This window comes from Dendrobates tinctorius, unplaced genomic scaffold (assembly GCF_039654945.1).
Source record: "Dendrobates tinctorius isolate UK_male_01 unplaced genomic scaffold, ASM3965494v1 ptg000104l, whole genome shotgun sequence".
Lineage (NCBI taxonomy): Eukaryota > Metazoa > Chordata > Amphibia > Anura > Dendrobatidae > Dendrobates > Dendrobates tinctorius.
The window spans coordinates 20300533-20439345 of NW_027361772.1; the positions used below are offsets into that span (position 1 = coordinate 20300533).

General features: G+C 45.8%; 2 protein-coding genes across 9 annotated transcripts; both read right to left on the minus strand.

Moving 5' to 3' along the window:
• Positions 1-13960: 13960 nt before the first annotated feature.
• PDLIM2 (PDZ and LIM domain 2) lies at positions 13961-20668 on the minus strand. 3 transcript variants are annotated; one of them, XM_073588914.1, is made up of 4 exons: positions 20519-20668; positions 19831-19989; positions 17632-17761; positions 13961-15310 (listed from the first exon to the last, which is right to left on the minus strand). In XM_073588914.1, exons 2-4 carry the CDS (start codon positions 19955-19957, stop codon positions 15142-15144), a joined length of 426 nt encoding a protein of 141 aa, XP_073445015.1. In that variant the 5' UTR covers positions 19958-19989; positions 20519-20668; the 3' UTR covers positions 13961-15141. The 3 variants fall into 3 exon arrangements, with proteins under 3 accessions (XP_073445015.1, XP_073445013.1, XP_073445014.1); XM_073588912.1 differs by lacking the exon at positions 20519-20668 and adding an exon at positions 20267-20442; XM_073588913.1 differs by lacking the exon at positions 20519-20668 and having other exon boundaries at positions 19831-20139.
• Positions 20669-60504: 39836 nt separating this feature from the next.
• SORBS3 (sorbin and SH3 domain containing 3) lies at positions 60505-121447 on the minus strand. Of its 6 annotated transcripts, none has more exons than XM_073588917.1 (16): positions 120824-121444; positions 120641-120742; positions 119094-119249; positions 117590-117650; positions 115154-115238; positions 112887-113373; positions 112070-112165; positions 99570-99603; positions 97426-97487; positions 96671-96729; positions 85015-85129; positions 83494-83598; positions 72735-72908; positions 61815-61900; positions 60870-60976; positions 60505-60789 (listed from the first exon to the last, which is right to left on the minus strand). In XM_073588917.1, the coding sequence occupies exons 2-16, from the start codon at positions 120725-120727 to the stop codon at positions 60719-60721; spliced, it is 1785 nt and encodes a 594-aa protein (XP_073445018.1). In that variant the 5' UTR covers positions 120728-120742; positions 120824-121444; the 3' UTR covers positions 60505-60718. The 6 variants fall into 6 exon arrangements, with proteins under 6 accessions (XP_073445018.1, XP_073445016.1, XP_073445017.1 ...); XM_073588915.1 differs by having other exon boundaries at positions 119094-119252; positions 120824-121443; XM_073588916.1 differs by having other exon boundaries at positions 97426-97484; positions 119094-119252; positions 120824-121439.
• Positions 121448-138813: the final 17366 nt, after the last annotated feature.

The following is a 138813-nucleotide window of genomic DNA, read 5'->3' on the forward strand; positions in this document are numbered from 1 at the left end:
AACACTTCCTACCTTTATATATATTAAATATATAAAATTTAAAAGCTCTGTTCCTCTTGCACCCCAGAAGCCATATGCTACCTGTAACGGGAGCCCAATTGACCTGTATAAACGATTAGTGGTGGCAGCTATTAGTTTTTTTTGTTCTTGTGGAGTTTGTAATGGGTGTATATATATATATATATGGGGAGACGAGCAGCCCGCCCGGTCATCCTGAATCTGTTAGGCCTCTTTCACACATCAGGTTTTCGCCGTCAGGCGCGATCCGGCGCTTTTGACAAAAACCGGATCCGGCGAAATGCAATGCCGGATCCGGTTTCCCCCCCATTGACTTGCATTAGAGCCGGATCGAGCCGGATGGCCATGCGTTTCATCCGATTTTCGCCGGATCCGGCAATGTGACGCGATCCGGCGTCTGGAAAAAACGGCTACTATAACGTTTTTTGTCTCCGGCGAAAAAGCCGGACACGCCGGATCCGGCGTGTCCGGCTTTTTCATACAATGAAAGCCTATGAGCGCCGGCAATGCGCCTGATCCGGTGACAGCCGGATCCGGTGGCCGGATCCGTTTTTTTTGGTCTGAGCATGCTCAGTAGCTCTGCCCACAAGACATATATAAAAGCAAGACAGTGTGACCCTCAGCCACACCCAACATGCCACCCAAGCCAAGAACCAGGAGCAGGAGAAGGCAGCAGACATCTGCAGCAGCAGCACCATCAGCACCACCCCAAATGGAGCAGCATGCTGAACAACGGGAGGGGAGTCCAGCAGCAGATGAGAGACGGTAATTATCAAATCCCCCATTCCTCCAAACTAGGGCTATGGAATATCAAGATATTCATTGGCCCTTTGTTTCTCTTTATTCAACAGCCGCCCAAGAGATGCAGCAGCAGCAGCAGCAATGGCAGCAGCAGGAACACCACCCACAGCCATGGAGTCTGGCCATGAGGAAGACAGCACATCTTCTTCTGGGAGCCCTCCCTCGCATCGTCAGCGTTTGACGGTAAGTTTTTATTTCCAAAACCCATCATCTCTGGAATATATGTCTATGCATTGCCTTTTATTTCAAAACAGGAATCACAAGATGAAGAGGAGCTCCCAGAAGAAGAAGGAAGGGGTGGACAGACACTTGGAGTGGGCTCACAATTGGTAAGTTTTTTGCATCAAACGCAGAAACACAACATCACACTACACACAACACATAGAAAACAATGTTCTGCAGACCACACACAGCAAACAAATGCCTACATCCCAAGACATAACATTTTTTGTTTTCTTCTCTAGTCTTCCCAATCTGGTGCTCGTCCAAGAGGTCCTCGCAGTGCCTCCCAGGGTCGTCGGCGACAGCAACGCGGCGGTCACCAGCGTGTAAGTATAAATATTTTTGCTTTGTTTTTTTTGCACTTTTTATTTCATTTCTTTTGTGGAGGCTAATTATGTTATTTTTGTCTTTTTCTTTAACAGCCTTCACAGCGTGCTCCCGACTCTGACGGTGAGGATGGAGGGATTGATGTGGACAGCCTCATCGATCTCGTCAGAGAAAGGGAGCCGCTCTGGAATATGGCTGACCGCCGCCACGCTGACCTGATCGTTACCCGACGACTCTGGGAGGAAATCTATTCGTTCCTTGTGGACCGCTGGGAGGACCTCGAAGCTCGGGCCCAGATTAAAGAGCGTAAGTATATACAGTACCGGTTGCTTGATTTAAACCAGTGTTTCCCGAACTCCAGTCCTCGTGGTCCCCACGGATCATGTGTTCAGGATTTCTATTTACTTTGGAAATCCTGAAAACATGACCCCTGGGGACCATGAGGACTGGAGTTTGGGAAACACTGATGTTGTATACTAACCACTTTGTCCTTTCTCGTTTCAGGGGAGAGAATTGTGAAGCGGTGGCGGTCTGTGAGGGATCGTTTCAAGAAGGAGTTCAATAAAGAGATGCGGGCCCCGAGTGGATCTGGAGGACGCAGGAGCAAGTACAAGTACGCACGAGCCCTGTCGTTCCTCCGGGAGACAATGCTCACCAGAAGGTAAATATTACACACCACATGTGACAAAAAAATGTTTAGATGTAACTTTTTTTTTTCAGCCTGGGCCATACCATGTCACTATTTTAATTGTTTTTTTTTCTCTTTATTCCACAGCACGGTGAGCAGCACTCGGGAGCCTGCACGATTGGACCCTTCTGAGGCGATCCCTGAGGAGACCGGCAACGAGGGACACTTTGACCGCCCCGGTACATCTGCACCTTCCCAGCCTTCCCACACATTCGACCCATCTGTCCCATCCACCAGCACAGGAGCATCGTGGCCGCCTACATTACATGAAGCTGCTGGTGAGGAGATCGCTTTCCCTTTACCCCACCCTTCTGCCCCTGCCACCTCTAGTACACCTGCGGGTACTGGGCGGCAGCGGCAGAGGGGTCAGGAAAAGAGTTATGCGCCAGAGTTCTTGCATCTGAATGCATCTTTCCAGAACTGTCTAAAAGTCTTGTCAGAGCAAATCTCCGCAGGCTTTCAGCAGATCAACTCCAGCATTCTGGAGGTGAAGACACTTCTGCAAACCATGCATTCAGAAGCAAGATCTTCGCCAAACCACACCTTTTTCAGGTCTGTTGTGGAGCGCATGGCAACACTATCTCCTACCCAGCAGATGCATGTAATGCATTCGTGCCACGGTGCTCTGCAGCAGGTTACCTCCCAACCTCCACCTCCCACCACTGTAGTTCCTCCACCTGCACCCCCTCCAGCCACTTTCCATCCTCCCCCTCCTATTACATCTGCACCCCCTCCAGCCACTTTCCATCCTCCCCCTCCTATTACATCTGCACCCCCTCCAGCCACTTTCCATCCTCCCCCTCCTATTACATACCAGCAACCTCCCCAGTACCAGCAACCTCCCCAGTACCAGCAACCTCCCCAGTACCAGACATCTCCCCACTTCCAGCAACCTGCCCCGTACCAAACTCCTTCCCCGTACCAAACTCCTTCCCCGTACCAAACTCCTTCCCCATACAACTTTCCATCAACATCATCTGCTCCTACAGTCCCTGCCCAACCCTCCACTCCACCGCCCACCACCTCTTCTGCCTCCCACATGTCCACCCATTCTGTAGCTTTTTCCACACCATCACCTCTAACTGTTCCTTCCCCACCACGATCCCAGTCCTCTCTCCACACTCCCAGTGTCGAAGTGTCCCGCAGCCCCTCCAGCAGTATTTCCACCCCACACTACACAGATTTGTAATGTGTGTTTTGTAATAAAAATGCCCAGTTTTTTTTCAAACCTTTATTAAAAAAGTTTTTTTAACTTTAAAAACAGTTTACAGAAAAAAAATATTTTAAATAAAAGTTAAATTATTGTTTACACTGGTTGTCTGTCATTTCTTTCTGCGGCGAAATATGTTTAAAAAAAAGGTTAAATACAGGGTATTTAAAAGGTAAAAAGGTATTCAAAACCAGGTATATAACTGTGGGTAAATTTTAGCTTTTTGCCACAGTTGTGTTCCTGGTTGTGTTTGAAGCAAAGTATTTCACCTAAAAAGTTGTGTTTATTGTTGGTGATTTCCTAACAATGTACAAAACTTTTGTTAAAAGGTGAAATACTTTGCATAAAACACAACCAGGTACACACCTGTGGCCTAAAGCTAAAAATAGAGACCATGACAAGATAGCCAACTTTGGTTGGCAAAGGTATATACTGTTGGTACAGAAGGTACACAAGTTTGGTTGGGCACAAATCTTTCACACTCTGTCATCCTGCCAGTGTACTCTGCCTTGAGGTGACATAAAGTATAGTGCAAAATTGTCCCTCATTACTGAAACCGTCACAGAACTTCTAGTGGTAATGTCATGGTAATCTTGCAAGGTGGTTTCTTCAGAGGTGTCCTCAATGGAAATGGGTTCCTTGCAGATAACAAAATTGTGGAGTACCACGCAAGCTTTGATCACCTCGTCAACAGTTTCTGTCTTGAGGTTGATCGCAGTCAATAGGACCCGCCATTTGGCTGTCAGAATACCAAAGGTACATTCAACCATTCTTCTTGCTCTTGTGAGGCGGTAATTAAAAATGCGTTTTGTTCTTGACAATCCTCTGCTAGAGTACGGTTTCAAAAGGTGTTCTGACAGCTGGAAGGCTTCATCCCCTACACAGACAAATGGCATAGGTGGACCAGATGTTTGCGGCAGCGGTCTAGGTGGTGGGAACTGGAAGGTGTTTCCATACAGTTTACGCCCCATGGCAGACAGTTTGAAAACTTGAGAGTCATTGGAGCGGCCATAGGCCCCAATATCAACAGCAATAAATTTGTATTCCGCGTCAGCGATGGCCATGAGGACAATTGAAAAATATTTCTTGTAATTGAAATATTCCGATCCCGATCCGGCTGGCTTTACAATGCGGATATGTTTCCCGTCCACAGCGCCCAAGCAGTTGGGAAACTGACATATCTGTTGAAACTTGTCAGCAATTTCAATCCACCTCTCTGTTGTGGGCTCTGGTAAAAACTCTTCAGCTAAGGAGTCCCACAGTGCACGGCATGTGTACTTCACTATTCCAGATATGGTGGAAATCCCGAGTCTGTACTGGAAATGCAGTGACGAAAGGGATTCTCCAGTTGCAAGAAATCTGTGGGGAATTAAAAAACAATAAATTAGTTTTAAATCACAGCATTACATACCAAAACTCAGCTATAACGGAGATACAAACTACCACCAACAAGATTGCAGTGAAAGTGTGCTCTGATGCGAGCATATCCAATAAATGTGGCTTACCTTAAAGTCACCATCAGACGCTCTGCGGGTGAAACAGAGAAGCGGCAATAGGTGTCCGCTTTTCTTATGAGGTGTGCAATGCGCTCCACCAAGTAATCAAAATTCTCCATTTTCATCCGAACATATCCAAAAAATTTATCCGGGTTTCGTGGAAGGTCCATGCAGAGTGTAGAATAGACCCCAAGCGTCATTCTCTTGGCTGTGATGGGGTGGATCCACAAACGTCGTCTACGATGCCTGATGCGCTGCTGTCTCGCTCTCTCCTTCTCCAGAACAATCACCCTCAAACGATTCGCCTCCGCTATAAAATCCGCCAAATTCTTCAAAATATTTCCAATCACAACATCCATCTTCGCCAGTAACTTGCTCTTCTCTCCAACCTGCACTTTCTCCTCTACAACCTGTCAAAGAAGGGCTGTAGGAACATGCTATATATAGTTTTCCAGTAGCCAATCCCGTTCGGAAGGCCACAAGGGTCAATTTTAAAAACCGGATCCGGCGTAATCCGTCGAAAAACGGATAGAAAAACGGATGAACCGGATGAGACGGATCCGTTTTTTTCTGTCAAGAACAAGATGGATCCGGCAGAAAAACGGATCCGGCACATCAGGTTTTACAAAACATTTGCCGGATCCGGCGTTCAGGCACGACGCCGGATCGCGCCTGACGCCGAAAACCTGATGTGTGAAAGTAGCCTTAGTGAGGTAACAGCATTGCGGGGAAGTAACCCTTTCAGGGTAGGTTGGGTGCATGTTTAATAGTGCTGGGAATCTTCCCTCTGTTCCCTTAGTGTGCTCTAGCAATAAAGTTGATTCTGCCTTGTGGCAGTATGTGAATGGGTTCTGATTGTGTGACCTATAGAGCACATATGGGAAACGGATATGGGCACTATATATATTTTTTTTCTATTATAGTTATTATCAAATGTAGATTTAACATGTGTAGCCAGTCCAATATATAGGACAGTCTATCTTTCTTTTTTTCCCCCTATCATTGATAGAGTCTTTTTAGGTATGCATTTATGTAACAGGGTTTGACTGTGGCTGGACTGCTCGTTTTGCATTTTTGCACTATTTGCACTTTGGTTGCCATTTGCACATGTCCTCCAGTTGTCCTTTTCTGTCCATTATTTAATAAAGATGTTTTGTACTTTAACATTATGGATCTATGGTCACATTTTCTTCTGTGGTTTTCCACATTCCCCATATTAGTAGTGGAAGCAGCCAGAGCCTCGTCCATCACTCGTCGTTCTATTGCATCATTGTACTAATGATTGGAGGCAGCAGAGTTGCTTATCCCCGACATACTGGTGACAGAGGTGGGATCTGTGGGATCTCTCCGGTGAAATCCCTGACATATTGGTGACAGGCAGTGAGATCGCAGAGTATTAGTGACCTGGAGTGAGTAATCAATCCAGCCACTAAAAACTTCCACAGTCCCTGCAAGGATTGTGTGTAGAGTTTTGAGGATTGGACTAAGTGGTTATTTATACAGGAGACAATACTGTACATGTAGCAAATACACACCATCCCCCTCTCTTGTTTTTCTGCTCTATCTTTTATTTGGCAAGTGACTAGCTGCTTAAAAAGAAGCACAAGAAAGCTTTGCTGATCTGTTTGTGTGAGGAGCGAGGGCTTGATGGGTCAGACAAGACCAAAGAGATATTGATTTGTGCCTTGGTGGAGGATGGTGCCAGGCACCAACATGATGTGGCACCAGAGCCCGGGACTAGTAGACCACCAGGATGCCCAGTCGTAGATCCTGTTTCAGAACTGTCTGACTCAGAGAGGACCAGCAGCAACCACAGCTCCCAGGGTGGAATGGACTCTTGCTTGCCACTCGTTCTGCAGAAAATGGGAGGAAGTGACCCTCAAACGCTGATCGAATTTGTGTTACAAGAACACAAAGCATAGTGTCCGTTTGGAGAGCGTCAGGCACAAACCGAGTGAGAGGCTGAGAGAGTCGATTGACAGGACGAGCGATAAGCTGCAGAACGACAAGCTGAGAGAGAGCACCAACTGGAATTAACCTGACTCCAGAAGGAGCAACTTACTCCACAGAACAGTGAGTCCAGTAACACCTTTAAACCCCGGCCATTTTCTTGTCACGGACAATAATGCGGATCTGGATACATTTTTGAGGGGGTTTGAAAAGGCTTACAGACAACACCAGTTGCCTGATGACCAGTGGGCACAATATTTAACCCAAGGGCTACGAGGCAAAGCCCTGGAGGTGTTTACCGCTCTCCCTCAAGAACATGATGGAAACTATGCGGCCATCAAACAGGCCCTGAAAGGAAATATCAGCTGACTTCTGAGGTGTACCAAAAAAAAGTTTTGGACCCTCCAACGTGGGCCAACTTCAATCAGTGGGTCCAGGGACTATCGGTAACCAACTTTGAGGAATTGAAAGACCTGATGTGAAGGACCAATTTCTTCATCGTTACCCAGTGGAGATTCGTCAGTTTGTGATGAACCAGAAGCCAAAGGAGGCAGGCAAGGCCGTAGAGGTTGCTGATACCTATAAGTCAACCATACACCTCAGGTGTGGAAGCGAGTCGTCGCCAGCTGGAAAGGGGGTAAGCCAACACCCAAGGCCCCTGCCAGCCAGACCTCGGGGAGTCTCACTCCTTCTTCCAGCACCTGGCATGCGTCTGACTCCCGCCATTGCTATACCTGCGACCAAACTGGCCACATCAGTCTCACCTGCCCAGAAAGGCAGAAGAGTTACCCCATATCTTAGGCCCAGGGGCATAATGCAAAACCCCCAGATAATCATTATGGTGGCCTGTAAAGTTATCCAACTTGCCAGGCAAGGATCCCAAAATTGTTTAAGGAATGCAACCTCTAAAACATTACTGCTGAATTCACGCTACTTACAGTGCCTTGCGAAAGTATTCAGCCCCCTGGAACTTTTCAACCTTTTCCCATATATCATGCTTCAAACATAAAGATACCAAATGTAAATTTTTGGTGAAGAATCAACAACAAGTGGGACACAATTGTGAAGCTGAATGAAATTTATTGGTTATTTTAAATTTTTGTGGAAATTCAAAAACTGAAAAGTGGGGCGTGCAATATTATTCGGCCCCTTTAGCTTAATACTTTGTTGTGCCACCTTTTGCTGCGATTACAGATGCAAGTAGAGACATTCCCCAAGCTATCAGATTTGTACATCGAGAGACTGAAATTCTTGCCCATTTTTCCTTGGCAAACAGCTCGAGCTCAGTGAGGTTTGATGGAGATCGTTTGTGAACAGCAGTTTTCAGCTCTTTCCACAGATTCTCGATTGGATTCAGGTCTGGACTTTGACTTGGCCATTCTAACAACTGGATATGTTTGTGAACCATTCCATTGTAGATTTAGCTTTATGTTTGGCATTATTGTCTTGTAGGAAGACAAATCTCCGTCCCAGTCTCAGGTCTTTTGCAGACTCCAACCGGTTTTCTTCAACAATGGTCCTGTATTTGGCTCCATCCATCTTCCCATCAATTATAACCTTCTTCCCTGTCCCTGCTGAAGAAAAGCAGGCCCAAACCATGATGCTGCCACCACCATGTTTGACAGTGGGGATGGCGTGTTCAGGGTGATGATCTGTGTTGCCTTTACGCCAAACATGTCGTTTGGCATTGTTGCCAAAATGTTCGCTTATTGCAAACTTTAAACAACACTTTTTATTGATATCTTAGAGAAATGGCTTTCTTCTTGCCACTCTTCCATAAAGGCCAGATTTGTGCAGTGTACGACTGATTGTTGTCCTTTGGACAGACTTTCCCACCTCAGTTGTAGATCTCTGCAGTTCATCCAGAGTGATCATGGACCTCTTGGCTGCATCTCTGATCAGTCTTCTCCTTGTTTGAGATGAAAATTTAGAGGGACGGCCGGGTCTTGGTAGATTTGCAGTGGTATGATACTCCTTCCATTTCAATATGATCGCTTGCACAGTGCTCCTTGGGATGTTTAAAGTTTTGGAAATCATTTTGTATCCAAATCCTGCTTTAAACTTCTCCACAACAGTATCATGGACCTGCCTGTTGTGTTCCTTTCCTTTGTTGTCTTCATGATGCTCTGTGTGCTTCAATCAGAACCCCGAGACTATCACAGAGCAGGTGCATTTATACAGAGACTTGATTACACACAGGTGGATTATATTTATCATCATTAGTCATTTAGGACAACATTGGATCATTCAGAGATCCACAATGAACTTCTGGAGTGAGTTTGCTGCGCTGAAAGTAAAGGGGCCGAATAATATTGCACGCCCCACTTTTCAGTTTTTGAATTTCCAAAAAAATGTAAAATAACCAATAAATTTCATTCAACTTCACAATTGTGTCCCACTTGTTGTTGATTCTTCACCAAAAATGTACATTTGGTATCTTTATGTTTGAAGCATATGTGGGAAAAGGTTGAAAAGTTCCAGGGGGCCGAACACTTTCGCAAGGCACTGTATATATGGCCATAACTTTACATAGGGGAATGGTCGGCAGATGCTGGCCTCTCGGTGCCTACACATCACATTATCCTTAAATATTCATCACATAACCTGTAACTTGTTATAAGGTATGAGCGATGCCTTTCTGTCTTTGACTGAACTGTCTCCAAGTGTTCATCTCCACTGGAATTAGCTCTCAGGCTATAAATGTTCTGTGTTGAATTAGCACCTTGTTCTAAAGATGTTTGTCTGCTCTCCATAAAGCCCGTAGTGGTGTTATAGTAAAGCAGAATGTAGAATGAGTCAAGGGCATTTACACATTAAACTTATGGAATGTTCCCTGGTAATGAAGTCGCCTGAGGAGCATAACCTGTTCCAATTTTGGGGATGCCGTTCAGTGACTTAATTCTGGTACCTGGCCTGTACATACTAGGCTCTCTGTTCCTCTTTTTTTAGCATATGGTTCCATGTCCAGACCTTTACCATACAGTGTATACTGCACCAAGATATCTCCACCCAACTCAGAGATGCAGTTACATGGCTCTGGGCACAGAGAGAGCAGATACACGCAGGCACCAGTGTATAAACCTGTTATAGGCTGAATACAGAAGGCCGTTATTAAAATTGAGCAGAAGTGACTGTCTCCATATGCAGGTCCATGTGCTCGTCTAGAGTAGCTGTGTCCTATTACGTACAGTTATCTGATGTGTAAAGTGACCAGACTAGTGCATGATGTGAATTTTTCTACGTGGATCAAATGTACACAAGCACATAGGTCTCGATTCACCAAAGTCTTATGCCAAAAAACTGGAGTAGAAAGGTTTGAAAGGTCAAACGAAATTTACACAACAAATTTTGCAACTTTTGGTGTTTTCATTCAATTTTTGACCAGCTGTGAAAAAGTAGGCAGAATTGGGGTGTGATGGGATGTGGCAACCCCTGGCTCATCAAATTCATGATGAGTGGTGGCGTTTCTTATGCCACAAACCTTACTTCAGTTCTTAACTGGTATAAAATTTGTGGTAAGGCGCTTGCCACTTCGCGCCTCACCTGATTCTATAAGAGATGTGTGTCTCTTAATGAATCAGATGCCTCACACTCCATCCTGCCCCCTCATCAAGACTAGCATGAAAAACAACAGTCTTGATAAATTGAAACTATAGACTATTATTGGTCAGTGTGTTGTCCTTTGTGTTCACTGACCAAATCTTTATGGCATTTTTTCCTACTTTTGAAGACAAAAAGAAAAAAAAGTAACACCAGTCACTCCAGCTCTGCAACTACAAGGGCCTCCATTGGGAGTGGATGTGATGAAGTCCCACCCACCGGTTACCTAACCAGCCAACCAGTATGTGGCTTTAGCAGTCAGGTGACTGGTGGTCATGACTTTATTATATTACATGTGAAAAAGACTTGGGTATACTAATAGATCACAGACTGAATATGAGTCAACAGTGTGATGCAGCAGCAAAAAAGGCAAATGCAATTCTAGGATGTATTAACAGAAGCATACAGTCTAGATCACGTGAAGTCATTATTTCCCTCTACTCCTCTTTGGTCAGACCTCATCTGGAATATTGTGTCCAGTTTTGGGCACCACATTTTAAAAAAGACATCAACAAACTGGAGCAAGTTCAGAAAAGAGCGACCAGAATGGTGACCGGTCTGCAAACCCTGTCTTATGAGCAAAGGTTGCAGGATTTGGGAATGTTTAGTTTGCAAAAGAGAAGACTGAGAGGAGACTTAATAGCTGTCTACAAATATCTAAAGGGCTGTCACATTGTAGAAGGATCAACTTTATTCTCATTTGCACAAGGAAAGACTAGAAGCAATGGGATGAAACTGAATGGGAGGAGACACAGATTAGATATTAGAAAAAACTTTTTGACAGTTAGAGTGATCAATGAGTGGAACAGGCTGCCACGAGAAGTGGTGAGTTCTCCTTCAATGGAAGTCTTCAAACAGAGGCTGGACAGACATCTGACTGGGATGATTTAGCGAATCCTGCTTTGAGCAGGGGGTTGGACCAGATGGCCCAGGAGGTCCCTTCCAACTCTACGATTCAATGATTCTATGATTCTATGATATCCGGCCCCAATGTATGCCATCAAAGAGACAGAGCTGGAGTGGCGTGGGATTCTAGTAGTGAGTAGTGCATATTTTTATCTTTTGCAAGGATTTCTACTCTCATTTAGCTTTTTAACAGCAACGAACAGCTTTTAAAGTTTTTTTTTATTTTTATTTTTAACTAATTTGCAATGGCAGTGGCCATGATAAAAATAATAAAATCAGTTGGTAGTCACCCTCCCCAGGTCTAGCGCTGCATCTCTGTCAACCTAGTGATTATGTACAGGCTGTAGCGGTGACGTTTCGTCAATAGTGCAGCAGCCAATCACTGAGCTCAGCGGCACAGCAGATTTTATTATTTTAACACAGAAACTATGAATTCGTAAGACAAGCTGAAAATCTGAAAACCCCTGCCAGGCCTCAGTCAGTGTGCCGTCCATGTGTGTGATAAGAGGCGGCGGGGATTCTAGAGGTAAATTTTGCTTTGTTTCTTTCTTTCATACCAATCCCTAACCTCTATTAACCCTTCAAAAATAGCTTTCAGAAAAAGAGACATCTAGGGGCCCCGTTACAACTCTTGCATTGGAAGTTAGAAGCTTCACGATACATCTCTGACCAACGTTCCTGCTCAGATCTCAAAGTTTTTAGATATGAAAACAGAGGACCATGGTCGGGCAAATGAGTGAGCTTTGGTTATTTTGGTACATTTTTTATTACATTTTTTTTGGTTTTGGGCAGAGGTTGCTTTTTTGCTTAGGTTTCATCACTGCCAGCTTGTTGTCCCCTGCCTGACATTGAGCTTCTGAAATGCAGCTCCTTTCATATTCAGTACATTGTGCAAACATATAAAGAACATATCTTGTGAAATCACAAAAATTGTAAGACGAAGTGTGTAAATACGAGACATCTCTATTATCCCTGCAGACAAACAAGAAGTAGGAAAGTAGGAGATAAGGTCATGCAAAAAAAATGATACAGGAAACCATTTACTGCTTAGCTATTATTACTCTATGATACTCTCCATACAAAACATTCTTGCCGCAGCATTCCAGGCGTTCATGAAACTAAATACAGATGTGAGCCAGCGCTTATCAGACGCAACATCATTAAGCGCTTAAACAAACAGCTCGTTCAACTACAAGTCCCAGTGGGAAAGACTGAACAGTTCACCCTCAGCTTTCTACAAGGATTGCTGATTTTCTAGATTTCCCTTCGTATGTCCTGTTTTATCCTACTCCTATTTTCCTTATGCTCACAATTCCCTAATTCTCCAATAATTTGTGCTTGTCTTAGGTCTATGAGAAAACTATGAATTTTCCCTAAAGAATATAAATCTACACGATCCTACTGTTTTTGCCCTAAGCTAACACAATAGGATCTGTAGGAATCTATCGTCATTCCACAATGTTAATTTTTGAGTCGCTTGTAAGGTTTTTTCAATTACGTCTTCAGTCATTTTTATAAAAAGTACCTCTTATAGGTGCTTGTCTAAGGATGCAACTATGGATGAAATTGCATTACTGGAGGAAATTCTGACCTATAGAGCAGGTTGAGGGTCAAACAGTAGATGACTTTTTAAAACCAGTGATCTACTGAGACAGTGTGCAGTAATGAATTGCATGCAAAATTTATTTTTACTCTAATGAACCCTTGCTATTTTAACTATAATACAGCATCTGAACAATCTTGGGTCCTCACAGTTGTTTAATAAACATATTAAAAAGATTAATGAAATACATTAAATTTGAATATACTGAAAAAAATAAATACAGAATGTGTAGAAAATGTTTCTGAGCTGTCATTATGGCTTGTCAATATCATAAGTATAGCTCTGAGATTAAATGGAGTAGGTGTGGACCCCATTACTGTTCCAGTTTTTCACCTATAATTATTATCTAGGAGAAAGTTAATTTTATGTTTAAAATGAAACCCTGGTGTAATCTAGAAAGTTCTCAAATTACTTAGATATAATCATTTTTGAAAGTTAAAACTGATTTTTTTGAACAATGCAGAGACCGCTCCATAATCCTTGCGCGTCAATTACATGATATTGCAGTTCAGGACTTGTCAGATCTGAATAAAATGTTGACTTCTAGCAGTTAATCCATCATATTAAGAGTATTATTGTATTACTATTAATGTCTCTGGATGAAAACACCAACAATACTGTTCTTCCTTAATTACAAAGTTGTAGGTAGGCTATATTTTCCTTAAAGCAAAAAGGTGTTTTGTTTCACCTCCACCCCCCCCCCCCCAAGCCCAGCAACAGGAAAAATGCCAAGTAAACCCCCATACTCCTGCCACACCCTTGCTAGCTTTTTCAAGAGTTTACAAATTTGTGTTCTATTATCACCATCTCATGCCTCATATCAGTCAACAGGCTTTAGAGTTTTACATGACTATGGTAGTTGTTAATTTTAATTGATATTAAAGAGTTATTTCCTTCTTGGGAAAGAGGTTGCATATCACACGAGGGATGACCTCTGGGAACAAAGAGACACAGGCCTTTCAGCATCTCTCCTGCACAATGTCCGAATTTCCTTCTTCCTAAGGATCAATAGGTGCCCCAGCATTTCTAGATGCTGGTATAGCCTAATGGGAAACCCTTTATTATAATTGAAAAAATTGGAAAAAAAAATCATATTTAATAAAAAAATATATAAAATAAATGAACATGCACAGTATAAATCTTATTTAATACATTAATACTTTAATAGCATATCAAATATAAACACGAAAAGCCATTTAAGGTGAATAAAAATAAAAAAGAAGGATGCCAACAAACAGCTTACAATGCCACACATCTTAAAATAAGGAGAAGGGATCTAATACGATATCAGTATCTGTAGGATAGGTACCAGCAGTTTCTTGTATAGAACGAGTTTTCAAAATTGACATGGAAACCCGACATGTGGCACTTACATAGACAATTAATATGAGGACATTTTACTGCATATTACAGCGTTACTTCCGCACCTAATCAATCTCGGACATTCAGTTGTGACAAGCTCAGTACGCGGAGATTAGTAGATACAGATAACAAGTATCACAAGTCCCATTTCATGGATGACATTGTGCATTTTCCTTTACAAGGCTTTTAAAAATGTTTAGCATTTACACTACGAGTAAGGGTAGGAAACTAAGGGTTAAAAAGGCCTTAGGAAAAGAAGCGGACATATAGTTATTTAGAGGAGAGAGGTTGCAGCCACAACCTGGAGAATAGGGGAACTAAAAGTCCAATTAGTTAAGCCTCTGATCAGATGCACACAAGTCATATGTTAAATACAGTTGAAATAGCTTAAAACAAGTCTGTGCAGCATGGTGAGGCAGCCTATTGTATAGCAGGTAGAAGCTACTGTCATTACTTCTTTACATGTAACTATATGGTGCTCAGCAACCTATACATATTCACCCCACAGAGCTAATTATTTTGGGTGGTTGGGAGCATGAGAACCAAAATATAAAAATTCTGCATAGAAATATAATACTTATTACACCAGGGCTTTCCTTCACATGGGGCAGAGACTTAATTTATTACTCTAGCCCTGTATCTCAATACCGTGGCCAAGACACCCCAAATACAGGGTACATGTCCCTAATTACGCCTCCGAATCACACTATGTGTATATGACCACCCTACAGTGTCAGGAGCACATGGGTACGCTCATGCTGCAAGAATACCAGCTTCATTCATGTAAACTACAAAACCTATGCAGTTCTTGTATTATGGCCATGGTTTTCAGGCTTCACCATGTCTGCCATTTTGGATATTGGCAAAGTTTCAAGGCGCATATTAAAAGAGGGGAGGTCGGCAAAATGGGTCAGTAATGGGAGAAGAGGGATACACTCGTTAAAATATAATGGTCTGTTCATGTGCGAGGAGATCCGGTATTATGCCTGGCACGGGCATGTTTCTCACACACCAGCATATCCCCTGCCCAAAAGTGTCCTCTCATGCGTAGGTTGAGGCCACAGTCTGTACACACGTAGCACGCTGGATGACGGTAGTGGCCTTCTGAGATCCTCACTGCTACATCACTGGGAACAGAAATGAACAAATTATTGGCGTGAGTAAAACCTAGAAAATCTGAGTGACAAATAATACGACTTGTACAGATATTACTACCACTACCTTATGCCCTCAGGACTTGTCACCTCTACCATTCCCAAAAGTGATATAGGATGGAGGGTGTGTGGAGTTTTAAGAATTGAAGACATCAAATGGCAGGAAATATTATCATGCTGTTTTATTCAATGCGTTTCGAAGTAAAAAAAACACTTCTTCAGGAGATAACCACATCATGATGTGTTTAGATCCTGAAGAAGGAGTGTATTATACTTTGAAACACGGCAAATAAAACCACATGATAATATTTCCTGGAATACGATTTTATTTTACGCGTTTCGAAGTGTAACACACTCCTTCTTCAGATGTGATTACCTCCTGAATGAGTGTGTTATACTTCGAAACGCATCAAATAAAATCACATGCCAGGAAATACTATCAGGCGGTCATGCGGTTTTATTTGATGTGTTTCGAAGTATAACACACTCCTTCTTCAGGAGTAAAAACACATCGTGATGTCATTACCTCCTGAAGAAGTGTGTTATACTTCGAAACATGTCGAATAAAACCACTTGATAATATTTCCTGGCACCTGAGGTCTTCAATTCTCAAAAACTCCACAAACCCTCCATCCTTTATCTCTAATCGGTCCGATGACCCGTGGATCTGCAGCAGATGAATTACGTTTCTAAGCACAAACCTTAATGGATCAAGTTAGCATTATCTGTTTTTAACCTTAATTAAGTTTGTCGGATGGATGAGACCCTATTTGTGCTACTTTCTCTCCAGTGAAGCATATTTTCTTGGAACCTTATTTTGCATTGATCATTCTTTATTCCTCTTGGAAATTAAATTGCCAACTGGGCGTTACTATTCCTCCAAAAGGCAGGGCCTGATCATTGGTTGAATAGTGTAGAGACATGCCCCATTGATATAATAAAATGAGTTCTAGGAGAATTGTAATTTAAAGGGGTTTTATAGTTTTGGAAAAGCCGGTCTGCAGTTTTGTTTTGTTTTGTTTTTTTTATCAAACTGTGCTTTAGTCATCCTCCCTGGGTCCAGCGCTAAATCTCTGCCGCTGCACGACCATCCCAAAATAAGTCCTACAGACACATTACAACATGGCGACTGCTGACGCAGTGGTTGGAAAGGTTGTCACCCCATCTGTTAGCTGCAGCCATCACAGCAGTAATTTGTTGGCAGCAAGGCGCCGTGTAACACATAAGGGTCGGGTCATAGTGCAATGTCTCCAAAGTTACCAACCACCATAAAATATATATTACCTCCTGCACCCAGCATAAGAGGAACACACATCAGTCCCAGGCACGGCGTGTGGAGCGCTGTTAACTCTCAGTCCCGTCACCATGATATATCATCATATTAAACATGGGAGCGCCCAGCACGGTGACACTGTGTGACGCACGCTCACGCTATGTATACGGTATGTACTGACCGTGCACGCCCAACACAGGTCAAAGCAATTTCAGTACATGATGACTTTCACTGCAGCTATCTGATGACTGGATTATCCCTCTTCCAAACACATACTTGTAGATAATGGCCAGCTGAATGTTTGGGCCAGCAGCCCTCACCCCTAATTGCCCTCATTAGCATGCCTAAACTAATACGGTATGTCAATTTCCATGGCGGACAAGTGGCGCCGCTTATCCGAGTGGAAACCAAATGACAAAAATATCAATTTATTCATGCATTTACAGGAGGAATAACAGAGGAACTGCATAATGCAGATTTATAAGAAAAGGTGCACAAGAATCATAAATTCATGAGGACAAGTCACGGCCAGCAGTCATCACCCATGTTCTGGCCATTAGAGTGTATAAAATCATACATAAAAAGTAGTATGACTCACTTATCAAAAATATCATTGCTGCCCATAGCAACCAATCAGAGCTAAGCTTTTATTTCCTAAACTGCTTTGGTAAAATAAAAGCTACGCTGTGATTGGTTGTTATAGGCAACAAAGCCAGGACAAAAATGAATCAGCTGGCAAAGATATCAAGTATGGCCTATTCATTTCGTCCTAAAGAGACCAGAGACTGGTTTGCCCCCCCACAATCCCCCTTCCAACACATTAAATCATACATATACCGAGTAGGCCTCATTTTATCGAGGTTGACTTTGTTGCTCATAGCAACCAATCAGAGGTCACCTTTCAATTCAAAAACAGCTTTAGTGAAATGAAAGCTGCGCTGTGATTGGTTGCTCTGGGCAGTAGGCGTTTTGGAGTCTTTTTTTTTTTTAGATAGTTTTGGGGTCTGTTTTGTACACTCACTGGATACTCGTGTTGCACTTTTCACACACCCGCAGCGGAGTAGCCACAGCTTTACTGATAGGTTTCTGGATGCTGCTGACAGGTTTCTGAACATTCGGTGACAATCGACTGGGGAAAGATGTGGAAATACCTGGAACAGAAGGAATAATTCCATCAATCCAATATAAAATACACAAATTTATTCAATAGATTTAAAGAGGATAGAAAAAAATGAGAAAGAGAAAGGTAAGTTTGTTTTTTAAGAAACAGTGCCACACCTGCATATGGTCTGTGCCTGGTATTGCAGCTCTGACTCAATAAGTCTGAACTGCAATACCAATTACAGCCTGTAGACAAGAGGGGCTCTGTTTCTGGGGGGAAATAATTAGCAGTATCATTTTTTTCTTGTCCAGAGAACATGTCGCTTTATGTGTTAATAGTAGTCAATAGCAACGTGACGTAACTACACAAAAAGTAACTTATTAGAAGGCTTGTCCATCTTTGAGGACTTTTTTTTTTTTTTACTTAGAAATGTATATGGGGCTAGATATAATTTTTACACTAAAAATGTTGCACCGGTTTTCTGTAACAGCCTCTTTGTTTCCCGGCACATTCAACTTTGATTTGATCTGTGGTTATAAATCAGCTGAGAAACAGTCATATTACAAACTCCATGTCAGACCATCATAGTGAGCTCACTGGCAGATTCTCAGTTGACTCATTTTGCAGTCAACAATGCAACCCAGAGGCTATAGAAGACAAACGGTGCAAAATCTGTAATGATGCCCAAGTGCAACAATTAATTTTAGCCCCAAATACATGCATTTATGTAAGAAAAAAAGAATAGTATCTCCAAAGGCGGATATCAGGGTGGCACACACAAAAAAGGAAATGGATTAATATGGATTCCCCGCGGGGCAATTGTGGATTCACTGCCTTGTATGTCTATTTCCATTCACGCCAGATCTAGAAATATCTCAGCAATTGTTCCCTGCCCAACAGTAACATTGCCAATGCCAAGCTATGTCTCCCGTCTGACCCCCAGCTGTCAGACTCCGCAAATATGCAGCATTCCTCACGGTAGAAGACAACATGCGGTCATTTTACAAGTACGAGCATGCTGTCGGTGTCATTAACAGTATATTAACCACCGCCACTTATTATTTTTACGTCTATTCCAAAATTGGAACTGAAAGATCTCTTAACTCCGCCGGCAAAGAGGGTCATGTCTATGCCGGTGACTATTTATTCACTGTCAGTATTGGTTGGCAAATAAACAAATAATATAATTATACAGCGCACAAATAATACCGTCAAACAGTAGCTTAAATAAAACCGCCCTACCAATAAATGAGCTGTATCCAATGCCACTGCCTTTCCATGGGATCAAGGGTGCAAGACCCAGGTACCTAGACACAGGGTCGCATATATATTGGGTGCAGGGGTGGCAGTAAACACCCGGGTTCTGGCGCCTAGGGAGACCAAACATGGTGCCTTTGGCCCATATGAGAAGACCAATACTAGTCTCCTGATAGTTTGGGTCCCTGTTGGAGATTTTGCATCCACTGCCTAAGCCATCTCTTCTGTAGTTCTAGATAAGTTTACATGCCCGAAAGAAGACCCTGTGTCCATTTATCAGTCCTTAATTTGGCTATGTTAGCAAAAGGCATGGTAAGGTGATCATGGAAGTATCTACTGGGATAGGTGCCACCACCAAGTACACTACAAGTGGTAGGTCTGTCGAAATCGAGGTCAGTGCTAATTGCAAGGGTGGTAGCCATGTAGGACAGAGTGCGTACAGGTGACAGTGTCTGCTGGCGTCAATGTCAGGCTGGCTGTGTGTTAAATGGTGCACTGCCTATCGAGCCATGTCTACTGCTGTCAGTCAGTTAGGTTTCTAGCCCTGGGGTGGTAATCTAAGACAGAGCTTCAGTACTTTTTCTGATGCTTAAAATGGCTATTGCCATTACTGGGTTTGGAGGTGGTTAGCTGTGGGGGACTCTGCTGATGGCTTTGGTGTTAGCTGCTTTTATGGCTATAACTCAAGTGGTGGTTAGACCAGTTACGGGACTGGGCTGGAAGCAGTGGGTGGCATCAGTGTTAGCACCACAACCTAAGGGCCATCAGGTCAGTAATAGTCCAAGTAGTCGAAATCCCGTCCTACTAGTGTCAGCGTCCACTTCTACAGATCTACATGTCACAGTCCGGTCGGAGAGGTACCATCGGGGTTGTTCTCCAGGGCCTCCTGTAGTATCTTGAAGCTGCTGGATTGTCGTGGAGATGTCCTGGTCTCTTGGTTTCCATGCAGCATCTTGTAGACTTCGGAGTCCTCCTGCAGCCAGCTCATCTTGTACAACTTGTCGTTTTCCACTTCTTGCACTAGAACAAGAGAAGCTTTTACAACTCTGGAGACACAAGAGATAATTCTTCCCTCCTCTGTCTATTCGGTCTGTTTCGGCATGTGCTTCCTCTTAGTATAAATGAGCCCTGTGTGCATATTTCCGCCTGGCGCACTCTTCGCCTTCTTGATCTGCACTTTCTCAGTAGCCGTCTTTATATATTCGCACCCATCTCTCCACCCTCTAGACTATATTTCGGTATTCTCAGTATTTCCCCCTCCCTGCCCTTAGGCTGTCTATATCAGAGATGGACTTACATGTCAACCAGACGTCTCTTCTGCCACTGATGCCCCCTCTGTCTCTGCCAGTCCTCGTCTCTGCAGACCTCTCTCTTGGCTCTTTGCCCTGTGGTCACCGAAACGTGTCTGCACTTCACAGTTGTGGTTTCTTTGCTTTTTCTGTCACTGCCGTCTCTTCTTCCTGACTTTAGGACACACCTGTCTCACTGTCCCCGCCTGTCTCTCTCCTCCTCTTATCACAAACACACACCTCTGTCTCTTTACTCTCACCCTTCTCTTTTCTGCAGCACTCTCCTCTTCTCTTCTTTCTCACGCTTTAATCTGTTTCTTCTTGCAGACAATGAGATATTTTCAGACGGGTTACAGCTCAAACACCCACATCTCATTTTCTGGGTCCCCATGTAGGAGCCTCTCACATCTGCTTTTAGTTAAATTAGAAAGTACAGGAGTCAGACTGAGAAAGCCAGGATAGGGTCTGAGACTGCCAGGGAGGAGACATAGAGCTGCTAGAAATTAGGCAGAAAGGAAGACATTGGGGGCCATATATGACCTAAGAGTGTGGTGGAGGAGGTCCACACGTGGTCATGTCACGTCACACATGGGAAACAGCCGACGTCCTCTCTCGATGTAGGCAAAAAACGCTCCTATGTCCATTGTTTCCGGCAGACGGACAAAGAATTTCCGACGGATCTGTCGAATGACGGATGAAACATGCGGCCATCCGTCGCTAATACAAGTCTATGAGAAAAAAACGGATCCAGCAGCATCAGTCGCCGGATCCGTTTTTTCAAAAAACTACGGATTGTGACTGATGGCAAAAAATTGATATGTGAAAGGGGCCTTAGGAGATGGATCTGCTGTGTAAATGCAGACTGAGAAAAGCTGGCATAGACTTGCCCTGTGAATGCTTAACAGAAGGATGTGCTGCATAAAATGATCAGGACACTGAACATATTTAGATTTGGATTTGCTTGTGGATTGCTGCCAGATGTTATGCCAAGCAGAAGAATTTGTTTTTTAGGGGGGGAAACTTTCTTTTTCATCTTTCTGGGCTGAACCCCCTCATTAGTCTCATCCCTGATGATCATGATGTTCCTAGCGCAGCCCACCCTATAAATAATATAGTAATCATATTTACTTCTATAGCGCTAACATGTTCCGCAGCACTTTACAATTAAGCGGGGACATGTACAGACAATAAAGAAAATACACTACATTTCCATAATTACAGGAGGAGTGAGGGTCCTGCTGCTCAACAGCTCACAATCTATAAGGAAATAGGGGGGACACGATAGGTAGAAAGTGCTTGTTAGGTATGGTCCAGCCATCATTATAATAATCATCAGCCAGGATCACAGTTACCACGTGGTGTTGGGTGCATGGAGGATGTGGAGACAGATAAATAGGAAGGAGCAGGTTATGACTAATATTTAAAAAGAGGGAACAGGGAGATATAGGTTAGTGAGTTGGGGTGATAGACTTGTCTAAACAGATGTGCTTTTAAAGCACTCTTAAAAACATGGGGGCTAGGTATTAGTCGGATCGTTTGAGGTAGTGCATTCCAGAGAACTAGCGCAGCACGAGAGAAGTCTTAGAGACGGAGATGCGAGGTTCGTATTATGAATGATGTTAGTCTTAGATCAGTTGCAGAAAGGAGGGCACATGTAGGGTGATAGACAGAAATGAGGGAGGAGATAAAGAGCAATGCAGAACTGTAGAGGACTTTGTGGGTGAGAGAGATGAGTTTATATTGTTGCGGATGGGTAACCAGTGCAACAACTGGCATAGGGTTGAGGCATCGGTGAAGTGGCTGAACAAAAATATGACCCTGGCTGCTGCATTCAGGAAGGATTGGAGAGGAGAAAGTTTGGTTAAAAGGAGACCGATCAGAAGAGAGTTACAGTAGTCAGTGAATAAGAGCGACAGTAAGAGTTTTTGTAGTTTCTGGAGATCTGGATATATTGGATATGTGTGCTGGGATGTAGGACCAGTTTTGCCTTGTTGAATATTTAAGCATTTAGCAAATGACCACAGCAGGTATTACTATGCAAGATGCACAAACATCCACACTGGACAGAAAAAAAGTGTAAAACAAAGAGAAAGGTGAACATTTAGAAGCAAGCATAGGAACAAGTAGTAAATAGACAGGTCGCAATCTTGTGAAGTCAAGAGCTATGTTCACATTAGAAAGATGTAACCCAAGCTGACAACTTTATCTTCCAAAAGGTAAGGGAGAAAACAAGGGGGACTGCTACCTTGGATCTAATCCTTATAAACAGGGAGGAAATGGTTGAGGAGGTAAAAGTGGCTGGGACCCTAGGAGGTAGCGACCATGCTATTTTAGAATTTTGGATTACTAGAGGTGGAAGACCTGTGAAGACTCAGACGTCAAGGTTAGATTTCAGAAAGGCAGATTTTAAGGGATTCAGAAAGAGAATTGGAGGGATCCAATGGCTGGATATCCTTAAAGACAAAAATGTCCAGGAAGGATGGGAAATCTTGAAAAATGAAATTCTCAAAGCACAGTTGTTAACAATTCCGAAAAGAGGGAAGAATAGGAAGCATTTAAGGAAACCAGGATGGATGAACACAGAACTTAAGCACATGCTAAAAAGGAAGAAAAAAATGTTTATAAAATGGAAAGAGGGAGACATATCTAAAGAAGAATATAATGCTGTCTGCAGAACCTGCAGGGCACAAATCAGATTAGCTAAAGCTGAAAATGAACTGAGGCTTGCAAGAGATGTCAAAAGCAATAATAAAGGATTTTGGGGATATGTCAAAAGTAAAAGAAAAGTCAAAGATGCTATAGGATTTTTACAGGATGAAAATGATGAAATGGTAAGACAGGATGTTGAGAAGGCTGAACTTTTAAATTCCTATTTTGCATCTGTTTTCTCTCAGAAAGGAAATGCAACATCAACTGTTATTCACTGTCCTATTAAGGGAATAGAAGAATCCAGGATATCTATAAACAGAAAGATAGTGAGCTAACCTAAATGAATTCAAGTCTCCAGGTCCAGATGAATTACACCCCAGAGTACTGAAGGAGATAGCAGAAGAAATTTTTGAACCCCTCTCCATAATCTTTGAAAATTCTTGGAGAACAGGAGAAGTGCCAGAAGACTGGAGAAGAGCAAATGTTGTTCCTATCTTCAAAAAGGGGAAGAAGGTGGACCCAGGCAACTATAGGCCGGTGAGTCTGACTTCTATACCAGGAAAGATCTTTGAACAAATTATTAAACAACATGTATGTCAATACCTGGATAAGAATGAAGTGATTAAACAGAGTCAGCATGGGTTTCTAACTAATAAGTCATGTCAGACTAACTTAATTTCCTTCTATGACAGTATCACTGATTGGGTGGATCAAGGAAATGCTGTAGATATAGTATATCTTGACTTCAGCAAAGCATTTGACAAAGTCTCTCATACAATCCTTATTGAAAAAATGACTAAGTATGGAATGGACAAGGCAACTGTTAGGTGGATTCATAACTGGCTTAGTGATCGGACCCAAAGAGTGGTCGTAAATGGCTGCACATCCAGTTGGAAGAATGTCTCAAGTGGGGTACCACAGGGCTCTGTCCTGGGCCCTGTATTGTTCAACATCTTTATCAACGATTTAGATGAAGGAATTGAGGGTAAACTGATTAAATTTGCTGATGACACAAAGCTAGGAGGGATAGCTAATACTAGAGAAGAGAGAGAGAGGATTCAAAAAGATTTAAATAAACTGGAGAAGTGGGCAGCAACTAACAGAATGGTTTTTAACAGGGAGAAATGCAAAGTACTACATCTGGGCAATAAAAATGAAAAAAGCATATATAGAATGGGAGGAATAGGGCTAAGTGACAGCACATGTGAAAAAGACTTGGGTATACTAATAGATCACAGACTGAATATGAGTCAACAGTGTGATGCAGCAGCAAAAAAGGCAAATGCAATTCTAGGATGTATTAACAGAAGCATACAGTCTAGATCACGTGAAGTCATTATTTCCCTCTACTCCTCTTTGGTCAGACCTCATCTGGAATATTGTGTCCAGTTTTGGGCACCACATTTTAAAAAAGACATCAACAAACTGGAGCAAGTTCAGAAAAGAGCGACCAGAATGGTGACCGGTCTGCAAACCCTGTCTTATGAGGAAAGGTTGCAGGATTTGGGAATGTTTAGTTTGCAAAAGAGAAGACTGAGAGGAGACTTAATAGCTGTCTACAAATATCTAAAGGGCTGTCACATTGTAGAAGGATCAACTTTATTCTCATTTGCACAAGGAAAGACTAGAAGCAATGGGATGAAACTGAATGGGAAGAGACACAGATTAGATATTAGAAAAAACTTTTTGACAGTTAGAGTGATCAATGAGTGGAACAGGCTGCCACGAGAAGTGGTGAGTTCTCCTTCAATGGAAGTCTTCAAACAGAGGCTGGACAGACATCTGACTGGGATGATTTAGCGAATCCTGCTTTGAGCAGGGGGTTGGACCAGATGGCCCAGGAGGTCCCTTCCAACTCTACGATTCTATGATTCTAAGCACATTAGTGAATGTTACTTTTTGTTCATTTCTGGCATATTTCTGCTGTGCGCTTGAAAATCTGCTCTTTAAGATGCTGTTCAGAGAGACTGCGGTCAGATGCATCTTGCTCTATATTTATACAATTTAAATTACACCTAGAAAATATATATTTTATTAGCTGAGGACAGAAAGGAGGAGTAGCAGGGAGACAGGTAAGACAATTAGAGAAAGAGAATAAATTATCAGAGAGGCGTGAATACAAAACTATGCTAATTACACAGCAGGGGAGCAGCAGACATTGCACAAGTCCTCTGTGACCTTTCAGAAAAGGTAAAGTACAGTGGGGAAAAAAAGTATTTAGTCAGTCAGCAATAGTGCAAGTTCCACCACTTAAAAAGATGAGAGGCGTCTGTAATTTACATCATAGGTAGACCTCAACTATGGGAGACAAACTGAGAAAAAAAAATCCAGAAAATCACATTGTCTGTTTTTTTTTCATTTTATTTGCATATTATGGTAGAAAATAAGTATTTGGTCAGAAACAAGCAATCAAGATTTCTGGCTCTCACAGACCTGTAACTTCTTCTTTAAGAGTCTCCTCTTTCCTCCACTCATTACCTGTAGTAATGGCACCTGTTTAAACTTGTTATCAGTATAAAAAGACACCTGTGCACACCCTCAAACAGTCTGACTCCAAACTCCACTATGGTGAAGACCAAAGAGCTGTCAAAGGACACCAGAAACAAAATTGTAGCCCTGCACCAGGCTGGGAAGACTGAATCTGCAATAGCCAACCAGCTTGGAGTGAAGAAATCAACTGTGGGAGCAATAATTAGAAAATGGAAGACATACAAGACCACTGATAATCTCCCTCGATCTGGTGCTCCACGCAAAATCCCACCCTGTGGGGTCAGAATGATCACAAGAACGGTGAGCAAAAATCCCAGAACCACGCGGGGGGACCTAGTGAATGAACTGCAGAGAGCTGGGACCAATGTAACAAGGCCTACCATAAGTAACACACTACGCCACCATGGACTCAGATCCTGCAGTGCCAGACGTGTCCCACTGCTTAAGCCTGTACATGTCCGGGCCCGTCTGAAGTTTGCTAGAAAGCATTTGGATGATCCAGAGGAGTTTTGGGAGAATGTCCTATGGTCTGATGAAACCAAACTGGAACTGTTTGGTAGAAACACAACTTGTCGTGTTTGGAGGAAAAAGAATACTGAGTTGCATCCATCAAACACCATACCTACTGTAAAGCATGGTGGTGGAAACATCATGCTTTGGGGCTGTTTCTCTGCAAAGGGGCCATGACGACTGATCCGGGTACATGAAAGAATGAATGGGGCCATGTATCGTGAGATTTTGAGTGCAAACCTCCTTCCATCAGCAATGGCATTGAAGATGAAACGTGGCTGGGTCTTTCAACATGACAATGATCCAAAGCACACCGCCAGGGCAACTAAGGAGTGGCTTCGTAAGAAGCATTTCAAGGTCCTGGAGTGGCCTAGCCAGTCTCCAGCTCTCAACCCTATAGAAAACCTTTGGAGGGAGTTGAAAGTCTGTGTTGCCAAGCGAAAAGCCAAAAACATCACTGCTCTAGAGGAGATCTGCATGGAGGAATGGGCCAACATACCAACAACAGTGTGTGGCAACCTTGTGAAGACTTACAGAAAACGTTTGACCTCTGTCATTGCCAACAAAGGATATATCACAAAGTATTGAGATGAAATTTTGTTTCTGACCAAATACTTATTTTCCACCATAATATGCAAATAAAATGAAAAAAAACAGACAATGTGATTTTCTGGATTTTTTTTTCTCAGTTTGTCTCCCATAGTTGAGGTCTACCTATGATGTAAATTACAGACGCCTCTCATCTTTTTAAGTGGTGGAACTTGCACTATTGCTGACTGACTAAATACTTTTTTTCCCCACTGTATATGTAATGACAGACATGGGACACTTAGATTACACACAGGTTGATGTCATGTCACTAAGCATGGGACTTATGAAAAATTGCTTGCACCAGAAATTTTTAAGGGCTTCATGGCAAAAGGGGTGAATACATATGCACATGTCAATTTTTAGTCATTTGGTCCCATAAATTTAATTTATTCCTATATTTTTCTCAAGTCACTTCACCAACTTAGACTATTTACTGCTGATGCGTCACACACAAATCGGATTACAAAAATATTTATACACAGGTTGCAATGTAACAGAATAGGTAAAAAGCCAAGGGGGTGAATACTTTTGCAAGCCACTGTAGGTACATTTTCAAAAGAGGATCATGTATTATTTGCATTTAGCCGAATACTGGGCACCGAAAGTCCATATTACTGCTGGGCCCTTGGCGCCCCAATCCGACATGTACCTCAACTATGTTTTTGTCTTAGCAAAATCCTGCTGACAAGTTTGCGAAAAGTAAATTACAGACATTCAAAACCTACAAGAGACAAAATGAGCAAAAACCTTGCTGTAACTAAGTGAAAAGCAAAAGTGCAATTAAATAACACAGAGTTCTTAGTAACACTGTTTTTGATCAAAAATAGCATAAAAGCCGTCCCACCATCGACAAGGTGACTCTGATCGGGATGGTCCTACACTGTCTAATATTAAAAACCTTAGGGTCCCGTTACACTAAACGACGTACCAGCGATCCCGACAACTATTCGACCTGGTAAGGATCGCTGGTGCGTCACTGCATGATCGCTGGTGAGCTGTCAAACAGGCAGATCTCACCAGCGATCAGGACAAGCGAGGACGCTGGTATCCAAGGTAAACAGCGGGTAACTAAGTGCCCGCATGCTTAGTTACCCGCCATGCACCCTGGATAGCAGCGTGCTCGCACTGGGAGCTGGTATCCACAGTAAACAGCGGGTAACTAAGCGCGCTATGTTCAAAGGCTATGCCCGTCATGCCTTTGAACTGCCACTGCATGTAAACACGCAGTGGTAGTTCAGTGCCGACAGCTGTAATAGACAGCTGACAGCCACGGCAAGGAGTGCAGGGACGGTCCCTGCACCCAGAACGCTGCAATCGATCAGTCAATCTGACTGATCGATCACAGCGCGATCGGGCAGGAGATGCTGAAATTTCAGCATGTCCTGCCCTGTAAGTGCAGGAGCTCAGTGTCCGCACCGCCCCTGGCTGTTAACCCCCTGATTGCTGCGATCGAGCGCGATCGCAGCGTTCATGGGGGAGGCAGAGGGTCGGGGGCTCCCTCTGCCTCAGATCGGCATCCCTGTGATGTAATCACGGGGCCCGATCTCAGCCATAATGACCTGGGGTTGTCATGGCAACCCCCAGGTCATCCAGCTACGGAAAGCCTCTGAGACCAGGCTCACAGCATGGTCTCAGAAGATTTCTGCATAGATATAATACATTGCAATGCTGGAGCGTTGCAATGTATTATACCTGCAAATCAAAGTGAAAGTGAAAGTCCCATAAAGGGACAAGGTAAAAAAAAAAAAACAACATTGAAAAAAAAATGTAAAAAAAAAAAAAATAAAAACAATAAAAATCCCCTAAAAAATACACATTGTTATGTTAAAAAAAATACACGTTTGATATCGCTGGATCCCTAAAAATGCCATCTATAAAAGTGTCACCCTACTTAACCCCTTCAGTGAACACCGTAAAAAAAAACAAAAAAGTAGCAAATTATACTTTTTCCAAGCGGTATCATCATACTACTTGGAAAAAGTGTAATAAAACGTGATAAAAAAAACCGAATGGTAATAAAAATAGTATCACCGAAAGCGCCATCTTGTCCCGCAAAAAAAAAGCCGCCATACAGCTCCATCAGCGGAAAAATAAAATAGTTATAGCTCTCAGAATAAAGTGATGCAAAAATAATTATTTTTTCTATGAAATTTTTTATTGTGTAAAAAAACACCACAACGTAGAAAAAGATATAAATCAGGTATCGCTGTAATCGTAGTGACCCGAAGAATAAAGCTGCCATACTAATTTTACCTCACGCGGAATGGAGGGGAAAAAAAAACAATTCCTGAATTGTTGGTTTTTGTTAATTCTGCCTCCACAAAAATCGGAATAGAAAGCGATCAAAAATCCTTATGTGCCCGAAAATGGTATCAATAAAATCGTCAGCTCATCCCGCAAAAAACAAGCCTGCACAAGACTCTGTCGGCCGAAATATGGAAAAATTATAGCTCTCAAAAAACGTCGATGCAAAAATTTCTTACAAAAAATTCCTTTAAAAAAAGCGTCTTTTAGTGTGTGACAGAAGCTAAACATGAAAAAAGGATATAAATCTGGTATCGCTGTAATCGCACCGACCCGAGAAATAAAGTCACCTAATCACTAATACCGCACGAGGAACTTTGGATTTGTTCATTCTGCCTCCCAAAGCTCGCAGTAAGGCGATCACAGTGGTTCCACCCCACATATGGGGTAACGGCGTACTCAGGACAAATTGCACAACTTTTGGGGTCCAATTTCTCCTGTTACCTTTGTGAAAATAAAAATTTGGGGGCAAAAAGATCATTTTTATGGAAAAAAAATGTGATTTTTTTTAATTTCATGCCTCTATGTTGTAAACTTCTGTGAAGCACTTGGGGGTTCAAAGTGCTCACCACACATCTAGATAAGCTCCTTGGGGGGTCTAGTTTCCACTTGTGGGGGGTTTCTACTGTTTAGGTACATCAGGGGCCCTGCAAACGCAACATGACGCCCGCAGACCATTCCATCAAAGTCTGCATTCCAAAATGGCGTTCCTTCCCTTCCGAGCTCTGCCATGCGCCCAAATAGTCGTTTACCCCCACATATGAGGTATCAGCGTACTCAGGACAAATTGCACACTAACTTTTGGGGTCCTGTTACCCTTGGGAAAATAAAAATTGGGGGTGAAAAGATCATTTTTTTGGAAAAAATATGATTTTTTAATTGTACGGCAAAACGTTATAAACTTCTGTGAAGCCCTTGGGTTCAAAGCTCTCACCACATATCTAGACAAGTTCATTGGGGGGTCTAGTTTCCAAAATGGTGTCATTTGTGCGGGATTTCTACTGTTTAGGCACATCAGGGGCTTTCCAAACGCAACATAGCATCCAATCTCAATTCCAGCCAAAAAAGTCAAATGGCGCTGCTTCCCTTCCGAGCTCTGTCATGCACCCAAATAGTCGTTTACCCCCACATATGGGGTATCACCGTACTCAGGACAAATTGCACAATAACCTTTGGGGTCCTGTTACCCTTGGGAAAATAAAAATTGGGGGTGAAAAGATCATTTTTTTGGAAAAAATATGATTTTTGATTGTACAGCTGTACGTTATAAACTTCTGTGAAGTGCTTGGGGGTTCAAAGTTCTCACCACATATCTAGATAAGTTCCTTGGGGGGTCTAGTTTCCAAAATGGGGTCACTTGTGGGGGGTTTCCACTGTTTAGGCACATCAGGGGCTCTCCAAACTTGACATGGTGTCCGATCTGAATTCCAGCCAAATTTGCGTTGAAAAAGTCAAACGGCGCTCCTTCTCTTCTGAGCTCTGCCATGCGCCGAAACAATGGTCCCCCCACATATCAGGTATCGGCGTAATCAGGACAAATTGCACAATAACGTTTGGGGTCCAATTTCTCCTGTTACCCTTGGTAAAATAAAAAAAATTGGACTTGAATTCATTTTTTTGTGAAAAAAAGTTAAATGTTCATTTTTTTTAAACATTCAAAAAATTCCTGTGAAGCACCTGAAGGGTTAATAAACTTCTTGAATCTGATTTTGTGTATCTTGAGGGGTGCAGTTTTTAGAATGGTGTCACTTTTGGGTATTTTCTATCATATAGACCCCTCAAAGTGACTTCAAATGTGATGTGATCCCTAAAAAAATGGTGTTGTAAAAATGAGAAATCGCTGGTCAACTTTTAACCCTTATAACTTCCTAAAAAAAAAATTGCGGTCCAAAATTGTGCTGATGTAGAGTAAATATGTGGGAAATATTACTTATTAAATTTTTTGTGTGCCATATCTCTGTGATTTAAGGGCATAAAAATTCAAAGTTGGAAAAATGCAAAATTTTCAAAATTTTTGCCAAATGTCCGTTTTTTTCACAAATAAACGCAAGTTATATGAATGAAATTTTACCACTAGCATGAAGTACAATATGTCACGAGAAAACAATGTCAGAATCACCGGGATCCATGGGAGAGTTCCAGAGTTATGACCTCATAAAGGGACAGTGATCAGAATTGTAAAAATTGGCCCGGTCATGAACGTGCAAACCACCCTTGGGGGTAAAGGGGTTAAGCACTGCAGCATTTCAGAGTAAAACAACAATGTTTGTAATGTCAGAGTCAGCTCCTGTATATGCAGACTAGAGATCACATGACACAGCCGCCTATAATAAAGCATGGGGAATATAACTGGTGGGATAAAATAAATTACACTGTTAGAAAATTACTGCTGAGCTAAGCATTATTTGCAAAAAAATGTTAGAGCGGTTTTAATTCTACTTGTCACTAGTAAAAAGTATCTGAAGTAATGTCATAAAAAACATTCTGATGCTAAGTACATTCAAATGTGCCTGAGTCGCTCCCTCCTAACCTTCTTTCTCCTATCACAGCCTATGCAAGTGCACTAAGAAGCTCATGATGGTCAGGAATATAAATGTACACTGCTCAAAAAAAAAAAGGGAACACTTAAACAACAGAATATAACTCCAAGTAAATCAAACTTCTGTGAAATCAAACTGTCCACTTAGGAAGCAACACTGATTGACAATCAATTTGACATGCTGTTGTGCAAATGGAATAGACAACAGATGGAAATTATTGGCAATTATCAAGACACACTCAATAAAGGAGTGGTTCTGCAGGTGGGGACCACAGACCACATCTCAGTACCAATGCTTTCTGGCTGATGTTTTGGCCATTTGGGAATGTTGGTTGTGCTTTCACACTCGTGGTAGCATGAGACGGACTCTACAACCCACACAAGTGGCTCAGGTAGTGCAGCTCATCCAGGTTGGCACATCAATGCAAGCTGTGTCTGTCAGTGTAGTGTCCAGAGGCTGAAGGCGCCACCAGGAGACAGGCCAGTACACCAGCAGATGTGGAGGGGGCCATAGGAGGGTAACAACCCAGCAGCAGGACCGCTACCTCCGCCTTTGTGCAAGGAGGATCAGGATGAGCACTGCCAGAGCCCTGTAAAATGACCTCCAGCAGGCCACAAATGTGCATGTCTGCACAAACGGTCACAGTAGAATGTAGAAACCGACTCCATGAGGATGGTACAGTATGAGGGCCCGACGTCCACAGATGGGGGTTGTGCTCACAGCCCAACACCGTGCAGGACGCTTGACATTTGCCACAGAACACTAGGATTGGCAAATTCGCCACTGGTGTCCTGTGCTCTTCACAGATGAAAGCAGATTCACACTTAGCACATGTGACAGACGTGACAGAGTCTGGAGACGCCAATGAGAGTGATCTGCTGCCTGCAACAGCCTTCAGCATGACAGGTTTGGCAGTGGGTCAGTAATAGTGTGGGGTGGCATTCCTTTGGAGGGCCGCACAGCCCTCCATGTGCTCGCCAGAGGTAACCTGACTCCTATTAGGTACAGAGATGAGTTCCTCAGACCCCTTGTGAGACCATATGCTGGTGCGGTTGGCCCTGGGTTACACCTAATGCAGGACAATGCCAGACTTCATGTGGCTGGAGGGTGCCAGCAGTTCTTGCAAGATGAAGGCATTGAAGCTATGGACTGGCCCGCCCGTTCCCCAGACCTGAGTCCGATTGAGCACATCTGGGACATCATGTGTCTCGTTCCATCCACCAACGTCACATTGCAACACAGACTGTCCAGGAGTTGACGGATGCTTTAATCCAGGTGTGGGAGGAGACCATCTACAACCTCATCAGGGGCATGCCCAGGCGTTGTACAGTAGGGAGGTCATACAGGCACGTGGACGCCACACACTCTACTGAGCATCATTTTGACTTGTTTTAAGGACATTACATTCCACTTAAATTTTGTGGGTAACTCCAAATCCAGGCCTCCATTGGTTAATGAATTTGATTTCCATTGATGATTTTTGTGTGATTTTGTGGTCAGCACATTCAACTTTGTACAGAACAAGTATTCAATGAGAATATTTCAGTCATTCAGATCTACAATAGAATATATTATTTGAGTGTTCCCCTTATTTTTTTGAGCAGTGTATATCAGACAAAGGTATGCTGCACCCGAAGAATCAGTATGATAAGTAAACTAAGGCCGGGGTCACACTTGCAACTGCAATGTGAGAAACTCGCATGAGTCTCTCGCATCAATACCTGGCACTGCTGCCGGCACTCTGACTGGAGTGTGCTGCTGCATGTATTTCAATGCAGCTGAACGCTCCGGTCCCGACGGCAGTGTCGGGTATTGAGGCGCGAGTTTCTCGCATTGTACTTGCAAGTGTGACCTCGGTCTTAAAAAGGGGTCCTGCACCAAGTAGTTTGGGATGTTGAGTAGTTAAGATCCAGGTTACAGAGGACGTGCTGCACCAGAAACATTGTAATGATCAGGGGTTTATAGATCCAGACTAAAAACGGGTGCTGAACCAGGAGGTTCATGATGATGAGGGCCAAAAATTCAGGCCAGAGAGCAACTGCTGCACCAGGAACCTCATGATGGCTAGGGATATAGATCCAGACTAATGAAGGGGTGCTGCACCAGGAGGTACTTTATGATCAATTATTTAGATTCTGAATAGGGAGGGGGTGTTGCACCAGGAACCTCAGGATGATTAGGGGTACAGATTCAGAATAGGGATCTCTATTCACACATGTCTGCTTTACAACATCATTAAGCAAGAAGCACCACTAGCCTAACAAACACCATGACGACCAGGGAGATCCACAAACAAGTCAGGAACAAAGTGGTTGAGAAGTGAAAGTCAGGGTTGGGTTATAAAAAAGAATCCCAATCTCTGATGTTCCCCCTGAGCACCATCAAATGGAAAGAACATGGTGCCACAACAAACCTGCCAAGAAAGGGCTGCCCACCAAAATTCTCAGCCCGGTCGAGGAGGGCATTAATAAAAGAGACAGTACAGAGACCAAAGAACCTTGAAAGAGCTGCAGAGTTCCCAAGCAGAGACAAGAGTATCTGTCCATAGGACCACAATAAGACATACACTCCATAGAAGTTGCCTTTATAGAAGAGTGAGCGGAAAATATCCTTTACTTACACACAAAAAGTTTGCCAAAAGACATGTAGGAGACTCGGCAAGTGTATGGAGGATAGTCCTGTGATCAGATGAGACCAAAATTGAACTTTTTGGCCACCAAGTTACATGCAATGTCTAGCTCCAAACCAACACAGTTCATCACCCCAAGAACACCATCCCCACAGTGAAACATGGTGGTGGCAGCATCATCATTTGGGATGTTTTTCAGCAGCAGGGACAGGGAAAATGGTCTGAGTCGAGGGGAAGATGGATGGTTCGAAATACAGGGATATTCTTGAGAAAAACCTCTTCCAGCCTGTCAGTGATTTGAGACTGGTACATAGGCTCACCTTCCAATGAGACAATGACCCAAAGAACACTGCTAAAGCAACATTCGAGAAGTTTAACGGGAAATGTGTCAATGTTTTGGAGTGGTCTATTCAAAGACCAGACCTTAATCCAATTGAGAATCTGTGGTCAAACTTGAAGATTGCTGATCACCAGAGGAAACCATCTAAATTGAAGGAGGTGGAGCAATTTTGCCTTGAGGAATGTGCAAAAAATCCCAGTGTCAAGATGTGGAAAACTCATAGAGACCTATGCAAAGCGATTTGCAGCTGTAATTGCTGCAAAAGAAGGCTCTACAAAGTACTGACTTTAAGGGGGTGAATAGTTATGCACACTGAAGTTTTCAGTTATTTTGTTCTATTGTTTGCTATACAACAAAAAGAAATCCAAATGTTCACAGTTGTAGGCATGTTCTTGACATGAACTGATGCAAATCCTCAAAAAAACTGAAATTCCACGTTGTGAGGTAGCAAAACACAAAAAATGCCAAGTGCGGGAGGAGAATACTTTTGCAAGACACTCTGTGCTTCTTTATATTAACCCCTTCCTGACATGAGACGTACTATCCCGTCCACGGTACCCGGGCCCGTATGACCGGGGACGGGATAGTACGTCTACCGCGATCAGCGGCGCCCACGTGGTGAGCGCCGCTGATCGCGGCCGGGTGTCAGCTGATTATCACAGCTGACACCCGGCACAATGTGTCAGGGGCGGTCACGGACCGCCCCCGACACATTAACCCCTTGCACACCGCGATCAAACGCGATCGCGGTGTACCGGGAGTTAAAGGGAAGCATCGGCAGGGAGGGGGCTCCCTCCGTGCTTCCCTGAGCCCCCCACGGCAGCGCAATGTGCAGCGCTGCTGCGGGGGACTCCTATCCCCCAGGCCCCCGAATCCAAGATGGCGACGGGGGCCTTCGGGGGCCTGGGGAAGCTGGCTTCCTCAGTGCCTGCAAAGCGCAGGCATGAGGAAGCCTTGTGCACTGCCTGTGACAGATTGCTGATCTGTCACAGTGATCTGTGATGTGACAGATCAGCGATCTGTCACAGGACAGTGATGTCCCACCTGGGACTATGTAATAAAGTAAAAAAAAATTAAAAAAAAAGTGTAAAAATAAATTAAAAAAAATCGCCAAATAAATTAGTAAAAAAAAAAAAAAATATTCCCCAATAAATTCATTTTTTTAAAATAATAAAAAAAAAAAACAATAAATGTACACATATTAGGTATCGCCGCGTCCGTAACGACCTGCCCTATAAAACTGTCCCATTAGTTAACCCCTTTAGCGAACCCCTTAAAAAATAAAAATAAAAAACGAAGCAAAAAATAATGATTTATTATCATACCGCCAAACAAAAAGTGCAATAACGCGAGATCAAAAAGACGCATATAAATATCCATGGTACCGCTGAAAACGTCATCTTGTCCCGCAAAAAACAAGCCGCCACACAGCATCATCAGCAAAAAAATAAAAAAGTTATAACTCGCAGAATAAAGCGATGCAAAAATAATTATTTTTTATATAAAATAGTTTTCATTGCATAAAACCGACAAAAACATAAAAAAAGACCTAAATGAGGTATCGCTGTAACCGTACTGACCCGAAGAATAAAAGCGCTTTATCAATTTTACCGCACGCGGAACGGTGTAAACGCACCCCCCCCAAAAGAAATTCATGAAACGCTGGTTTTTGTTCATTCTGCGTCCCAAAAATCGGAATAAAAAGCGATCAAAAAATTTCACGTGCCCGAAAATGGTACCAATAAAAACGTCAACTCGTCCCGCAAAAAATAAGACCTCACATGACTCGGTGGGTCAAAATACGGAAAAATTATAGCTCTCAATATGTGGTGATGCAAAAACTATTTTTACAATAAAAAGCGTCTTTTAGCGTGCGACAGCCGCCAAACATAAAAACCGCCATAAATAGTAAATCAAACCCCCCGTTATCACCCCTTTAGTTAGGGAAAAATAATAAAATAAAAAAAATGTATTTATTTCCATTTTTCCATTAGGGTTAGGGCTAGGGTTAGGGCTAGGGGTGTGTTGGGGTAGGGTTAGGTTAGGGTTAGGGTTAGGGTTAGGGCTAGGGTTAGGGTTAGGGCTAGGGCTAGGGTTAGGGCTAGGGTTAGGGCTAGGGTTAGGGCTAGGGTTAGGGCTAGGGTTAGGGGCGTGTTGGGGTTCGGGTTGGAGTTAGAATTGGGGGTTTCCACTGTTTGGGCACATCAGGGGCTCTCCAAATGCAACATGGCGTCTGATCTCAATTCCAGCCAATTCTGAGTTGAAAAAGTCAAATGGTGCTCCTTCCCTTCCAAGCTCTGCTATGCGCCCAAACAGTGTTTTACCCCCTCATGTAGGGTATCAGCCTACTCAGGACAAATTGCAAAACAATTTTTGGGGTCCAATTTCTCCTGTTACCCTTAGGAAAATAAAAAATTGGGGGCAAAAATATCATTTTTGTGGAAAAAAAATGATTTTTTTATTTTCACGTCCGAGTGTTATAAACTTCTGTGAAGCACTTGGGGGTTCAAAGTGCTCACCACACATCTAGATAAGTTCCGTGGGGGGTCTACTGTCCAAAATGGGGTCACTTGTGGGGAGTTTCAATAGTTTAGGTACATCAGGGGCTCTCCAAACGCACATGACAACCGCAGACCATTCCATCAAAGTCTGCGTTCCAAAACGTCACTGCTTCCCTTCCGAGCCCCGACGTGTGTCCATACAGTAGTTTTCTCCCACATATGGGGTGTCAGCGTACTCAGGACAAATTGGACAACAACTTTTGGGGTCCAATTTCTCCTGGTACCCTTGGGAAAATAAAAAAAATGGTGACTAAAAGATCATGTTTGTGGAAAAAATACGAATTTTTTATTTTCACGCCCGGGCGTTGTAAACTTCTGTGAAGCACTGGGGGGGTCAAAGTGCTCACCACACATCTAGATAAGTTCCTTGGGGGGTCTAGTTTACAAAATGGTGTCATTTGTGGGGGGTTTCCACTGTTTAGGTACATTAGGGGCTCTCCAAAGGCAACATGACACCCGCAGACCATTCCATCAAAGTCTGCATTCCAAAACGTCACTACTTCCCTTCCGAGCCCTGACGTGTGCCCATACAGTAGTTTTCTCCCACATATGGGGTAGCAGCGTACTCAGGACAAATTGGAAAACAACTTTTGGGGTCCAATTTCTCCTGGTACCCTTGGGAAAATAAAAAAAATGGTGACTAAAAGATCATGTTTGTGGAAAAAATACGAATTTTTTATTTTCACGCCCGGGCGTTGTAAACTTCTGTGAAGCACTGGGGGGGTCAAAGTGCTCACCACACATCTAGATAAGTTGCTTGGGGGGTCTAGTTTACAAAATGGTGTCATTTGTGGGGGGTTTCCACTGTTTAGGTACATTAGGGGCTCTCCAAAGGCAACATGACACCCGCAGACCATTCCATCAAAGTCTGCATTCCAAAACGTCACTACTTCCCTTCCGAGCCCTGACGTGTGCCCATACAGTAGTTTTCTCCCACATATGGGGTAGCAGCGTACTCAGGACAAATTGGAAAACAACTTTTGGGGTCCAATTTCTCCTGGTACCCTTGGGAAAATAAAAAAATGGTGACTAAAAGATCATGTTTGTGGAAAAAATACGAATTTTTTATTTTCACGCCCGGGCGTTGTAAACTTCTGTGAAGCACTGGGGGGGTCAAAGTGCTCACCACACATCTAGATAAGTTCCTTGGGGGGTCTAGTTTACAAAATGGTGTCATTTGTGGGGGGTTTCCACTGTTTAGGTACATTAGGGGCTCTCCAAAGGCAATATCACACCCGCAGACCATTCCATCAAAGTCTGCATTCCAAAACGTCACTACTTCCCTTCCGAGCCCCGACGTGTGCCCATACAGTAGTTTTCTCCCACATATGGGGTATCAGCATACTCAGGACAAATTGGACAACAACTTTTGGGGTCCAATTTCTCCTGGTACCCTTGGGAAAATAAAAAAATGGTGACTAAAAGATCATGTTTGTGGAAAAAATACGAATTTTTTATTTTCACGCCCGGGCGTTGTAAACTTCTGTGAAGCACTGGGGGGGTCAAAGTGCTCACCACACATCTAGATAAGTTCCTTAGGGGGTCTAGTTTCCAAAATGGTGTCATTTGTGGGGGGTTCCACTGTTTTGGTACATCAGGAGTTTTCCAAACGCGACATGGTGTCCGATCTCAATTCCAGCCAAAAACGTCAAATGGCGCTGCTTCCCTTCCGAGCTCTGCCATGCCCCCAAATAGTGGTTTACCCCCACATGTGGGGTATCAGCGTACTCAGGACAAATTGCACAATAACTTTTAGGGTCCTGTTACCCTTGGAAAAATAAGAATTGAGGGTGAAAAGATCATTTTTGTGGAAAAAATATTATTTTTTAATTGTATGGCTTTATGTTATAAACTTCTGTGAAGCCCATGGGGGTTCAAAGTTCTCACCACACATCTAGATAAGTTCCTTAGGGTGTCTAGTTTCCAAAATGGTGTCATTTGTGGGGGGTTTCCACTGTTTTGGTACATCAGGGGTTTTCCAAACGAGACATGGTGTCCGATCTCAATTCCAGCCAAAAACGTCAAATGGCGCTGCTTCCCTTCCGAGCTCTGCCATGCGCCCAAATAGTGGTTTACCCCCACATGTGGGGTATCAGCGTACTCAGGACAAATTGCACAATAACTTTTAGGGTCCTGTTACCCTTGGAAAAATAAGAATTGAGGGTGAAAAGATCATTTTTGTTTAAAAAATATGATTTTTTAATAGTATGGCTTTATGTTATAAACTTCTGTGAAGCCCATGGGGGTTCAAAGTTCTCACCACACATCTAGATAAGTTCCTTAGGGGGTCTAGTTTCCAAAATGGTGTCATTTGTGGGGGGTTTCCACTGTTTTGGTACATCAGGGGTTTTCCAAACGCGACATGGTGTCCGATCTCAATTCCAGCCAAAAACGTCAAATGGCGCTGCTTCCCTTCCGAGCTCTGCCATGCGCCCAAATAGTGGTTTACCCCCACATGTGGGGTATCAGCGTACTCAGGACAAATTGCACAATAACTTTTAGGGTCCTGTTACCCTTGGGAAAATAAAAATTGGGGTGAAAAGATCATTTTTGTGGAAAAAATATGATTTTTTAATTGTACCGCTGTACGTTATAAACTTCTGTAAAGCCCTTGTGGGTTCAAAGTTCTCACCACATATCTAGATAAGTTCCTTGGGGGGTCTAGTTTCCAAAATGGGGTCACTTGTAGGGGGTTTCCACTGTTTAGGTACATCAGGGACTCTCCAAACGTGACATGGCGTCCAATCTGAATTCCAGCCAATTTTGCATTGAAAAAGTCAAACGGCGCTCCTTCCATTCTGAGCTCTGCCATGCGCCGAAACAGTCGTTCCCCCCCACATATCAGGTATCTGCGTACTCAGGACAAATTGCACAATAACTTTTGCAGTTCAATTTCTCCTGTTACCCTTGGTAAAATAAAAAAATTGAACCTGAAGTATTTTTTTTATGAAAAAAAGTTAGATGTTCATTTTTTTTTAAATATTCAAAAAAATTCCTGTGACGCACCTAAAGGGTTAATAAACTTCTTGAATGTGGTTTTGAGCACCTTAAGGGGTGCAGTTTTTAGAATGGTGTCACTTTTGTGTATTTTCTATCATATAGACCCCTCAAAGTGGCTTCAAATGTGATGTGGTCCTAAAAATAAAATGGTGTTGTAAAAATGAGAAATCGCTGGTCAACTTTTAACCCTTATAACTTCCTAACAAAAAAAAATTTTGGTTCCAAAATTGTGCTGATGTAAAGTAAACATGTGGGAAATGTTAGTTATCAAGTTTTTTGTGTGCCTTATCTCTGTGATTTAAGGGCATAAAAATTCAAAGTTGGAAAATTGCGAAATTTTCAAAATTTTTGCCAAATTTCCGTTTTTCTCACAAATAAACGCAAGTTATTTGAATGAAATTTTACCACTAACATGAAGTACAATATGTCACGAGAAAACAATGTCAGAATCACCGGGATCCATGGAAGCGTTCGAGAGTTATGACCTCATAAAGGTACAGTGGTCAGAATTGTAAAAATTGGCCCGGTCATGAACGTGCAAACCACCCTTGGGGGTGAAGGGGTTAATACACTGAATGATAAGTTGCCTTTGTACATAGAAAATCAATTGTATTGTGCCAACTACCGTTCATATTGCGTGGTGGAAGGTCCACTCCTGTGCAGGGGCCCACTGGGGAATTCACCTGTTCCCCATAGGTCAGTCCAAGCCTGGTTGAGGTGATTAGTCCAAGAGGCAGGTCCACGTCAACTTCTCCTCGTTCGCTTAGTTAGACTGACAGGTCTCAATATACGAGACACAGATTAGGAAAGTTGTCACAGCAAAGCTATAAGCACATTGCATGGTATACAACATAGCATTAAACATACAGGTGCTTCTCACAAAATTAGATCATCATCAAAAAGTTAATTTATTTCAGTTCTTCAATACAAAAGTGAACCTCATATTATATGGAGTCATTACACACAGAGTGATCTATTTCACGTGTTTATTTCTGTTAATGTTGATGATTATGGCTTACAGCCAATAAAAACCCAAAAGTCATTATCTCAGTATATTAGAATAATTAGCAAAATACACCTGTAAAGGCTTCCTAAGAGTTTAAAAAGGTCCGTTAGTCTGTTTCAGTTGGCTCCACAATCATGGGGAAGACTGCTGACCTGACAAATGTCCAGAAGGCAGTCACTGACACACTCCACAAGTGTCAAAGACACCGCACTACACTTGCTCATAGAGCCAGTGCACGTGTCCTGAGTACAGAAGCAGTGCTAAGAGTTACCTGGGGAGCAGGGCAGCAGAGGTGACAAAGTGTGCTTCAAGCTAATAGTGTCAGGGTCCAGAGAACTCAGATTATGGCAAAGTAGAAGTCATGCACAGTACAGACCAGCGAGGTACAGGAGAGATAAACAGATGGGAGGTCAGACAAAGCCAAAGGTCATACACAGGATCACAGTACAGTACCAGGGAGGAGACAGAGCGGATAATCAGGGCCAAGCAGAGATCAAAACCAAACAGACATATAAGGTACCAGGCAGAATCCAAAGCGATATCCAAGGAACAGACCGAGTCATACACAGAGAATCAAGTAACCAGAACACAGCACTAACACACTCAGGGGTCACCACACAATGCCAAGGGCGAAAGTATAACTGACAGGGATGGGAGCGTCCTGAGGCTATAAGAAGCCTCCCCCAGAACCAGGGAGAGGCCACAATCATAGCCCCAGGTGTGCAGGTAAGCCTGCACCAGGATCACAACCTTTAACCCCAGAAATGCCAGTCATCAGCACTGGTTCCAAACATTAACCCCACGTGTGCGAGTCAAACCCGCACTGAGATCATGACACAAGGAGGGTAAGCCACAAAAGATCATTGCTAAAGAAGCTTGCTGTTCACAGAGTGCTGTATCCAAGCATATTAATGGAAAGTTGAGTGGAAGGAAAAAGTGTGGTAGAAATAGCTGTTCAAGCAACCGGGATAACCACAGCCTTGAAAGGATTGTTAAGAAAAGGCCATTCAAAAATTTGTGGTAGATTCACAAGGAGTGGACTGCTGCTGGAGTCATTGCTTCAAGAGCCACCACACACAGACGTATCCAGGACATGGGCTACAAGTGTCGCATTCCTTGTGTCAAGTCACTCATGACCAATAGACAACGCCAGAAGGGTCTTACCTGGGCCAAGGAGATAAAGATCTGGACTGTTGCTCAGTGGTCCAAGGTGTTGTTTTCAGATTAAAGTAAATTTTGCATTTAATCTGGAAATCAAGGTCCCAGAGTCTGGAGGAAGAGTGGAGAGGCCACAGTCCAAGCTGCTGGAGGTCTAGTGTGAAGTCTACCAGGACATTTTAGAGCACTTCATGCTTCCCTCTGCTGACAAGCTTTTTGGAGATGGAAATATCATTCTCCAGCAGGACTTGGCACCTGTCCACACTGCCAAAAGTACCAATACCTGGTTTACACACAACAGTATCACTGTGCTTGATTGGCAGCAAACTCGCCTGACCTTAACCCCATAGAGAATCTATGGTGTATTGTCAAGAGGAAGATGAGAGACACCAGACCCAACAATGCAGAGGAGCTGAAGGCTGCTATCAAAGCAACCTGGGCTTCCATAACACCTCAGCAGTGCCACAGGCTGATCGCCTCCATGCCACGTCGCATTGATGCAGTAATTGATGCCAAAGGAGCCCTGACCAAGTATTGAGTGCATTTACTGAATATACATTTCAGTAGGCCAACATTTCGGATTTTAAAATAATTTTTTCAAGTTGGTGTTATAAAGTATTCTAATTTACTGAGATAATGACTTTTGGGTTTTCATTGGCTGTAAGCCATAATCATCAACACTAACAGAAATAAACACGTGAAATAGATCACTCTGTGTGTAATGACTCTATATAATATGTTTCACTTTTAGTATTGAAGAAATGAAATAAGTTAACTTTTTGATGATATTCTAATTTTGTGAGAATCATCTGTATCATATCATACCATTAACATGGCGTCAGGAAAGTCCTGGACAGTTTGACAAATAGAGCCGGTGCTCACATACACACATACAGTAGTCACAGTCTGTGATATTTGTAAGAGGGTGGCAATTAGCCATTTTCAACTTGTTACATTTATACCTCGGATGGAGTTATGCATGTTTTCCAGTGTATGCCTCCAGCATATGATATGGATTAGTCCATAAAACAGCTTTATCAGTCAATAGCCACTACTATACACTGCTGAAAACAAAACAAAAAACTAAAACTTTCATGAACCTATTAGCAAAAGTAAATAAAGGTAAGGCCGGGGTCACACTTCAAAGAAACTCGCATGAGTCTCGCATCTCAATTCCCGGCACTCGGACCGGAGCGTTCAGATGAACAGAAATACATGCAGCCGCACACTCCGGTCCCGAGTGCCGGCGGCAGTGCCGGGTACTGAGACGCGAGATTCGTGCGAGTTTCTCGCAAGTGTGACCTCAGCCTTAAGGTGCAAGTTGTAGTGGCTGCATTGCTATAACATGCAAACAAATACACCGCACTCTGAGAACGCTAAGGTGTGTATGAGCATTGAATATTAAACTGCAGATAGATAATACATAGATATATAGATAATATACAGATAACAGAAAGATAAATAGATATATAATAGATTGATAGTTGATGGAAGATTATTAATAATAGAGAGATACACTGACATGTCGCCAAGGAGAAGTGAGTATTATTTTTTTTTAAACAATGAGTATTTTGTGGGGCCCATCATACTATTTGGAGGGCTATTTACGGGGCCTTCATTCTATTTGGAGGGGTATCTGTGGGGACATAATACTGTTTGGAGGGCTACGTGGTGGGCCATCATACTATTTAGAGGGCTATGTGGGCCATCATACTATTTGGAGGGCTATGTGGGGGGCCATCATACTATATGGAGGGCTATGTGGGGGTCATTATACTATTTGTAGGGCTATGTGGGGGGTCATTATACTATTTGGAGGGCTATGTGGGGGCCATCATACTATTTGGAGGGCTATGTGGGGGGCATCATACTATTTGGAGGGCTATGTGGGGGGTCATTATACTATTTGGATGGCTATGTGGGGCCATCATACTATTTGGACTCTGGAGGGCTATGTGGGGGGTCATTATACTATTTGGAGGGCTATGTGTGGGCCATCATACTATTTGGAGGGCTATGTGGGGGGCATCATACTATTTGGAGGGCTATGTGGGAGGTCATTATACTATTTGGATGGCTATGTGGGGCCATCATACTATTTGGACTCTGGAGGGCTATGTGGGGGGTCATTATACTATTTGGAGGGCTATGTGGGGGCCATCAAACTATTTGGAGGGCTATGTGGGGGGCATCATACTATTTGGAGGGCTATGTGGGGGGTCATTATACTATTTGGACTCTGGAGGGCTATGTGGAGGGTCATTATACAATTTGGAGGACTATGTGGGGGGCATCATAATATTCGGAGGGCTATATGGGGGCCATCATACAATTCGGAGGGCTATATGGGGGCCATCATACTATTCGGAGGACTATGTGGGGGGCATAATACTATTTTGAGGGCTATGTGGGGGGCATCATACTATTGGAGGGCTAAGTGAGAGGCCATCATACTATTTGGAGAGCTATGCAGAGGGCCATCGTACTATTTGGAGGGCTATGTAGGGGGCCATCATATTATTTGGAGGGCTATTTTGGGGCCATCATATTATTTGGAGGGTTATGTGGGGGCCATCATATTATTTGGAGGGCTATGTGGGCCATCATACTATTTGGAGGGCTATGTGGGGGGCCATCATACTATATGGAGGGCTATGTGGGGGTCATTATACTATTTGTAGGGCTATGTGGGGGGTCATTATACTATTTGGAGGGCTATGTTGGGGGCATCATACTAATTAGAGTGCTATTTGGTGGGCCATTATACTGTTTAGAGGGCTGTGTGGGGGCAAATTGTACTTTTTGGAGGACTGTGTGCAGGATTTTGTGCAGTCCTTTATACTGTGTGTAGGGTGGTGCAGGGGCCATTATACAGTGTGGAGGATTGTGTCGGGTCCATCATACTGTGTGTGGGGGACTATGGTGGCCATCATACAATGTTGGGGGTCACTTTGGGGGTATCATACTTTTCAGGGGGTGCTGTAGGGTCATCACACCGTGCATATGGAGGGTATTATGAAGGAATTTGCTGTGGGGGGGTGACGACTCCTGGACTGGACCCTCTGGGTTGTGGCACCAACCCGCCCAGGGCTAGCTGACCTAGTGAGGACCTCCCCCTATACAGGGAGTGTCAGGGGCAAGCCCCAGGGGGTAAGGTACCATGACTGCTGGCACCAGGCGGCATCGACGAACTGCCGATAGAAGTTCGCAAAGCCAAGGAAACGTTGGATTGGCTTCACTCCATGGGGCCGTGGCCAATCGAGAACGGCAGACACTTTCGCCGGATCCATTCGTAGACCGGAGTCTGAAATAATGTACCCCAGGAATGGCAAGGACGTCTGTTCGAAGGCACATTTTTCAAGCTTGGCGTAAAGGAGGTTCTCCCTTAAGCGCAAGAGGACTCGGTGCACATTTTTTCTGTGAGCAGACAGATCAGCGGAAAACACGAGAATATCGTCCAAGTAGACTACCACGCAGGAGTACAGCATATCCCGGAAGACGTCATTCACAAACTCTGGGAATACCGCTGGGGCGTTGCAAAGGCCGAAGGGCATTACCAAGTACTCATAGTGACCATCTCGGGTGTTAAAGGCGGTCTTCCACTCATCACCGGAGTGAATGCGGACTAAGTTGTAGGCCCTACGAAGATCCAACTTGGTAAAAATTCGCGCTCCTCTTAGTCGGTCGAAGAGCTCCGGGATCAGTGGTAGTGGGTACTGTTGTGAGTTCATTTTCCCCTTCGTCACTGAGGTCTGGTGAACTCCCTATTCTGGTAAAGGAAGGTAATGAGCCTGATTATCAGGCACCTGAGCCTAATGAGGATGACTGGCTGAGTGGAGTCACGGACTGGATATAAGGCTGCCGACGCCCTTCTGCCCTGCGGGTGATTTCTCTGTGGACTTCTAGGACACCAGTCTGATTCCTGCTCCTCTAAAGCTAAGTTTTCTGTTTTGCCTGTTAGCATTGTTGTTTTGTTTTTTGTTTTCCTTGCTTTTCTGTATTCTGCCATTCCCTGCTGGGGTGAGCTGAATCTCCTTTTGCCTGTAGCTCTGTCTTCAGAATATTCCTGAGTACTGACATAGCTTTTTTGAAGCCTAGCGTCTTCAGGGCCTTTTTCACTGTCAGTCTGTTGGCTCTTATTTTCATAGTGTTTTTCACGGATTGCAGACAGCAGCCTTCCTGTCCTTTTCTGTCTAGTTAGCTTGGGCCCCGTCTTTGCTCAGTCTATCTTTCTGTCTGTGTTAGTATTTTCATCTTGCTTCACCGTCATTATATGTTGGGGGCTGCCTTTTGCTTTGGGGTCTGCTCTGGGGCAGTTTAGATTTCCCCTTTCCTTCTTTAGGCCTATTTAATTCTCCGGCTGTGATCGAGGGGTCTAGGGCATCGTAGGAACCCCCCACGGCTACTGCTAGTTGTGTTGATAGGTTCAGGGGTCTGCAATCCGATAGCTGCCAACTTCTCTGGTTTTCTGGACTTAGCTAGCATTTTGTTTTTGCCTCCTACAGTGACTCAATCATAACAGAATCACCCGCCATACCGCAGATCCTAGGGTACTCAATAGCAGGAAAGAATTGTGTTTAAAAAAAAAAAAAGGTGTGTGTATATTCTTTCCTCTATATCTCTGAGGTCGTAGGGGGAATTTTTTTTTTCTCTCTCAATGGAGATAAAGCAATTGTCTGATCGTGTGGAGCAGCTCGCTGCGGAAGTGCAGGGAATTTCCGCCTACCTTGCTCGTTCGCATGCTGTTGAACCAAAGATCCCTACACCTGATGTATTTTTTGGGGATCGATCTAAATTTTTGAGTTTCAAAAATAATTTTTAATTATTTTTTGCCTTAAAGCCTAACTCGTCAGGGAGCTCCACGCAGCAGGTTAAAATTGTCATCTCTTTGCTGCGTAGCGATCCCCAGGATTGGGCGTTTTCTTTGAAACCAGATGATCCTATTCTGACTAATGTGAACGCATTCATTCAAGCTTTGGGGTTGTTGTATGACGAACCTAATGCTATTGATCAGGCTGAAAAGACTCTGTTGGCATTGAACCAGGGTCGAGATTCTGCAGAGTTGTACTGTCAAAAGTTCCAAAAGTGGGCGGTCCTTACTACCTGGAATGATAATGCCTTGGCTGCTCTCTTTCGGAAGGGTTTGTCAGAAGCCGTAAAAGATACTATGGTGGAATTTCCTGTTCCCTCTGGTCTGGACGATTCTATGTCATTAGCCATTCAGGTTGATCGGTGTTTACGTGAACGCAGGATTGCACAAGAGGTGTTGCCACCGGTTGAACAGACGTCTGAACCTATGCAATGTGATAGAGTTTTGTCTAAGGCACAACGTCAGGAGTTCAGAAGGCGTAATAAGCTGTGTTTTTTCTGTGGAGATTCCACGCATATTATTTCTGTTTGTCCTAAACGAGAGAAACGCTTTGCATACACGTTTTCTGTTGGTGGTGTTCAACCTAAGTTTCTTCTGGCAATTACTCTGATCTGCTCTCTGTCCACATTTTCCACCAAGGCTTTTGTGGATTCGGGAGCAGCGCTAAACCTAATGGACTTGGATTTTGCTAAACGTTGTGGATTTCCGATGACACCTCTGCAGACGCCTATCCCTTTGAGGGGGATTGATGCTACTCCTTTGGCTAAAAATAAACCTCAGTTTTGGACCCAGGTGGTCATGCGGGTCGCCCCAGACCATCAAGAAAATTGCAGATTTTTGGTATTACATGGTCTGCATGATGCCGTTGTTCTGGGGTTTCCCTGGTTGCAAATTCATAATCCAGTTTTGGATTGGAAATCTGTGTCTGTGGTGAGTTGGGGTTGTCGGTGTGCCTTTAGTGAGGCTCCGTTTTTTTCCACCTCTCCTCAGTCGCATGATGTTCCTGACTATTTGGCGGACTTTTATGATGTATTTAGTGAGAATGAGTCTGCGTCCTTGCCTCCTCATAGGAGTTATGTGCAATCGAACTAAGCCCGGGGTGTAAATTTCCCAAGGGTCGGCTCTTCAATTTATCTGTACCCGAGAACGAGGCTATGCGGTCCTATATTAAGGAGGCGTTGCAGAAGGGTCATATTAGACCATCCTCTTCACCCTTAGGTGCCGTTTTTTTTTTTGTGGCCAAAAAGGATGGTTCTTTAAGGCCTTGTATTGATTATCGTGCCCTCAGTAAAATTACTATTAAATATCAGTATCCGTTACCCCTGATTTCGGATCTATTCTCTAGAGTTAGAGGTGCTTGCTGGTTTACCAAGCTTGACCTCAGGGAGGCGTATAATCTTATCCGCATTAAGCAAGGGGATGAATGGAAGACGGCGTTTAATACTCCGGAGGGACATTTTGAGTACCTGGTGATGCCTTTTGGGCTCACTAATGCCCCTTCTGTCTTCCAGTGCTTCATGAACGATATTTTCCGAGACTTTGTCGATAAATTTTTGATTATCTATCTGGATGATATTTTGATCTTCTCCAAGGATTGGGATTCTCATGTGGAACATATTCGGACTGTGTTCCGGATCTTGAGGGAGAATTCCCTGTATGTCAAAGGATCGAAATGCCTTTTTGGAGTACAGAGGATTTCATTTTTGGGATTTATTTTGTCTCCGTCAACTATTGAAATGGGCCCGGCCAAGGTACAGGCCATTTATGATTGGGTTCAGCCCACTTCTTTGAAGGCCCTCCAGAAGTTTTTGGGTTTTGCTAATTTTTATCGGAAATTTATAGCAAAATTTTCTAGTATTGCCAAGCCATTGACTGATCTGACTAAGAAGGGTGCTGATGTGTTGAATTGGTCTCCTGAGGCTGTTGCTTCCTTTCAGGAGCTGAAGCGAAGATTTACCTCCGCCCCGGTTTTGCGGCAACCTGATGTCTCACTCCCGTTCCAGGTAGAGGTGGATGCTTCTGAGATTGGTGCAGGAGCTGTTTTGTCCCAAAAGGATCCTGTAACATCTAAAATGAATCCCTGTGCTTTCTTTTCCCGAAAGTTCTCTCCATCTGAACGTAACTATGATGTGGGGAATCAGGAACTGTTGGCCATGAAATGGGCATTTGAGGAGTGGAGACATTGGTTGGAGGGAGCTAAACATCAAGTTGTGGTCCTCACTGACCACAAGAATTTGATTTACCTAGAGTCGGCTAAACGCTTGAACCCTAGACAGGCTAGGTGGGCCTTGTTTTTTACACGTTTTGATTTTGTGGTCTCTTTTCTTCCTGGAACTAAGAATGTCAAGGCAGACGCCCTCTCTAGGAGTCTCTTTGCTGATTCTCCTGTGGTGACCAAACCTGCTACCATCTTAGGCGAAGGGGTAGTTCTTTCTGCCATCTCGCCCGATTTGAGACTTGCTCTGCAAGAGTTCCAGGAGGACAAACCTGAGTGTTGTCCCAGTGGAAAGTTGTATGTTCCTGACCAGTGGAAGAAGAGAGTGATGTCTGAAGTTCATTGCTCTGCATTGGCTGGTCATCCAGGTATTTTTGGTACTAGAGATCTGGTGAGTCGCTCTTTTTGGTGGCCCACCTTGTCTCATGATGTCAGGAATTTTGTGCAGTCCTGTGGGACTTGCTCCCGGTCTAAATCTTGTTCTCGCTCTAGTGGGTTGTTGATGCCTTTGCCGGTCCCCAGGAGGCCATGGACCCATATTTCAATGGATTTCATCTCTGATATGCCGGTCTCTCAAAGAATGACTGTTATTTCGGTGATTTGTGATAGGTTCTCTAAGATGGTTCATCTTGTACCACTCCCTAAGTTGCCATCTTCCTCTGAGTTGGTGCCCCTGTTTTTGCAACAGGTGGTTCGCTTGCACGGGATTCCTGAGAACATTGTGTCTGACAGAGGAGTTCAGTTTGTGTCTAGATTTTGGAGGACTTTCTGTTCCAAGCTGGGAATTCAGTTGTCCTTCTCCTCTGCTTTTCACCCTCAGACCAATGGGCAGACAGAGAGAACAAACCAGACCTTGGAGTCGTAAATTCTGCCCCTGGGTGGGGTAGCGCCAGGAGCGAGGTCAATCGGGCAGTCGTATGGACGATGAGGAGGCAGAGTCTCAGCCTCCTTTTTGTTGAAGACTTCCGTGAAAGACCAATAAGCCGACGGCAGACCTGCAGGTGCCGAGGATGGACAGGTAAAGTTCATGCGGTGGACGGACGACAAACACCTCTCCTGACAAGATGGCCCCCAGCGGAGTATGTCACCCGACCGCCAGTCCAGGGTTGGCTCATGAGTCCGTAACCAAGGGAGACCAAGAAGCAGTCCGTGAGACATAGTTGACAAGACATGAAAGGAAATCTTCTCTCGGTGCAGAGCTCCAATCTGCATCTCAATCTCCTCGATGATGTGGGTAACGGTCTCCTGAAAGAGTTTACCATCAACTGAAGCAAGTACCCGAGGAGTCTCCAGGGATATGACAGGAATCCGGTATTTTTTAACCGCCTCAAGCCTAATAAAGTTCCCTGTCGCTCCTGAGTCTAAGAAAGCCTCTTCAGAATAGCGCTTAGAGTCCACATGCAACAGAGCAGACACGATCAAGGGGGGAGAGGAGTCACGTACACCTAGGGAGGCCTCTCCTACCACTCCTAGGCAGAGAAGTTTCCCAGCTTCTTGGAACAGGAGCGAAGAAGATGAGAAGGACTCCCACAGTAAAGACAGAGTCCTTGTGTGAGCCTTTCATTGCGGCTCTGCGCGGCCATCTTGAAACGGTCCACCTACATGGGCTCAGAGGCGGAGACCGTAGAAGAAAGCACGTGTCATGAGCGGGGAGGACTGCAATTAGACAGAGGGAGACTAGGATATCTTCTCTCTCTGGCTGCCTCACGGGTGTGCTCTTGAAAACGCAGGTCAATGCGTGTGGCAAGAGAGATCAACTCCTCCAAAGAGGTAGGGGTATCCCGGCCCGCCAGTTCGTCTTTAATCCGACCGGACAGACCACACCAGAAGGCCCCCACAAGGGCCTCATTGTTCCAACTGAGTTCGGAGGACAAGGTGCGAAACCGGGTGGCATATTGTCCTACAGATAGAGTTCCCTGGTGGAGGTTAAAGAGGGACTCGGTGGCGGAAGCCAGACGACCCGGCTCGTCGAACACCTTGCGAAAGGTGTCCAAAAAGATGGAAAGCTGAGAGACGAGGGGATCATCACGCTCCCAGAGAGGGTTTACCCATGCTAACGCCTCCCCCTCTAAATGGGAAACAATAAAGGCTATCTTCACATGCTCGGTGGGATAGTGCCGCGGCAAAAGCTCAAAATGTAACCGGCAATAATTCAAAAATCTACGACAAAACTTAGGGTCACCACTATATCGGGGTGGCTTGCATAAGCGAGGCAGCGGGTGCGGGGCTGAGGACTGTGCAGAAACGGATTGTATGGAAAGGAGCCGATTATCTACCGACGCCATATAGTTGAGGATATGAGCCTGGGTGTCGCGTTGCTGCGTGAGTTCTTGCTGCAGGATAGCCAACTGGGAAGCATTCCCAGGGTCAGGGGACTGTAAGGCAGATAAACGGTACTCCATGGACTTGAGAAATGACATAATCCTAGTCTGGTTTTCCCGGAGGAACACCAGCTCCTTTTGGACAGGCTCCGCGGTACCAGCGGAGTCCGTGGCCTGATTATACTGTGACGACTCCTGGAGTGGACCCTCTGGGTCGTGGCACCAACCCGCCCAGAGCGAGCTGACCTAGTGAGGACCACCCCCTATACAGGGAGTGTCAGGGGCAAGCCCCAGGGGGTAAGGTACCACGACTGCTGGCACCAGGCGGCCGGCTCACAGGAGACATGAGTGTATGGAGGCACGTAGTGTACTGGAGAACACAAGGCATGTATACGGGAGTACGTATGGTGCGCACTGACTAGCACGCCCAGGTGCGAGCAAAGCAGGATGCGTGCAAAGGAGCACGCCAGAATACAGAACTAGACAGCAGGTGTGCCAGGAGGCACAACAGAGGACTGGAACGGAGTACAGGATAGAGCGAGTGCCAGGAGGCACAACAGAGTACCACGCAGAGTGAAGGATCAGAGCGTGTGCCAGGAGGCACAATGGAGTACAAGGCAGAGTGCAGGATCAGAGCGTGTGCCAGGAGGCACAACAGAGTACAAGGCAGAGTGCAGGACCAGAGCGTGTGCCAGGAGGCACAGCAGAGTACAAGGCAGAGTGCAGGTTCAGAGTGTATGCCAGGAGGCACAGCAGAGTATAAGGCAGAGTGCAGAACCAGAGTGTGTGGCAGGAGGCACAGCAGAGTACAAGGCAGAGTGCAGGTTCAGAGCGTGTGCCAAGAGGCACAATAGAGTACAAGGCAGAGGACCCGAATACTGCGCACAGCCAGGCAGGGACACGGCAGACCAAGCCAGGAAGTACAACAATAATCAGGCACCTCCCATAGGAAGAGGTAGCCTGATATAGCACCTGAGTCCTAGAACTTCCGGGTCAAGTCCTCCAGTATCATAGAGAGGACAAGACCAAAGACAGAGCTGAGCAGAGCGCGCGTGCGCACTGGAACATAGCGCAACCACGGAGCTAGGAGCGAGAGGTGCACGTGCAGACCCGACGGGACCCTCGGAGCGGCCGCGGCACCGGAAGTGGTGACGACGACCCCGGAGTCCCGCCCCCAGGTGGGAGCGGCGTGACAGGGGATATCTTACTGTACTGCTTGGGGGGTACATTTGTTGGCCTCATACTTTACGGGGGCCATGAAAGGGGTATATTAGTGTGTGGGAACACTAAGGGGCTTCCATATGTGCAAACTTAACTTTGTAAAGACTGCAAAGTTGTGTCATATGCTCTTCTATGACCCTGCCGAATATTGTTATTTCTTGAGGAGTGGGCAATGACGACTTCTGCTATGGGGCCCCATAATTTCTGTGTACGCCCCTGGAGAGATAGATCCTATTCCAATGTGAAAGCACAGATAATATAAATAATACCCCAGTAATGCCGAGAGACTGTGCTGCATGGGGCGGTGGGGTCATCCTCGCTTCTGCACAATATTAGAGCTGTCGCCGTGTGACTATTCTGACATTGACTGCGCCATGAACTATTCCTTACATTATAGGAGAAAAATGTGCAGAAAATATGAACACGATGTCAACCCCCCCAAATCACAGGCACACATCTCAGCCTCCACCCTAACCCTGTAAGCATCCCTACTGACGCGTTCAGAATCGGGGCTTAGGACCCACAATTACACAAACTATACAGCAAATTCAGTGTCTCCCTATGAGTATTGGGTCCGGAGCAGACATGGACCCATTGCAATATTCCCATGATTGACTCCTTTCTCATGACTCCTGTATTAATGGTCATTGCCCTCAGAGGTTCGTGGACATTGCTGCCGTTCAGAGTCCACCTAAGCGTCTACTATGGTATTTATTGGCACTATTTTATGGTAGAAAATAATTTACTAGCTAATTTAAAATAATATATATTTGAGAAAAACTTTTTTTCCTTTTAAGCCATGAGTTACAGTATAAAGAATATATTAACGTTACAGTCGTCTACAGACATGGTAGGGATGGTAAATAAATACTATGTTTTTTAAAAAAAAAAAAATTGGTAGTCAATTGTTTACGATTAGGCCAGATGCCGATGAATGTGTATTCGAGAGAATTGGGTTGATGACGCAAATGACACTCTGATCAAAATTTCATCAAAGTGAGCTCTTAGTGTGATGATAGTGTGATTTGATTTTCTTGGGTGAGGGGAAGATGAAGAAAAAAATATCTAGATCTCCATTCTGTCAGTGGAAATCGGACTGCACTCAGATGTCATCCGAGTGCAGTCCGATGGTTTCCACGGACTAATTGACTTGCATGGTGGCGTGCGATCCAAATATCAGATCATTGATTTTTTTTCCTAAGAATCTTATATGTCCAAATGCGATCTGATGTTTTGTCAGATTGCACTTAGACCCAAAATAAGGGCATGTGCAAGACCCCCTTATTTGAGGGCATCATTGTACCAATCTATTAGGTCATGCCGCTGGTGTTTTTAACCCGTGGGGACTCCGATGGGCTGGCAGAGAAGCTTCTTCTAGTTATTGAAGCCACTATTGACCACGTCATACAAGGAGAGAAACACCCGGGATTAGAGGTCCCTGATGAGGACCAAAAAGTGGAGCAGATAGAAAGAAATAGCATACACCAAAAAAGGCACAATAAAAATATCTTTTTATTTTTTTTAATTTTGCTTTCCTCATGTCCCAAAAGAATTAGATCGCAAGAACTATAGCTTTATTTCCGGAGATGAACCCTTCACAAGGCTTCATTGTAGGCAGAGAAGAGACGCCTTCATTTGTACCAGTATATGAAAGGAGATGTCCAGGTATCTAGGAAAAGAGTGAGGACTGGTAGAAAGGGAGAATCCCAGTGGTACAAGACGCCGTCACACCACATCCCTCTGCTAATAAGGCGTCTTGTACCATTGGGTTTCTCCCTTGGGTGATACCAGTACTTAGTTGTGTGACCGTCACTATTACAAAGCCCGATGGCAAGTCGGATTTTCCTGCACTTCCGCAGCCTGATCTATATATAACAAGGTTCAGCAAGTCATGAATCATAGAATCGTAGAGTTGGAAGGGACCTCCTAGGCCATCTGGTCCAATCCCCTGCTCAATGCAGGATTCACTAAATCATCCCAGTCAGATGTCTGTCCAGCCTCTGTTTGAAGACTTCCATTGAAGGAGAACTCACCACTTCTCCTGGCAGCCTGTTCCACTCATTGATCACTCTAACTGTCAAAAAGTTTTTTCTAATATCTAATCTGTGTCTCCTCCCATTCAGTTTCATCCCATTGCTTCTAGTCTTTCCTTGTGCAAATGAGAATAAAGATGATCCTTCTACAATGTGACAGCCCTTTAGATATTTGTAGACAGCTATTAAGTCTCCTCTCAGTCTTCTCTGACTGAGAGGAGCCTCATCCAGAACCCTGACGGAATCTGATTCATATTATGTGGCTGTGGAATGTAATCGGCCATCTTCATCACTGCCACCTCGCCCTGCACCTCTGCCTGGGGCAGTGGGCACAGTGACAGATAGAGGTGGGGCACCTACGTAAGGTACATGGAGGAAGACACACCCGGGGTGGGCAGATCTCACAGGTACAGAGACGATATGAGGACGAGAAGACAAGGAAGAGGCAGGGATGGAGGAAGAGGATGGGAACGAGAGATCAATATAAAGATACGGGGAATAAAGAGAAGAGATTTTTTGCAATGGGATAATTTGGAAAAGAGTCATGCTTTAAAAATTAACGTTTATTCTATCAATTAATATTTAGGAAGCAGTGCGCTAAATATTAAAAACACACAGTGAGATGGATAGGAATCCTATATAAAGATTAGTGTGCATTCTATAGGAGTTTCTCAGTTATAATACTCGCCATATACTGTATAGGAAGGTAACTGATCATTAATTGCCTATATCTGCGGGTTGTGTGGACACAGACGTCCTCAACACGTTTCGCCAAACTGGCATCATCAGGGGAATGAGGCTATAATTCCCCTGATGATGCCAGTTTGGCGAAACATGGTGGAGAGGCTAATGGTTCTCATTTAGCATGTACGATGGCAGCCTGATATCAATACATATAGGAAAGGGATTATTATTATTATAGAAAGGGATCAGAATATACTGTTGTGGACCTCAGATATGAGCAATTAATGATCAATTCCCTTCCTGTATTTGGGGATTGTTATAACTGGGAAACTGCTATAAAAGATACGCTAATCTCTGTATAGGATTCCTATCCATCGCACTGTGTGTTTTTAATATTTAACGCACTTCTTCCTAACTATTAATTGATAGAAGAAAAGTTGATTTGTAATCAAGGTCTTTAGTTTAGGGGTTGTTTTTTGCCTTTGGCACTCTGTAATGCTGACTGAGGAACAGTGAATTGTTTTGTACATCAGATTATAGACAGGGCACATGTCTTGATGTCTCTGCCGCCCGTCCTTCCTGATATCCATTAGGATAGCCTTTCCAGTCCACGTGAGGCTGCTTCTCTCGTTTAATGCCTAATTGTTGGGTTGGATGTTTCCCAAACTCTCATAGTTTTTAGGAAATGTGCATGCGTGGCCATCTCTCCTATATGTGATAGCAATAGTGTGAGTGAACACAGAGAACAATCACTTCTCCTTTTGGCTAAGATCTAAAGCCATTTGTACCATTGGTCAAAAGGTCATTCTGTAGGATAGATCTAATGTACATACTGTGCTAGGTCATAAGTGCTCGGTATACATGATCAGCTTAAAGCCACCCTTGTAGGTGACCAGTGGATGGGTGGATGAAAGCCCAAGATGCAGAAGCCAATGAATGCCCCAAGAATGTTGACCCTGGGATGTCTCATCTCACGGGGCATGTGATCCCATTTGCACGCAATCCACTTTCTCAATTTGAGAACAGCAATTTCACTTTTCCCGGGCCTTTTGATCAGCACCAAGACATTTTGCATAATTCCAGTCTACTATCAGGGCCACCATGATACAACTTTCATCTTTACATCATTTTATGTTTCACCATGTGGTCACATTCCGCTTTGCTTGTTCCTGTATCATTCAGGGTGTCGTATGTAATATTTCTCTTGGAGGTCTAGGGGAGGGTGTGTATGGCCAACATGTTCCTTACTACCCTGCAATTATAGCCAACCCATACTTTATAGTAATGGCACCTGATGGATGCAGAAGCTAAGAACCAGATGGGCTCACCCTAAGCATTGGTGAAGAGAGGCCATCAATCTCTAACCCTTGTGGAACCTTATGGCTGCGGAGGTTTGGAAATAGTAAGAGGATACTTCTTCAGAGACGGTGTTTGATGGACCGCATCCTTATGCACGATTTTTTTGTGTCTTGTTTTGTAGCACATGGGTGGAAAAAGCACAAATTTGGGACTTGTTGGCCACTTGGATTCAAAGTCGATCTCCATTTTTCTGACACCAATGCTCAATTTACCTGCATACTAAAAGCGACATAACATAATATTGTGCCTGCTTGGGGCTTAATATATCAACTTATATATGGAATTCAGTAATAAACCAGTATACAATAAGCCCCCCTAGTGGTGGAGGCCACAAATATTACTGATGGACAAGGCCTTTACTACTAATGATCTGTCCACGACCTCTTACACACTGATCTAGGTGTGTCATTTCACCTATGGGTCGCATAAAAGTAATTATACCACCTTACTAATTATTCCTCCACATTGATTAACCATTTCCCTGCCATTCTTTTCAATACTTCTATCATTCACATCCATGCTGGCTATTAATCCCATTTTTTTTCTGCCGTACTGGTCGGTCGGCTTTTATTATTTTGCCAGGAGTTTGAGAGGACACAGAGCCGTGACTCCTTACATCTTGAGCGAATTCCTCATCTGGTGGAGGATTTTTCTCCTAACCTCCTGAGCCCTCCATTTCCTTCTCATGTCAGATGTCTATATTTATGCTGCACGCCCCGCTGAAGTCCCGATCCAGCACCAGGACTATTGAGACTTTACAGACTACACTGAAAAAAAAATTCTACATTCAGATGAACATCGGTGTGTAATTATATAAACATATATACGTGTTTTATATGACATGTACAACCTATTATATAGCACATGTGCAAATTATCTGGGTGCATTATGTAGGAATATATCCCAAACGCTGCAATTAGGTTCGGAATAGATGGAGACTTATTGTCCCAGGAGACTGACACCAACCTTCAGAAACAAGATTATAGACAACCTTGTCTCATAGCAAAAAAAACCCACCAGATGGTCCTAGCTGAATACACCACATTATCTACTAGTCAATGCACTGGTGGAGGCAGAGAGAAGAAGACCCTGAGCAAGAACAGCATATGGGACCTTTGTAGTCCAATAGCTCATCATAATGCACAATTCCACATGTTCTGGAGGTGGAAGGAGCCCACTTACCTCTTGGGCCCCTGGTTACGCCAATGAAATGTCCGCCCCTGAGTCAATGTGGTCTATACTTCTTTAAAAGGGGCTGATGCGATTGCAGAATATAAGGCAAGACTTGTTATCCTGCCGAACAACTGCAGTCTTATGTCTTGTGGTCATCAAGCAGATTGTCTCTAGTGACGATTACTCAGATCTTTAGTTCAAGACCAAATGGCTTTCAGTGTAACAGATGAGAAAATGGTATTTTTTTTCTCCATCACCTATTATAATGGCAAATGGGTTTTATGAAATAGGTTTAGAACTCATCGATCAGATAAGACAGGTCTACTGGCAGAAGTCAGAGTGCAAGAATACCCGCTATACCTGAAACTAAAGGTGCCCCCGACTTCTATTCATTCTCCATCAATATCTATGGGAGTTATGCACTCATCTGTAAGTGTGATCAGCAGGATCTATCTATCTTTGTACCTTTAATCTGACATTAAAAGGGTTGTCTGAACCTTGGAAGTGATGACCTATACATGGGGCTACAACAGGCTTGGACTGTCCCACAGGAGAATCCTCCGGTGGGCCGCTGTGCAAGAGTGGGCCACCACCCTCTAATATGAGCAGTACTTGGCACTATATACTTGAATCATTATGTACAGACATTCAGCATCTTATTTATTTCCCAATATACCCAGTTCATTGTTATATAAATTTGTGATTGGTAAGTTCACATTTGCATGTAGCTGAAAAGTGGGGATCTGGAGTTAGCTACTGGTGGGCCCTTGGCACCCTACTCCGACACTGGGATAGATGAGAACTTCCTGATCGCTGGGGTTCCAACCATTGGGACCATCACCTATCCCATGAGCCCTCCATGAATTGAGCGATGGTCGAGCATCCGCACTGCACTTATGAGAGTGCCGAAGACCAATCGAGCACAAGCAGTCCCATTAAGAATGAATAAAGTGGCAGTGCGCATGATCAACCACCGCTCCATTATAGGGTCGGTGGGCCGAGCTGGGGGGTGGTCCCTCTCTTACCGCGCAGAGACGAAACAGAGACAAGATGGAGGCAGGTTCTGGGTGCAACAGGTCCAAGTTTATTCCACTCGCCGTCCGCCTGACGGCCTCTGCAGTACACCGCACTTCTCTTCACCTCATGGCCCTTCGTTTCTAGGGCCCGTTATACACACCGCACTTTCACACTAGGGACGTACATGCACGTACCGTCCCTTCTTCACTGTTTGACGCTCCTGACAGGTCCGCCACTGTGGCCGCCTTAGGCCCGTAAACCAACAGCAATTTTACTGGTCAGGCGTCGTCTCAAATACATTGTCCTACACCCGGTGTCTCATCTCCACTGCGGTTCTTCCTGTCAGGACCACCCCCCTGACGCTCTCTCCTCAGTCCCCCTGGTTCGGTTCTCCTCAGAGTGCACAGACTGTCGTAGTCCTCCTGTCACCTGAGCTCCCCCTGGGGACTGGAACTTTCTGGAACCCTCCCTCAGTATTTATATCATTCCCGGTTCCCTGTAACTCCGCCCCCCATGACCAACGGTTTCCTAAGCCCTAAGCTGATGTCAAGTCCTTTGCTCACACTCCTCCCTGCCCTCTAATGGTCAACCCAAGGTACTGCACGTCCACTACACTTTGTCAGCTGTTTCCCCACTGTAGTAACTGACACCTACCTACACTGTGCAAACCTTCCTTTCTCTATTCTGACAATTCCGTCCGCCCGTCAGGTCACCTTCCCTACACCATATACAGCTCTTGCTCTCAGTATCACTGGAGAGCCAGAGCTCTTGAGAATACATCTTCAAGAGTTTTGATCCAGGCAATTAGTCTATGTGGAGCAGGAAAGGAATTTTTCACCTAATGTGGAGCTTTGCCCCTTTGGGATTTTGCCTACCTCTGGATCAACATGTTGGGCCATAGGTTCAACTCAATGAACCTATATCTACCTTCATCCTTAAAAAAATCTGAAACTATTTCCCTGCTATTCAACTACAGGACAAATTAGATATTACATAGCTTCCATTCAAATGACAGGTTGTGTGTATAATACAGGACAGGACAAGTCCTCCAGAACGAGAGAAGCTCGTTGTAACCGTTGTGCACTCTGCCAAAGACATGAGTATCCTGAAAAGAGCACCCCCTCTAGTAACTCTAATAGATGAAAATGGCTTTGTTTTGTTTTTTTACTAAATTGGTCGACCCCTTTAACTCCTAAAACCTCTAATGAAAAGAAACATTAGGTAGCAGCATTGGTGGGGGGGGGGGTCTTAATGCATAACAAGAGCAACGAATATTTGACACCACCACCAACTGGTAGTTTTAGGATTAGGATCTGATAGTTTTGGGATCAGGATCTGGTAGTTTTAGGAGTGGAAGAAATTAAAACATGATTTTTGGGTGCTGAAAATAATGCCAGCTGGTGTCATCTCTGTTAGAAGAAGGTGGAGAATCGTGGGCACCGGGCATGGCAGTGTTGATGTTTGTCCCAAGAAGCAATGAAGACGGGTAGGAGATTACATACTCTTATTTACATATCAGAATCGGGAAGTAACACAAGACTATAGGAACTTGTAGATCAGGAACCATAAGATTAATAAGATGTGAATCAGTTTTAATGTTAGATAATTGGACAGTGGCACACATTGGCGCCAATGAGTCTGTAAGAATGGCATAAGTCAATATATTCCTCTGTTTCTGGTGGTAATCACTCGGCTCTGTCCATCACTCCCTTACAAGCAGCATTACATTCATGCTGAGCTGACTGGTTGACATTACCAGCTCTGAATAGTTCATTGGTGGAGATTCAGTCTACGTGGCCTCATACGGAGTGACAAAATTTCCAGGGAAGGTTCCAAATTTTTCTGTCCTCCAGCAGACACCTGCGAGACACAGGGAGGAGCGAGATGGATCACACAATACAGATACCACATTACGTCACCTATGGTGCAGGTTTACTTACCTACATACCATCCATCCTCACAATGTTGCGTCACTGTCACCATGTCCCCAGCATTCAGCTGTAGCTCATCTGAGCTTTTCGGGGTGTAATTAAATAATACACGGTACCTGAAAGTAAGAGAAACTTTGAATTTCTTTCAATGAGCATTCATTTAGTTACACAGACCAAAAGGGCATAGGGATTATGTAAACCTCACCCAAACTCGCCTAAAACATAGCTTTACCATCCATTTTGTGGGGTACTCGGTTGGTCTGGGCGCAGGACTTACACATCCATTTTTGTCACTTTCCAGGTGGTGTTCACTATTTTAGCCACTTTGACTTGCAGAAAGCAACTTACTAGTATAACATGAAGCTGTTGGGTCCCAGTGCCAAAATTATGAACTGCGTCCCAACATATGTGCTTTTTATAGGCTCCCATGTTGGACTCCCTTAGGCACTTAGGAACTGGGTGCAACGTCTATCTCCGCGCCCCTTAGGTTCACCAAACACAATAGATGGCTGTCGGCTGAGCAATGGATCCTCAGATCATTTAGCCAGCAGATATCTCAGCTGTCTCGCCAGTACACAGGAGCACTCGATCAGACAACTGCTCCTGTGTTTACTTTGAGAGAGTGGCCGACAGAAATGTTTCGTGGTGGCTTATCTCCGGGAGACATCATGATCGGCAGTCCGAAATTGGACACACCAGATTGACATTTTGCCCCAACAATAAACTGTCCTAGGCTCCGATACACATTAGACTGTCAGCCAAACCTGTCGACATTAGTCTAGTGTGTATGGGAGGCCTTAAAGAAACTGATGAGGAGATAACATTCACAATACATACGGGAAGAATCATTAATAAATCACGACCTTGCTCCAGGTGTGATTTGCCAATGCTTTTTACATCACAAGGTGACCGTTCCATCCACACTTCATAACCTCAATTCCATGCAGAACTTACAAGGTCCCGCGTAGCTCCTGAAGCCGGCTGGATGCAGGGGCCTTCACTGTACATGGTCTTTCTTTGAGGGTTAGAGAACTAGACACCTGCAAATAAAGATAATATAAAGGACTTGGACTGAAAACAATAACAGAAAGGAAGTAGAGAGGCAATAAAACATGGAGGACTGTCACATCTCAGATCATAAAGTGTGAGTGAGCAATACTTGTAGTGGACCAAAGTCTGAGGTGATAAGAGGAGTTAAAAATGGAACATAAAGATCAAAGAGCAAGGTTTGGAGGAGACAACTCCATGTCAATGATAGTCATAACCCTGAATGTGGAGCAGAGTAAGGGGACAGAGCATATAAAACAGACAGAACAGAGATTGTAGAGCATAGTAAGCAGACAGAACATGTAAAGCAGGGTAAGGAGACAGAGCATATAGAGCAGGGTAAGGGGACAGAGCATGTAGAGCAGTGTAAGGGGACAGAGCGTGTATAGCAGGGTAAGGGGACAGAGCGTGTATAGCAGGGTAAGGGGACAGAACATGTAAAGCAGGGTAAGGAGACAGAACATGTAGAGCAGGGTAAGGAGACAGAGCATGTAGAGCAGGGTAAGGGGACAGAGCATGTAGAGCAGGGTAAGGGGACAGAACATGTAGAGCAGTGTAAGGGGACAGAGCGTGTATAGCAGGGTAAGGGGACAGAACATGTAGAGCAGGGTAAGGGGACAGAGCATGTAGAGCAGGGTAAGGGGACAGAGCATGTAGAGCAGGGTAAGGAGACAGAGCATATAGAGCAGGGTAAGGAGACAGAGCATGTAGAGCAGTGTAAGGGGACAGAGCGTGTATAGCAGGGTAAGGGGACAGAACATGTAGAGCAGGGTAAGGGGACAGAGCATGTAGAGCAGGGTAAGGAGACAGAGCATGTAGAGCAGGGTAAGGGGACAGAGCATGTAGAGCAGGGTAAGGAGACAGAGCATGTAGAGCAGGGTAAGGAGACAGAGCATGTAGAGCAGGGTAAGGAGACAGAGCATGTAGAGCAGGCTAAGGAGACAGAGCATGTAGAGCAGGGTAAGGAGACAGAGCATATAGAGCAGTGTAAGGAGACAGAGCATGTAGAGCAGGGTAAGGATACAGAGCATGTAGAGCAGGGTAAGGAGACAGAGCATGTAGAGCAGTGTAAGGAGACAGAGCATGTAGAGCAGGGTAAGGAGACAGAGCATGTAGAGCAGGGTAAGGGGACAGAGCGTGTAGAGCAGGGTAAGGAGACAGGGCATGTAGAGCAGGGTAAGGAGACAGAGCATATAGAGCAGGGTAAGGAGACAGAGCATGTAGAGCAGGGTAAGGAGACAGAGCATGTAGAGCAGGGTAAGGAGACAGAGCATGTAGAGCAGTGTAAGGGGACAGAGCATGTAGAGCAGGGTAAGGGGACAGAGCATGTAGAGCAGGGTAAGGGGACAGAGCATGTAGAGCAGTGTAAGGAGACAGAGCATGTAGAGCAGGGTAAGGAGACAGAGCATGTAGAGCAGGGTAAGGGGACAGAGCATGTAGAGCAGGGTAAGGAGACAGGGCATGTAGAGCAGGGTAAGGAGACAGAGCATATAGAGCAGGGTAAGGAGACAGAGCATGTAGAGCAGGGTAAGGAGACAGAGCATGTAGAGCAGGGTAAGGAGACAGAGCATGTAGAGCAGGGTAAGGAGACAGAGCATGTAGAGCAGGGTAAGGGGACAGAGCATGTAGAGCAGGGTAAGGAGACAGGGCATGTAGAGCAGGGTAAGGAGACAGAGCATATAGAGCAGGGTAAGGAGACAGAGCATGTAGAGCAGGGTAAGGAGACAGAGCATGTAGAGCAGGGTAAGGAGACAGAGCATGTAGAGCAGTGTAAGGAGACAGAGCATGTAGAGCAGGGTAAGGGGACAGAGCATGTAGAGCAGTGTAAGGAGACAGAGCATATAGAGCAGGGTAAGGAGACAGAGCATGTAGAGCAGGGTAAGGAGACAGAGCATGTAGAGCAGGGTAAGGGGACAGAGCATGTAGAGCAGTGTAAGGAGACAGAGCATGTAGAGCAGGGTAAGGAGACAGAGCATGTAGAGCAGGGTAAGGGGACAGAGCATGTAGAGCAGGGTAAGGAGACAGGGCATGTAGAGCAGGGTAAGGAGACAGAGCATATAGAGCAGGGTAAGGGGACAGAGCATGTAGAGCAGGGTAAGGGGACAGAGCATGTAGAGCAGGGTAAGGAGACAGAGCATGTAGAGCAGGGTAAGGAGACAGAGCATGTAGAGCAGGGTAAGGAGACAGAGCATGTAGAGCAGGGTAAGGAGACAGAGCATGTAGAGCAGGGTAAGGAGACAGAGCATGTAGAGCAGGGTAAGGAGACAGAGCATGTAGAGCAGGGTAAGGAGACAGAGCATGTAGAGCAGGGTAAGGAGACAGAGCATGTAGAGCAGGGTAAGGAGACAGAGCATGTAGAGCAGGGTAAGGAGACAGAGCATGTAGAGCAGGGTAAGGAGACAGAGCATATAGAGCAGGGTAAGGGGACAGAGCATGTAGAGCAGGGTATGGGGACAGAGAATGTAGAGCAGGGTAAGGAGACAGAGCATGTAGAGCAGAGTAAGGGGACAGAGCATGTAGAGCAGGGTTTGGGGACAGAGTATGTAGAGCAGGGTAAGGGGACAGAGAGAGCATACCCTCATTATCTCTCGCCTTGACTACTGCAACCTCCTGCTCAGTGGCCTCCCCTCGAACACTCTCGCACCCCTCCTATCTATTCTAAACTCCGCTGCCCGACTAATACACCTGTCCCCCCGCTATTCCCCAGCTTCTCCCCTCTGTCAATCCCTTCACTGGCTCCCCATTGCCCAGAGACTCCAGTACAAAACCCTAACCATGACATACAAAGCCATCCACAACCTGTCTCCTCCATACATCTGTGACCTTATCTCCCGGTACTTTCCTGCACGCAACCTCCGATCCTCACAAGATCTCCTTCTCTACTCCCCTCTTATCTCCTCTTCCCATAATCGCATACAAGATTTCTCTTGCGCATCACCCCTACTCTGGAACTCTCTACCACAACATATCAGACTCTCACCTACCATCGAAACCTTCAAAAAGAGCCTGAAGACCCACCTCTTCCGACAAGCCTACAACTTGCAGTAACCACCGACCGACCAGACCGCTGCATGACCAGCTCTACCCTCGCCTACTGTATTTTCACCCATCCCTTGTAGATTGTGAGCCTTCGCGGGCAGGGTCCTCTCTCCTCCTGTACCAGTTATGACTTGTATTGTTAAAAACAAGTACAATAATGTTGATGTATACCCCTCCTTACATGTAAAGCGCCATGGAATAAATGGCGCTATAACAATAAATAATAATAATAATAATAATAATAATAATAATAATGTAGAGCAGTGTAAGGGGACAGAGTATGTAGAGCAGGGTATGGGGACAGAGCATGTAGAGCAGGGTATGGGGACAGAGTATGTAGAGCAGGGTAAGGGGACAGAGTATGTAGAGCAGGGTATGGGGACAGAGTATGTAGAGCAGGGTATGGGGACAGAGTATGTAGAGCAGGGTAAGGGGACAGAGTATGTAGAGCAGGGTATGGGGACAGAGCATGTAGAGCAGGGTATGGGGACAGAGTATGTAGAGCAGGGTAAGGGGACAGAGTATGTAGAGCAGGGTAAGGGGACAGAGTATGTAGAGCAGGGTAAGGGGACAGAGTATGTAGAGCAGGGTATGGGGACAGAGTATGTAGAGCAGGGTATGGGGACAGAGTATGTAGAGCAGGGTATGGGGACAGAGCATGTAGAGCAGGGTATGGGGACAGAGTATGTAGAGCAGGGTAAGGGGACAGAGTATGTAGAGCAGGGTAAGGGGACAGAGCAAGTAGAGCATAGTAAGCAGACAGAGCATGTAGAGCAGGGTATGGGGACAGAACATGTAGAGCAGTGTAAGCGGACAGAGCATGTAGAGCAGTGTAAGCGGACAGCGCATGTAGAGCAGTGTAAGCAGACAGAGCATGTAGAGCAGGGTATGGGGACAGAGTATGTAGAGCAGGGTAAGGGGGCAGAGCAAGTAGAGCATAGTAAGCAGACAGAGCATGTAGAGCAGGGTAAGGAGACAGAGCATATAGAGCAGTGTAAGGAAACAGAGCATGTAGAGCAGGGTAAGGAGACAGAGCATATAGAGCAGTGTAAGGAGACAGAGCATGTAGAGCAGGGTAAGGGGACAGAACATGTAGAGCAGAATAAGGGGACAGAGTATGTAGAGCAGGGTATGGGGACAGAGCATGTAGAGCAGTGTAAGCGGACAGAGCATATAGAGCAGTGTAAGCGGACAGAGCATGTAGAGCAGGGTATGGGGACAGAGTATGTAGAGCAGGGTAAGGGGACAGAGCATGTAGAGCAGGGTATGGGGACAGAGTATGTAGAGCAGGGTAAGGGGACAGAGTATGTAGAGCAGGGTAAGGGGACAGAGTATGTAGAGCAGGGTAAGGGGACAGAGTATGTAGAGCAGGGTAAGGGGACAGAGCAAGTAGAGCATAGTAAGCAGACAGAGCATGTAGAGCAGGGTATGGGGACAGAACATGTAGAGCAGTGTAAGCGGACAGAGCATGTAGAGCAGTGTAAGCGGACAGCGCATGTAGAGCAGTGTAAGCAGACAGAGCATGTAGAGCAGGGTATGGGGACAGAGTATGTAGAGCAGGGTAAGGGGACAGAGTATGTAGAGCAGGGTAAGGGGACAGAGCAAGTAGAGCATAGTAAGCAGACAGAGCATGTAGAGCAGAGTAAGGGGACAGAGCATGTAGAGCAGGGTAAGGGGACAGAGCATGTAGAGCAGGGTATGGGGACAGAATATGTAGAGCAGGGTAAGGGGACAGAGTATGTAGAGCAGGGTAAGGAGACAGAGCATGTAGAGCAGGGTAAGGAGACAGAGCATGTAGAGCAGGGTAAGGGGACAGAATATGTAGAGCAGGGTAAGGGGACAGAGCAAGTAGAGCATAGTAAGCAGACAGAGCATGTAGAGCAGAGTAAGGGGACAGAGCATGTAGAGCAGTGTAAGGGGACAGAGCATGTAGAGCAGGGTATGGGGACAGAATATGTAGAGCAGGGTAAGGGGACAGAGCAAGTAGAGCATAGTAAGCAGACAGAGCATGTAGAGCAGGGTAAGGGGACAGAGCATGTAGAGCAGGGTATGGGGACAGAGTATGTAGAACAGGGTAAGGGGACAGCATGTAGAGCAGGGTAAGGGGACAGAGCATGTAGAGCAGAGTAAGCGGACAAAGCATGTAGAGCAGGGTATGGGGACAGAGTATGTAGAGCAGGGTAAGGGGACAGAGTATGTAGAGCAGGGTAAGGGGACAGAGTATGTAGAGCAGGGTATGGGGACAGAGTATGTAGAGCAGGGTATGGGGACAGAGTATGTAGAGCAGGGTATGGGGACAGAGTATGTAGAGCAGGGTAAGGGGACAGAGTATGTAGAGCAGGGTATGGGGACAGAGTATGTAGAGCAGGGTAAGGGGACAGAGTATGTAGAGCAGGGTATGGGGACAGAGTATGTAGAGCAGGGTATGGGGACAGAGCATGTAGAGCAGGGTATGGGGACAGAGTATGTAGAGCAGGGTAAGGGGACAGAGTATGTAGAGCAGGGTATGGGGACAGAGCATGTAGAGCAGGGTATGGGGACAGAGTATGTAGAGCAGGGTAAGGGGACAGAGTATGTAGAGCAGGGTAAGGGGACAGAGTATGTAGAGCAGGGTAAGGGGACAGAGCAAGTAGAGCATAGTAAGCGGACAGAGCATGTAGAGCAGAGTAAGGGGACAGAGAATGAAGAGCAGAATAAGGGGACAGAACATGTAGAGCAGTGTAAGGGGACAGAGCATGTAGAGCAGGGTAAGGGGACAGAGAATGAAGAGCAGAATAAGGGGACAGAGCATGTAGAACAGTGTAAGGGGACTGAGCATGTAGAGCAGTGTAAGGGGACAGAGCATGTAGAGCAGGGTATGGGGACAGAGCATGTAGAGCAGGGTATGGGGACAGAGTATGTAGAGCAGGGTAAGGGGACAGAGTATGTAGAGCAGGGTATGGGGACAGAGTATGTAGAGCAGGGTATGGGGACAGAGTATGTAGAGCAGGGTAAGGGGACAGAGTATGTAGAGCAGGGTAAGGGGACAGAGTATGTAGAGCAGGGTAAGGGGACAGAGCAAGTAGAGCATAGTAAGCGGACAGAGCATGTAGAGCAGAGTAAGGGGACAGAGAATGAAGAGCAGAATAAGGGGACAGAACATGTAGAGCAGTGTGAGGGGACAGAGCATGTAGAGCAGGGTAAGGGGACAGAACATGTAGAGCAGGGTATGGGGACAGAGAATGTAGAGCAGAATAAGGGGACAGAACATGTAGAGCAGTGTAAGGGGACAGAGCATGTAGAGCAGGGTAAGGGGACAGAGTATGTAGAGCAGGGTAAGGGGACAGAGAATGTAGAACAGAATAAGGGGACAGAGTATGTAGAGCAGGGTATGGGGACAGAGTATGTAGAGCAGGGTAAGGGGACAGAGCATGTAGAGCAGGGTAAGGGGACAGAGCATGTAGAGCAGGGTAAGGGGACAGAGCATGTAGAGCAGGGTATGGGGACAGAGTATGTAGAGCAGGGTAAGGGGACAGAGTATGTAGAGCAGGGTAAGGGGACAGAGTATGTAGAGCAGGGTAAGGGGACAGAGCAAGTAGAGCATAGTAAGCAGACAGAGCATGTAGAGCAGGGTATGGGGACAGAACATGTAGAGCAGTGTAAGCGGACAGAGCATGTAGAGCAGTGTAAGCGGACAGCGCATGTAGAGCAGTGTAAGCAGACAGAGCATGTAGAGCAGGGTATGGGGACAGAGTATGTAGAGCAGGGTAAGGGGGCAGAGCAAGTAGAGCATAGTAAGCAGACAGAGCATGTAGAGCAGGGTAAGGAGACAGAGCATATAGAGCAGTGTAAGGAGACAGAGCATGTAGAGCAGGGTAAGGAGACAGAGCATATAGAGCAGTGTAAGGAGACAGAGCATGTAGAGCAGGGTAAGGGGACAGAACATGTAGAGCAGAATAAGGGGACAGAGTATGTAGAGCAGGGTATGGGGACAGAGCATGTAGAGCAGTGTAAGCGGACAGAGCATGTAGAGCAGTGTAAGCGGACAGAGCATGTAGAGCAGGGTATGGGGACAGAGTATGTAGAGCAGGGTAAGGGGACAGAGCATGTAGAGCAGGGTATGGGGACAGAGTATGTAGAGCAGGGTAAGGGGACAGAGTATGTAGAGCAGGGTAAGGGGACAGAGTATGTAGAGCAGGGTAAGGGGACAGAGCAAGTAGAGCATAGTAAGCAGACAGAGCATGTAGAGCAGGGTATGGGGACAGAACATGTAGAGCAGTGTAAGCGGACAGCGCATGTAGAGCAGTGTAAGCAGACAGAGCATGTAGAGCAGGGTATGGGGACAGAGTATGTAGAGCAGGGTAAGGGGACAGAGTATGTAGAGCAGGGTAAGGGGACAGAGCAAGTAGAGCATAGTAAGCAGACAGAGCATGTAGAGCAGAGTAAGGGGACAGAGCATGTAGAGCAGGGTAAGGGGACAGAGCATGTAGAGCAGGGTATGGGGACAGAATATGTAGAGCAGGGTAAGGGGACAGAGTATGTAGAGCAGGGTAAGGAGACAGAGCATGTAGAGCAGAGTAAGGGGACAGAGCATGTAGAGCAGTGTAAGGGGACAGAGCATGTAGAGCAGGGTAAGGGGACAGAGCAAGTAGAGCATAGTAAGCAGACAGAGCATGTAGAGCAGAGTAAGCGGACAAAGCATGTAGAGCAGTGTAAGGAGACAGAGTATGTAGAGCAGGGTATGGGGACAGAATATGTAGAGCAGGGTAAGGGGACAGAGCAAGTAGAGCATAGTAAGCAGACAGAGCATGTAGAGCAGGGTATGGGGACAGAGTATGTAGAGCAGGGTAAGGGGAAAGAGCAAGTAGAGTATAGTAAGTGGACAGAGCATGTAGAGCAGGGTAAGGGGACAGAGCATGTAGAGCAGGGTATGGGGACAGAGTATGTAGAACAGGGTAAGGGGACAGCATGTAGAGCAGGGTAAGGGGACAGAGCATGTAGAGCAGGATATGGGGACAGAGCATGTAGAGCAGGGTAAGAAGACAGAGCGTGTAAAACAGAGTAAGGGGACAAAGCATGTAGAGCAAAGTAAGGGGAGAGAGCATATAAAACAGAGACAGAACAGAGAATGTAGAGCAAAATAAGGCGACAGAGCATGTAGAGCACTGATGGAACAAAGCATGAAGAGCAAAGTAAGAGGACAGAGCATGTAGAGCAAAGACAGAACAGAGAATGTAGAGCTGAGATGGAACAGAGCACGTACAACAGAGTACGGGAACAGACCATATAAAGCAGAGATAGTACGGAGCTTTTAGAGAAAAAATAAAGGAACACAGCATATAGAGAAGAGTAAGGTGACAAAGAGTTAAAACATGTAAATCAGAGTCAGGAGATGAAACATGTAGCGCAAAGGCAGAGGACTAGAGATGGGCGGATGATCAGGTCCGGCGGGTTTGGCCGAACAGTTACAAAAAGTTTGAGTTTGGGTACCAGAACAGTACCCGGACCCCACTCACTTGAATGGGGGCTCGAACATCCAGCGTTTGCCACGCTGTCATGTGCATGACAAACACCGCTTCTAATCAGCAGTGAAATTATCCCCGCCGGTCAGAGAGCCGCGGTTCCCACGCTGTCAAAAGACAGCGTGAGCGCTCAGCTGTGATCAAAAGTATAAATTTTACCTCCGGTCACTGGCTTCAGATGATGGGACTACAGCCTCCATCATCCAACACCTGCTGCCGCTAATAACAGCGAGAGCAGGAAAGGCGGATGGGAGTATTCGTTAGCCGGCTCCTGCGCTGTAAATAAATAATTTAAAAAGAAAACGGCAAGGGTTCCCCTGCATTTTTGATAGCCAGCCAGAAAAAAATCACAGCTGGGTGCTGCATCCCTCAGCTGTCAGCTTCAGCAAGGCTGGTTATCAAGAATAGAGGGGTCCCCACGCCGTATTTTTAAATTATTTAAATAAATAATTAAAAGAAACTATGTGGCGTCCTCCCCATTTTTGACAACCAGCCTTGCTAAAGCAGACAGCTGGGGGCTGGTATTCTCAGGATGGTAAGGGGCCATTGATATTGGCTCCCCCAGCCTAAAAATAGCAGCCTGCAGCCGCCCAGAAAATGCACATCTACTAGATGCACCAATTCTGGCGCTTTTCCCGGGTCTTCCCACTTGCCCTGTAGCGGTGGCAAGTGGGGTTTATCTTTGTGGGGTTGATGTCACCTTTGTATTGTCAGGTGACATCAAGCCCATGGGTTAGTAATATAGAGGAGTCTATAAGACACCCATCCATTACTAATCCTATAGTTGTATTGTGAATAAAGACACAGCCAGAATAAAGTCCTTTATTAGAAATAAAAAAGTAAAAGTGTGTTTTGTTTTATTTAAAAATAAAAAAACACAGTCATACTTACCTAACGCCTAATTCCACCGAAGCCCTCGTTCTCCTGTAATAAAACTAAAATAAATATAAACAACAAAATACCATACATGTCTGTCGTTCTGTCCCCCACCGTAATCCTTGTCTGGGGGCTAAACACCGCTGATCATTGACGCTGCGCTCGCAGAAACTCAGTCACCAGTGGTTCTCAGCTTGGACGGTCGCATCTTGGCACCGTCGGGGTTGAAAACTGTTTTACCCCCAGACATGTATTACGGCATGGGACAGAATGACAGACAGGTAGTGTATGTTGTTGTTTTTTTTAGTTTAGGTTTATTACAGGAGAACGAGGGCTTCAGTGGAACTACGCATTAGGTGAGTATAACTGTGTTTGTCATTTCTAAATAAAAAAGTAAAAGTGTGTTTTGTTTTATTTCTATTAAAGGACTTTATTCTGGCTGTGTCTTTATTTACCATGTAACTTTCGGATTAGTAATGGATAGGTGTCTTATAGACGCCTCTTCATTAGTAAGCCGTGGGCTTGATGTCACCGGACAATACAAAAGTGACGTCAACCCCACAAATATGAACCCCATTTGCCACCGCTACAGGGCAAGTGGGGAGAGCCAGGCAAAGCGCCAGAATTGGCGCATCTAATAGACGTGTCTTTTCTGGGTGGCTGCAGGCTGCTATTTTTAGGCTGGGAGGAGGCCAATATCAATTGCCCCTTACCAGCCTGAGAATACCAGCCCCTAGCTGTCAGCTTTAGCAAGGCTGGTTGTCAAAAAATGGGGCTCTTTGACCGGCAGGGATGATTTCACCGCCGATCAGAAGCACTGTTTACCGCGCGGTCATGTACAAGACGCAGCGCAACAAACACCCGGTGTTCGGGCAGCCGAACCCAAACAGTAACACGGACTTCTTGGTGAAGTCCATGTTCAGTGTCCGTGCCCGAACAGTAGGTGTTCAGTACGGACGCCGAACTTTACTGTTTGGGTTCGCCCATCTCTACAGAGGACACATCATGCAGAGCATAGTTAGGAAGCAGAGCATGTAGAGGAGAGACAGGGGACAGAGCATGTAAAGGAGAGGCAGGGGACAGAGTAGGTAAAGCAGAGATAGGGTGTAGAGCAGATGCAGGAGATAGGGCATGAAATTTGTAATCAGGGGACAGGACACGAGGACTTACTAGTCTGCATGTCCTGTCCCCTGACTACACTCCTGTCTTGTCTTCAGGGCAGAGAGCACCAGGTTATGTAAGTTGTAGTTTCAGGATGTTGACCACTTAGGTCATGAAAGAGATTATAGATCATGAAAAACATGAACCTGCAAGGAAAACTGGATGTTTTATTAATTGACTGTGTAGTGTCCTCTTCCATCATCTGAAATGCCAGGAAGTATGATGGTGCAGAACAAATGTTAGTACTGACCTGCTCTACAGAGTTAGTATCAGCTGCTCGCTTTGGTAGGGTGTCCGCCTTCCTGGCCTGCACATCTTTGACCTGCACATAACTTGCAGGAAAGAGGCCAAGACGCCTGGAGCCTTCAACTCGCCCTTCAAACCAATTGCCACCAACCCTTCGATTAATAAGAACACGCTGGCCCTGAGGCAGAGACAGCAGCATGACACACCGGCTGACACATAGATGACATATGTATACACAGTTATATTAACAGTGGCAAAACTCACATATAAATACGTGGAAAAAAACCAACAAAATGAAATCCTAAAAATGTTGGAAAATATATTTACGGTCAACAGGGCAAATGCTAGTGAACAGGAAAGTTCCACTTTGAAGGGTATGTCCACTTCTGATCAGTATCTTATATATATGTATAGTATGTACATATATGTTGAATAATCTTTGTTTTCTGATCATTTGAGAGTTGTTTTGAGGAGCCCATGATGCCACTCTTCATAGGAGAATCAAATAGGAGAGCTACTTGCAAGTGGCCACCTTAAATACCTTTTCTCATGATTTGATACACCTGGCTATGAAGTTCACAGCTCAATGAGGTTACAAAACCAATTTAGTGCTTCAGGAAGGCAGTAAAAAGTAGTTAGGAGTGTTCAAATCAAGAAAATGATAAGGGTGCCCATACTTTTGCATCGGTCAAATTTTGTTTAAATGCAGATTGCACATTTTCTGTTAGTACAATAAACCTCATTTGAATCCAGAAATATAACTGAGTCCATCAGTTATTAGATATATGAAACTGAAATAGCTGTTGCAAAAACCCAAATTGTTATAAAGAAAAAAGGTTAACATTAATAGGGGTGCCCAAACTTTAACATATATATAATCAGAGAAATCTGCTTCTTTCTCCTCCTGGACTGATCTCTCACTTCCTGGGTAAAATCTGTATTCTGTGAAGACAGATTTTCTCATTACTGAGATAAGAGATGACAGTTGGTGTTTATTAGATTCTATGGAGAGAGGAGGGGCTAGACACCGACAAAGACATTCTGCTGCAAGTTCTCTTGAAACCAAACTGACAGTTCTCCATAGAACTTTATAAGCACCAAATGTCATCTCCGATCTTAGTAATGGGAAAGTCTGTCTTCACTGAGGACAGATTTTACCTGTGCATTGAGAATTTTGACACTGAATGATCAGGTCAGGAGGAGAAAGAAGCAAATTTCTCTGATGAAATATATTACAAAGTTTCACGTGTGCTATTATTTTACGGAAGAACGACAATTACGCTTAAATTTTGCTGATTTTTAGTGGAAACAGTCAACAAGCTTGCAGTCAAGCATATCTGTCTAGCAGAACAAGGTTTTCCTATGATTTCCGTGCAGTGCCTGGTGAGATTTTCAGACGGCTGATCATTAAAGCAAACTCTATGCAGACACTGAGCCATCAAGGAATAATGGGGAGATTTCAGCTCTGAAGTCTACAAATTAGTGAATGCAGCTCTCGGCTATAATACATGCTGTAACGTTACCATTATTTGGCCTTTATTGCTATATGTATGGTGTAAAATGTTGGTTATAAAAAAGGTGGCCATAGTCTGTAACAATCTGGCAACTACCAGGGATCGCCACTACTTCATGCTACTCTCAAAAAGGGTTATCCCATGCAGTGATCCAAAACAGTACCGATCCTGGCAGGCCATAACTAGCCTCGTGGGGCCGGCCGCTGCAAGCTGTGACCCGTTAGGTCCAAGACATCCTAATTCTCTGGTATAGGACCCTTTACATAAAAAAAGCTTTACAGGGAGTGAAGGGTTCAGGTCAATCCTTCTGTATTTTTGGAGTGTGAAGAACGACCATTATCACATCGATGGGACGGCCTAGTACATAGGAGGTGATCACAGGTGCAATGTTCAGATTGTGATGAGACTCGGTAAACACAGAAGTTTCACGTGAGATAACAAATATCTTTCTCCTAGATCTCGGCTCAGCGTTTCGCCGCTGTCCCCTATAGCAGAGGCACTCCCCACCCCAGACAGAAACTGAGAGCGAAACTCACAAAACAACATAGATCCCAGTATTATATCATAAGCCCGGTGCATAGAGAGGTAATAAAGCCTACACAAGTGCCTTTCCTCTACTGCTACTTGTATTAGTCATGCTGCAGATTAGGCAGGATTACACAGGAGGAAAAAAAAAGCCCTTATTTTTCAATTTAAAAAAAAAAAAATGGGAAAACTCTGTTTTTAATATCTCACTGCTAGGCTGAGAGGTGAAAGTTAGAAACCAAAAGCCTGAGACTGCGCTACCGACAGTTTCTGATAATCGGGTATTCTGACCTCATGGACTACGGTCCCCAATTTGCCAACACTTCCTCAATTTTTTGAACATTTGGGGGGATGTCCTGGGCTGAAAGTGGGCAGGGTTTAGGTAAATAAGACCGGTCTGCAAACCCTGTCTTATGAGGAAAGGTTGCAGGATTTGGGAATGTTTAGGCTGTGTGCACACGCTGCGGATTTTGCTGCGGTTCCGCAGCGGTTTTGGCCGCTGCGGACCCGCAGCAGTTTCTGCTGCGGTGTACAGTACAATGATTCCCTATGGGAATCAAAAACCGCAGTGCAGACGGTGCGGAATTTTCCGCGCGGATTATCTGCGGTTTTCAATCCGCAGAAAGAATTGACATGTCAATTCTTTCTGCGGATTCTCCTGCGGTTTGCCATCTCCTCCATTGAGGAGATGAAAAACCGCAGGGCAAAACCGCAGAGCAATCCGCAGGTAAAACCGCAGGTCTTTTGACCTGCGGTTTCACCTGCGGATTGTACAAAATCCGCGCGGATGAATCCGCACCTTTTCCGCAGCGTGTGCACACAGCCTTAGTTTGCAAAAGAGAAGACTGAGAGGAAACTTAATAGCCGTCTACAAATATCTCAAGGGCTGTCACATTGTAGAAGGATCAACTTTATTCTCATTTGCACAAGGAAAGACTAGAAGCAATGGGATGAAACTGAATGGGAGGAGACACAGATTAGATATTAGAAAAAACTTTTTGACAGTTAGAGTGATCAATGAGTAGAACAGGCTGCCATGAGAAGTGGTGAGTTCTCCTTTAATAGAAGTCTTCAAACAGAGGCTGGACAGACATCTGACTGGGATGATTTAGTGAATCCTGCATTGAGCAGGGGATTGGACCAGATGGCCTAGGAGGTCCCTTCCAACTCTACGATTCTATGATTCTATGAAATCCAGCCCAAAAAAGGGTGGTCCCATTAAGGTTGGAGAATCATCTCCTTCTGGCTACGGAACAGATAAAAGAGAGGTAAAGGTCCCCATAAACTAACGGTTAATGTCGGCCAAACCCACCGATATTGACGTGCTCGGCTGACGGTAACGGTATGGGGGCAGCAGCCAGGAAAGATGTCCGGTTTCGGACTGTTCTCTCATGTCTTTCGGCACTTTCTCATAGATTACATAGAAGTGCTCGGCTGACTGAGCGCTCCTGTGTATAGGACATACGGCCAAGAGGGCCGTCAGCCCAAGCATCAATCGTCCGAACACCATCTAATGTGTATGGCCAGCTTAATGGGGCATATACACTACAAGATAATAATTAACGTGTGTTGTTAAAAACGCTCAGTTCACAATTATCTTGCTGTGTAAACAGGCTGCCGATCACCTGACAAACAATCAAAACGTTTTTCATTGGGTGAAATGATCTTTTGCACAGCACAAAGGATCATCGTTCTCGCCGGCGCATTGTCCTGTGTAAACACGACTCTCATTGCCGAGAACCATGGCAGTCTGTGTGCACTGAGCTATCTCATATACTGTAGATCGCTCAGTGAGCATCATTTGCTTTGGTCTGCCTGTGTAAACAGGTATTCAAATGACCGCTGATTGGTAAAAGTCTACCGTTCAGCGGTCGTATCGAGCCGCCGGTCAGTCCATACTGCACCCATCAAAATCTTGGATTGGGTAAATCAATTTTTAAAGTGATAAGTAAATATGGATTTTTGGCAAACCCTAAACATACCAATATTTTAAAGCCTGAAAGTGGATAGTTAAGCCTTGACCCTAGGACTACCAGGGGAACAAACCCAAAACACCCAGAAATGCCTACAAAACAATCTCTTATGGGCAGAGTTTTCATAACATTTTTGTCTCAGATTGTCGTATTGTCCTAATAAGATCGGCAGGTGTGCCTATGTTACCACTGATGGTGCGGCCACGAGAATATAGGCAAGAACTATTATATTGGTGCGTTAGGGTACAGCCAAGGAAACCCTAATTCTTAGAGGTTATTCATTTTTTTTTAAACTGAAGCCAATCCTTTGAATCGGCCATGAATATTAGATAATGGGGTCAGACTCTGGGCTCTCCCACCAATAGCTGTTTTAGGGGCCCACCAGCTCTGTATTTCCCACTAATTTAATATTGATGGTCTGTCCTAAGGGGTTCATAGAGAGACCATTGCTGTTTTTTTCCAAAAAACAATAGGATCAGAGCTGTAGATAAAGGTGGTGAAACTTGGCTCATATTCAGATGGTAAGAAGCCGTTTTCTAAGGCAAATACAAGACTTAAAAATGGGCTGGGAATTGTGGCTGTAATGATTGCTAACATGTGGCCAGTTTATGGTTTTCTTAGTGAGGTTGTCCAACCTTAGGCTACAAGTCTGCAGTCACGCCACGTGATTGGAGACTTGTGAATCCTTACAGCGCACAGTGCATGCTGTCAGGATTCTCTAGTTCCGGAAGCGTGACCGCAAGTACGTGATTTGCATACATGCGGTCACTTGCCGACTAGATGTACTCGGCCTTGTGCAATGCAAGTGACTTAATCGAGGCAGGACACGTCTAGTTGGAATGTGGCCAGAAGGAGGCAATTCGCTTACTTGAGGCCACATGACCACCAGCAGCAGACAATCCTTGCAGTGAGGATTCACAAATCTGCAGTCAAATAGAGTGACTGCAGACTTGTACCCCAAGGCAGAACAACCCCTGCAGAGCTTACGAAACACTGCCTGTTGCAGATTTCAATTTCAGCAGAATTATCAGCATTCAGACATTGTGGGTTAATGAATAGTTTTACTTTGACATAAAGCAACCACTATCTACTGCACATCACCACAACATGGAAAATTATAGGAAAAAAGGAACACAAACCAGAGCGGTCACACAGTACAGTATTAACAAACTGAAACAATGAACACAGCGCCATCTGCTGTCTGTTTTACGCAATGCCTCCACAGAATAAGCCTGCAGCTGCATACTCCAACACTGCCATATCTTCACCGTGCTGGTTGTCAGGGTCTTAAAAGTATGATTCTCACTGATAAACATTGAAGGCCTGTCTTAAGTCTTAAAGTCCTGAAGAACCGCTTTAAAGGAGTCATCAAGGGCTATTACTGTACATTGATTACCTATTCTTAGAAAAGGTGATGAATTTCTAGGAAGTGACACCACTAGTGATGAGCTATACGCAGGTCCCAGGTGCACCCAATATATAGTCAGAAAGGCACATCTCCATACACGGTGTAGTGATCATTATTAGGTATTGCAGCCCAGATCACATTCACTTAGGCTATGTGCACACGTAGTTTTAGGTGCTGCGGATTTTTCCACGTGGATTTGGAAAAATCCGCAGGTAAAGCCTGCGGATTAGCCCTGCGGTTTCACACCTCTACAATGGAGAAGGTGTGAAACCGCGATTACGCACAAAGAATTGACATGCTGCGGATTTGAACCTGCAGCAAATCTGCGCGGAAAAATCCGCAGCATGTGCACAGCGTTTTTCAGATTACCATTGAAAACAATGGTACTGTACAACACACCTAAATCTGCTGTGGACCCGCAGAGCCAAAGCCGCAGCAGAATCCGCAACGTGTGCACATGGCCTTCAATGGGAAGCTAGTTGCAGTACCAAGGATGACCACTACACAGCGTATGGCGCTGTACTATTCCATGGGATCTGCTGACAGGTGATCGCAGTGGTGTTGGGTGTCGGACAGCAAAGTGCATAGTCCGCTCCAATGGCAGGTGATAAGGAGCTATCATTTCTGTATTTCGCTAGTGGGCAGACAGTCCAAGACTTCCAAAGGTAATCTCCTCCTAAAATAGCTACAAGTAAATATCCTGAATATCGTGGTATTAAATATAATAAAACCCTGATCTGTTTGTCAAAATGAGTCACGTATAAAGAACGAGCCGCGATGTAAGAAGCTATACAGGTAGCGGGCGTCAGCCCCGAATTTCACTGCTTGTCTAATAGCACAAAGTATCCGGAATGGAATTCCTCAAGGACGTCCTCATGTTACAGAGCAGGGATGGGCCGACAAGACGTCTGGTAATGATGCAAACACAACGCTCTGTCCGCAGGTAACATTGTATTCAGATCTTCTCAGGTATGTCAGATGCTGGGAAAGCTGGGTGGCAACCCACAGCTTTACATACGGACACCATTACAGTTCCAACAAAGGTTGCCCAGTTTTGGGAATCTACAGGCAGATTCGCTATTCAGGAGACTGTGAAAGATAGGGACAACCAAAATGGCCTCCATTATAGTTCCCATAAGCGTTGGCCTCCACCTTTATCAGTCTCTAGCATATATGCCCAATTATCAATATATATATGTTCTAACTATATACAGTATTGTTGGCTATAGCAACAGATCTTCCATTAATGCTAATGGAAAATGGGAGGAACCATTATGGCTCCCATTATAGTTTTCACAAGGATTGTTACCAAGCTTTCACGGTGTCGCCCAGCTTTCACAATCTGATCCAGCTTTCACAGTGTCGCCCAGCTTTCACAGTGTCATCCAACCTTCACAGTGTCATCCAACCTTCACAGTGTCGCCCAACCTTCACAGTGTCGCCCAGCTTTCACAGTGTCGCCCAACCTTCACAGTATCGCCCAGCTTTCACAGTGTCGCCCAACCTTCACAGTATCGCCCAGCTTTCACAGTGTCATCCAACCTTCACAGTGTCATCCAACCTTCACAGTGTCTCCCAGCTTTCACAGTGTCGCCCAACCTTCACAGTGTCGCCCAGCTTTCACAGTGTCGCCCAACCTTCACAGTATCGCCCAGCTTTCACAGTGTCGTCCAGCTTTCAGTCTGATCCAGCTTTAATAGTGTCGCCCAGCTTTCACAGTGTCATCCAACCTTCACAGTGTCATCCAACCTTCACAGTGTCTCCCAGCTTTCACAGTGTCGCCCAACCTTCACAGTGTCGCCCAGCTTTCACAGTGTCGCCCAACCTTCACAGTATCGCCCAGCTTTCACAGTGTCGTCCAGCTTTCAGTCTGATCCAGCTTTAATAGTGTCACCCAGCTTTCACAGTGTCATCCAGCTTTCACAGTGTTGTCCAGCTTTCACAGTGTCATCCAACCTTCACAGTGTCGCCCAGCTTTCACAGTGTCGCCCAGCTTTCACAGGGTTGCCCAGCTTTCACAGTGTCGTCCAGCTTTCAATGTCGCCAAGCTTTCACAGTCTGATCCAGCTTTCACAGTGTCACCCAACTTTCTCAGTGTCACCCAGCTTTCACAGTGTCACCCAACTTTCACAGTGTCACCCAGCTTTCATAGTGTCACCCAACTTTCACAGTCTGATCCAGCTTTCACAGTGTCATCCAACCTTCATAATATCATACAGCCTTCACAGTGACACCCAGCTTTCTCAGTCTGATCCAGCTTTCACAGTGTCGCCCATTCTTCACATTCACAATTCGCATAAGAAATCTTCCGAATTGTGAATTTATACATCCTTTACTTCTTTATTGCAGGATGTAAAGGCAGATTTACCATTCAGGAGGCTGGAAAAGATGGAGGACAACCAATATGCCTATCATTATCATTGCAGTAAGGCTTGTCACCCATCTTTCCCAAGCTTTTAGCATCACAAATCTGACTTATGAATAGTTACATCATCCTCTGATATATTATTGGACATATGGTCAGTTTGTACATTCAGGGGATGGGGAAAGATGAGAGACGACCAACATGGCATTATCGCTTCGCTCACACAAGGATTGTCACACAGCTTTCCCAGTATCTGCCTAAGGCCGGGGTCACACTCGAGAGAAACTCGCACGAGTCTCGCATCTCAATACCCGGCACTCGGACTGGAGAGTTCAACTGCATAGAAATACATGCAGCCGCATACTCCGGTCCGAGTGCCGGCGGCGGTATTGATGCAAGAGACTCGAGCGAGTTTCTCGCAAGTGTGACCCCGATCTAATATGAATTATTCCATGAATTTTCTCCTACTTCTATATTTGTGGAGATAAAGGCAGATTTGCCATTCAGCAGACTGGGAAAGCTGAGTGGATACGGAAATTGCTGGCATGTTAGTGATATGAGAGAAAGGTCCTATGTCACTTGTTTGTAAATCGTACGTCATTTACATCACCACCTTTGTAGCTTTTATAACGGCTGCCACCTCTCCATCCCATTGTCCTACGTCCCTCCCCGGGCCCAGGAATGTTTCCATAAGGTTGTGTTGACGTGTCATGTTTTGGCTGTCATCCTCCTTAGTGATGAAGCCGATGTATAATTCATGTTTACACGCCTATGGCAACAGCACTTCTGTCAATTTCAAGCCGGCATCATGAGATGAACTTATAACCGACTATTTCTCAGTAGTAGCCACATAGATATGTCGCACAGAGCGGCTGCACGTGGTGCCATGGGGTCATGCCAGACCTCTATACATCTGTCCCAGTACTAGTAATTACCTACGGGGCTTCATACAAGAACATTATATGGGCCTAGTGGGCTCTCTGGGTCAATTTCTCTCCAAGCAAGTATGCCGTCCATAGGCCCCCATACACATTAGATGAAAGTTGGCCGAACCCATCGATTTCTGCAAAACAACCATCTGACGTGTATGGCACCCCCTGACTCGTCCCCAACAGATGCTGTCATGGAAGGGGAGTATCGGACATGTTGGAATTTAGATGTCAGATACTTCTGTTTTTAGGGGAGATAAGTCACTGCCAGAGTATATCTGGCAGAGGCTTTCTCCTCTCTCCCCAGTGGAAAGCACATGACCGCTCAGCCAAGCACCCATGTATATGGGGTAGTCAGAAGCAGTAGATGTCTGCCCTTTTTGCATCAAGAAGTTGTGTAAACGCCTTGCACTACATTTATTATTATAAACACTTTTTGTGCCAAAATTAGGCCCAAATTTTGATATAAATTATTAGCGCCGAGTAAAAACAACCAAGAGGTGATGTGAGGTTAGACAAAAAATGTCTAAAGATTCCCCAAATTTGTCATCCAGTACGAGCCGCTGTAACACATTTTTAGCCATTTTAAAACTGTCTAGTGTAAGTTTACACTGATGAAATATTAGACAGGATTAGCGAATCTGCCCCATTGTTCTGGTAAGGCAGCTGTGCCTGCAGCGCTCGTGTGCAGCTGGACGGGTCACACATATGCCATGTCCGCCCCTGAGCACCGATGTCAGGAATGTCATTACAGAAAAGCCCTTAAAGTGGGACTGTCAGCCCAAACTGATCGCAGAAACTAAGCTCTTTAGTGATAAAAAGCTGCAGAAACTGAAGCTTAATCAAATATGCTAATTAGGGTCTTGGTGCACCCTGGGTGTGGCCAAAGGCCCAGTACATCATTCTACGCCCCGCCTCCCTTACTGGTGATTGACAGCACTGGCTTGCTTGGAGTGTGTACTTGCAGACAAAGCTCAGGAAAGCCAGTGCTGTCAGTCATCAGTGAGACACGTCATACCATGGGCATTAATTTGATGTACAATGGGTCAGATTGATCCACATGTTGCAGCTTTCAAGCTTTGGCGCAACTACCTATCATATTTATGAAACAGCTGAAATGGGGGCAAAGAAGACCCTTATACACTGACTATATGTGACCTTCATATTCTTCCGATGCATCTTGGAAATCTTAGAGGAAAAACTCCTAAAAATTAAGAAATAAATTGACCACTGAACACTATCGCTCCCCTTATAAGCAGAGTGTAATCCTAGCCAGCCTGACTCTAAGAGGAGCACTCTTTATTCATTGAAATCACTGTACACTTAAGAGTCCAGTAGGCGGTCCTACTGGCAGCGATCAATGAATAGGACCGCCCACTGGACTCATAAGCATAAAAGCACCAGTTATTTCAACCAATAAAATACAAGTTTTACGGAAACCTTTCCCAGAAAAATGTATATTAATGTAACCAGAGCCTCCTGCTCTATAGAAACACACTTAATTGACAAGGGGAATGAGAATTGCCAGATTTTAATCTATTCCTATATTTCCAAGAGGAAGAACAGTGGAGTGGCAGAGTGTTATAAAAATAGGCTTCAGATTTGGGGTTTATGGGAAATATTACCAGACAAGTCTTTCACAGCCACATCAGTCCCATAACAGTAGCAGGTATGGTGCCACGTAATGGAGGCAGTGGAAGCAGGAGGTAGCCTGTCATCCCCGGGTGCCCACCTTGCCCCATGGCGGGGAGGTATCGAACAATGATGAAGTGGAATTCTCTTTTTCTAGACAATTGAGTCTCCATCATTCCATGTTGGTAAGTTATAAGGACAAATTATTTTCACGCTCTCCCGTAAAAAGACAATTAAAATCATCAAAATATTCTAAATGTAATAGAAGAAAATGTTGGCGCATAAATGGAGCACAATCGGTTTATGATGGACGTGGCTTATGATTACGTTCTGGCTGCCATGGTTTCCTTTGTTTGTTTGCACATGTAGGAATGAGAGGTAGAGAGGAATTCTAACATCACAGGGGCCGTCCCTTACTTTACGGAGAGGTAACTCTCTTTCAGTATCCGCCTTGAAATCATAAAGGGCAATTCCTGAGAGCTGCGGTGTGTCCATCGGTTCGGGCTCACCGGGGGTTAGAACCTATAGGGGCAAAGAAATAATCAATAATATATTAGGACGATCGCACAACACTGGTCAGACAAGACTGTGGTAATTATGTGTTTACCTAAAGTCATAATTAATCTAAAATAATTAGCTCATGATTGAAGACGATTTGTATGAATTAATCAGAAGACATGATCGTAATGAGTTGATCAGGCATCACAAGTTGATCAGAAAACATGATCATAAGGAGTTAATCAGGCATCACAAGTTGATCAGAAGACATGACCATAATGAGTTGATCAGGCATCACAAGTTGATCAGAAGACGATCGTAAGGAGTTAATCAGGCATCACAAGTTGATCAGAAGACGATTGTAAGGAGTAAATCAGGCATCACAAGTTGATCAAAAGACATGACCATAATGAGTTGATCAGGCACCACAAGTTAATCAGAAGACATGACCATAATTAGTTGATCAGGCATCACTAGTTGATCAGGTCACGATCATCATCAGATGGCTAGTTATTGGCGGTTAGTCACAACACATTTGTTTTAAATGATGATTATTTAGATTAGAACAGTCATTATCAGTTATTCGCAGAAATGGAGCGTTGATTTATATAAGTTGATCATTATCAGTTGATCACAAGCAATGATTAGAATTATTTATTATGAGTTAGTAAATGGGACGATCATTTTAATCATGGATTACAATTAATCATTATGAAGGAGCAGGCATGATCAGTTGATCGCGAGCAATGATCATTATAAGTTGATCAGACATAATCTGTTGATCACAGATAACAGTCATAAGTTGATTAGTAACTAAGCATCGATGTTGGGAGATGATCGTAATGATTTATTCAGTGATTATTAGTGGAGATGACATCACGATAACTGTGGATCACTAAAGATGAATTGATCACAGGCAAATAATCAGTTAATGGTGGCTCAGTTATGATCAGTTGATTGAGAGAAACGATCATTATGAAGTGATCATGGGAAATGATCATGAAGAGTCAATCAGTCATGATCCGTTGGTTTAGGGAAATGATCATTATGAAGTGATCATGGGAAATGATCTTTATGAATCGATCAGTCATGATCAGTCGATCACAGATAAGGCCAGTTTAACACTTCTGACATTCAGGGTCAGAAGAGGATTATATGAGGTTGTTGAGTTTGGGTCAGGAGACCTCAGGGCAGTCCAAAACATCATCGACCATGAATGTCAGAAGTGTGAAATCGACCTAATAGTAATATGTGGATCAGTAACTAAACGTGGATGTCAGGACAGGGGGAAAAACATGCAAATAGGTGGTACTCAAACAACTTTAACCCTCAATCTATAGCTAAATGAATTCTACAAGTCGGCGCATTTAACAAGTAAATGTTATTTTCTGCAAGACGTCAGTGTTAGCAATGTACATACACATGTAGATAACTACTGACCCTGACGTAGCTCTCCGGGAAAATGCCTCTCCTTCCATCTTGTTCTCCCAGCAGCCAGTGGTCATCTATTTTCTTCAGGATATTGACCATGGTTCCACGCTGCAAGGAAATCTCTCTGCGGAATAACAGGATTTTGGTTGCTTACCGTAAAATCTGTTTCTCAGAGTCTTCATTGGGGGACACAGGAACCGTGGGTGTGTGCTGCTGCCACTAGGAGGTTGATACTATGCATGAAAAAAATGTTAACTCCGCCTCCGCAGTATACACCCCTCCGACCGGCTGTAGGACAATCAGTTAGTGAAAAAGCAGTAGGAGGAGACATTATCATGCAAGTCATCATATATTCATTACGCATAATAAAATCATGGGAGGGCGCTGTGTCCCCCAATGAAGACTCTGAGAAACAGATTTTATGGTAAGCAACCAAAACCCTGTTTTCTCTTTTGTCTCATTGGGGGACACAGGAACCGTGGGACGTCCAAAAGCAGTCCCTGGGGTGGGAAAAGACAGAAAATTCCTTCAGGTCGGAGAACTCACCACTGCCGCCTGCAAGATTCTTCTGCCTAGGCTGACGTCCGCTGAAGCATAGGTATGGACCTTATAGAACCTTGAAAAGGTATGCACTGGCGACCATGTGGCAGCCTTGCACAACTGCATGGCTGATGCCCTGTTGTGTACCGCCCAGGAGGCGCCCACCGCCCGGGTTGAATGGGCCTTGACCCCAGCAGGGGACACCCTGTCCTTTACGGGTAGGCTTCCAGAATTGCCATTCTGATCCAGAGGGCAATTGCCGCCTTAGAGGCCGGCAGGCCTCTTCTCACCCCATTGGGGATAACAAAGAGCGAGTCCGCCTTCCTGAAAGGAGCGGTCCTGGCCAGATAGATCCTTATAGCCCTGACCAGGTCTAGCTTATTGAAAGAACGCTCCAGAGGATGGGTTGGAGCGGGACAAAATGACGGAAGGATTATATCCTCGTTCAGGTGGAAGGCCGATACCACCTTGGGAAGAAAGTTAGGAGGAGGCCACAAAACAACATTGTCCTGGTGCATAATTAGGAATGGAGGATGACAGGACAATGCCAATAATTCTGAAACCCGCCTAATAGAGGTGATGGCTACAAGAAATACCACCTTCCAGGACAACAAAGACATGGGAGCTTCCTGTAGGGGTTCAAAGGGTGAACCTGTCAAGGCTTCCAAGACCAAGTTAAGATCCCATGGAGCCACAGGGGATCTGTAAGGAGGGGCCGCATGTGCCACTCCTTGCAGAAATGTCTTAACCTGTAAGAGGGAGGCCAAATCCTTTTGAAAAAGAATAGAGAGAGCAGATACCTGGCCTTTCAAGGAACTTAGGGCAAGACCGCCATCTAACCCTGCCTGGAGAAAAGCTAGGACAGATGGCAGGGAACAGGGCATAGGTGTGACGTGATTAGACTCACACGAGCCAAAATAGGCCTTCCAGGCTCGATAATAGACCCTGGAAGAGGAAGGCTTCCTAGCCTGGATCATTGTATTAATTACTCGGTCCGAAAAACCCGCTGCTCTCAGTATTGTGGTTTCAACGGCCATGCCGTCAAACTGAGCAACCGAGAATTCGGGTGGTAAAACGGCCCCTGAGCCAGGAGATCTGGTCTGTCGGGGAGTCTCCAGAGGGTGCCTGTGAGAAGATTGATAATTTCTGCGAACCAGGCCCTCCTGGGCCAGTACGGGGCGACCAATATGACCGGCACCCCTTCCGCCTTGATCTTCTTTAGCAGCCTGGGCAGCCAAGGGGAGGGAACAGGTAAGGGAGTCTGAACTGTGTCCAGGGAATGACCAGCGCGTTGACCCCTATTGCTAGAGGATCGCGGTATCTTGAGACAAACTGTTGGACCCTTCTGTTCTGTCGCGATGCCAGAAGGTCCACATCTGCAGTCCCCCATAGCTGGCATATCTGACTGAACACTTCCTGGTGTAAGAACCTTTCCCCTGCCGCGAGCCCCTCCCGACTGAGGAAGTCAGCGGCCGTGTTGTCTGTGCCGGGAATGTAAACTGCCGAAATTGCCGGAATTGCGGTTTCTGCCCAGTTGAAGATTCTGGATACCTCGGCCAGTGCCCGGGGACTTCTGGTTCCCCCTTGGTGATTGATGTATGCCACCGCCGTGGCGTTGTCCGTTTGAATCCGGACTGGCTGGTTGTCGAGGTATCTTTCCCAATGTTGAAGTGCTAGAAAGACCGCCCTCAGTTCTAGAATGTTGATTGATAGTGAGAATTCTTGCCTCGACCATCGTCCCTGGACAGTCAGGTGGCGGAATACCGCACCCCAGCCCAGGAGACTGGCATCTGTAGTTACTATCTGCCAGTGGACAGGGGGAAAAGGCCGTCCCAGATGAACAAGGGGGGAGGTCAGCCACCTCTTGAGGGACTCCCTGGTCTGAATGGAGAGGAGGAAGGGGCGATCCAGCGAAGAGATGGACCTGTCCCACTGAAGAAGGATGTTCCTCTGCAGTATCCTGGAACGGAACAGGGCACAGGGTCTGCCTTTGAAGCTGCCACCATTCTTCCCAGGACTCTCATGGCAGCGCGAAAGGATAGAAGCCGGAATTTCAACAGAGAGCGAATTCCCTGCTGGAGGGTAATCCACTTTCTTTCTGGGAGAAAGACCCTTGAGCGGCTGGTGTCAATTACCATTCCTAAGAATTCTAGGCATTGTGTTGGCGTTAGGTGGGATTTCTCCCTGTTTATGATCCAACCAAACCGGAAGAGCGTGTTTAAAACTACCGCTAGATTTTCCTGAGCCTGAGCGAAGGAGGGCGCCTTGACGATAATATCGTCGAGATATGATACCAATATTATGCCTCTGACCCTTAATATAGCTACCATCGCTGCCATAATCTTTGTAAAAATTCTGGGGGCTGTTGCCAGTCCAAATGGCAGGGCCACAAACGGGAAATGCTGCTTTTGAACAGCAAAACGCAGAAACCTCTGATGTCCCTGAAAAATGGGTCGTGTAGGTAGGCGTCCCGGATATCTATGGAACATAGGAATTCCTGATCCTCCATAGACGTAATTGATTCCATCCTGAAATGGCGTAAGCGGACCAATCTGTTTAGCCTTTTGAGGTCTAGTATGGGACGAACTGAGCCATCCTTTTTTGGTATCACAAACAGGTTTGAGTAAAAGCCGGTAAAACGTTCCTGCTCGAGAACGGGGACGATTACTCCTGCGTTGAGGAGAGAGTCGATTGCCGCAAAAAAACATAGAGCCATAGCAGCGTCTTTTGGTGGCTGTGATAGAAAAAAGCGATCTCGCGGAAGCGCGTTGAAGTCTCTCTTGCATCCTGTTGATACTGCCTCCTTTATCCAGATGTCCTCTACTGAATTCTGCGAGACATCTCTGAAGAGGAGAAGGCGGCCTCCTAGTCTGGGAGAGGTACTGGGAAGGGAGTTGGACTCCCTGCTGGCATCAGGCTGAAGTAGCTCTGCCCGGCCCTGACCTGGTAGCTCTGCTGTTGGAACTGCGGGAATGCCATGACGGGGTGGCCCGAAATGATACCTTCCTCCTAACACTCGGTGCTTGCGACCTCTGCGGGCCCTGAGCATAAGTGCCTGTCGCTGGGGTACGGCGAAAGGGCTGAGCCCTATGTTTGAAAACATATCGCAAGGTTTGGCCTGAGGGAGAAGGGAGCTTGTACCCCCGCTGCATCCTTAATGATTTGATCTAACATTGACCCAAAGAGCCGGGTGCCCTGAAACGGCAGATTGGTCAGTGATTTCTTTGAGGACAAATCAGCCTGCCAAGCCATTAGCCAGATCGTCCGCCAGACGGCTACCATGTTACTGGATGCTTGAGCTGCGCAAGACGCAGCATCCAGGGCTGCTGATACCATATACCTCCCGGCATGAGAGATTTGATCTGCGAACTCCGCCAGTTCCGCTGGTGGTGCCCCGGCCAATATGCCCTGTCTAAGCTGTTTGGCCCATTCTGTAACAGACTTAGCTACCCAGGCAGAGGCGAAGGCTGGACACAATGTAGCGGCTGCTGCATCAAAGGCGGATTTTGCCAGGGATTCTATCCTCCTATCATTGGGATCTTTTAGGGTTGCCCCACTGGCGAGTGGGAGGACTGTATTGGTAGCGAGTCTGGACACTGGTGGGTCCACCGAAGGGGAGGCGGTCCAGTTGGCGGTGAGATCTGGAGGGGAGGGATATAGAATCCCAAAATGATTCCCTCTCTGAAACTGCCTGGTTGTGTTCTCCCTTTCCCTGGCCAACACTTCCTCAAAATCCTTGTGGAAGGCGAAGACCCTAGAGGGGGGACTTGTGACGCTTAAATGAAAAAACCTGATCATTAGGTTTTGATGTGGTGTCCCCAATGTTAAAAGTCTCATTGACTGTGGCAATGAGGCCTTGAACCATATCCTTGACCTGGGACTGTTCTGGTCCGTACTCAGAACTCTCCTCTGAGTGTGTCTCTGATAATGCCTCGCCTGATTCCGGGGATGAGGACCAGGAGGAAGCAGACAGCCAGAGGAATTCTGGCGGTGAGATGGAGTGAGAAGGGGACCTGGGTTGGTTGTCCTGTCTAAACCTTTTACGGCCTCCAGAAGGCACAAAAGGAGGCTCCTTTGGTGCTCCTGTGTCCACTGGAGTCTGAAGTGGCAATCTGTTAAGCACCGTTACCAAGGTCTGTGATACCTTGGCAAGGTCGGCCATGGACTTAGATAAGGAAGAGGCCCATCCTGGACACTCGCTGTCTCCCGTGGCGATGGATGGCCCCTGGGCGGCAGGCAAGGTGGCTTCCTCCTGCTCCAGGGGTAATGTGGGAGCTCTGACCGGCAAAGCTGGGGGGCTGCACCTGCTCTCTAGCGTAGGTGACACCGTAGGTCTGCTGAAATCTGAGCAGAGTGGTGAGGACTGACCTGAAGGAAGCCTGACATTGCATTTGGTACATACAAAATATTTGACCAAGGTCACTGAAGCGGATGAGGAGGAGGAGGAGCGGGACTGCTCTCCCTTGGGCATACTGACAGGTATTACCTGGTGCTGACAGTCGGGGGTAGAGAGCAGAGTGAGGGAGCAACCTGTAGTGCAGTACTCACAAACCCACGACCTGTGTCCTCGCCACAGCTGCCGCCCGAAGGCTGATGAGAGAGAGAGAGAGTGAGGTGAACAGCCCTGCCGCTGCCTATAAGCCTTATGAAATCCCCGCCCGGAAGTGGTGGGTGGGGCCCTGCTCTGGCCTCCTGGAGCACCAAGATGGCGCTGGTACAGGAAGAGGAAGCCGGGGGGGCGGAGCCCAGAGCCATAACGCTGCCACGGGAGGAGGCTGGAACCGTGCTGCACCGCGTGCTTGAGTGTAAGTGTTGGCTCTTAAACTAAGTATAGAGCCATGGGCTGTAAGCCCGAGTGCTGATTACAGCAGTCACATTCAGCCAGAGCGGCTGGTGAGCAGATCATACAACGCTGCAGCCTCTTACCTGCAGTTCACCCTGTAACAGGGGTCAGTTTACCTGCATGAAAAGATTGCTGTCCCAACAGGGGTTGGTTTACCTGCATGAAAAGATTGCTGTCCCAAACCTTTTCTGCAGGGCATCTCTCTCGATCATCAGGCTCTGGTGGGCGAGTGATGGGAGACGAAGGTCAGGACCAGGAGCTGCCACCTGAACACGAGTCCTGTGTTAGGGGATAGGTTCCTGCCCGCTGGATTCATGAGGATATGGGGTGGCAGTACACGCCGTACTCATAATCCCGGTGTGGGAATACAGATGTAGCCGATCTACTCTGTATCCCTCCATGGTTACATGAAAAGGAACGACGCACATTGAGGTAGGCATGGCTCTGTGAGAGACCTCTGTCCACCTCCTGCTGACACTAAGCAAAACTGATTGTCCTACAGCCGGTCGGAGGGGTGTATACTGCGGAGGCGGAGTTAACATTTTTTTCATGCATACTGTCAACCTCCTAGTGACAGTAGCACACACCCACGGTTCCTGTGTCCCCAAATGAGGCGACAGAGAAAAATGTATAGAATAATTTGTATTTTGCCACATTCCATAGGTTTGGTAGATACAGTTAGGTCCATATATATTTGGACAGAGACAACATTTTTCTAATTTTGGTTCTAGACATTACCACAATGAATTTTAAACAAAACAATTCAGATGCAGTTGAAGTTCAGACTTTCAGCTTTCATTTGAGGGTATCCACATTAAAATTGGATGAAGGGTTTAGGAGTTTCAGCTCCTTAACATGTGCCACCCTGTTTTTAAAGGGACCAAAAGACATTGGACAGATTAAATAATTGTAAATAAAATGTTCATTTCTAGTACTTGGTTGAAAACCCTTTGTTGGCAATGACTGCCTGAAGTCTTGAACTCATGGACATCACCAGACGCTGTGTTTCCTCCTTTTTGATGCTCTGCCAGGCCTTCACTGCGGTGGTTTTCAGTTGCTGTTTGTTTGTGGGCCTTTCTGTCTGAAGATTAGTCTTTAACAAGTGAAATGCATGCTCAATTGGGTTGAGATCAGGTGACTGACTTGGCCATTCAAGAATATTCCACTTCTTTGCTTTAATAAACTCCTGGGTTGCTTTGGCTTTATGTTTTGGGTCATTGTCCATCTGTAGTATGAAACGACGACCAATCAGTTTGGCTGCATTTGGCTGGATCTGAGCACACAGTATGGCTCTGAATACCTCAGAATTCATTCAGCTGCTTCTGTCCTGTGTCACATCATCAATAAACACTAGTGACCCAGTGTCACTGGCAGCCATGCATGCCCAAGCCATCACACTGCCTCCGCCGTGTTTTACAGATGATGTGGTATGCTTTGGATCATGAGCTGTACCACGCCTTCACCATACTTTTCTCTTTCCATCATTCTGGTAGAGGTTGATCTTGGTTTCATCTGTCCAAAGAATGTTCTTCCAGAACTGTGCTGGCTTTTTTAGATTTTTTTTTAGCAAAGGCCAGTCTAGCCTTTTGATTCTTGATGCTTATGAGTGGCTTGCACCGTGCAGTGACCCCTCTGTATTTACTCTCATGCAGTCTTCTCTTTATGGTAGATTTGGATATTGATACGCCTACTGGAGAGTGTTGTTCACTTGGTTGGCTGTTGTGAAGGGGTTTCTCTTCACCATGGAGACTATTCTGTGATCATCCACCACTGTTGTCTTCCGTGGGCGCCCAGGTCTTTTTGCATTGATAAGTTCATCAGTGCATACTTTCTTTCTCAGGATGTGCCAAACTGTAGATTTTACTTCACGAAACAATCACTGACCTCAGGGAGACCAGTCAAAGAAAACACTGCGGCAGCCGGCAAAGGCGCTCAATCAGTGAAATCCTAGGTGCATTGCTCCCTGGGAAATACGACTATGCAAATAAAGTCCGTGGAGCCTCATTTAAGAGTCTCAAACACGGGACTAGCCAGATCTTCCTCCAGGGAAGGACCCAGCCAAGGAGTGGCTCCTTTCGGAAACCACCATTACCACCATATTAAGTAGCCCTTTAAGTCAATATCCAGCTCTTTACGAGTTTACAGATATGACAAGGGAAATACCAAGGCCAAGTATCCATCCACAGACAGCTGTTTCGGGGTGTTGCCCCTCATCAGTGTGTGGTATTTCCCTTGTCATATCTGTAAACTCGTAAAGAGCGGGATATTGACTTAAAGGGCCACTTAATATGGTGGTAATGGTGGTTTCCGAAAGGAGCCACTCCTTGGCTGGGTCCTTCCCTGGAGGAAGATCTGGCTAGTCCCGTGATTGAGACTCTTAAATGAGGCTCCACGGACTTTATTTGCATAAACTGTAGATTTTGCCACTCCTAATGTTGTAGCAATTTCTCAGATGGGTTTTTTCTGTTTTTGTAGCCTAAGGATGGCTTGTTTCACCTGCATGGAGAGCTCCTTTGACCGCTTGTTTCCTTCACAGCAAAACCTTCCAAATGCAAGCACCACACCTCAAATCAACTCCAGGCCTTTTATCTGCTTAATTGAGAATGACATAGGAATTGCCCACACCTGTCCATGAAATAGCCTTGGAGTCAATTGTCCAATTACTTTTGGTCCCTTTAAAAACAGGGTGGCACATGTTAAGGAGCTGAAACTCCTAAACCCTTCATCCAATTTTAATGTGGATACCCTCAAATGAAAGCTGAAAGTCTGAACTTCAACTGCATCTGAGTTGTTTTGTTTAAAATTCATTGTGGTAATGTCTAGAACCAAAATTAGAAAAATGTTGTCTCTGTCCAAATATATATGGACCTAACTGTAGTAATCCACAGTGGACCTTGATATTCACTCTATTTTACTTCCTAAAGGGATTGTCCACTTTTAAGAAAACCCATTCATCTTACGTCACCTTCTCTGGAAAGCTGATCTGGGTCTGGGTAGACTCCAAAACTTAAACACCACTAGTTATATACGGTAATAAGTGTTTTGGCTGTTTTAATTATTTTAATTATGCAAATAGCCTCTTCAGTAGGAGGAGAACTTTATTTCTGGTGCCACCTATTGGATGTATCAATCCTAAAAGTCAATATCGACCCATTATCGAACCTTGCCACATGAGTTAGGAGAAGAAGCCAAAACAGAAACTCCATTTGCAGATATGTGTTTTAGGGTGTTGCCCCTCGTCAGTGCAAAGCAGGAGATGTGATTTGTCTAGGTGAGAGGTTTAAATTAAATTATTGACTTTTAGGTTTGCTACATCCAATAAGTGGCACGAGAGATAAAGTCCTCTTTCTTCTGAAGAGATTATTTGCATATGTAAATTCCCAGAGGAGCATTGCGTGGCCTATAAGTCTCCTTACACTGGCTTGGCCCTTTCCACAAGGAGAAACGTTCACCCTTAGCCCATTATTTGTTTTAGTAATTTAGCTGTACAGAATAGGTGATATATGTATGATCCCTGAGGGCACCATTGCTGGGACGTAAACCGATCACTACTACTGCAGAGATCAGAAACCCTCATGGTGGAGGAAACTGAATGGAGGAGTTGTCACACAGACTTATTACCACTCCATTTAAAGTCTATGGGACTAACTGAGATAACCAAGCCATGTGCCCACCTACAGTATCTCCATCCACCCCACTGACAGTGCATGGAATTGTGATGGCTGCAGCCCATCACTGACCTCTGATGGGCTGCAGCGCTCATTTGGCATAAACAAACAATGTCACAGATTTGCTATGGGCAGTTGAAGAAAGTCCATTCAGGGAGGAAAGTGACCCCCTAAACCAGGGGTGGGGAACGTCCGGCCCGCGGGCCGTATGCGGCCCGCCATATCATTTGATCAGGCCTGCAGCCGCTCCAGAGCCGCGATCAGGTACCTTGCTGCAGGAGCCAGAGGAGCAGAGGAGCACTCTTGCTCTGCTTCCTAGCCCCGCCCGCTGGATACCGTGCACTGATACGTACACGAACTGACGGGGACTGAGCACACCCCGTGGGACCCCAGCGGCCCCCGCGCACTGATACTAATGAAGAGGACGAGTAACCACACGCCAGAGTGTGAGCTGCGCTGGACTGGTCTGCGGCCTGCCTTCTTCATCACCCCAGCCTGCCATCTTCATCACCCTGGTCACCGCTGCGGTGGTGACCGTGTGCTGCTGTGTGTGCGGTGCGGGGCCTGGGGGCCATCCAGGAGTCACTGTGTTCAACACCAGGTCAGTATGTGCTTCCTAATGGGGACCTGTGCTGCCTAATGGGGACCTGTGCTGCCTATTGAGGAGATGTGCTGCCTAAGGGGGACCTGTGCTGCCTATTGGGGACCTGTGCTGCCTAATGGGGACATTTGCCTGCCTATTGGGGACTTATGCTGCCTAATGGGGACCTGAGCTGCCTATTAGGGACATTTGCCTGCCTATTGGGGACCTGTGCTGCCTAATGGGGACCTGTGCTGCCTAATGGGGACCTTTGCTGCCTAATGGGGACCTATGCTGCCTATTGGGGACCTATGCTGCCTAATGGGGACCTGTGCTGCCTAATGGGGACCTGTGCTGCCTAATGGGGACCTTTTCCTGCCTAATGGGGACCTTTTCCTGCCTAATGGGGACCTGTGCTGCCTAATGGGGACCTGTGCTGCCTAATGGGGACCTGTGCTGCCTAATGGGGGCCTGTGCAGCCTAGTGGGGACATTTTCCTGCCTATTGGGGACCTATGCTGCCTAATGGGGACCTGTGCTGCCTAATGGGCACCTGTGCTGCCTAATGGGGACATTTGCCTGTCTATTGGGGACCTATGCTGCCTAATGGGGACCTGTACTGCCTATTAGGGACATTTGCCTGCCTATTGGGGACCTGTGCTGCCTAATGGGGACCTGTGCTGCCTAATGGGGACCTGTGCTGCCTAATGGGGACATTTGCTGCCTATTGGGGACCTATGCTGCCTAATGGGGACCTGTGCTGCCTAATGGGGACCTGTGCTGCCTAGTGGGGACATTTTCCTGCCTATTGGGGACCTGTGCTGCCTAATGGGGACCTGTGCTGCCTAGTGGGGACATTTTCCTGCCTATTGGGGACCTATGCTGCCTAATGGGGACCTGTGCTGCCTAATGGGCACCTGTGCTGCCTAATGGTGACATTTGCCTGCCTATTGGGGACCTATGCTGCCTAATGGGGACCTGTACTGCCTATTGGGGACATTTTCCTGCCTATTGGGGACAGTTACCTGCCTATTGGGGACCCGTACTGCCTATTGGGGACCCGTGCTGCCTATTGGGGACCTGTGCTGCCTATTGGGGACCTGTGGACCTATGCTGCCTATGAGGGACCTATACTGCCTATTGGGGACCTGTGCTGCCTAATGGTGACATTTTCCTGTCTATTGGGGACAGTTACCTGCCTATTGGGGACCTGTGGACCTATGCTGCCTATGGGGGACCTATACTGCCTATTTGGGGACCTGTGCTGCCTATTGGGGACCTGTGCTGCCTATTGGGGACCTGTGCTGACTATTGGGGACATTTTCCTGTCTATTGGGGACAGTTACCTGACTATTTGGGGACCTGTGCTACCTAATAGTGACATTTGCCTGCCTATTGGGAACATTTACCTGCCTATTGATGACCTCAGAGATGTGGTTTTCGTCGCCTCAACTGCATGATTTATGGCTGCTGGACAGCCTGGATACATGTGAGGAATGCCTGTTTGTTACGGAATCCCCACATGTATTTAGGCTGACCAGCAGCTGCAAACCATGCAAATGCGTCGAGAGAAACTAAATCTCCGAGCACGCCAAAATACTCAGAGGACACCCGAGCATGCTCGGAAAAACCCGAGCAACGAGTATACTCGCTCATCATTATTAATAATTTTATGCGGCCCCCGAACGCTATTTTAAATTCCAAATGGCCTCGGCAGAAAAAAGGTTGTACACCTCTGCCCTAAACTGTAGGAAAATGTCTCCAGCTTTTCTCTCTCCCTCTATATGTGTGTATGTATATATACGAGTATATATACATATATATGAGAAGGTCTCCAAAACAGGACCCCTCTGTACCCACCAACACACATTAGGTGCCAGATCGCGATTACCAAACAATAAAAGTATATAAATGTGACCTGCAAAGATACAAAAACCTGACATTACATGTACATAGATTCCATATATACTGTATAGTTCACAAGAGAAAAGTTTTGAGAAAATAAATAAATGGAAATAAAGTCATACCCACTCACTTTTCTGACTCGGCCACAAAGTCAAACTTTACTACAGCTCTCGAAATTGGTGATAGATCCTGAAAGTATAAAGGAGACAAGATATTGGCGAAGTAGAAAAAGCGCACATGTGATTAGGGATGATGCTGCCGCCCGTGCATGGTTTTCCCTTACAGATCCGTGATGAACGGCTTTATTCGCCTTTACAATTAAAAGCCCAATTCATCAAGAAGTTTTCAACAAATCTTTGGCGCAAAAACGGCCTAAAATGTCAAAGTTGTTTTACGCAAATCGATGTTAAGTTCGAATTTTGCGACTTTTTGCATTTTTACGCCAGAGTCCAGACAGGATGAGATATCGGCACGCACGCCCGACAAATGGTGTAAAGTACGATACAAGTGCACGCTGCCCTCTGGTGGTGCTCGGCAGGTACGCTTCTTAAGGGATCGCCCCATCTTACTTCTCTCATTAAGATTGGCGACAACACCCCCCCAGCCTTAGGAATCATGTAAGAAGAAAAAAGTGACTTTGCAATCTGAGGTCGTCATTAAATATGTCTTAACGATATCACAGTGAGTTCTATGCCGATAATTACGAAGGCAAACTCATCTCTACTTATTCACACATTCCGGCTTTGCACATTATTTTTTTTCCATTTTATTTTTTTTATTTTTTTTTTGCCTTTTTTCTCTATTTGAAATAATCATGATTAAAAAAAACATGCCACAGATCCCTGATAAAGCACTGATGTCTGCTAACATGTCTGGAGCACTCACCCGCTGCTCCTCTGTAGTCCGTCTTCTAGATTTGTTTGCTTTTGGCTCAGGACTGCCACCTGCTGGACACAAGGTGTGATTACTATAAAACCATGCAACTTGCCTCTTCAGAGAGTAAGAAGACTAGAACTCTAGCGCCACCTATTGGAACCTAAAAGTCAATATTTACTCTTTAACAAGCCTTGCACTATGACTTAGGAATCAGGATAAATCCCAATTTTCAGACACAGTGTTTCGGGGTATTGCCCCTCATCAGTGCAAAGTATGAGATCTGATTTAGCTAGGTGAGAGGCTCTGGACTGGACTGGGATCTAAGGGGTAAGGTTTCTCCTTGTGGCGAGTGACATGCCAGGCCTGGCATGTCAGAGTGAGGAGACTTATAGATATTGAGTTTAAGGACTGCTACTTCCAATAGGTGACGCTAGGGTTCTAGTCCTCTTCCTCTCTGAAGAGGCAATTTGCATATTTCATTTCTCAGAGCAGCATGCATGGTGTATAAGTCTCCTTACACTGACATGCCAGGCCTGGCTTGTCTCTCTCCACAAGGAGAAACGTGTTACCCCTTAGATCCTCCTATTATGCTACCGCTAACATAGCACTTGATTTTATGTCCACAGACCCATAGTAAAAGAGTATTCCAAACTTTATAGCATACGCTAGCTTGTTTTCCTAACCATTTCTATGCTATCTTTTAACTGTGGCTTGTAATAGTCATCGTGGGAACTGACGGTAGCATGTTATGGGGATCAATAACCTCACTGTGCAAAAATTACAAAGTTATTAAACCACATCAGTCTTCGGTGTTAATGGATCATCCAAAAATCCTTCAGAATTTTTTAGGCAATTTTCGAGAATATTAAAACAACATTTTATCACCTTTCATTCCATACTGTACTACATGATAGATGCTATTGCAGAGTTATTGTAGCTGCATTTTCTTAAAGAGAGGGTCCAGGACTAGATATATTTTTTTTTAGAAGAAAGCTGCTAAATTTTAAAAAAAACTGCAATTCCATGTTTAGCCTACGGACAGCTGTGGCGCTGTTTCTGGATAAAAGGAGCCATTTTCTCTAAAACATTAAATACTTTTATTCTGAAGCTTAAACCAGTTAAAGGGATTGTCTACTGTAATTAGTGTAATTTCCCAATATTTAGCTAAAACGTAACAGCTACATACAGTGTATAGTCCTTTTTCTCACGTAGCCACTAGGGGCATCAGAATTAATGCTAATTTATTAGTGAGTTCAATGGGGGAATATATCAATTCATTTTCATTCATCTTCCCAAAGCAAATTGTGCAAAAAGCCAGAACTTTAAAATATAACTTTACTGCTGCTCAAAGGAAAAACAAAATAAAGGGGTTGTCTGGCCTTAGGGTACAAGTCTGCAGTCACTGTATGTGACTGCAGACTTGTGAATCCTCACAGTGTGCACAGTGCGCACTGAGGATTCTCCGGAGCGGATTTGCATACTTCTGGCCCCATTCCGTCTAGACGCCCATCTAGTCGGCACGTGGCCGTATGTGAGGAAATTGCATACTTGCGGTCACGCGCCCGCCTCTAACACCGGATAATCCTCACAACCTGCACTGTGCATGCTGTGAGGACTCACAAGTCTGCAGTCACATGTGACTGCAGATTTATACCCTGAGGCCGGACAACTCCTTTAATCTATAGTTACACTTTCTTGCTATAAAATGCCCCATCAAAGTCCTATACGACCCCATAAACAATAAAGTTGGCCAATTTTCACCTCTCCGATTTACTGTAACCAAGCGGCTGCAGAGAGAATATAACTTCATTTTCTCTCTGTAGCTGCAATTCCAATTAGACAGCCACATATATATTTCATACGGTATTTACCTGTAGGTTACTTCTATGGCTGCCGGTGGATACCATTATTTTTGCTTTCAGGTTCCCTTTAAACTAGCCTATACAAAATGTGTTCTGTAGAATTTACGGGTGAAGGTGGGCGGCATTTCGCCTGCACACTATGGTGGTCACTATATCTGGCCATTTTCTCACATTGCACTGTGGATTGGTTACATTCCTATTCTAATAAAGCGCATTCATTGTGTAAACCCTGAATTGAAAAGATGAATATTGTTTTACCCACAGATTCTTTATCCATTTTCCCCGTCTCACCTGCTTGGTGTGAATATCTCCGTAATATAACTTCCTGCAATGAGACACAAAGGCTGGGTGAGATCAGAGTGAAGACATTATTGTATGGAGAGATTTATACATTCCAGACAAGGGCACACAAAGGAGAGGGGGAACTGTGCAAGAATTATGTGTCACCTTACCACTTATCTCCAGTGTGGTGGCAGTGTGCCTTACCACTATCTCCAATATGGTGGCAGTGTGCCTTACCACTATGTCCAATATGGTGGCAGTGTGCCTTGCCACTATGTGTACATATACGGTAGATCATCGCAGTACTATTAAAATGGAATGTTGTATAATGACTGATTTCCAAATACCCTATAAGACCAGTGGAGGTTATAGAGGGGAGTCCTCGGTCAGAGACTACACTTTATTCATCAAGTCATCATGTCATGTGCTAGAATATTACATTTCCCTGGCAATCGGGGATCTGATTATATGACGTCTTCTGATCTGTAATCTATTAAAGGGGTTGTCCACTGCTCTAATAATCCCTTCTCAATCCGTATGTTTGCCCAAAGTAACGTAATAACGATTATTCTCACCTCCGGTGCCGACTCCGTTCCAGCGGTGTCGTTTCAGCTCTCCCAGTGATAGCGTGACAATGTTATGTCATGCAATCACTGTGGCCAATCAGCGGCTGCTTCACTCTCCTTCAGACAAATCACTTACAGTATATCTGGAGGAAGTGAGATTTTCTGCTGCTTCTGTCTTATTTCCTCCGCTTGTCAATTACATCCATTGAAGGAGAGAGTGAAGATTGGCTGCAGGGAATGTGTGACACAACAGTGTTATGTGAGCTCCGGGAGAGCCAGTGCTGACACTGCTGGAATGGTGCCGGAACTGGAGGTGAGGATAAGTGCTACTATTTTATTAGGGAGAAACATGGATTCAGAAGGGGTTGATCGAGTAATGGAGACATGAAGGTGGCCGTGTAATCACTCGTGGGCAATGAGCTGGAAGGGAGACAGTGATCAGAATTTATAACACACGCTGTCATTGTCAGGGGTGGGATATATCAGGAAGCAACTAAATAGTCACTTCTTGAAATCAATGTGTTGGAAGCAGAGAAAAATGGGTAAGCGTCAACATTTGAGCAACTATGACTAGGACCAGTTGTCATGGGTAGACTTTGGCAGGTCCCTTCATGCAGGGGTTCATACTGACCAAAAGTGGTCAAAGGAAGAGTGAACCATTGGCAGGGTCCTAGGAGCCCAAAGCTCGTTTATGCATGTGGTAATCAAAGCCTAGTGTGGAGCTACTGTAATACTGGCTATGACAGCAAGATGTCACTACACACTGAACATCGTGGTGTGCTGTGTATGGAGTAGTCACAGACCGGTCAGAGAGCCCTGTCCACCACCAAAAGCTCCTACTATGGGCACATGAGCATGAGAACTGGACCATGGCGGGAAGTAAGAAGGGGCCTGGTCACTGGCGGACACAGACAGAAAAGTGCCCCTGTGAAAGAACAATATATGGGCCCTCTGTGGCCCAAAAGCATCTAAAAATGCAAAATTGCACCTGCTTTGGAGGTTGAAATGGGCCCCCTCACCTCTTGGGCCCCCATGCGGCTGCACAGGTTGCACCAATGATATGACCGCCCCTGGGCCTGGGCCTAGGAATCATTCACTAGGATTCACTATGGGAGGAAGATGAGCCGGCGGAGACAGAGTGATGGGGCAGCGCTCTGATGGGAAACCTTGGGTTCTAGCATTTACAAGAATGGCAGTGCCCCTTTCCAGCAGGATAATGCCCCTGCCACAATAACTGTTCAGAAACGTTTTGAGCAGCATGACAAGGCGATGACTTGTGTCTGAATCCCCTCAGATCTCAATCCGATCAACTGTGAGATGTGGTGGGAAAAAACAAGTCTGACTCATGGAGGCTGCACTGAGCAACTCCCCGGACTTATAAAAGGACCAGATACCTCGAGCACCGAACTGGTGGAGTCAATGGCAGAATGAGAGGGACCTGCCGATACCATCTTGTGCCAGATACCACAGGGCACCGATCTGATGGAGTCCGTGGCAGTATGAGAGGGTCCTGCCGATAACGTCTTGGGCCAGATACCATGGGGCACCAATCTGGTGGAGTCTGTGACCGTGCCAGTATGAGAGGGACCTGCCAATACATCTTGTGCCAGATACCACAGGGCACCGATCTGGTGGAGTCCGTGACCGTGCCAGTATGAGAGGGACCTGCTGATACCATCTTGTGCCAGATACCACAGGGCACCGATCTGATGGAGTCCGTGGTAGTATGAGAGGGTCCTGCCGATAACGTCTTGTGCCAGATACCACAGGGCACTGATTTGATGGAGTCCGTGGTAGTATAAGAGGGACCTGCCGATAACGTCTTGTGCCAGATACCTCAGGGCATCGATCTGATGGAGTCCGTGGCAGTATGAGAGGCACCTGCCGATAACGTCTTGGGCCCGATACCACGGAGCAATGACCTGGTGGAGTCCGTGACCGTGCCAGTATGAGAGGGACCTGCCGATACCATCTTGTGCCAGATACCACAGGGCACCGATCTAATGGAGTCCGTGGTAGTATGAGAGGGTCCTGTGTTATGAATGGGTCACCGAAGAGGAAAACAAGACCAAGCCAAGTCAGAGAAAACCAGAGAGGTTGGCAACTACGTGGATTGCAGACCCCTGATCCTAACCACACAACTAACAGCAGCCGTGGAGCGTACCTACGATGATTCTAGATGCCTCATCACAGCCGGAGGACTAATTAAGCCTAAAGCAAGAAAAGAGGAAAAATAAACTGCCCCAGAGCAGACCCCAAAGGAATAGACAGCCCCCACACATGTACTGACGGTGAGACAAGATGAAAACATGAACACAGGTAAGAAAATAGGCTGAGCAAACAATGGGGCCCACACTAGCTAGAAAGGACAGGAAAGGAAAGATACTGCCTGCAATCACGCCAAAAAACCCTGCAAAAATGTCCAACACTTCTGATAGCAAAAAATACCCTGAAGTCAGTAGACTTCTCCCACTATATCAGCACTCTGGCATATTCTGAGAACAGAGCAAAAAGAGGCCACTCTAATAAGGGACAAAAAGCAAACTGGCACATACAGTGACATAAGAGTGGAAATTCAGCACAGCCCCAGCTGGGGCTGGCTGACCACACAAAAAACTGAATAGACCAAACCAAATCAAATGTGAACATTAGCAAAGACAACTTAGCTTGAGAAGGCAGGAACTGAGCTGGAAACTAAAACCTCAGGAGGCAGGAAAAAATCATCAGCATGGGAATAGGGAGTCGGCTGTCTTAAATCCAGTCTCAGACTCCAGATGTCCAATCCTCTTCCTCATTATCAGGTGGCAGGTCTCTGTTAATTAGATCAGCTTCACTACCTCCTGCCACCACCAGAGGGAGCCCGGAAAGAGAACTCACAACTCCTCTGTCAGCACAACCAGCTCCCTCACCAGAAACCAGAGGCAGACCAGAAAATGAGTTCACAACAGTCCTGCTGATAACGTCTTGGGACAGATACCACGGGGCACCGATCTGGTGGAGTCTGTGACCGTGCCAGTATGAGAGGGACCTGCTGATACTATCTTGTGCCAGATACCACAGGGCACCGATCTGATGGAGTCCGTGGTAGTATGAGAGGGTCCTGCCGATAATGTCTTGTGCCAGATACCACAGGGCATCGATCTGGTGGAGTAAGTGGCAGTATGAGAGGCACCTGCCGATAACGTCTTGGGCCAGATACCACGGGGAACCGATCTGGTGGAGTCCGTGACCGTGCCAGTATGAGAGGAACCTGCCGATAACGTCTTGGGCCAGATACCACTGGGCAATGATCTGGTGGAGTCCGTGACCGTGCCAGTATGAGAGGGACCTGCCGATACCACGTCTTGTGCCAGATACCACGGGGCACAGATCTGGTTGAGTCCGTGCCAGTATGAGAGGGATCGGCACTACATTAGGCAGGATGTTGTATTGCTATGGCTGATCAGTGCAGATAGAGGCCTATGTGAAAAACATCACATGTATCAGAGAATTCGTCCCAGCAGAGAGATTATCTGTCAGTCTCTGGCAGCCATACAAGTGTGATCTCAAAGCCCTTGGCAGGCAGACACATGCGGCTCTGCACTTACACAGAGGAGCAGCCGGAAGAACCTAGGTCTCCATAGAAGATCTAATAGGCCCACTATAATGTGCCATTAGTGCCAGTGGAGCCAGCCAAAGATGTCCCACCAGAGCCTTCTGCTAAGACACTACAAATGCCAGTCACAGCACATTGTAAGTGGCCCCCCAAGTACTCACACATCACAAGTATCAGCCCCTCCTAAAGTCAGCTCTCTAGTAAAATGCTGGAGCACGTTTTCTTACAGCTCTGTACTGTGTCGTCCCTCCGTGATACATCCTGGAAATCTGCGAATACATCCAGAGGACTAGCCTGATTGCCGAATGTGGAGTCGGGAAGGAATTGGCCCCCTAATATGGGACAATTAGCATCATGAGGGTTTTACCTTCCTCTGGATCAACATGTTAGAGTATAGGATGATGGACTTATGTCTATTGTCAACCTGAAAAACTATTAAATACTTATTATGATTGGGGATTACTACTATTTGCTTTGTCTTAAGGGTGTGCGCCTCTACAGAAACTGACACTCATCACAGTAATTGCACAGAAATCAGACTGCACTCTGATGTCATCTGAGTGCAGTGCGATAGTTTCCATTAAATACTGAACGTCTGAACATGGCGTAACACCTTTATTGTCAGTTTATGTGTACATTTCCAGGAGGAGTAACAGAAGGAGACAGAATGTAGAATTGTAAAGAACGATGCTCCAGACCTGTTGCTTCATGATCATAATAATGGCTACTGGAATTTTATTTAGTCATATCTGAAAGGAACTCAGGACGTAATACAATGGTAACTGGGAGCACAATTTGCTCCAAATCCAAAAACAACAAACAGCCAGTGAGTCAGAAAAATACACGTAATTTTATCCAGCCCAATGTGTGCAAATGCCAAAACGCACTGACTGCAATATACAACAGCGCGGCCCCTGTCCAAGTGCTGGAGATGATGCGTGTGGCAGTGGGGACCCCCGTCCGAGTGCTGGAGATGACGCGTGTGGCAGTGGGGGCTCCATCCGAGTGCTGGAGATGACGCATGTGGCCCCCGTCCGAGTGCTGGAGATGATGCCTGTGGCAGTGGGGACCCCATCTGAGTGCTGGAGATGACGCGTGTGGCAGTGGGGGCTCCGTCCGAGTGCTGGAGATGACGCGTGTGGCAGTGGGGGCTCTGTCCGAGTGCTGGAGATGATGCGTGTGGCAGTGGGGGCTCTGTCCGAGTGCTGGAGATGATGCGTGTGGCAGTGGGGGCTCCGTCCGAGTGCTGGAGATGACGTGTGTGGCAGTGGGGGCTCCGTCCGAGTGCTGGAGATGACGTGTGTGGCAGTGGGGGCTCCGTCCAAGTACTGGAGATTATGCGTGTGGCAGTGGGGCCCCCGTCCGAGTGCTGGAGATGATGCGTGTGGCAGTGGGGGCTCCGTCCGAGTGCTGGAGAAGACGCGTGTGGCAGTGGGGGCCCCGTCCAAGTACTGGAGATTATGCGTGTGGCAGTGGGGCCCCCGTCCGAGTGCTGGAGATGATGCGTGTGGCAGTGGGGCCCTCCATCAGAGTGCTGGAGATGATACGTGTGGCAGTGGGGCCCCCGTCTGAGCGCTGGGAATGATGCGTGTGGCAGTGGGGACCCCGTCTGAGTGCTGGAGATGATGCGCGTGGCAGTGGGGTCCCCCGTCCAAGTACTGGAGATTATGCGTGTGGCAGTGGGGCCCCCGTCCGAGTGCTGGAGATGATGCGTGTGGCAGTGGGGCCCTCCATCAGAGTGCTGGAGATGATACGTGTGGCAGTGGGGCCCCCGTCTGAGCGCTGGGAATGATGCGTGTGGCAGTGGGGACCCCGTCTGAGTGCTGGAGATGACATGTGTGGCAGTGGGGTCCCCCGTCCGAGTACTGGAGATTATGCGTGTGGCAGTGGGGCCCCCGTCCGAGTGCTGGAGATGATGCGTGTGGCAGTGGGGCCCTCCATCAGAGTGCTGGAGATGATACATGTGGCAGTGGGGCCCCCGTCCGAGTGCTGGAGATGATGCGTGTGGCAGTGGGGGCTCCGTCCGAGTGCTGGAGATGACGTGTGTGGCAGTGGGGGCTCCGTCCGAGTGCTGGAGAAGACGCGTGTGGCAGTGGGGGCCCCGTCCAAGTACTGGAGATTATGCGTGTGGCAGTGGGGCCCCCGTCCGAGTGCTGGAGATGATGCGTGTGGCAGTGGGGCCCCCGTCTGAGCGCTGGGAATGATGCGTGTGGCAGTGGGGACCCCGTCTGAGTGCTGGAGATGATGCGCGTGGCAGTGGGGTCCCCCGTCCAAGTACTGGAGATTATGCGTGTGGCAGTGGGGCCCCCGTCCGAGTGCTGGAGATGATGCGTGTGGCAGTGGGGCCCTCCATCAGAGTGCTGGAGATGATACGTGTGGCAGTGGGGCCCCCGTCTGAGCGCTGGGAATGATGCGTGTGGCAGTGGGGACCCCGTCTGAGTGCTGGAGATGATGCGCGTGGCAGTGGGGTCCCCCGTCCGAGTACTGGAGATGATGCGTGTGGCAGTGGGGCCCCCGTCCGAGTGCTGGAGATGATGCGTGTGGCCCTCCATCAGAGTGCTGGAGATGATACGTGTGGCAGTGGGGCCCCCGTCTGAGCGCTGGGAATGATGCGTGTGGCAGTGGGGACCCCGTCTGAGTGCTGGAGATGATGCGCGTGGCAGTGGGGTCCCCCGTCCGAGTACTGGAGATGATGCGTGTGGCAGTGGGGCCCCCGTCCGAGTGCTGGAGATGATGCGTGTGGCAGTGGGGCCTTCCATCCGAGTGCTGGGGATGATACGTGTGGCAGTGGGGCCCCCGTCCGAGTGCTGGGGATGATGCGTGTGGCAGTGGGGCCCTCCATCCGAGTGTTGGGGATGATGCGTGTGGCAGTGGGGCCTCCCATAAGAGTGCTGGGGATGATGCGTGTGGCAGTGGGGGCTCCGTCCGAATGCTGGGGATGATGCGTGTGGCAGTGGGGCCCTCCATCCGAGTGCTGGGGATGATGCGTGTGGCAGTGGGGCCTCCCATAAGAGTGCTGGGGATGATGCGTGTGGCAGTGGGGCCCACCATCTGAGTGCTGGGGATGATGCGTGTGGCAGTGGGGCCCCCGTCCGAGTGCTGGGGATGATGCGTGTGGCAGTGGGGCCTCCCATAAGAGTGCTGGGGATGATGCGTGTGGCAGTGGGGCCTCCCATAAGAGTGCTGGGGATGATGCGTGTGGCAGTGGGGCCTCCCATAAGAGTGCTGGAGATGACACGTGTGGCAGTGAGGGGCCTCCTATAAGAGTGCTGGGGATGATGCGTGTGGCAGTGGGGCCCCCGTCCGAGTGCTGGGTATGATGCGTGTGGCAGTGGGGCACTCCATCCGAGTGCTGGGGATGATGCGTGTGGCAGTGGGGCCTCCCATAAGAGTGCTGGGGATGATGCGTGTGGCAGTGGGGCCTCCCATAAGAGTGCTGGGGATGATGCGTGTGGCAGTGGGGCCTCCCATAAGAGTGCTGGGGATGATGCGTGTGGCAGTGGGGCCCCCGTCCGAGTGCTGGGGATGATGCGTGTGGCAGTGGGGCCTCCCATAAGAGTGCTGGAGATGACGCGTGTAGCAGTGAGGGGCCTCCTATAAGAGTGCTGGAGATGCCGCGTTTGGCAGTGGGGCCTCCCATAAGAGTGCTGGGGATGATGCGTGTGGCAGTGGGGCCCCCGTCTGAGTGCTGGAGATGACACGTGTTGCAGTGGGGGGCCGTGTTACAGATTTTGCGCTGGGACCCAGGAGCTCCGGTGTAGGGGGAGGACTGCAGATTGTTGGTTGTGATCCTACCTAAATAATTAATAAATAATCCCGTGGAGGCACAGAACACCCTGCGTCCGCAGCTAATGCAGCATTTGGCATTCAAGCATGTCGGGAGTCCTAGTTTTGCAATAGCTGGAGAATTACTGATTGGAAACCATCGCTTCATAGACTACATGAACAGCGCTAGTGATATCTCATGTGAGTCATCACCGTGATGGAATATTACAAATATTCAGATACCAATCACATGGCAGGACAGGTATGCTTACCTCCCATCTTTGAAAGACAGGAAAGTTGGACATGTATTTTGGTGCTACTGCAGGTTTTTTATAAGCCAAGCCCATCCACCCAGTACGGTGCTCCAAGTATACAGTATGATGCGCTAAGGTTGCCCCCACACACAGTATGATGACCCCATAATGCGTTCCCTACAGTGCGTTACATAGATTTAAAAAAAAGGTTGGCTTTTTTTTCATATCACAATCTGTATTAAAATATCAAAACTAGAAATCTTGCAATTTTTATACAGGTCACTGGGTAATTTTAGACTTGTCCTTTCAGGAAGACTTTACAACAGGCTACTTATCAACAAAGGCAGGACTGCAATGACTGTAACACCACTATACACAGCTGATACCACAGGATCCACCAATCACAATAGGTGATGTCACAACTCAACACCTCCTGTACAATGACTGATAACAGAGGATCCACCATTCACAATAGGTGATGTCACAGCTCACCTCCTCCTCCTTCTGTACAATTGCTGATAACACCTCTATACTCAGCTGATAACACAGGATCCACCATTCATAATAGGTGATGTCACAACTCACCTCCTCCTGTACAATGACTGATAACACAGGATCCACCATTCACAATAGGTGATGTCACAGCTCACCTCCTCCTCCTTCTGTACAATGACTGATAACACCTCTATACACAGCTGATAACACAGGCTCCACCATTCACAATAGGTGATATCACAGCCCACCTCCTCCTCCTGTACAATGACTGAAAACACCTCTATATACAGTTGATAGCACAAGGACCATCACTCACAATAAGTGATGTCACAGCTCACCTCCTCCTTCTGTACAAAAACTGATAACACCTCTATGTATAGTAGATAACACAGGATCTACCATTCACAATAGGTGATGTCACAGCTCACCTCCTCCACCACCACCCTTGACAATGACCTTTGCACACCATCATTAGATGCGTTAATACAACAGATAGGGTCAGAGTCAGATTATCGCTGCTAATGTACATGTGGATTTCCTGAAAGAACTGGAAGCTAAAGTCTAAAAAAAAGCCCCTAGTGGCCAATGTAAGAATTGCAAGATTTGTATTTTTTTTTTTACTACACATTGTGGTATGAAAAAAAACTGTTTCAAAACAGATTTAACCGAGAACCTATTCTGTATCCATTGGCTGCAGGCAGATACAGTGAGAATCGGGACATGTCACCTTCTTGGACAACTTTCCAAATTCTGGAAAGTCCTGCTGGATCGGGGATGGCTAGGAGATATAGGTTTCTCCTTGCTAAATAGACAAACATCCAAGTAACTGTGTTCCATTTTCTAAAAATCATCGGACAAACCATTGCCAGAATCTGATTGGCTGTCCAGGGGAGCTGTCCCCTTATTCCTCCCTTGGAATAGTGATATAGCGTACCCTTTTTTCGTACAGCATTGATACACAGACATGGCAGCGCGGCCTCTGTCCTCTCCTAGGGCCCAGAGTGCAGAAGAACAAACTGTTTACTAAGGGCATGTTCACATGGGTCAGATCGGCAGAAAGCGAACCCAGCACGTAGTTACTGCACGATCCAGAGCAGAAACCCACAGATTCCTGCAATAGTTTCATAGTTGATAAGGCTGAAAAAGAGACACTGGTCCAATAAGGCCAAGCTGTGAGCTTAACATTTGCTTGCCAATTTTACTGGAACATCTGAGAGACTCTCAGAAGAGGAGAGAAGGAGAAGAGGAGAGAAGGAGAAGAGGAGAGGAGGAGAGGAGGAGAAGAGGAAAGGAGAAGAAGAGGAGAGGAAGAGAAGAGGAGAGGAGAAGAAGAGGAGAGAAGAGGAGAGGAGAAGAAGAGGAGAGGAAGAGAAGAGGAGAGGAAGAGGAGAAGAAGAGGAGAGGAGGATAGGAGAGGAGGAGAAGACGAGAGGAGAAGAAGAGGAGAGGAAGAGGAGAGGAGAAGAGGAGGAGGAGGAGGAGAAGAGGAGAGGAGAAGAAGAGGAGAGGAAGAGAAGAGGAGAGGAAGAGAAGAGGAAAGGAAGAGAAGAGGAGAGGAGGAGAGGAGAAGAGTAGAGGAGGAGGAGAAGAGGAGAGGAGGAGAGGAGAGGAGGAGAAGAAGAGAAGAGGAGAGGAGGAGGAGAGGAGAAGAAGAGTAGAGGAGGAGGAGAAGAGGAGAAGAAGAGGAGAGAAGAAGAGGAGAGGAGAAGAAGAGAAGAGGAGAGGAGGATAGGAGAGGAGGAGAAGAGGAGACATCCTGAGATTTGGGAACAGTCAGATAATCACCCCGCCACTAACAAAAACACCCCAAGCAAGGCTTCTTGTGAGGGCCAAGATCCCCATCATGGCTATCTAGTAATCCCCAGGACGCCGACCTTATCCTAATGAAGGGTGGGCAATTCATATTCCGGAGGGGCCACATGAGAAACCGTGACTGTTGTGGAGGCCGAACCAATAGGCTGAAATTCTGCTTAATGTTAACATATTAATTATTATTATCATGTTATGTTAATATTAACTCTATCACTTAATATTGAGCAAAATTTAGTATGCAGACACCCCCTATAAACTGTATGAGCCCCCACGGCACCCTATGTACAGTATGTCCCCACAGCCCTCCAATATACTGTATGAGTACACAGACCCCCTATATACTGTATGTGCCCGCAAAGCACCCTATATAAAGTATGAGTCCCCACAACCCCCCCAATATACTGTATGAGTACACAGACCCCCTATATACTGTATGTTCCCGCAAAGCACTCCATATAAAGTATAAGACCCCACAGCTCCCTAGAGTAGATATTCCTTGAGTACACACAGACTCCCTATATACTGTGTGTCCGCACAGTCCCCTATATACAGTATAATTCCTCACAGCCCCACCAATATACTGTATGAGTAGATACAGCCCCCTTATATTCAGCATGAGCCACCACACAGTATGATTCACATGGCCTCCCTATATACAGAATGAGCCCCCACACATCCCCCTATATACAGTATGATTCCCCTCCTAGCCTCCCTATATACAGAATGAGCCCCCACACCCCCCTATATACAGTATGATTCCCCTCCTAGCCTCCCTATATACAGAATGAGCCCCCACACCTCCCTATATACAGTATGATTCCCCTCCTAGCCTCCCTATATACAGAATGAGCCCCCACACCTCCCTATATACAGTATGATTCCCCTCCTAGCCTCCCTATATACAGAATGAGCCCCCACACCTCCCTATATAAAGTATGATTCCCCTCCTAGCCTCCCTATATACAGAATGAGCCCCCACATCCCCCTATATACAGTATGATTCCCCTCCTAGCCTCCCTATATACAGAATGAGCCCCCACATCCCCCTATATACAGTATGATTCCCCTCCTAGCCTCCCTATATACAGAATGAGCCCCCACACATCTCCCTATATAAAGTATGATTCCCCTCCTAGCCTCCCTATATACAGAATGAGCCCCCACACATCCCCCTATATACAGTATGATTCCCCTCCTAGCCTCCCTATATACAGAATGAGCCCCCACACATCCCCCTATATACAGTATGATTCCCCTCCTAGCCTCCCTATATACAGAATGAGCCCCCACACCCCCCTATATACAGTATGATTCCCCTCCTAGCCTCCCTATATACAGAATGAGCCCCCTATATACAGTATGACTCCCGACATGGCCTCCCTACATACAGTAAGATCCCACAGATAGCCGTCCGATTCACTATACGAGCCCTCACGTAGCCCCCTATATACAGACACATCTCACACACATTCATACATCTGCCCCAGTCTTTGCGGTGTTCACTGATGCTCCGCACAGCAGACACGAGGTAGTGACGTCGTCACGTCTGCTGTCTCGGTCGCAGACTCTAACTTGTGGATGAAGGAGCCGGCTGCTCCATCCTCCCTCATTGCATTCCCTGCTAGTGGTGACGTCAGGCGGTGGAGGGCAGCCCCATAGGGCTTCCCGTGGGCCGCTGTTTTCAGCCCTTCGGACCGCACTTTGCTTAGGTCTGTCCCATTTTCTCGATCCACCAGGAGGCAGAAATGCTCTTCAATGTGTAGTTTGTAGTGTAGATCATTGCCTGGGAGCGCACAGATTAGCTGCAGTGTTCTCGACGTGGCATCAGCGCTGCAGACAATATCAGACATTAGTAGCAGAGGCAGAGACTCAGTGCTGGACCTAGGGAGGATGAGTAAAGCATTTTTTCCAATAGTAAACTGAAGCCATGGAAGAGGTGTTTTTCCAAAATTGAAAAACCCCTGTAACCCTATGGATTTGGCAGCAGAGACTTCCAGCTATGGTGGGCTTGGCACCTCTTACCTCACACTGTTCTAGTGTTGCTTCAGGATGTTTTCGTGCGTCCAGGTCTTTGTTCAGGTCCTCTGTGAAATTAAGCAAATCCGTTTCCAGCTGCTCCTGTCAGATAATGGGAAGCAGATATATGAGGAAGTCTGTAGAGTAATGCACCTGCCAGGAATTTCTCTAAGTATTCCCCGCTTTGGTGTTCAGTTTCATTGCAGCACCTCCAGAGGAGAAATCAGGCATTACACCTTTTATATTGCAACAATGAGATGTATGGACATGCCGAGTGCTAACCTGATATATCTAGATAAAATAATTTTAGATGAGAAAGAGCATGTGTTAAGGCCCTATAAACATTATGTAAAAGTGGGCTAAACCCACTGATTTCAGCAGAATCGTCTAACCATCTAATGCGTATGTGGCTTCCTGACTCTCCCCTGACACATTACGTTGAGTGAGATAAGGACAGGGGAGGTGAAATTCAATCATTTGGTCACGTTTTTTGGTGGGGACATAACCCATTGCCAGAATCATAGAATCGTAGAGTTGGAAGGGACCTCCCGGGTCATCTGGTCCAACCCCCTGCTCAAAGCAGGATTCACTAAATCATCCCAGACAGATGTCTGTCCAGCCTCTGTTTGAAGACATCTATTGAAGGAGAACTCACCACCTCTCGTGGCAGCCTGTTCCACTCAGATGATTCTGGTATCGGCTCTCTTACAAAACACACATACACTTGTCCAATCTGAGCGTTCCTGTGTATGGGGGAGTTGGGAGTGATAGATGACTAACATGCATGGCCTTCTTAAGTCCAAAAGATACAAGGTTTACTTACTAAGACCCTGGAGGTGGATCTCCTGGGTTCCTTGGAGGTGGGACTTAAGACGGGTGTTCCGGAGGTAGAACTTGCTGATGAAGGATATTTAGACTTTTGCTTAAGACTTTGAAGTGAAGTTGTTGCCTTATCATTTTGTGAAGTGTTGGATGATGTTTTTTGCTCTTCACTGGTCCTGGAAAACGCTTGGCGAGACTTCTGGGTGTTGTAGATCTCTGACGCGTGTGTGGTATTGGAGTTATTGATAAATTGTGACACTTTCGAGGAGTAGTTTGGGGACGGCTGGCGAGACGATGAATGTGGCAATGTAGTAGCTCGTAATTTTGAGGAATCTGAAGATGTCGTGACTTGTAGGGTGCTGATGGCCACGTTCGGTGATTCCCTAATCTTGGACTTTACTGTTATATGTAAATGTGAAGTCTCTGGTGCTCTTCTATTGAAACGATCCTCGGGCTCAGGCTGCCCGTTACTTTCATCTGTTCTAAACCTATGACCAGAAAGTAAAAAATATCAGCAATTTTTCTAATGAAAAAAATGGTAAAATGCACTTGGAATAAATGATGCCTGATCTGATAATTGGTCATAAAGCTTTGGATTTTCTACATAACTGAGTAGTTGGAAGATTTCCTCATGACAGAATAGTATATATTGTGTCACCTCTCACTTCTTATATCTTGAATCTTCAGAATATTGAACAAAGTATTACTAAGGAAATTGGCGTAGATGTAGCTTCGCAGAAGGAGCAGTCGCATCAGGGTCCTAATGAGGTCCAAGGACCTCTGTGACACGTACCAATATTTTAAATGGCACATATTAAGTGGAGATCCTATTACATATTCTGCCCTGGAGCCTTGGAGCTTCCAGTTATGCCATTGACTAAGGATACTTTACCATAGTCAAAAGTAAGGTCCTAAAAAAAAATTAAGTTCCTAACTTCCAGTTTGTGGTATCCTGGCATGCGGAGTGAGATCTCACAACCCTCCGCTGCCCCGCTCACGGTGAATAAGCGATCTCACTCTTTGCACTAACTGACCGCTGTTGTCTACTTTACTTACCTGGTACTGAACGGTAACATCATTAGCGCCGTTACCAAATTGGTAACAACTTGTGGATTCCCATTTTGCTTGCTTGGATCCTGCAATCCAGAAGTTACGGCTCAACTACACCTACAAAGTTGGACCCTTTCGGAGGACATTAGGGACCCTTCTGAGCAATTTTGTCAATGGATGATATTTAGAAAAATCACCAAACTGGTGTTGCCCACTTTTTTTTTTTAAAGCATCCCCAGTTTGGCGATAGGTCCTCTTTAATGTAAAGGGGTTGTCTCATAAACAGCATTTATCACCTATCCACAGTACAGATGGTATATGTATGATTGATTGGGTCCAGCTGATGGACCCCACAGATCCTTAGAATGTGCGACCTAAACAATTCCTTGTGAAGGGATCAGTAGTGGCCATATGTGATCACCACGTCTATGGGCAATAAATGGAGCAATGGTTGCACATGCTCACCACCTCTCGAGTCACGTGGGGAAATTTGGGCCTTCCGATCTCAAGATTGGTTGGGAATTTGGTGATCTAGAGGATAGATGACAAACCTATGATCATTTGGGTCTGGCTCCTATGACCCCCATCGATCCTGAGATTAGTTGGCCTAAAAAAATACTTGTGAACTGAGCTGTAGTGAGCATGTGCAACCACCACTCAATTAATGAAGAAATGGTTGCGTAAGTTTGCTAGCACATCATTCACACAGGGCACAGCGATCATACATTTACCACCTACCCTATGGTTATAGACAACCCCCTTAACTTCCCTTTTTAGTATTTTTTTTACACAAATATAATAGATAATCTTATTCTAGCTAACGTTTACAATGTGGGTTCTATCGATTAAATATGGGCTCTCAAGGCTTTTCCGAAAGTCATGACAGGACAATGTTAAGAAGTTGACGCGTTTGGACTTACGGTAAGTGGAAACGCGTGACTTCTCAACATTGTCCTGCCATGCCGATTATTTTATTGGAACCTAAATAAAGACAAAGATGTTTTTACCGGAGATGTCAGTTTTTCCTTATTGATATTGGACCTAAGTGTCTACCCTGGCCGACAGGTGTCCTGGACCTCTGGATCTATATGCGGTGGTGGAAACACTATATGGGTGAGCTACCAAAAACTTTTTTTGCTGTACTTTAGACACCATTTTTCACCCATAATAATAAAACATAGACATGTAAAAGTCGGGTATCAGTAACAAATCACTTACTTCGAGTTATTTGATTGAGTAAAAGGTTCTTTATGGTGATCTTCTGATTTTGGCCAGTTACTGTCACCATCACTTTCCTCAGAATCTGGAGAAAACAAAAATCTTATGTGCAATTTGTTCATCCAATGAGTATATGGAACAAATACAGTCATGCAGGTATAGAAGATAAAATATTCATCCTAATTTTTTTCCCTCCTTAAAGGTGTTGTCCGGTCTTCAGCTTTTAGTCTACTATGTGACTGCAGACTTGTGAATCCCCTCACATTGCGTGCACTGTGCACTGTGAGGGTTCGCCGGCACTGGGAGCGGGCTGTCAAGTGACCTCAAGTATGTGATTTGCATACAAGCGGTCATGTGCTGACTAGTTGGACGAAACCTTCCTCAATACACTTATACAGGCTAGTCAGAATGTGGCCGGAAGTATGCAAATCATATACCTGTGGTCACATGACCGCCCGCTCCCAGCGCCAGCACCTGAGAATTCCCACAATGCATATTTCACACAATGTGAAGATTCACAAGTCTGTAGTCACATACAATTACTGCTGACTTGTAGCATAATACCAGACAAGTCCTTTAACTTATTCCTTTTATATCCTACAAAAAATGCGAATGTAGTTGCCCAGATAATAATTATTTTGACCCCTTTGGTTACGGGTGCCCGACGGAGGCACATAGATCCTTTTTCACATGGATTCCATTTGTTCCTAAACCACATATGTCAAACTGTGACAAGGAGGGTGAGTATATTTGGCCTGCGATGGCGGGCGAGTCCCCCAAGTATATTTGGCCAGTGATGCCGGGTGGGTCTCCTGCCTGACATCGCACTTTCAACTATACCAGTTTCCTTGATGCCAATACAATTGAAAGCAATGATGGAGGAAGGAGCGTCAGCTAAGGCTACTTCTCCCATCATTCTCCCTCTGTGTCTGATGTCTCAGGGCAGCGGGAGCAATGACGTCATTACAACGCACCCGCTGTACCAAGATATGCTGTGGATCTGAAGACACCAAGAAGAGCCTGGAGCAGTGGGGAAACGACAGAGGTGAGATTTTATTGTTTTTAAAGTAGGGTCTATTATATTGTATGGAGCACTATGTGTGGCAATTACACTGTATGGAACACTATGTGGGGCGCATTACCCTATATGGATCACTGTGTGGGCCCTTTATATTGTATGGAACACTATGTGAGGTCATTATACCGTATGGATCACTATGTGGGGCCATTATACCGTATGGAGCACTATGTGGGGCCTTTATACTGTATGGAGCACTATGTGAAAACCATTATACAGTATGAAGCACTATATGAGGCCATTATACTGTATGGAGGACTATGTGGGGCCATAATACTGTATAGAGCACTATGTGAGGCCATTATACTGTATGAAGGACTATGTGGGGCCCATTATACTGTATGGAGCACTATGTGTAGCCATTATACTGTATGGGCAGCATGGTGGCTCAGTGGTTTGCCTTGCAGTGCTCGGGTCTTGGGATCAAATCCCACCAAGGACAACATCTGAAAGAAGTTTTCATTTTCTCCCCGTGTTTGCGTGGGTTTCCACCAGGTACTCTAGTTTATTCCCACATTCCAAAGACATAGGGAATTTACTGTATAGAGCACTATGTGGGGCCATTATACTATATGGAACACTTTATGGGGCAATTATTACTCTGTATGTAGCACTATGTGAGGCCATTATATTGTATGAGGTACAATGGGGGGCCATTATTCTGTATGTAGCACTATGTGAGGCCATTATATTGTACGAGGCACTATGGGAGGGGCCTTATTCTGTATGTAGCACTATGTGAGGCCATTATACTGTATGGAGCATTATATGAGGCCATGATATTGTATTGCGCACTATGTGAGGCCCTTTATACTGTATGGAGCACTATATGAGGCCATTATACTGTATGGATCACTATGTGGAGCCCTTTATACTGTATGGAACACAATGTGATGCCATTATATTGTATGGAGCACTATGTACGGCCCTTATACTGTATCAAGCACGATGTGGGGACAAAATATACTGTATGGATCACTATGTGGGGCCATTATACTATATGGAGGACTATGTGGAGCCATACACTATTTGGGAATTACAGTTGGAGAATCTTATGTGTCTCCATGATTACAGACTACAAACAGATCCTGTGTAGTCTGATCCTACTGCTTTTCTTTCTTTCTTTCTTTCTTTCTAATGGCAGTGGATAACAGGTATTATGAGCCACACCTGCTTTAAAAAGACCATAAAAACATTAAAATATTACATAGTAAATAAAAATACTTATATCTCTGCAACTGAATGGCAGATTAAAAAAATGAAATACTCAGGACCAGTAGGGTAAAGAAAAGAAGCAAAAAGGACCCACTTCTGACAAGATGACAGATCCTCTGTACAGAACATTGACATCCACTGACCTGACATTTGGTGCAGAATCTTGTACATGTTTTTGTACCATTCCCGGGGCTTGTCAACACTCTAGAAGAACACAAAGGACGTTAAAGAGTAATGGTACTCTCAAAAAAATTTTTTTAGAATAAGTCGTCACATGAGGAATGATACTATTTCTGGCTATGATATAACCTGTATTCTGCATTTTTTACCAGTTTTTCCCATTGAACGCTCTCTCGAATAATGAGGGATAACCGCCCTCAATCCTGTAGAAGTATGCCCTGAAATAGAGCAGTGGAATATAAAATGGGGGCTTCTCTATCCACAAAGAAACTCTACAGGATCAGCCCAAGGGACCATGGCTCCAGCTGGAGGAATACATATTTGCTGCACTGCCCATAACCATACTCACAAAGATTTTTGGAAAACCCTGGTTGGGACTATAGAATATGATGTAGCCAGCTGGAGCTGGATACACGTGCTACAGTCATGGTATGTATCCGTTGTCTGGAGGAGCATCGGCTGTGACTGCAGACTATACTGGCGGGAGATACAAAAGCTATGGGACAAACAAAAGGTGGGAGACAGTGGGTATGGTAGGGGGGCAGTCGAACTATCGACCCTGGGTTGGGATCTTGTGGACTGGGGGCACTGCATTTTGGCCATCTACTTGGAGTTGCTGTAAGACCATGGACGTAAGAAATAAAAAACTGGTTGCATTGTTATACTGCCTAGGTGATTATTACAATCCACAACCTCAGATCCTCACACAGAGCATAATGAAGTGTGGAGGCAGAGTTATCTTTCAAGCAGCATCCTTCCCATAGCCTGGAAGATCTCATGTACATAATTGGATAAAAGTAGATTTCTCAACAACAAGGCATCGAATATCAGGCACACAGGTAGGACTTTTTTCAGCAGTTTATAACCTGTATGTCCATAATAATAGGTTAGATCACTCAAATGTGGTGACAGATTCCCCTTAACTTAAAGAGCGATGAGAAATATTGTTTGTTCTTGTATTCTATGATGTAATCTTCAATAAAATAAGTTTAAAAAAAGCGTAGCCCTTACATGAATCCCCACCCCACACCAGGGCCATACAGTGATGCCACTTTGGGCAAAATCAAATACTAATGTTAGTACAGTATATTACAGATTAGCTAAATGCTTTTTTCATATTTTGCTGTTCTTTCGATTTCAAACAGATTGTTGTGGATCCCCACAAATTGCTCAAAAACACCTTGTGAAGTGCACGGGTCCGGCCTGAGCATGCACACCGAGCGGACCAGCTTTCTATGGTATCTGTACTGTGTGCCCACTCAGGCAGGAGCACACTTCTCGGGTGTTTTTCAGCAATCGGTTGGGGTTTCAGGACCAGGACCCCCAACGATCTGCTTGCAATTGAATGAGCCCACTCTGGATATATTACATAGGAATTTTAGGGCAAGTATTGTAACGTTGCAGTAGCCAGGTTGGAGAATAGTGCATAATATAATGGACATATTTAGTGGAGCACATGGGACTTACAGATCTGGAGGCGAAGGGCATCCCATCCTCATCTGTTGGTCCAATGCCCTCATAGCGAATCCACCGCCTCTCTATACGTGGGCTTGGACTGTCCTGACTGTCATCAGTAAGGACCATTGTGGCCGTGTAGAGGAGATCGCCCTGGTCAGAGCTGTCCTGCTGAGTAATATCATGGCAGAGTAATACTGGGTGAAATCAACATGAAATGTCAAGATGAAATCAGTGATCGCCCAAATGATCATTCATGTGAATAATTGTTCCTGATTAGTGATGAGCGTATGTGCATGGATAAGGAGTTATCCTCCATGCTCGGGTGCTAACCGAGTGGTTTCAGCATCCTCAAATATCATGCTCGAGTCCTCACGGTTGCATGTCTCGTGGCTGTTTGATAACCGCAACACATGCAGGGCTTGTCTAACAAACAGGAAATCCCTGCATGTGTTGCAGCTGCCGAACTGTCTTGAGAAATGCAACCGCGAGGACTCAAACATAATATTCAGGCATGACGAAAACATTGGGTTAGCACCCGAGCATGGAGGATAACTCCATATCCCAGCACGCTCGATAATCACTACACATCATTCCTATGAAACGCTCACAATAATCGCTCTATGTACTCATTGATATAAGTAAATGCCCCCCTCCCCAATCTAGTAGCTATATAATCGGCTGGTAATTTTTTTTTGACAATTTATTGGACATTTTAAAAGCCCCTTTAGATGAATATTGAAGAGAAACTAGATCTGATTTCTCCAGATAGCTCCGGCTCGCTCTGCAACATGGTGAATCCAACAAGCAACCTACGGCCCCCTCATAATTGCTCTCAGGGCACAAGAAGTATCGGTCCAGCGTTCGGTCAGACGGTGTTCTGCGCTGGACCTTCTAATGTGGAGGGGGTACTATTATTCCTATGGAGACTTTTAGGGAAGACAATGCTACATTGCCTTTTACGGTTCATATTAAGTCATGGTATAATACTAAGGTCATACGTCATCTAACGTCTCGTCACCACCTGCACTAATAGCTTCAAGCAGCGCCCAAATAACGTCGTCATAAATAATTCTTCACTGAAGGAAAAGGCATCATATGGGGTTGAGAATAAAGTGCGGAATTAGGAACGCACCCATTAGCCATATCTGCTGACCCCAACACCAATAATGGGGGTCCTAGCCTATAGGGGAAATACACTGTCAATTTCAGGAATTATGGGTTGCTATTCCAATATGATAAGTAATTAGTCTTCTTACGACAATCAAATCTGGCTCGGTTGTCTGGAGCCAAGATCCCCGGAGATCCCATCCAACATTGACATTCTATGATTCTAAGATTGTCTCCGTCAGTAACAGATCCTATCGGATCATATAGTAAACCACATATAATAACCTCTGAGGTCGGACCCTCCGATGAGAAGTGCCAACAGGAATGTTAATCTGATTGCTCTACAGCTTTGTATCTATGGGCAGGTTTAGCTTTTACTACATATTACAATCCAGACATTCCTGACATGAAACACGTAAGAGGACTGTGACTATCCCATCCCACCTTACCGTCTGTGAAGCCCCCCGGTTCTGTTTCCTCTGCAGGTGAGGGGGGATGAAGTCATCCAATGATAAAGGCAGTTCAATGGTGTCCATCCCTTGCAGCGCCTCCTGCAGGTGGTGGTAGAATACATATATGAACGTTTTGCCAAACCATAGGGCGCTATGTGTTTCATATTGTAGATGTCTCACCTGTGCGCATACAGCTCCTATATGGGATTTCTATACAAAACGTCCGGGGCTCGTGATCTTACGCTACCGTCCTGAAGGGGCACCACTCCATTACGCCAGACAAATCGCCCATGTCACAGTCCTAAAAGATCTCTGGACCCACAAACACAGAAAGTATCACAGCAGATGTCTATTCTTCAAAGTGAAAATGTACCGCACTATAGTACTTGAGCACACCCCATAGTACTGTACACACACCCTCCCTGCCCAGCTGGTGTCACACAACACTCCCACCCCCTGAACTCTGCCCTAACAGCCCAGATAACTAACAGCAAGGGAGGGAGGCAGGAAGGATCTGCAATACCAGGTGAAGGCAGGGGAGGCAGGTAGGCAGGGGTGACAGGCAGGGGAGACAATGCAGGAGAGGTACCACTGCAGAGGGGACATGTGAGCGATGGAAGGAGGAAAGGAATGATGGAAAGTGGGAGAAGGAGAATGCGCTGAAGAATGTGTCAGGGAGGAGAAGCACAACAGTGACTCAGTGGAGAGAAAAAAAAAGAAGTCCAGAAACTCTCTGAGGGATAAGCCTGGCGAAGGAAAGAATGACTGCAGAGAGCCAGATCCATTGTAAATGAAGATAACAGAGAGCAGTAGAGCAGAGGTTCTAATTACCGCATGGAAAACTTACACCTGCAATGTTCTACATCCACGTAGCATAAAGTTGCCAAACCTTCAGCATATTAGGTAATTAATTGCATCATGCGATTACACAAGATTCTATTAAAATACACAGCGGTAATTTCCATCATCAGACCTGTCATTCATAGCAGTAGGTACTCTGCAAGTGCCATACACTCCTGCCAAAAAAGTTAGGAGACTACAAATTTTGGTTGTCGCGCTTTGCTGCTTTCATGTTTTTAGATCTTGCAGTCGGAAGTTTCTATGGTTAGTGGAGTACAGTTGTCAGCATTTCATACGTTTTTACACTTTATTCACAAACATGTGGTACTAGCAGGTACGCAGGATGCAGTGATGAGACGCGAGATGGTTTTGTGTTTTTGGTAATAACTCTTGTAGGTTTATAGGCAACTATCCGCAGGGGTAGTCTAAGCAACTGATTAAATAACAGGGATTGTCCTCGCAGGGACTCAATACAAGCAAACACGGAAGTATAAGAACACGACTACGTCCGGCAAAGCCGGTCACTATAGGGCCGCGGTATGGCGGACTACGGGTCCTTAGCTATAAAGTGTCACTTAACCGTCTCGACGTCCCTCAGCGTCCTCGGCGATGGTTCCTCGGCGAAGCAGCCGCTGGGCCCAGCCGCTGAAGATCCTTCGTAGTCTTCGAGCGTTCCAACGCTCCGGTGAAGCAGGGGCACAACAGGCTCTGGAGGAGTCCTTGGACAGATGGGCCGCAGCCCCAGGATAGGGGCAAGCAGCGGCGATGCGGGGTGGCGGCTGGCAGGCCACCTGCGCAGCCAGCGACTGCAACGGGGGACCCGCGGCGAGCAACGGCCCGGCCCTTGCCGCGGACTGGAGAGGGACAGTGGTCGCCGCCGACGGCACTGAACTAGCCGCAGCCACGGGTAGAAGCGGGGCGGCGGCGGGGGACGGGCCCCAGCCGTGGGTTGACGGGAGGCAAGGCCGCAGCCGTGGGCAGGAGCGAGGCGGCAACGGCCGCGAGTGTCCGCGGGCAAGCCGCAGCCGCGGGCTGGAGTAAGGCGGCAGCGGCCGCTGGTCGATGCGGGGGAGAGGTTCTCGGACGGTCGTCTCGGCGCCATCCCACTGATGTCCAGGGGGAGTGTCTCTCCTGTCTCTGGCCTCCTTCCTGGCTCCGGTGAGTCGCTCTGGCTCCGGTGAGTCGCTCTGGCTCTCAGTCGCTCCCACGGTCTCCTGCTCCTTCTGTCCCGTTCTACTGACTCACTGTGACTAGCGTTCCCCGCCCCTTTTATATTGGCTCTCCCCCAGCCCACCTGTCAGTCTCCACGGTCCGTCCCTGAACTCTGTCCCCCGGAAACAGTTTCCCCCGGATCCTAGGTGACGGGCCCCTTGGTTCCGACCCGGACACTCGGCGGGGGCCCTCTCTCCCACAAACACATCAGGTTTCTACAAAGACTCAGTATTGAAAGTGTTGTTAGTTATTTTTCAAGACTCCCAATCTTTGTCGAGGCAGCCGGATATCAGCTTCTGGGTCGAATCCTGACTGATGGCCGCCTAGTCTTGTCTTCATCAGTGCTCGGGGTTCCATCATACTGGAAAAAACATTATTCATCGCCAATCCTGGATTGTTGGGAGAAGTTTCTCTTGGAGGATGGTTAGGTCACATTCTTAATTCATGGCAAAATTGTAAATGAGCCCCCTCCAAGATCAGAAGCCCCCACACATGAATGGTCTCAGGAGGCTTTAGGGTTGGAAGACACAGGACTCGTGGTAGCGCTCACCTTCGATCATTATTCAAGTGGTCCCAAACAGTCTGGAGGGGGCTTCATGCCAGAGTCCAAACCTGTGCTTCTTACGGAATTGTCAGTCCTCCATCTTTTTCTTGGAGAGACGTGGCTTCTTTGCTGCCCTTCATGACATCAGGCCATCCTCCAAAGGCCTTCTCCTCACTGTGCTGAGGCACGGAGATCTTTTCAGCTCATTTGCATATAGGAAAAACATGAATTTCTCGGGAACCATTCATCGGATCACAGATATGAAGGTATCAATTTATTCAGCTTCCTATGACCTGCATGCCCATACAGACGACTTAGGAGGGTTGATCCTACTGACAGATTCCCTTTAAGGCCCACACCCATATAGAAGAGTATATGAACTAAACTGTATCGTGGGCTACATGTAGCAGAAAAGAAATGGTTGGAGTAGAATAATTTCCTAATAAAATGAAACAATCCTCAGAAAATGAAGCTACATCTGTAACTGTAATCTATGGGGCAGCTGTAAATCTAAGGGAGCTGAGCGAAGGAATCAATACGTGGAAAACTATGGGTGTAGGTCCCGATAATGTGGGATCGGTGACAGACCTACTTAAGAAGGAGTTCTTTTAACTTTGGAGTTGGCATATAAGAAATATGACACATTATTACTGGAGCGCACTGGTGGGAAGAATGAGGACTTCACATAAATGCAAATACCAGATCAGTGTAGAAAAGGAAAAATAAAGCAAATAAAGGGTTAAAAAGGACAAGAGGGCAGCACCATCTATATGAGGACAGGGGCTAAGGGTCCCGTTACATTTAGCGATGCACCAGCGATCCCGACAATGATACGACCTGGTCAGGATAAGCTGGTGCATTGCTAAATCGTCGCTAGTGATCTGTCAAACAGGCAGCACTCACCAGCGACGCAGCAGCGATAAGCGATCCGTCGGCGGTCGCTCTTATCTGTCACACCGCAGCGATGATGACGACTTCCGCCTGCGTCCATGCGTCGCTAGTTGGCACCAGCGGGACGCCAACGAGGAAAAAATGGCCCAGGACATTCTTGCGGGTGAACAGTTGCAGCCAGTCCTTAGTGCCATGGTAGGTGGTGGACTGTTACAGATTTGTATGGAGCCTAGGGGCGTTAATTTGCACTTCTGGATGAGGACTCTGTACTCACTTCATCCGCTGTGTACTTCTAGTTATAGTTTACAAGCAGATGAGGACACGAGGCCTTACTAGTCTATCAATCCCAGGGCGATCATCAGTTGTGACCAGTGAGCAGCCACATGTTTTTCCAGCAGTGGCCACTGCAGGCGAAATGTGGTATTGCATGGGGCCCATTCAAATGGCTGTTCAGAGTCCTCCAGAGTGAGAGACATTCAGTGCCCTAAAACTGCGTACGAACATGGCTTAGGTATATAGTAATCCCTGTAAAGAGGACCAGGTGAAAATAGGCCAATGTCTGCTTTTATTTCCACTGCTCCTATGGATATTATTTTTATATCCACTATATGGTTCCAGCTATGATCCTTTCTATTTAGTGCTAATTTCTATAATCTTTACAAGGGGGCGTGGCTCACAGGATCCTCTGGGGCGTGTCATTAGGCTGCTTTGCATGACTACCCTGAGAGTATCGCCCCTTTGATAAAAAAAAAATAAAAAATTGCAGTAAATAAAAAGATAAAAAGGCCCATATCTCTGGAACCCTATGGCAGAAAAAAAAGTAATAGTAATAAAAAATAATCAGGGAGCAATAGGAATAAAATAAGAACAAAACTTCCCCTTTTTACCTGGTGACAGGAAGGTTTTTTTTTTTTTTTAGCAATTCTTAAAATCTATAACAAAGGGAAGGATTATAAAGTGAACTATTATACTTACATATCCCACATTTCGAATGGCAACCGATTGGGTAAACCAGGGCCACAAGTGGCAATTTCCAATGTCTGATAGATAGGGTTCCTCCCACTGTATTGGGAAAATGTAACTCTCAGATAAGCCTCCTTCATCTTTTTTATCTTATTTTTCCCAAATGGCGCCTTTGCTATAAAGTGTGATGGAACCGCAATACAGTCCCATTTTCTTGGTGGTCCGAGCACCAATTGGACAAATTGAGTATATTGGAGAATTGGGCTGAAAAATGGCAAATGAGGTTTAACACAGATTAGTGTAAGGTTATGCACATGGGAAGGAGAAACAGATGCTACAATTACTTACTAAACGGGAAACTGCTGGGGAAATCAGACATGGAAAAGACTAAGGCTGAGTGCAGACGGGGTTTTGAGCCCTGCGGATTTTTCCGTGCAGAATGGAAGAAAACCGCAGGTCAAATGACCTGCATTTTTCCTGCGGATTTCTTCCATTTTTCACGCGGTTTTCATGCGGTTTTTGTGCGGTTTTCCATTGCGGTCTTCCCCCTGCGGATTTGGTAACAGGGGAGATAGAAAACCGCACAAAAGAAGCAACATGCTGCGGATTTTGTACCGCAGGAAAACCGCGCGGAAAAATCCGCAGCGTCTGCACAGCGGTTTTTTTTTTTCATTCATTTTAAAGGTACTGTACATCACAATGCGGATATGCAACGTTTCTGCGCGGTAAAATCCGCTGCGGAAACGCTGCAAATCTGCATCGTGTGCACATGGCCTTAGGCATCTTAGTCAATAAGAAGCTAAATTGGAGTGCCCAGTGTCAGGCAGCTGCCACCAAAGCAAATAGGGTCATGGGATGCATTAGAAGATGTCTGGGGACACGAGATGAAAACATAATTCTCCCTCTGTACAAATCACTCGTCAGACCACACTTGGAGTATTGTGTGCAATTTTGGACGCCGGTGCTCAAGAAAGACATTACTGAACTTGAAAGGGTTCAAAGGCGGGCTACTAAAATGATAAATGGAGTTGGTTCACTACAATACCCAGAAAGGTTATCAAAATTAGGTCCATTTACTCTAGAAAAGAGAAGACTTAGGGGAGACTTAATATATATATGTACAAGTATATCAGAGGGCAATACAGAGATCTCTCCAATGAACTGTTTGTACCAAGGACTGTGACAAGAACAAGGGGGCATTCTCTTCATTTGGAGGAAAGACAATTTCTGCACCAGCATAGAAAAGGGTTCTTCACGGTAAGAGCAGTGAGGCTCTGGAATTCTCTTCCTGAGGAAGTGGTGATGGCCAACTCACTGAATGAATTTAAGAAAGGAATGGAGGCTTTTCTTGTGAGTAACAGTATAGAAGGTTACGAATAACAGAATATTATAGGTAGATGGTAGACCCAGCTTAGGGGAAGGAATTTTTTTCCCTATGGAGAAAATTGGCTTCTACTCTGTGGGTTTTTTGCCTTCCCGAGGATCAACAATGCAGAACAGCTGCACTAAAAATAGGCTGAATTAGATGGACATAAGGTCTTCCTTCAGCCTTCAAAACTATGTTACTATGTTAATAATTTCTCTAATCCAACAATGATGGAAAACCTACTTTAGAATACACTGGTCAGGATCTGTGCCAAGTGCCCCATTATTGTGGCAGAAAGTGGTCATAAATATGTTTTACCTCTCCACATAACTTTTGGACCATAGCAAAGTTCATCCTAATCCTCCTGTTTCACGAACAGAATGAAAGAACTGTAGTAAAAACTGACACAAAGATCAGTGGATGAGAAGGAGAATGCACTTATATATGCCGTTATGGTCAGCCTGGGAAATTTTATTGGTGACTAATAATGGAGGATCGGCCGTACATGATTGCTAGTAACTGGTAAATGATTGTGCAGTGGTGAATACTGGGACTGGTGCCACTTCTGCAGGGGAAGGTTATGTAAGGCTGCAGGGGATGTGCGGTTATAATGATTCCCAGTCCAGTGCATGAGAACGGATAGGAAAACAGAATGGATGGAAACTGGAGAAGGGAAGCCAGGCCGTCCATCAGCCGCACATATGAAGTACACATGCTCCACGCTGTGCCCAGGACGGTCGCACTGCACGCCCCATCCCCTGCCCAGATGGGTACTTTGCCAGCTATAATCCAGGACTGGGCATACAGAAGGAACAGTTGTCCTGACTGACAACCAATATGGGCACTGTCATACCTCCCAACCAGATGGTCAACCTTACCCCAGTCCTTTAAGTGTGCCCACAAAACTCCCCTGAAAAAGTGCTCAGAAAATACCCAAAATAATAAACATATCTATGTAAAAAACAACTCGCTGTTCATATGTTTCGGCTTTTCAGTGTCTTTTATTTGCGTCAGATTGTATAAGATGCCAAGCAGCTAAAAAAAAAAAAGTGACCTGACCATTCTTCAGGCGTTTTCCCCTCTGACGACGCTCTGTACTTTCTAAATCAAGTCAATGGGACAGTTCAGTAGATTCCTGGAAGAAGCAGGGTGACGTTTTGAACATTGTGACAGCTTTCTTGCTAAAAGCGCCACAAAAATGCTGGAAAAACGCTAAAACAAACTGCGCTGCAGTCTGAAACGTTGAAAAAGCACCAAGAAAACAACTAAAAAGAAGGCTTCCAGAAAAAAAAGTTGGCGTTTCCTGAAGCGTCTTCCTCCTGAAAAACCTGCGGTTTCGCCTGCCTGAACAAGATTTTGTGCGCCTATACCCAAGTGTTCCCACTCAGTATGAAACACTTTTCATGGCCACAGACAGCATGATGTCTCCCCATTTGGTATGGCCCCTCTACACAGTAATGATGACCTTACAGGGCCAACTCCTAAGATCGTCTCTGCTCCGCTCTGTGCAGTGTGGCTCGCGCAACAGGGGTTGAATAGTGATGTCATGGCGCCTGCCGTACTGCCCCTCAGGCGCACTGTTGAATGGTGGAGCAGAGAGCCGGTGCCTCCCGCCTCCACCATTGTATTCAACTGTGTCTATCATCCTGGGGATGCAAATAAAGTCAAATTTGAAGCATGGCGTTGACTTTACGGGACATTAATATCCCAATAGTTGTGGGACGGTTGGTGGATATGGGACTGTAATGGTGGCCTTTACATCATTCATATCCGGTAGATTGTAAGCCCCTGAGGGCAGGGTCCTCTCCCTTTCTGTACCATTTTGCCACTGTTAATTACTGTATGGTTGGTTTTACATGTATGTGGACCCTCTTCACATGTAGTCGCCTGTAATCAATGGGGCTTTTAAATAAATAATTTGTGTGTAAATTATGTGTATGTATGCACGAATTAGGCACAGTACTGTGGGAATGAGGTGACACCCAGGGCAGACAGCGGAGGGTGCTAGATGTTTTGTATGACTCTTTAGGAGCATACATATGTAACGTATTGCAGCCACGGGTGAGATACTAGTCTCCTGTGCCCCGTCACATTATATGAAGGTGGAGGTCCTGGCCGGGTGTGTGGCCTTGTGCTGTGAGGGCGTTATGCCTGTGCAGGCCGCATGTAACCAATGTTGCTGGTTTGCCAGGACCAGATGTTTCACAGTTCAATGAGGGAGACCACCATTTAAAAATAAACTCTTTACTGAACGGGAGCTTGATAAGAAATATATACAAGGGATAGCGAGTACAGACAGCAAACATGTCATTCACAACTTGAAGCATTTTCCACAGTTTCCATCCTTCCTTCTCTTATTCTTTCCTCTGTTTCCACTGATCTTTAGCCCTACAGTCCTCTTTAGCAAGAGCCACATATCCGTCCTGCGGGTCCAAGTCTTTTCCCTTTAGGGGGCTACAGTGGGCAGCACGGTGGCTCAGTGGTTAGCGCTGCAGCCTTGCAGTGCTGGGGTCCTTGGTTCGAATCCCACCAAGGACAACACCTGCAAGGAGTTTGTATGTTCTCCCCGTGTTTGCGTGGGTTTCCTCCGGGCACTCCGGTTTCCTCCCACACTCCAAAGACATACTGATAGGGAATTTAGATTGTGAGCCCCATCGGGGACAGTGATGGTAATGTGTGCAAACTGTAAAGCGCTGCGGAATATGTTAGCGCTATATAAAAATAAAGATTATTAAGATTATTATTATTACTATGGCCGGTACAACAGATGCTGCAGAACTCCCACCGGGGACACTTCACTCATCTCACTTACTCAGTCTTGTCTAGGCCCGTTTCCTTCAAAAATTATAAGCTCTGGGCCTTGTGGCTAGGTGCCCTCTCTCAGGACCCATCTCTGGAAGGTCACTTCTGCTCCGGATCTCGCTATCCCATTTACTTCGGTCTCCTCTCACTTAGGAACAACCACGGGAAGGGCAGTCTCCAATGAAGGAAACCACCTATGCCATATTGCATATTTACCATAAGGGATGGTCTTTTACTAGGCATTGCTCCTACTGGCCAGTTTCCTACTCCACACTGATGAGGGGCAATACCCCGAAACAGCTGTCTGTGGATGGATACCATGTTTTGGCATAGGTGGTTTCCTTCACTGGAGACTGCCCTTCCCGTGGTTGTTCCTTCCCGGGGAAAGACCTGGCTAGTCATTGCTTGCATTGAGAAACATGTGATGGTGCCTCCGCGGCTTGTGTTTTGCATGTTTTTGCATATTTCCCATAAGGGACGGGGGCATTGCTCTAGAATCACTGCGTTGAGAAACATATGATGGTGTCTCCGCAGTGTTGGATGTTGATCTCCATGAGTTCATTCATCCTCATTTTTCACATCCTCTCACTTAGGGACACCCAGAATGCGGCACTTCTCACATTGGACCCTTAGGTCCACTCCCTATGCACTCCAGGCCCTATCTGCCTCCGATAGGAAACTGTCACTTTCACTGCAACTCAGCTAGTCCAAAATATTAACTGTAGCTATCCCTATTGTCAAACTACACCCTTTATCACTACTGCCAACACCTCACATCACAGTTTACATTGCATCATTTAACATTTTATAACAATAAACTTACTGCTTCAAGAGGGAAACATGGGCAGCATCTTCATCTCCTTACATATCCATACTGAAGCCATACATGACCTGCCCTACTCTGATTGATGGAGGAGCCAAACAATCAAGACCGACCGATACTGGTCTGTGAGTATAGGGCGGCGGGACTTCTGTATGATGGTGAATCGTGGGATGTTATGCTCCATATTCATGCTATATCTGCATTTATCAGCAACAGATAAACCTAGTTCCACACTGAAGTAGGAAAGCCACATGACATCATACATGTATTAATCCAAACTTAATTTATTGCATAGATTTACCACTAAGATACATTTTTGGGCCTCTGATGTAAGCCTAGGTCTATCCTTAGGTGGTGGGGCGGTAAGAACCTGTTCTATTAAGCCAATATTGCCCATTACCTGCTTGTTATCATGGTGCCCTGAAGCTACGAGGAGATGCCCTCTAGTATGAACACATCTTATATGGGTCACACTTATGTTACTAGATCATTTTAGATACAGAAAATATAGTAAAATATTACTCTGATATTCCACTTTCTACTTGTTTAACTAAAGGGTGTTCCAGGCTATACACTGGCATTCTATTAATTTTACACCGACTGACCCCGAGAACCATAAATCATCAGACACCCTGCTCTTCCTTATAGGTTTGGTGTCAATCAAAAGACATTTATAGACTCCACTCACATTTATTATATGGCAGTAAAGCCATCTTCTTCACATGTATAATACCTATTATTAGGGTCAACTTTAGTGAATTTCATGGCTGGAGGTCATAAAATATACCAATAATGGCAATGAACATACGGGTGAGATCTCGTTCATATTTTTGGGATCAAAATCTGCCATAAAAAGTAACAGATCACATTGGAAAAAGTCCTACTAAATGGAAAATTATCTAATTGATACAAAATTCATAATGTTAATAAGGACCACAGTTCTGGATATCTGACGTAGAGCTCCACCCTAGAAACAAGGACCAGAGTTCTGGATATCTGACGCAGAGCTCCACCCTAGAAACAAGGACCAGAGTTCTGAATATCTGACGCAGAGCTCTAACTTAGAAACAAGGACCAGAGTTCTGGATATGTGACTCAGAGCTCCACCATAGAAACAAGGACCAGAGTTCTGGATATCTGACGCAGAGCTCTACCTTAGAAACAAGGACCAGAGCTCTGGATATGTGACTTAGAGCTCCACCATATAAACAAGGACTACAGTTCTGGATATGTGACTCAGAGCTCCACCATAGAAACAAGGACCAGAGTTCTGGATATGTGACTCAGAGCTCCACCCTAGAAACAAGGACCAGAGTTCTGGATATCTGACGCAGAGCTCTACCTTAGAAACAAGGACCAGAGTTCTGGATACGTGACTTAGAGCTCCACCATATAAACAAGGACTACAGTTCTGGATATGTGACTCAGAGCTCCACCATAGAAACAAGGACCAGAATTCTGGATATCTGACGCAGAGCTCCACCATAGAAACAAGGACCAGAGTTCTGGATATCTGACGCAGAGCTCTACCTTAGAAACAAGGACCAGAGTTCTGGATATGTGACTCAGAGCTCCACCCTAGAAACAAGGACCAGAGTTCTGGATATCTGACGCAGAGCTCTACCTTAGAAACAAGGACCAAAGTTTTGGATATGTGACTTAGAGCTCCACCATATAAACAAGGACCAGAGTCATGGATATCTGACGCAGAGCTCTACCTTAGAAACAAGGACCAGAGTTCTGGATATGTGACTCAGAGCTCCACCATAGAAACAAGGACCAGAGTCCTGGATATCTGACGCAGAGCTCTACCTTAGAAACAAGGACCAGAGTCCTGGATATCTGACGCAGAGCTCTACCTTAGAAACAAGGACCAGAGTTCTGGATATGTGACTCAGAGCTCCACCATAGAAACAAGGACCAGAGTCCTGGATATCTGACGCAGAGCTCTACCTTAGAAACAAGGACCAGAGTTCTGGATATGTGACTCAGAGCTCCACCATAGAAACAAGGACCAGAGTCCTGGATATCTGACGCAGAGCTCTACCTTAGAAACAAGGACCAGAGTCCTGGATATCTGACGCAGAGCTCTACCTTAGAAACAAGGACCAGAGTCCTGGATATCTGACGCAGAGCTCTACCTTAGAAACAAGGACCAGAGTCCTGGATATCTGACGCAGAGCTCTACCTTAGAAACAAGGACCAGAGTCCTGGATATCTGACGCAGAGCTCCACCATAGAAACAAGGACCAGAGTTCTGGATATCTGACTCAGAGCTCCACCATAGAAACAGGTTTAAAGGGTCATTTAAAATCGTAAGTTGGTTACCAGTCAGTGATTCAAACCAGTTTTAACTGCTTTGAACAGGTGTGAGTGCCTGAACAGGTGTGAGTGCCTGAACAGGTGTGAGTGCCTGAACAGGTGTGAGTGCCTGTTTAAAGCAGTTAAAACTGGTTTGAATCACTGACTGGAAACCAACTTACGATTTTACTTAAAAAGAAAAATGCTTTGTCCCAATTAATTTGCAGAGCACTCTACTTTCTGATCTTCTGGACATTGGTAGCAATAGACGGACTGACTCATTGACTTGTATACAAGTATTTTCTGAGCATGCTATGTTCTGGGAGAGGTTACTGTGACGTGAGGAGGAGAAGGTGAGCTGTGCCATCAGCTATTGTGAATCCGATTACCAACAGGTGTAATCTGTCATTGCAACCCTGTCTGTGAGGATAGTGTGAGTACTGAAAAGTCATCTGTGCAGAATAGGAAGTATGAGTCTAGTAAGACCTGCTGGTCAGTGTTTAATTGAGTACATTTTATCTTTTTTCTATCATAGTGATGAAGAATATTGAAGAAAAATAAATGATCAAAATTTGTAGAAATACATGTAATATAAAACACGCTTCATGTTCTGATTACACATTTTTTCAAAGTGGTTTTGCAGCCTGTGGTCTCTTCAAACAGCTGTTCAGCGGGTGTACCAAGAGCCGGACCTCCCCCCCACCAGATATTGATGGACTATCCGGAGGATAATTAATATTTAAACCTCAACATTTTCTTTAAAGGAGTTTTCCCCTGCTTTGAAACTTCTTGTGTAAGGACCCAGGGTGGACATTCTGTCCCAACAGGAAAACCCTGTGTAGACAGAGTGTGAAGGCTGCAGCTGATGAATGGCCGCTGACTGGCTGCAGTCAACGTGTGACATTATAACATGAGACTGTCAGCGGACACTGATGATCAACTGACCACCAGGAGGACACTATGCTCCACTGACCACCAGGAGGAGGACACTATGCTCCACTGACCACCAGGAGGAGGACACTATGCTCTACTGACCACCAGGACGAGGACACTATGCTCCACTGACCACCAGGACGAGGACACTATGCTCCACTGACCACCAGGACGAGGACACTATGCTCCACTGACCACCAGGAGGAGGACACTATGTTCCACTGACCACCAGGAGGAGGACACTATGCTCCACTGACCACCAGGAGGAGGACACTATGCTCCACTGACCACCAGGAGGAGGACACTATGCTCCACTGACCACCAGGAGGAGGACACTATGCTCCTGCTCCACTGACCACCAGGAGGAGGACACTATGCTCCACTGACCACCAGGAGGAGTACACTATGCTCCACTGACCAGCAGGAGGACACTATGCTCCACTGACCAGCAGGAGGAGGACACTATGCTCCACTGACCAGCAGGAGGAGGACACTATTCCCACTGACCACCAGGAGGCGGACACTATGCTCCACTGACCACCAGGAGGAGGACACTATGCTCCACTGACCACCAGGAGGAGGACACTATGCTCCACTGACCACCAGGAGGAGGACACTATGCTCCACTGACCACCAGGAGGAGGACACTATGCTCCACTGACCACCAGGAGGAGGACACTATGCTCCACTGACCACCAGGAGGAGGACACTATGCTCCACTGACCACCAGGAGGAGGACACTATGCTCCACTGACCACCAGGAGGAGGACACTATGCTCCACTGACCACCAGGAGGAGGACACTATGCTCCACTGACCACCAGGAGGAGGACACTATGCTCCACTGACCAGCAGGAGGACACTATGCTCCACTGACCACCAGGAGGAGGACACTATGCTCCACTGACCAGCAGGAGGAGGACACTATGCTCCACTGACCACCAGGAGGAGGACACTATGCTCCACTGACTACCAGGAGGAGGACACTATGCTCCACTGACCACCAGGAGGAGGACACTATGCTCCACTGACCACCAGGAGGAGGACACTATGCTCCACTGACCACCAGGAGGAGGACACTATGCTCCACTGACCACCAGGAGGAGGACACTATGCTCCACTGACAACCAGGAGGAGGACACTATGCTCCACTGACAACCAGGAGGAGGACACTATGCTCCACTAAAAACCAGAAGGTCTCTCTATGTTCCACTGACTACCAGGTACAGAAGTCTCTGTTCCACTGACCACAAGGTAGAGGCGTAGCTAAGGGTTTGGTTCAGGGGAGAAAAACTTTTGAATGGGCCCCTAACAATGTAACCCTGATTACAAATATGGTGGTGCACGCTAATAGTAGATGTAGGAGAACCTCAGCAGATGACAGTGCTGTTACTAAAAAAAAATTATCTGCATAAAGACCAACACTGATATTACTGCCATATGGTGACCATATAGTGGTAGATATCAGTCCTACAGAACATATAAGACTACAGCACAGTTATAGATGGTGACTTACAGATGAAGTTCTTTCTGATTGAGTTGCTCACTTTTCTCATGTATTCCATCTGGCCCAGACCGACATGACGAATTCTCCAGCCAGGACTCGGCTGTAGAGATTACAACAGACACATTTCACTTCTCACATTTCAGGCACCATCCCCATCTATCGACAACCTGCACAACCTCCTCATCCTGCTGATACCCCAGTACTGAGACGCTGCTGCTGTATGTAACACTAGTACTAAACCTACTTCGTGTTACTGTGTTCCCTCTAATTTTCCTCCTACTGCAGCCCTAGATTCCCTTTCATTGTACTTGTGAAGTATGATGTCAACAAAAGTGCCCATCAAACCCCCATAAAGAATTCTTCCACAGTACTCCCCACATGCACTGCATGATGACCCTACTGTACCACACCTCAACTGCCTCAGAGAAGTATGGTGACCCCAACACAGTATGATCCCCCAACTGTGACCCCCCACACAGCCCTCCATGCAGTATAATGTGCCTACATACAATATAATGACCCCACACCTCTCCACACTGAATAATGGCCCCCACACAAACTGTCACACTGTATAATTGCTTGCATACAGTTTAAAGGCTCCCACACAGTTCTCAAAATATTATAATAGCCCCCACATAGACCTCCATACAGTATAATACACCCCATACAGTATAATGTATTGTACACTATAGCTCATACAGTATAATGAACCCCATACAGTATAATGCACCCTATGGTCCATACAGTATAATGCACCTCATACAGTATAATGTACTTCATAGTTCATACAGTATAATGCACCCCATAGCCTTTACAGTATAATTCATTCCATACAGTATAATGCACCCCATAGCCAATAAAGTATACTACACCCATACAGTATAATGCACCCCATAGCACATACAGTATATTGCACCCCACAGTCCATACAGTATAATGCACCCCATAGCTCATACAGTATATTGCACCCCATACAGTATAATGCACCCCATAGCTCATACAGTATAAAGTACCCCATACAGTATAATGCACCCCATAGAGTATAATGGACCCCATGGTCTATACAGTATAATGCACCCCATGGTCCATACAGTATAATGCAATCCATAGCCCATACTGTATAATACACTCCATACAGTATAATACACCCCATGGTCCATACAGTATTATGCACCCCATAGTCCATGCAGTAGAATGCACCCCATGGTCCATACAGTATAATGCACCCCATGGTCCATACAGTATAATGCACCCCATGGTCCATACTGTATAATGCAATCCATAGCCTATACTGTATAATGCACTCCATACAGTATAATACACCCCATGGTCCATACAGTATTATACACCCCACAGTCCATAAAGTATAATGCACCCCATAGCACATACAGTATATTGCACCCCACAGTCCATACAGTATAATGCACCCCATAGCACATACAGTATATTGCACCCCATACAGTATAATGCACCCCATAGCTCATACAGTATAAAGTATCCCATACAGTATAATGCACCCCATAGAGTATAATGGACCCCATGGTCTATACAGTATAATGCACCCTATGGTTCATACAGTATAATGAACCCCATGGTCCATACAGTACAATGCAATCCATAGCCCATACTGTATAATGCACTCCATACAGTATAATACACCCCATGGTCCATATAGTATTATGCACCCCATAGTCCATACAGTATTATGCACCCCATGGTCCATACAGTATTATGCACCCCACAGTCCATACAGTATAATGCACCCCATAGCACATACAGTATATTGCACCCCACAGTCCATACAGTATAATGCACCCCATAGCACATACAGTATATTGCACCCCATACAGTATAATGCACCCCATAGCTCATACAGTATAAAGTATCCCATACAGTATAATGCACCCCATAGAGTATAATGGACCCCATGGTCTATACAGTATAATGCACCCTATGGTCCATACAGTATAATGAACCCCATGGTCCATACAGTACAATGCAATCCATAGCCCATACTGTATAATGCACTCCATACAGTATAATACACCCCATGGTCCATATAGTATTATGCACCCCATAGTCCATACAGTATAATGCACCCCATGGTCCATACTGTATAATGAACCCCATGGTCCATACATTATCATGCAATCCATAGCCCATACTGTATAATGCACTCCATACAGTATAATACACCCCATGGTCCATACAGTATAAGGCACCCCAGAGTCCATACAGTATAATGCACCCCATGGTCCATACTGTATAATGAACTGCGTTGTTCATACAGTATAATGCAATCCATAGCCCATACTGTATAATGCCTCCATACAGTATAATAAACCCCATGGTCAATACAGTATTATGCACCCCATAGTCCATACAGTATATTGCACCCTATACAGTATAATGCACCCCATGGTCCATACAGTATAATGCATCCCATACAGTATAATGAACCCCATGGTCCATACAGTATAATGAACCCCATGGTCCATACAGTATATTGCACCCCATACAGTATATTACACCCCTTACAGTATAATTCACCCCAGGGTATAATAACCCCCATAGCCCATACAGTACAATGCACCCCATAGAGTATAATGAACCCCATGGTCCATACAGTATATTGAACCCCCTACAGTATAATGCACCCCTTACAGTATAATGAACCCCATGGTCCATACCGTATAATGCACCCCATAGAGTATAATGCACCCCACAGTCCAAACAGTATAATATCCTCAATACAGTTTTTGTGCCTCAATGTCAAAAAAATAAATAAAATACAACAAAATACAATTCTCACCTCTCCACCTTGTTCCACTGCTCCGGTCTCCGCAGCTTGTCTTCTGAAGCGTCACACAGCTCAGATTAGCAGACGCCATTTAGTGACATCATATCTCTGAGATGTCAGATGCCGAGGAAGATAGATGGGGGAGAAAGACAGCTCCAGGTGAGCCCCTCAGAGCACGGGGCCCGGGGCAGCCACACCCTCAGCTTTCCCGGTAGCTACACTACTGCCACAAGGAGCAGGATGCTCTATGTTCCACAGACCACCAGAAGGACTTGTGCTTCTCCAGGCATCAGCAGTCTAAACACCTGGAGCAGGAGCTTCTGTGCTCCACTGAAAACATAGAGCAGGACTCTCAGTGTTCCACTGACCATCAGGACTCTCGATGTTACACCGATCACCAGGAGCAGGCCTCTCAATGCTTCACTGACAACGATGAGCAGACCTCTCAATGCTTCACTGACCACCAGGAGCAGGCCTCTCAATGCTTCACTGACCACCAGGAGCAGGCCTCTCAATGCTTCACTGACCACCAGGAGCAGGACTCTCAATGCTTCACTAACCACCAGGAGCAGGCCTCTCAATGCTTCACTAACCACCAGGAGCAGGCCTCTCAATGCTTCACTGACCACCAGGACTCTCAATGCTTCACTGACCACCAGGACTCTCAATGCATCACTGACCACCAGGACTCTCAATGCTTCACTGACCACCAGGAGCAGGCCGCTCAGTGCTTCACTAACCACCAGGAGCAGGCCTCTCAGTGCTTCACTGACCACCAGGAGCAGGACTCTCAATGCTTCACTAACCACCAGGAGCAGGCCTCTCAATGCTTCACTGACCACCAGGACTCTCAATGCTTCACTGACCACCAGGACTCTCAATGCTTCACTGACCACCAGGAGCAGGCCGCTCAGTGCTTCACTAACCACCAGGAGCAGGACTCTCATTGCTTCACTGACCACCAGGAGCAGGATGCTCTATGTTCCACAGACCACCAGAAGGACTTGTGCTTCTCCAGGCATCAGCAGTCTAAACACCTGGAGCAGGAGCTTCTGTGCTCCACTGAAAACATAGAGCAGGACTCTCAGTGTTCCACTGACCATCAGGACTCTCGATGTTACACCGATCACCAGGAGCAGGCTTCACGATATTCCACTGACCACCAGGAGCAGGCCTCTCAATGCTTCAC

What these genes read in the sequence shown, in the direction of transcription:
- SORBS3 (XM_073588915.1), bottom strand. Translation starts at nt 120,727, where the DNA reads ATGGACACCATTGAACTGCCTTTATCATTGGATGACTTCATCCCCCCT. An exon ending in ACTCAATCAAATAACTCGAA is followed by an intron (nt 113,374 to 115,153) that starts GTAAGTGATTTG and finishes TTCTGGTCATAG; the next exon opens with GTTTAGAACAGATGAAAGTA. An exon ending in TTTGTGGCCGAGTCAGAAAA is followed by an intron (nt 85,130 to 96,670) that starts GTGAGTGGGTAT and finishes GTTATTCCGCAG; the next exon opens with AGAGATTTCCTTGCAGCGTG.
- PDLIM2 (XM_073588914.1), bottom strand. Translation starts at nt 19,957, where the DNA reads ATGAGCTGGCTGCAGGAGGACTCCGAAGTCTACAAGATGCTGCATGGA. An exon ending in CCTGGAGAACAACCCCGATG is followed by an intron (nt 17,762 to 19,830) that starts GTACCTCTCCGA and finishes CTTCTGTTCCAG; the next exon opens with GTATTTCCACATCTTTCCCC. An exon ending in AAGTGCAACACGAGTATCCA is followed by an intron (nt 15,311 to 17,631) that starts GTGAGTGTACAA and finishes TTCTGTTCCCAG; the next exon opens with TGATGTAGCAGTGAGGATCT.